This window comes from Ciconia boyciana, chromosome 1 (genome assembly GCF_034638445.1).
Source record: "Ciconia boyciana chromosome 1, ASM3463844v1, whole genome shotgun sequence".
Taxonomy (NCBI): domain Eukaryota; kingdom Metazoa; phylum Chordata; class Aves; order Ciconiiformes; family Ciconiidae; genus Ciconia; species Ciconia boyciana.
Window position 1 is genome coordinate 198,663,177 of NC_132934.1, and position 114,560 is coordinate 198,777,736.

The following is a 114,560-nucleotide window of genomic DNA, read 5'->3' on the forward strand; positions in this document are numbered from 1 at the left end:
AAAACCCTGGATCTCCTTGCCATTCAGATGCAACGGTTTTTTTAAGAGCAAATGATGAACTTCTGCTCCTGTGTAATTTTTTGCAAGGCATTTTTCTGTGATGAGACAAGGCACACTAGAAAGCAGCTGACGGTAATGTTTGTCTTTAAGGCAATTCCTATAGCAATTTTCTTGGGTCTCTGCTAGAAAGCATCAAACTGGACTAACAGCAGAGTCCATCAAGGTAGATGTAACTAATGAATTATGTCATTCTCACCTCAGGTTTGGGATAGACAGACCGCGACTGTTGTCATTGTAAAATTCACAGCCTCTTGTAAGTCAGCGTAAGGGCCCTGCCACCCAGGAGGCCCTGCCGCTGCCGGTACCATGTCCCCCCCGGTGCTGTCCCCCCAGAGCCACCGGCTCTCCCAGCACCCCGCAGCCAGGAAGGTTCATCAATAAAGCCAGGTTTTCTGCATGGCAGGACAGATCACGGACGGCACAGCAGTAAGCTGGCAGGGTGGGCTATTTTTTTAGTGGGCTGTTTTTTTAATTACTCAAACTTTTGAAGTGTGAGAGGAGGCTGAGGCTAAGCAACCTTAGAAAATTTCAGATGGTGCCTAACAGGTAAAGAGAAAAGGATTGTTTGTCGTGGCTCTCATTTCTCCTTCTCAATTAGCACAGCAGCGAGGCTAATTTGGCTACAGAAGTTCATTCAAGTAGACCAGCTAATTGCTGCCCATTGCCCTTCCTTTTCCTCAGAGCATGGTAGATACAATGTCCCAGATACAAACCAGGGCACCACAACGCTTGCAGTATATTCTTACTACCACAGGGTGGTGGTGAAGACCTTAGTGACACCTATGCATTGCTCAGCTGTGCTGAGGATACGCTATGCGATACGCAGACCACACATGTCAGATCTTTGCAGTGTGGGAACCCCCTCAGGCACAGTGTTTTCAGTCACTTGCACCAACAGGGGTGAATTAAGGCCACTTCCTATAACACATTAACTCCTGTTACTATTGGTTTTATCCTTCACTGTTCACAATCAGCATTTAAGGAGTTGATACGCTCAGTTGCTTTACGTCCACTAGTCCTTGGACAGCAGTTTCAGTAGTTTCAAGAAGACACAGTTAAGTATCAAGTTATAGCTTCTTCAGATTTAGTTACCAATAATATATAATTTAGTAGCACAATAGCTTCGACTGATGCTTGAATGGCTAGATGGGGAGCCTGCTCATTACACATGAAAAGCGCTCTTTGTCATTCAATTTATTTACTTTAATTCAACCTTGTTATTTCTTTTCCATAATCACCTAATATTTGTAATGCCACGTTCACAGCATTGTTATTTTTAATTTCTCTAGTCTTTTTGTCCCTAATTCCATTGTAAATTGCTTGACACAAAAACTAACTTTATTACATGTTTTTGCAGCACAATAATGGTATGAGACATGCCTTCCATCCTACAAACCAAGCAGGCTGTCAAAGCGTAACATTTGTGTAATGTGGTTGTATAATGGAACGGGCAAATCAAAGCCTTATTAATCAATTTTAACAGATTTCTTTCACGTAACAGTGGTAAAAGCCAAAGTACAGAGCACTTCAGCTTAATATTGGAATAAATAGGAAGATTCCAGTTTAAACCTCTGTTTTAATTATTGAACAGCTCTCAAAATTAAATCACTGACCTTTGAGAATTTAGTGACCAAGCAAGTGCTTGTCCTCAAGGCACATATTTGAAGCGTGCGTTCCTTTACATGAAGCTTTTATACTCTGGTTAAAGATGCCCAAGAACACTGCAAGTACAAAGTGAATAAGGTAAGACCAAAGATCCTATATATGTGATGATGGTGGTGATGATGATGATGATATCGATGTCATCAGCTTGTGGAGATGAGTGCATGTATGGAGACCAAACTGTCTATTCCTTAGGCAAGAAACAGTCCCTTAGACAACTGAGAATGGGGTTTTCGGTCTGTGGACAAAGGACTGTCAGACTTTGCCATGGGGTGCATCATATCCTAGCAGCGTCATACAGACCACTTCTTCCTTTTGCACTCCTCTGGAGTCCTTTGACTAAGGCAGCAAATGTTGCTATAGCTCAGAAGTAGCAAATGTTTAATCTATTTTCAACTTTCTTTAGTGCCAACCAGCAGCAGCAGACAAAGCGGGATTTTGCTGGTGGGTGATCAAACATCTTTCTGTAGACCACTGGCAAAGGCACCATAAATCACATTTCCAATAACTGTTGCAAAATGGGGAATTTTCTGAAGACAGGATAAAAAGATTAAGGAATGTGTCCCAAAATTAAGGTCTTCCTCTATAAATTAAGCTAAAGAATATTTAGATCAAATATTGCTAACAGGGTGTAATTATTCTTATTGAGAACATACTAGTCTCTACATGGTATTTGTGTGCATTGTTTCATAAGACTGAGAAATGGTGGTGAAGAGATTAAACAGAAGACATCATTTTTTTAGTCAATGCAAGTTAATATTTCAAAAGGAGTACTGATCTTAGTATTAAGTTTTCATTAATGAAAGAACCAATTCAAAAGCCAATTATGTTAAACCCATTTTGACTATCACTTTTACCTGTATAGGAACCTAACCTGTATAGCCCAAGCTTCTGTGCATTAGACATTTATGAATACTAATTCCAAATAAAATGGGCATTAATTTTGTTGCTATTTCATTTTTGTTCCTCAGTCTAGTCTCTTCCCATTAATTACTCTTACACTCACTTAAACCAGTTGTGTCCAGAATTAAGTACTAATGTATTTCGGTGGGCCTATATTAAAAGACATTATATAGGAGGGACACTCTAATGAAAGGATAAATGTAAGCTGGACTTTAAGTAGCATAGTTACATGAAGGAGGAGAACCAGACCAAAGACTTGCTTTTGCCAAAAAACTCTCTTACTTGATCCCTCACATCTTTGCCCTCATCTCACTTTGCTCCAGCTCTGACCCCCTCTGAGGTCATTCAACTTATTAACCCAGTAGACGACTAACTCCAATGAAAAAAAAAAAAGAAGAAGATGATTGCTTTGTGCTGAATTAGAGGGTTGAATTGCCTTAGCTCACCTCCTGTGGCACCAGAGCTAGCTCCTGGGAGATGACAGGTACAACTGTGCAGTCATGAGTAGGTGCAGAGAGAAATGTGGATGGAGAAGTGAGCATTAAGACCTCTGCTTCTTCTTGATTATGAGCTGTTTGACTGGCTCAATTATACTATTTCTCCCTTAAGAAGCTGTTAGATAGCTACTGGGTTATTAATGGCCAACACTGATAAAAAGATGGAGATCAGAGAGAAGAAGGGTTTCCTTATAGACTCCAAATGCATAAGGTGCCATTTGGTAGGAAGTCTTTGAAACAGGAAAGAGGAAGCTGGAAGATGTAGACAGGCTTCTGCATGGCTCTGAAAGGCAGCAATGGCCATGAAATAGCTCCTCTTTGGGCACTGTTCTGGCTAGAGGAGTTTACAAAGAGATGTCTGCACAAGGAGAATGCCTATATATTCTGTAAGCAAAACTACAGCTCAAAGAAACAGGACATTGTATGAGACATTGTATGAATCCTTGTGTATGAATGCAGGATCACTGGTCCTACATGAATCGCCCCCCAAGACTTGAAACTTTGACTGTCGATTTGGGCTTAGGACAGCAACAACATTATTATTAGCACACTTCCTTGTAGACTTGCCAGACATTGGGGTTTCACACTTTTGATTGGAGTAAGAGGTCACTGGAAGTTCTTCGGCATATAGCTGCAGCAACTGTATATTCCTTGCTGTAATTGCTGGGGGGGGGGAGGAAAAAAAAAGAAAAGAAGAGATGATCACTTTTGTCCAAGTTGCCTTTTTATTACGATCTTGAAATTTGGGTTAAGTTCAGTCAAATACATGAAATCCGGGCTTTGTCAATGCACTCATGGTTTAAGTAGAACAGTGTGAAACTCTGTGGGATGCACTGAGCTGTTGTTTTCTTGTTTGCTGGCCAGATCCTGAGGACATCAAGGATAGCTCTAAACCTCCCCTGAGCTTTTGTGACTTTCAGCTGCTCACCAGCTACCTGCATCAAAATTTCCCTTTGCAGAGTCACATTTCCACAAGTCATACTGCATAAGAAAATCTGAAACAGAACCTGATGCTCCAAAACACAAGGAATTAAGGAATATTTTAAATTGTGTAAAGCTGAGTTAATGTTTCAAATGTATAATGATGCTATAGCTGATATTCCCATTAAATTATCATTTGAAATAGCATGCGGTAGTCTCCAGGACTGTACTTAATGCTATATAGAGACCTCTAAAAAAAAAAACCACAAAACAACAGGGTGAAAACCCATTTCGTTTTTTTTCCTCCCTCCCCCACCCTGCATCCCCTTCTAAGGAAGACTCACGGAGATGGACTTTTGCTTTCTTAAATCTTTCAGCCAAAATCATATAACCTATATAAAGAATGAAAAGCTGGATTATACTGCTGGCTATTGTAGTCAGTGCAGCAGAAACACAAAAACAGGACATCTGTACCCAAGGGTATCCTGGCATCCCTGGCAATCCTGGGCACAATGGCATACCTGGTCGTGATGGACGTGACGGTTCAAAAGGCGAGAAGGGAGATACAGGTACTATGTTCAGAATAAATTATTTCATGTATCAAATGCAATGCCATTAGTTCCCAAAGTTGTCTGTAGTCACCCTGCATTAACGGGATTACTCTGCCTAGCCTTCAGAAAACATTTCAGACATTTGTCATTTACTTGTTTGAAGAAGGAAATATAAAGAAAGACCTAATAATAAAAGCAAGATAGCTAATACTATGGAGACGTCAGGTCCATGGGATAAAAACAAAAGAAGAAAGACTTTACCTTCTATTTTGGCAATATCTTCATGTCTGTTTGAAAACTTTAAAGCCTGTAAACCTACTCCTACATCTCTAAGACAGCAACTATATTTCTGTAAAGAGCTTCAAGCCTAGTAAAAAAAACCCCAACAACTCATACCTTGTTTGGTGTAATAAGAAGTGTGCAGTGCTAAGAAGATTTCGCTTTCTTATCTAAATTTTACATTTGTAGGACTTGCTTCTGAGTGTGCCTACTTGCTGTAACTCAAGAGCCACTAGAGGGAAGTTCAGGAATTGAGACTATTGAAAAACAGTGTAGAATTCATGTCTGCTCTAACAGGCTATAATAGAGATTTGTGTGTGATACTGAAGACAGAGGTAATCTTCTCAGCATCCTAAAGCTAATAATTCCCATGGTACTTTAAGTCTCAGGATAACAATGGTGCTTGCATCCATGCTGGAACATCAAGGCCAGGGTTGCACAAGGTGATAAATCTGTGGGCATGTGGACATGTAACACTTCATCTGAAGTGTCACAACCCCAGAATGCAAAGCACAGGACAAGTACAAATGTGCTGCTTCAAATTGGTTCACCAAATTTTGGGGGGGAACTTTTCCCCAACAGGCTTTATGTTAGGTCAGCTATTGTGTGGCATCATGCAGGCGGCACTATGGCTTAATGCATAAACCTGTCACACACTGTTATTGTGGGCCTGGCTAACTCAGCTGCACAAATCAATCCAGATCAAACTTGTACTTACCAGATAAACCCTTCTACTGAGTGCTGATCTTAAGGATTGTGAATCACAGCTCTTTTCAGTGGAGTATATAATCTAGTACATAAACCAAACTGAGGTCAACAGTCTAACAGAAATTAGTGGAGACGTCTGCCTTTAACAGACTGGGTTGCTAAGCTAACGAATCACCTGCTCCACCAGAAAAGTATATGCCTCTACAGACAATGTATGTTGCAGAATCAGTGTTGAAGGTGTAGTTTGATGTGCGGTTCTTTGATGGCTCTGCTGGCATAGGCAGGCTCTTCTACCAGATCCTTTTCCTACCACTTGACTCTTCTCTCTTATACACCACAACTGTTTGTGTGGCTATACAGTAAACTAGATCATCTGAAAAATAACCAGCACTTATCATTTGGGCAATGAAGAGTTATTCACTGCTTATGGCCTGCCCTGGACCACTGAAAGACAAGTCTACCCACTTATGTATTGACCTCAGTTATTGCTAAAGAGTTATTTTGAAGCCTTTTGTTTATAAAATGATTTAGAGTTCTCTGTCAAGCAACCACGTACGTGCTCCTTCTGCTTTTGGTGCCCTAGCCTGGCTAAAACCAAAACTTTTTAAAATCTAGAAACAAACAAACAAAAACCCATTAGCTTCTTTATAGGCACATACAATTAACTGCCTTCTTTTTCTATATGCAGGGGACCAGGAAAGTCTGAAAAATGGAAAATCTAGAGCTTAATTATTTTCATTTATCTTATAAAGGTCCTCCCGTTACTGGAGTGAGTTATCACATGATATCAGTGGTTTCTGATAAAGTCTCCAACTTTTTTGCCTAAATTAAGCTATTATGATGTCTCTACTGACTATTCTTTGTTTGAACAAATTGGAGTGACTGTACCATTCTTTATATCGTATGTTTATACTGTAGGTACATACACCTTTGCAGTTAAATACATGAGACTTAGTTTTGTTCCTTACCAAGTCAATGAAATTTCAGCAGATGCTGGACTGTGCCCATTGTGCAGAAAACTGCTAAAGAACTGTTCTCCAGTCCGTATGGCCGGAGAACTACTCTTGGAATATGGTTACATCCAAACTGCCAATTCTTTTTTTCTTCTGCTGCATTCTGGATGCAAATCCAGGTATTTGATCACAAATCTCCTGGTCACCTGTGATGTTAATACAAAAATTACTTCTATAGTTGCTCTCTTTAGAGCAGTGGAAAGTCTGTGTCATGCTAGATACAGGGATCAAGAGTGTGAATGCCTTCCTCAGATCTACAGGCAATATTATTCCACTGTAATGTCTCATTACCATTGGCCAACCCCTGCAGATGTCTCTTCTTGAAAGGGGAGTTTACCATTGTTTCAGTACTAGGCTTCCTGTCCCTGCAAAGCTTCTTGCTGAATGTGGCTTCCTCACTCCTTTTCCTGCTGGTATCTTTCAGGATTGAGGCAACAACAGGACAAGAGGTTTTCACACTGGTGGTCCTGACCAGGGTATAGCTCCTCTACATATCTCTAAGGCTCTACATATCTCTACGTATCTTTAAGGCTCTACAGAGGGATCTGGACAGGCTGGATTGGTGGGCCGAAGCCAATTGTATGAGGTTTAACAAGGCCAAGTGCAAGGTCCTGCACTTGGGTCACAGTAACCCCATGCAATGCTACAGGCTTGGGGAAGAGTGGCTGGAAAGCTGCCTGGCAGAGAAGGACCTGGGGGTGTTGGTGGACAGCCAGCTGAGTATGAGGTGGCAGTGTGCCCAGGTGGCCAAGAAGGCCAATAGCATCCTGGCTTGTATCAGAAATAGTGTGGCCAGCAGGAGTAGGGAAGTGATCATGCCCCTGTACTCGGCACTGGTGAGGCCGCACCTCGAATCCTGTGTTCAGTTTTGGGCCCCTCACTACAAGAGAGACCTTGAGGTGCTGGAGCGTGTCCAGAGAAGGGCAACGAAGCTGGTGAAGGGTCTGGAGCACAAGTCTTGTGAGGAGCGGCTGAGGGAGCTGGGGTTGTTCAGCCTGGAGAAAAGGAGGCTGTGGGGAGACCTTATTGCTCTCTACAACTACCTGAAAGGAGGTTGTAGAGAGGCGGGGGTCGGTCTCTTCTCCCAGGTAACAAGTGATAGGACGAGAGGAAATGGCCTTGAGTTGCGCCAAGGGAGGTTTAGACTGGATATTAGGAAAAATTCCTTCACCAAAGGGGTTGTGAAGCATTGGAACAGGCTGCCCAGGGAAGTGGTTGAGTCACCATCCCTGGAGGTATTTAAAAGATGTGTAGATGTGGTGCTTAGGGATGTGGTTTAGTGGTGGACTTGGCAGTGCTAGGTTAACGGTTGGACTTGATGATCTTAAAGGTCTTTTCCAACCTAAACGATTCTATGATTCTATGATTCTAATAACCCACCTCTTTATGCCAACGATTCCATCTGTCTCAAAAAAGCACCATCCTCAAGCAGAGTTTCTGTGCTCTCTGTCAGTCTCTCCATAAGATAAAAGTACCAGCAGTGGCACCCACTAAAAGTCAGGAATAAGACTACTCTTCACATTACTGTTTAGCCAGGCTTGAAGAGGAAGGATTAGAGAAGGATTCGTCCCAAGTTTTCTGGTTATTTAATTGTTTAATGAAAATCTGTTTTTCTCTTCTGTACTAGGCAAAGCAGGATTTCCTGGCAGTCCAGGAAAAGATGGTGCAAATGGAGAGAAGGGCGAACGAGGTCAGATAAGTGTTTCAATTTATTATTTGTCTATCAACTGCTGCCTTTGTGTCTGTGAGCACTGGACATGCTATACATTCTAGCTGTAGCGGAAGTACCACAAAGGTTAAAAAACCTTTTTCCAGAAGCAGTAGAAGCTGCACACATATGCTGACAATACAAGAGGAATTTGCCCCCTCCCATTATCCTGCTGCCTCTGATGCCCTACAACTTGTTCACTCAGCCTGTTATCCTACCTTTCCCATCTCTGATCCTTTTGTCAGCTACTGAGGAAAACACCGCATCTGCAGCTACGTCAGGAAAGTGAGGGTCCTGTAGCTATGTATGCAACTTCAGGGAAAGGGACTTTTAAAAGAAATGGTAGAATACACAAGTTATACACCTAAAAATACAGTAGATCCTGTATACTTCACCTGTTTAGCCAACCTATGCATATGCAGCATGTCTTCTGTGTCACATGGATGTACATGTGCAGAGTGACTTGTGCATAAAAGCAGGGAGTCAGCCATTGTGCAATGGGCATCACATCATTCTGCACAAATTCAGTAACTCCGAGATGCTGGACTTGTGCATCCTTAGAGTAATTGTACACAGACATGTATATATCCAAAAGCATGGAAACCTGCCAAAGACAATGTCCAGGTTCAAAATCCTGAAGCTGCCCCTGAGAAATAACACACGGTATATGCATTGCATGGGGGCGATTACAAGGTGTTCTACACCCCTCAGACTTTTCTCCAGTCTATTAGAAATGACCCCAGTCCTGGAAGGAGTGTGAGACATGAGGCCACAAATGTTGTTTGAAATTACCAAAGCTACCTTCTTTTCCTGTGTCCTTGTCCTGATGGACCCGCACTGCTTTTCCCAGAGGCTCAACATACAATCTCACCTGTTCTCCGTTCATTGCTGCTGTTAAATACTCTCAGTTGTAAATTGAGAACAGTAAACTGTAAATACAGCATTATTCCTAACATAGAAGCCAGAGGCTCTTATGCAGAAATTATCAGCTTCTTTTCCAGATTGACAGAGTATATGATCATTATGGTATCTTTTGTCTATCAACTTCTAACATGCCCTTCACATCGTGAGACCTTCACCTTCAAACCCTTGTACAGCAATCAGAGGCTTTTCAGAGGCTTTTCAAAGGCTTTGAGCTTCAGTCCAAGGGTGGATGAAGGATAAATGGAGCATTTGGTACCAAATAACAAGGACAAAAAGCCTTTAGTTGCCCTGCAGTAGCAATCTAGGTAACCCAAGCAAAGTTCCATCATGTAGAAATTACAGAAACACATGGCAAGCAAGTTCTGGGTGTTGTCCAGATAGATCCTTCCTCTGATTAAATTGTGAACCATCTCCCCCATTTTGTATACCAGAGGCTGAAAACAAGTGTCTGGACAGAAGCTGCTTGTGCCTGAGATGATGTGAGCTGTCAGTGCTACCATCAGCCTGTAGACAAATCACACCTTCCTTTCTTTGAGCTTATTCTTGCTGCTCTCAGCCAGGGAACCTGTTTTCTAACACAACAGCAGGTTCTTCAGGTATTATGCTTATCCTACACTTAAATGTATGAGAAATTGTACGTACAGTGAGCACAGTATGTACAGTGGTGACACACACCTACACATCTATGTCTTCGTGCTGAAACTCATGTTGTGCCCCACTAATCCAGTGGAAGATCACAAGAAGGTGTCTTTTTTTTTTTCTTTTTTTTTTCTTTAGGAGCCAATGGGACTGTTGAAGAGAAGGGGAACAAAGGAGATAAAGGAGACAGAGGACAACCTGGGAAACTGGGACCAAAAGGAATTATAGGGTCAATGGGTTACAAAGGTCAGAAGGGAGAGCTGGGACTGCAAGGACAGAAGGGGTTAAAAGGAGACCTTGGGCCTATAGGTCCAAAAGGGACAAAAGGTGAAATTGGCCATCCTGGAAGAGTTGGTTTCCCAGGGCCAATTGGCCTGACTGGTAATCCAGGTCCTAAAGGTAATCCTGGAGATCTGGGGCCACCGGGTAATCCAGGAGTTCAGGGGGAAAGAGGCTTGAAAGGAGACAGAGGAGACAAGGGGAACGTAGGTGCCCCAGCAGTCCTGCCAAGGAGTGCTTTCAGTGTTGGCCTTACAATTGCCACCAAATTTCCCTCCCCGAATCGCCCGATCAAGTTTGACAAGGTGCTGTATAACAGTCTAAATGACTACAACCCAGTTACTGGCAAATTCACCTGCAAATACCCCGGTGTTTACTATTTCACCTACCACATCACTGTCTACTCAAGGAACGTCCGAGTAGCTCTAGTTAAAAACGGCATCAAGATGCTGCACACGGTGGACAGGTACCAGAGTGGAGAAGACCAGGCCTCGGGAGCCACCATCCTCGAGCTACAGGGAGGAGACGAGGTGTGGCTGCAGGCTCACCAAGGAGAGACTTTCAACGGGCTGTTTGCAGACGCTGATGATGATACCACCTTCTCTGGGTTCCTCCTGTTCAGCACCTCTGACCCGCTGGAGCCGCTGCTGTCACCCGCCATGTAACTCCACGTTATCTGTGAATGCTGTATGTCTGTGCCCTTCAGCCCTCCCTAATAAAGTTGTTATCTGCTGGCCAATTTCTACTGGATTCAACAGAAAACAGAAATCATCCAGGGAGGTATGCCAAGGGCTGAAAGGGAGATGTAGGACTGCAGGGCAGGTTGGGACGAGCTAGGCATCTCCCTAAAAGTTGAGTACCTTTTTTTTTTTTTTTTTCCTGAAGTCATCACAGTAGGAAGGTGTAGGATCACACTACTTGTATCTGTCTGTAGGAAACCAGGCCTCATTATGCACACAACTGCTCATTGCACAACTTATTGTGCTGAAGTTTTCATGACCAGCTGCTAAAACAGAGCTCAAGGCTTCAGAGCCATACTCAGAAGAGTTTGAACTAAATGCCTTCTTGTCTCAGCCACCAGGTACCAGGTGTTTATTTATTAAACTGTCCTAATCTACTTTGTTTTTTAAAACTCAAAATAAAAAAAATTCCTAATGTGTATAAACCATTTTTATGGCTGCAGCTGCAGGACAGTTGGTTTCAGGAATGGCTTCTGCACAAGAGAGGGCAACTCTTAAGAATCTGCAGTGCTGGGCTTGACACATTACTGGGTTGGTGACTTACTGTAGTTTTACAGGGGTGTGTACACCAGTTGTGAAGGACAAATATTTTAAAAGAAAGTGGGATGAAATAAAAGATAAAATTTCAAGTTCTGGAATTATGACATGTGGGTCCCTGCCGTCTTGTATAAACATTAAGCAGCAGTTACTTCCAAGCCAGTTTATATCTTTCTAGGTGGCATGTGTAGATGGACTTGGAACTTGGTTAGTTTGCATTCAACCATTTCAAAATAATTTTTAAAATTGGAATTAGTGTTGTTTGATATCTCCACAGGGGCTGCTTGCTCTGTGTCACAGTTTGATACCTCCACAGGGGCTGCTTCTTCTGTGGCACAAGTGAGTTTTGTTGCAGCTGGGCGGATTTCACAGCTTTTAAATGTGTTTCTTTGCTCTCTGTGTAGCCGAAGGTCTGAAATAGAGCAAAATGGAGTGACAGGAGGAAGTGCCATGTGTATTCTGTGATGTGGGCAGATACTCAATGCCAGTGCAAAAATACAGCATAATGCTGCTGTACTTCAGAATTAGCCGGTGCAAAACAAATTCTCCCAAATGAAAGATAATCTTTAATCAACACTGAAGCAGACATACTGGAGAACTGATCGAGAGATATTTCCTGTGCCATAAAACTTTAATTTCTGTGACTTTTCTCAGAAAATTTTTTTTCTTCTTTCCCTTTTCCCTTAAAACTCAAAACTATAACAAAAGATGCTGGTAAGTCTCACTCCCTCCCCTTAAAAAAGAATGAAGCAGAGATGCCAGTTGACACGGGTCAGCATCATGAAATTCAGTGCAAATGCAATGTAGGAGCATGAGGCCTGGCTTCCCATCACCCCGAACGCTGCCGGGGAGGCAAGGAAATGTGGGCACGTCTGTCCCCACAGTTGTTGAACCCTGAGTATGTATCACAGACCCAAAATGAACACAGCAAGGTGTGTTTTTTCAGGAAAGACTGCGGCACTTCCCGTGTCAGCCGAGTTATAGTGAGGGAGATACTAGGACACTAAGACAGGGGAAAGGGTTATGTGTATTTTTCAGTAGGAGATTTTTTTCCCGTAAGCCACAGGCCATAAGTTTGTGTCACAGAAGCATCTAGACCAAAAACCGCTTTAAAATGGGCATAGGTTTAACTGGAAAACATGCAGGAGAAATTTCAGTCGGCAGAGGCCCCTCCTCTCACGGCGGCCGCGGCGCCCGCCAGGCCCCCGCAAGCCTGCGGCAGCGCCCGGCCAGCCCGCCGGGCCCTTCCCTTCCCTTCCCTTCCCCGTAGCGCCGGGCCACGCCGGCCCGGGACTCAGCCGCCCGCCTCGGGCGCCTCCGCCTCGAAACGGCCAGGGAGGGAGCGAGGAAGCCGGGCGGGCGGGCTGAGGGCAGGCGTGGGGCGGGCAGTTCCGCCTCCCTCTGCGCTGCCCCCGTCGGCGCTGCTCCTCCTCCTCCTCCTCCTGCTCCTCCTCCTCCTCCTCCTCCTCCTCCTCCTCCTCCCTTCGGCTCGGACGCGCGGAGGTTGCGGCCGAGCTCGGAGCTGGGAGCGCCTGGGCCTGCTGCCGGGGCCCGCTCCGCGCAGCTCCGCCATGCTGGCCGGCTGCCGGCGGGTGCTGCCGGCGGCGCTGGGCCGGGCTCTGCGGGGCCGGGCGGCGGGGCCAGGCCGCCGGGCCGTCAGCACCAGCTGGTGCCCGGTGGGCGCCGCTTTCGATGCGAAGCAGCAGCAGCAGCTGCGCGGCAGCGCGGCGGGCAGGGAGACGGTGAGCGGCGGGAGGGGAGGGCCCTGCTGCGGGCAGGAGGCGGCCCTGGCTGCCGGCAGCCTTGCGCTTGGCTTGTCCTGTGCGTGATTTTTCATTTTAAAACTTTCACATCGCGTCGGCGGGGACAGCCGGGCTGTTAGCAGAGGGTTAGGCGGTTACATCTTTGTAAGGGTTTATTTTGGTTCTAATGGACAAAACATTGTGTCTTCTGGACACGCCAGAGTTTGAAAATCACGGCCTTGTTTATGGAAACATTTGCTTAGAGCCTCAGTAGAGACCATATGAGTGTGTGTGTATATGTGTATATATATATATATATATATGCATTACCCCTTCCACTCCCAGCTCTTACCTGGCTGTGTCTTTTTTAATCAGTCAGTGCCCTGCCAATGCACTTTGGCAGTGCTTCAAAATCGATTAGACTGCTGACCTCCTCTTGCGTGGATATCATTCTCGACATTCAGTTGCTTGTGGCAAAAAAGCATTTGTTTGCTGCGTTGGTGACACTTGGGCTTTTTGATTTATTTCTTTTTAGGGTGAGTCGGATACATTTGTTAATGAGAGTCCTGGGTATCTAAACAAGTTCCTGGACAGCGTCAGATGTGTACTTTCAATGGCACAGTGCAGGCAGAATACTTACACCTGTAAAATCCAGGTGCTAGCCTGCCGACTCAGCTATTCCTGCCATGGTGCCCAGCCTGGTGAAGCTGTTGAACTCTGGGACTAAGGGATTCAGTGAGGACAAATCTGACCTCTGTGTATAATCCAGCACTTGTTTGGGAAACTTTTCTTCTGGCTCTCCTGCCTCTGCAAGCACACTGGTATAAGTCTTGCTCCAGGAAATAATCCAGTTAAATTTTGTGCATTTGCCTGGTCAAGGGAACAAGTTCTGGATTCGCTTGGCCCGTGGAGAGGATGTAGAGTTCTTTGGGAATAGAGATGCGTATTTCAGGCTTGTAAACAGGCTATGACAGGTAGGGTGTAAATGCTGAGGCCAAGCAAGAGAATAATGCTGCAGCCCTGCAGTCACACCATTAAAGAGCACAGAGACCTGCACCAGGCTTCATTTTTTGTAATTTTAAAATTTTTATGTCAAACTTGGTGTCATATGGAAAAGGAACTCCATGGCTAATTTATCTCTAGCAGAAGATGCCTCCTGTTCACAGAGGACTACATGCGCAGGAGGAGCTCACGTGGGAGGGTGAATAGTGATGTAGGGCAGCAGGAAGACCAGGAGCTCGCTGGGACATTGCAGGACACTGCATCAGCGGGCTGAGGATCTGCGTGAAGGGACAGTCTTGACTCTTATACAGCAAGCATTATTGAAGGGTGGCGTGGTACATGGATGTTTGTGTGCACGTGTTTATATACACATGTGTATATATATAAAAATATCTTTTTCAGTGTTAATTTCAGTCCAGTTCCTGATCCCAAATAATAAATTAAAACATGGGAAGTGCGAGGAAAGGCTTTCTGTCTTAGGGTGGCCAGCTTATAGTAAGAGCATTAGGAAAAAAAAAAGGCAGTGTCAGCAACAGCGACAGAAAGAAAATAGGAAAAAGCAACTCGGAATGTCCCACATACTTACTTTAGGGGGTGCTTTTGCTTCAGAATATATACTTTTACAGACAAGCTGTCAATTTGCAGCTTTTCATTTTAGTTGGATAAATACTTGTAAGCTACATGCAAGTGTGCAACTTGACTATAACACAAGGAGTTTGCAGAAGGTGCATTGTAAAGTGACTGGCCCGCAGATTCTCAAATCCAGATTGTGATTTTTAGATGCTAAAGTTAAATTTGGGAAGGGATGGATGTTGTGTGAAATCATGTACCTTGTACTGTTAGATGCTGTAGTTAGGAGGTAAGGGGATGCTCATGTTGCAGTTGCAAAAGGAGCGTATTGCTTGCAGAGATGCTGTTTTATCTTAAATGAAATTTTTTTACTGTTGTAGGTCTGTATTGTGGAACTTCTCTAGCAGATAGTGTTAGCAATTTTGTTTGATCTGCAGTAGGACCTCTTTAACTCTCTTCCACAAATGCAGAACATAACTGCTGTCTGTGTCTACCCTGCCCAATCAGTGTGTTTACCCTGCTGGACAGGGGCAGGCTTGGTAAGAACTTCAGGAATAAAACTGTTCATACCATAAAATTTTTGAGTTGTTTCTGATCATTCCTTTGAGATCTGGTTCCAGTATTTGGGGCTCATTTAATGAGCCTGAGACAACTGTCCTATTGCCTGCAATCCGTTGATATCTAGGGCTGCTGGCCAACTTGTTCACTGTTTTGACACTCCTGCTTAGTCCTCACATTCCTTGATAAGTCTCTTTTGCTTCAGAGGGATGATCTTCCCTCATTTCAGAATGTAAATGGACTTCCTATGATTTGTCTGGTGCCCATGCTTTGGAATTGAGATAAAAAATGCTTTGTGAAAAGGATGGTATAGGAGGTTATGGGGTGGAACAGGAGAGTTTGTGAGGATTTGATGCTGAACTCTTAAGGTTTGCTGAGAACAGTCCTGGCTAAAAGAACCTCAGTGAGGTTTTGCTCTGGGAAATGAAGATGTTTTCATGTGATACCACTGTCTTTGACTGATTTTGTGACTATTCTCGCTACAAAGACACTCATGTGGGAACATTTTAGTGAAGTATCACAATATGCTAGCTAGGGTCATTTTGGTAAAATTTTGTGATGATAATTCCATCCTGAAATAAAGGGGCAGAAATTGAGGGCGGTAATAATGATGTGTTTTCATTGTGTTCTGCACTGCAGGGTCTGTTTGGTGTTCCAGAGCTGAGCTGCCCAGAAGGATTTCAAGAAGCACAGGACAAAGCACTGCAAGAATCGGAACAGCTAGTCCAGAAGGCATGTTCAACACCACCTGGGCCAGAGACTGTAATGATCTTTGATGAGCTTTCAGATAGCTTGTGCAGAGTAGCAGACTTGGTAAGTTACTTTTTTTATTATTACTTGAAGCAATTTCTTTTAAACTGACTGACTTAATAAGCTTCCACCGTGTTGTTCCATTTTATGATTTTCTTCACTGCAGTAAATAGCAGATCAGCTCTGTGAAATTTAGTGTTAAGACAGAAAATTAAATTGATTGAAAGTTAATTACAAAGGCTTTCACTGCATGATAGGTAACTACAAATCCTGTCAAACTGTCCAGTTAATTTTAAGACAGATTTAAAAAATATTGTAAAGGCCACAACAAGAAAAGTAACAGTGAAATCAGAATTGTATTTCTGCTGTAATATTAATACATAAGCTTTCCAGCCTCACTTACATTATGGAAAACAGGGGATTGCTCTCAAAGTTAAAGCTGGGGTTGCAATACACGTGTTTTTAAGTTATGAAAGTTTATAGGTGAAGGTCCATAAAGAACTTACAGATTAAAAGCAAGAGATAAAACTAAACAGTATCACTTTTTATTAACGCAAGAAAAAATGCAGGTATTTCCTAGATTGCAGTTTCTGTGGTCCACAGAATTACAGTGCTTGGTCTGATATTCTGTATCACAAAATGTTAAGTTTAACAGAGCACTTCGTATTGCTTTCTGGAAACCGTTTGCCCGAAGTGTATCTTTTATCAAAGCATCACTCTTCATTTGAAGGAAGCAGACCCAACCTTCATAATGAAATCAGTTCTTAATAAATAGGTCATTGAGTTTTTTGACTTTGGCTTTCACATCTGAATTTCTCTGTGTATTTTCAGTTCTCAAACCTTGTTTCTTATTCTTTTCTAGATTCAAGACATCTTTTGTGCCAGGCACTTTTTCCTTCTGAAAGTACTTACATGCTCTGTCAAGTCACTAATTCTCCTTTTGTCTCTTATATTTTATATAGACTATGCCTAATTCCTCTTAATCAATCCATATCTAACTAAAACACTAATGTCAGAATTCAATGGTCATAGTTTTGTATCAGTTTGCTGAGTTAAAATTACCTCCTACATACTACTTTCAGGTTTATATGTTCAAAGATGCAGAGCTTGCAGAGCTCTGTCTAGAAGCAATTTGGTGATTGTTATCTGTTGGCAAGAATCTTGAGATCTGCCATTCAGCACCTATTCTGTCAATATTATACAGCATTTTAAACAGGGATTCTAAGAAGTAAAAATCTTAAGTGTATAACATTTGTAAGGTTGCCTTTTCAATCAAACTGTAATCACACTGTTAAACAAAGTCAAGCTTGTTTCATGTACTTTCTGTAAAATCATGCTGAATGTCTTCAATGTATTCCTAATCTTTAAAATTCTTTATCATTTCAATGCCAGAAGCTCCCTGAATTCATGTTGGCAGTCATGGAAGCAGCTAGCTCCCCAGCCCCCTTTTAGCATCCTTCTAGCCTTCTGAACTCCTTTAATTATTTGGAGACTTACTAAAAATCAATAAGTCAAATAAAAAACCTGTTCTGAATCCAAAAGAACTTCTGGATTTTCTCTTTAAACATATTTCTTCCTACTAGGTAATGATGTCAAAGCATAACTTCATGGTCTATACACAAGAGTAAAAAGGGTTTGAAAACAAACCCTCTACGCACATTTGATGGTGTACTTTCTTCTTAACTCTGAATTTTAGTTTTAAAAATCTTTTGTAATAACATTTAAATACATTGGAGTATCTCTATGTTGTAAGGACTCTAAGATACACACCATACTAAAAATGTTTTTAAGAAGTGGATGGATTAAAGATATTTTTTGGGAAGACACATTCACTGTCTGGTTTAATAGTTGTCAGCACAGTTTTCCAATAAGTTTTATTTTTTAGGAAAAAAATGCAAATTCTGCAAACATTGCACAGAACCGTAGAAATAAATGTTAGTGTAAATGGAACTACTTGAGAGCAACTTTGTTTATAATTCAAGATTTTTTTATTTGCCTTTTTGCCTCACTGTTTTCTTCTTCTACTACGTCAGGCTGATTTTGTGAAAATTGCCCATCCTGACTTTGCATTCAGAGAGGCTGCTGAAGAAGCTTGCAGGAACATTGGTACCGTGGTAGAGAAGTAAGTTTTCTTCTTTTTTTTCTTTTTTTGCTATTTCCATATGCATCTTTAAAAATTACTGTATGATCATCTATGAAAACAGCAATCAACAAAAAAATATGTAGGAAGGATTTGCACATGAGAACAAAGTGTCAGTCTTGCTTTTACAGATATTTAAGGATTAGCATCATTGCAGTATCTCATGAAGGGTTATTCTATTTTAGTTTCAGTTTATGTTCTGAACAGTTTTTAAGTTATCAACTGACTCCATGTCGCTGAAACCTGTCAAAGATTCAAAGCTACATTTCTCTAGGACTGGTGACAGTTAACTAGCTGTTGTAAAGCATATGTACAAAATGCTAATTTGTTTTTAAGATTTAAGCTGTTATATTTCACAACACTTTTTCTTGTGGTTTGCCAACCCCTTGAATTCCAGCCAGTGAGTGGGATATGTGAAAGAGGAAAGGACAATCTCCCGTTAAAATGAGTGTTTGAGGATGTGTCTGTCTGGGGCTGTGATATATGCCTGGTCTACCCTGGCATGTTTGTGCTTTATTTAAAACCCCATTTCACAGAACACGTTCTTAAAGACTTGTGTTTCTGCAGTTTGGCTCTTCTTCAGGTCTTTTTTTTTTTTTTTTTTTAAATATCTTAAAACCTAAATCCTGGAAGTTACCTCTGTGGACCTTGACTACAGTGAACTGATTTGCTTCTCTTCTGCTCTTGCTGCTGAGAAGGTGGAAAGGGGGGATCTTTAATTTCCAAATACAGTGTTCTTTCAGTATCTTCCCTTCCTGTGGTATTCAAGAGTAGCCTTCTTAAGTGAAAGCTTTACGAAGCAGTACTGTGAAGGTGACCCAGAGTCTGCTGCTTCCCTCAGGATTCCTAATAACAGTGGAGGCACTGAATGGTGGACCTGGTGACCCACAGTAAGTTGGAGAGGCAATGAAGCCTTTTGTACTCGGAGGAGGACAGCAGTGCATCAGTTTGTTTAGTAAGCCTTGTGACTAACATAGCTGGCTAAAAAGAGAATTCTAAGATTAAATTCAGCAGAAACTGTTGCTGTGGTCTTGCCAGCATGTTTGGGAAACCTTTCACTTGAAACTGGATTTTTCAAGACTTAGATTGAGCACACAATCTATAACAATATGACTTTAATATCTGAATACCTCTTCGGATTTAAAATTTGTAGAAAGAAGAAAGTATTCACAAATTAACCTGAGAGGTTCATAAACTATTGTAAATGCTTAAAACTAGCTATTGTTGAATGTTTATTTTCATGGACAAATGGTATCCCTCAGGAACTAATGATACATATCTGCTTTTAGCCACTTTTTGACAGAGTGCTGGGCTTCTTATTTAGCACCTTCTGTACAGAGCCTTTTCTGAAGTACAGGCATGATGCAATGTCTTCTTCTGTCTCTGAATAGGGTATTGGTAATTATGAAGTTCATTTTACAAATGGGGCTGCAGAGGCTTCCTGCACCTCAGCTGATTTAAGAAGTTAGTGCTCAAGACTGTCAGACTGGGGGCTGCTGCCCACCGCAGCTATGCTGATGTATATGCTTGTGTTTCATTCCCCACTGTGATTCCCACGCAATAATCCAGGTTGACATACATGCTTGTAGTTAACATGCCAGCAAATCTGATGGACATAGTATTGTCTGGCACAGGGACAGTGATGAGCATCTGGAGATGTTCTGGGGATAGTATGCTCTTAGTCTGCTTCAATGGCAGCCAGCAGCACATTTATCTGATGGCAAACTTGAGCACAGATTTTCCTTTAGTGGAGTCCTTTCAAAATAAGGATTAGAAAACAGTTCTCCCACCTTTATGCTCTCGCCATGATTATCTTTGTGCATAAAAAATAAGCTGTGTGTCTTAGACTTGCTTGTATTTGCCACAAAATGCCATCCAGAAATATTTTCCTACTGGATGACAAGACTTGTTTCTATGCCAGTTTGTCCACGCATCCTTTGTATACAAATTTTGTAGTTTTTAAGGGTGGTTGTGAATCAGAAAGCATTTTGAAAATACAGTCCTTGGTTTTTAATGTTGTTTCAGTAAATATTAAGCCTTTGAATGAATACCAAGAGACTGAAATATTAGTGTTCGTTACTAATGTGTGATTCTTTTACTCTGTATCTGTCCAGATTAAATACAGATGTTGAGCTGTGTCAGAGTTTGAGACGTCTGCTAGCTGATGAAATTGTTATGAGTTCCCTAGATCCAGAAACCAGGTACTTAATAATGCTTATAGATTTAGATTTTTTATAGCTCCTTATTGTGCTTAGATTTTGTGTTTTGTTAAATTAATTAATACAACTGGAAAACATACCACATCTCTGTTACTAATTTATTAGTCACTACTAAATTACCTGCACAGGAGTTAGGAAGTTTGTAGTTGTGTAGTCTTGGAAGATGCCTCTGTGACTGTAGAGCACAAGATATATTTAAGCTGAATAACTGAGATCTGCAAAAACAAAAAAATGAGAACTTAAGATTTTCTTCAGTAACGCCAGTTTGATTAAAATGAGGTGCTGTACTGTGATATGTATATCAGTGTTTTTAGCAATAACAGTAGGGAACAGACTATATAACTTGATTTCAGTTTATAGAAACTTATATATTTCAAAATCAGATTATTTATTTAAAGCTTACTTTATGATTGCTGTAAAATGTTTAATTAGCTGCTTATTCAGTTATAGTTTTGAATTATTTCTTCGCTGACATGGTTAGGCAAGCTTCATGTTTGAATAAGTTACTTCCTTCTTCCTTCTTTCCCCACAATCAACGATGTTAGATTTGAAGAGGTCTTTTTCTGATCTGTTAGAATAAATGAAGTGTCAAATTAAAATGGTAATTTTCACAAATTGGTTAAACATCTAGATTAATGTAGTGGAATTATTTTGAAGGATATTTTCAATGCAGATGACTAAAATAACTACAAAGGAAAAATCCTATTTCACTGAGTAAACTGTTAAGGTTCTAAAACATAGGAAGTCTGTGTCCATAATAACAATGCTCATATAACTGTGTTGTTATTCTCTGTAAAAGACATGAAAATAACTACGAAGGGCAAAATCTGTTAAGAAATTATGCTTACTATCAAATGAGGCTGTTTTAACGGGGATTTACTGTGTTTTTAGGCGAGTGGCAGAACTTTTTATGTTTGATTTTGAGATCAGTGGCATTCATTTGGATGAAGAAAAGGTAATTTTTGGCTACAATATATGAACAGAAATTTGCCTGACTACCAAAGACCAGATAATAAAACATGTGGGACATGAATCATGTGATTCTGGGCCAGTTTGTCCTCCAAGATTCCCATTGTCCTCTGTGGAATTTTGTCTTCTCAGAAGTGATTAATTTTGTCCATTTTAAATCACTCCTAAAGTGTGTTTTTTAATGTTGTTTTAGATATTAGTTGGCTGTTCTTCCCAGTTTGGCCCTCATCATTCCTATGTCTGTTCTGAAGAGTTATAAGCAAGACCTGGGATCCTGCTTTCTTTGATTGGTGTCTGCATCAGATATTTAAAATAGCTGCTTAGCTGTCTGAACAACCTATTTACAGAGGGGGAAAAGCAGCACTCTGTGCACTGTGATGACAGGTTAATCAAACAGAATGTTTTAGAAGGGATCAGGTGTGTGTCCAGGCTCTCCTTGGGTGCTCACATAACCAGAAGTTGTAAATCTTGTTCAAAATTGGATGTCTGGGCATGGTCTGATTACTTCTCGTGGAGCTTTTACATGCTTTTGCAGTAGTTAGCGATGGATTTGCCAAAACCATCAGCTTTCACCATGCTTTGCGGTATGGTTGCTCTGTTGGATGTCTGTTCATAGCTCATGTCCATCTATAAAGTTAATACCTTGTTTATATGAGTCATCCCCTCCAAAAAGATCTGTACAAAGGCTCTTTTACCAGATTTATGTGGTAAAGTTACTCTGAAGATCATGGTTGTGAAGGTGTTTTGTGATCTGGAAAATGCTTCTAGAATATATTTTTGCAATTACTTTGTACAAAGAACAACCCTGAAACTTGGACTCTGGGTTTTATTTCTGATTTGACTATTGATTCTATGGTTCTTCATCCCCTTTCAGTTACAATTTCACTTGCCCCCTTATTTTTGCACGTTTTTCTCTTCCTCCCCTGCCCATTCCACTTTTCTTCTATTGCTTGCTGCTCAGTGTTTCTTTTGAATTCTTATTTCAGACTTTAGAAATCCTTCACTGTCCTAAGTTGAAATTTACTTCTGCTATAAAGAAGTTCTGCTTTTTAAAATAAAACTCAAAAGATGTGTTTTAAATAATAAAGGTGGAATGGGAGGACAGAGATTTGCGGGTTTTATCATTCTTTGGACTTTACAAGTATGCTATATCTGTACCTTCAGCCTTTTCTTCTGAGCTGTGAACCCACAGGCAATAGAGAGCATACTCTACTAACATGAGCAAGTTCACTGAAACACATCTTACAGTAAGGTTAAATGTGTGAAATACTGTAATGATGGTGATAAAACCCTAAATCACAAACTCCTCAGGGAAAGGTTGAAATACAATAAATGCTTTATGGTCTCCAGAAAATAGTGCAATACAAACAGTTACAAGAGAACTGTAATTCTGTATCTATTTCAGGATGCTAGTAGGATTTAACCGTCTCACTGATGCTTCTTTTTTTCTCCTCTGTGTTTTACATAGCAATCATATTAGGCATAATTTTATAAATGCTTTCCAAGTAGCTAGCAAAGCTCCACTGTACGTTTTCTTACTGCAGAAACATAGGCATTTTCTTTCAAATTTCAATCCTGTATGAAATTGTAGAGCAATTGTATGATCATCTGATCTTGTTGACTTCAGCACTACATTAGGATTTTGCTGATGCTGTAGGTCTAATCTTAAATGTTGTATTTTCTGCTTCATTTTTGGAAAAGTCCTTTAAGGTTTTAGAAACTTTGAGTTCTGCTTGTACTATGTCTGAAGATATTATGTATTTTGTACTTTATTTTTCTTACAGCGTAAAAAGGCAGTCAACCTCAATGTCAGAATACTGGATTTATGTAACGAATTTCTGACAGGAACTCACCTTCCCAACAAGATTGACAAACATGTTTTGCCAGAGCATATTCGGTATAATTTTACAGCTGAAGGCAATTACTTACAAGTTGCTGGTCTGCATGCTGATTGTCCCGATGATCTGGTGTGTATTCCCCTAGTTTGCTTTGGCATGCTCTATAACAAAAGTGCATATCAGTTATTTTACTTGTTATTGAGGCAAATGCATGTGGTTTATGATGTTATGACTAACAAGGAAGAACTGTTGTAGAACATAATAATCAATGGCAGCCTTGGCTGTAGCAGCTATGAAATAATGGAGGTGAAGATCCTGAATGGATTGAGGAAGAACAGGGGCAGAATACAGACCCTGGATTTCAGGCAAGCAGACTTCAGCTAATTCAGTAAACTGGGAGGTGGGATCTCATGGGATGCAGTTCTGAAGGGTAAAGGAGCTCAAGAAAGCTGGCAGTTCTTTAAAGGTAGCATTGTCCAAGCACACGAGGATACTAAGATACTCGGTATCAGCGCATCCCCATCCTTAGAAAGCCAAGCAGATGTATTGGGAACCAGGCTTGCAAGCAATGAACTCATGGCAAAGCTTCATCTCCAAAAGGCAGCAGACATGAGGTGGAAGCAGGTACAAGATACAAGGGAGGAATTCAGATATTGCTTGTACATGTAGGGATGATGTCAGGAAGGCCAAAGCTCAACTGCAGTTGACACTTGCAAGGGACGTCAAAGGCAACAAGAGCAGCAGCTACTGCTGCATTAGTACTAAAAGGCTGGACAAGGAAAAGGTGGGCTAAGTGCTGAGTCAGGTGGGTGACTTAGTGGCAGCAGACACAGGTAAGGCTGAGATGCTGATTGCTTTCTTTGCCTCACTGTTCACTAATGAGTTCTTCCAGCCCACTGTGCTTAGTACAAGGGTTCAAAGAGAAGAACAACCAGCAGTAGATGAGGAGCCAGTTTGGGATTACTTGAGAGAACTCAACCTGTACAAGTCCTTGGGACCGGACAGGCTGCATCCAAGGGTCCAGAGAGAACTGGAGATAGTCCTCGAAGGGCGTGTTGTCTTTGGTAGGCTGTGAAGATCAGGGAAGAACCCCAATGGCTGGTGGATTCCACTCACCTTCAGAAAGGCCAAAAAACCCCAAACTGGGGAACTACAGGCAACTTAACTTCACTTTGGTCCCTAGCAAGGTTATGGAGCAATCCAAGTTAGGAGTTTGCAGTCTGGATTGGGGGACAACCAGATAGGTAAAAAAACTCATTTCATGATCAGACTCAGAGAGTAGTGATTGAAGTGTTGTACTCTACTGGAAGGCTGGTAATGAAAGAAGTGTTGCAGGGGTCTGTCCTGGGACCTCTCCTGTTATGTCTTTATCAATGAGCTAGAGGAAGTGACAGAGTGCTTGCCTACCAGATTTGCAGGTGATAGCAAATTGGGAGGAACAGTTGATACACTGAAGGGCAGGGCTGACATTCAGAGTGGCCTGGAAGCTGAGGGAATGGTCCAATGGGAACCTTATAGAATTCCGGAAGGACAAATGCGAAGTCCTGCACCTGTGAAGGGAGAATTCCTGGCAATAGTACAAGCTGGGACTGCCTGGCTGGGTCTGATCTATGGAAAAGGCCTGGATGGCTGGTGAGCAGCAAGCTGAGCACGAGCCAGCAGTGACCCTGGCAGCAAAGAAGGCCAACAGCGTCCTGGACTGCATGAACAAGGGCAGAGCCAGAGACTGAGGGAAGAGATTATAGCCCTTTACTCATCACTCTTTAGGAGTGACTTCAATGGAGGCCACCAAGATGACCAGGAACTGGAGTGCTTGTGCTGTGAGGAGAGGCTGAGGGATCTGGGCTTGTCTACCCTGTAGCAGAGGTGGCTTTGGGGGGGACCCTGACAGCAGCCTGCCAGTTCATGTGAGGGTACCATGGAGGAGCATGACAGGAGGACAAGTGGCAGCAGGCAAAAGTTGAAGTGAGAAACGCCAACTGGAGAGGTTTTTCCTGATGACGATACCCAAGCAGTGAAAGAGAGAGGTCATGCTGTCTCCCCCATCTGTGCAGGCTTTCAGGACCTGACTGGAATAAGCTTTGTGCAACTTGGTCTTACCTCATAGCTGACCCTGCTTTGTGCCGGATGTTGGATTAGAGACCTCCTGAGGTCCCATCCAACCTGAATTATCCTGAATAATCTTATTTTAGTTATTGCTAATGATGCTTTTCTAAAAAGAATTCATGTAGAGTTTGTTTATAAATTGAAAATTAATTTAGACTCTTTGAAATGTGACAGTGGTTCCTTAGTCTTTTAGATATGACTCTAGGATCGGGAGTGTATTACAACACTCAAGTGTTCTGTTTTCATTTACAGTTAAATAATTGAGGTGACTTTGAAATCTTGTTTATCACAAAAAAGAGAAAAGCTTACTGTGGTAGAACCCAAGCTATAATGTTTATTTTCTGTAAGAAATTAAAAATGAATTAAATTATGGCACTGATAGGATGTAAATAAAGGAATAATACTCATTTGAGAGTTATGAAAAAATCCAAACAAACCAGAAATACGAGAAAGACTGATTGTCTGTGGGCAGATGGGTGACTAGTAGCTTGGTACTTCAAAAGAAATAAGGCTTTTCTCTTCCTCTTTTTTCTCTCCCCTGACCCTGTCTCTGGTTCTTATGAGATCCTTCCATAAGCCAGCTTAACTGACATGCAGAGAACAATCTGTCTTTCTTTTGGGTTTATTTTCAGAAGTTTTAGTGAGTTAAGACAGCCCACAGCATGGTCTGAGAAGCACAGATCTCAGCAGAAGGAGGGAGGCAGTGAGCAGAGAGGGGACTGTTGGCAGGAGTAGAGAACAGGACCTTTTTTGGTAGTCTTGTTCTGTTGGGTTGTCTCATTGCATTTCCTTATTCCATCTTTAATGGATAAGAGAGCCGCTATTGTCAGGCAGTCGTAATTACTATTGTTAAAAGGCTTTAGGCCTTTTCCCAACAATATCACTGAAATACAGCTGTAATGCCAGATCTTCAATTGCATCACTTGTTTCCCTTAAAAATTGCACTGTAGTAATGTGACCTTTTTATTTTTCTTGTGTTAGGTGCGAGAAGCTGCTTACAAGATTTTTCTTTACCCAGATGCTGAGCAGTTGAGCCGTTTAGAAGAATTGCTTGCTAGCCGAAACAGTCTGGCACAGTTGGTTGGGTATGACACCTTTGCCCACAGGGCTCTTCAAGGAACGATGGCCAAAAATCCAGGTATAAAGGCACATGTGGAAGGACATGCTGAGAAATCAAATGCACTGCGTTAGGTATGAGGTCAAAAGTTGTTAGTTTCTTTTGCTGAGTTTACACATACTTCTTCTAGTGAAGTATCTTATTGCAGTTACAGTTTGCTGTATGCAATACTCTTGCTTGCTATAAATGGCAATACTCACTGAGTAGGAACCAGTGTTTTTGTTCAGAATCAATGCTCACTCCTTAGATTATGAAGTTGCCATTATCCCAGCATGTAACAAAGTAAATGTGGTACTAAATTTTCTTGAAATGATGGCACAGTGGTCAACAGAGTAGTTTGTTGTTCTAAAAAGAACTTTGTTGTTCTAAGGGAGCTTGTTTTGTTTGGAATGTTTTGATGTAAACTTAACATCTTTTAAGGGAAGAAATCACTTTCTTAATTTTTTTTTCCCTATTTTACTTCTAGAGACAGTAAGACAGTTTCTGGAGAAGCTTTCTGACCAGTTGTCTAAAAGGTATGTCTTTTTCACTAGGCTACTTTTCTAACCATACTCTTTATTTCAAGAATAGAGGGACTTGTGCAGTAGTAAGTCAGTCAGTGCTGCTTATTATATGCTCTGATGAAACAAAAAGCAAGACTTTCTCAGGGTTTTGAGGGGAGCTGTTGGCTTAGAATAAATTCTGTGTCTATGATCAGAGAAAACCCAGGACTGAATGCAACAAGTGATGTGCCAAGAAATGCAGGAAACAGCAAACAAGAAGACGAAGTTTAAGTGTTGAAGAACACCTCTCCTGGTTTTCTTCCCGTACACACAACTCCATATATTTTACATCTATAAGCAAATTCCCCTGTTTGTCCTTCTTGCCTCCCTTAGTTCAACACAGCACAAAACAGTTTCATCACTATGTATAAATGGGGTGTATTGTAAGAAAGAAAATGCTTTGGAGGTGTACAACCAGAGTAAGAGGGACTTGATTTGAAGGTAACTGAATGACAGAAGCAGAATGAAAAAGTTCTTTTACCGTAGTGTATGGGCCTGCCATTTTATAGATGGGCATTATAGATGGGCCCATCTGATGATGGTCATTTTTTTAGGATGGAGTATTATTGTGTACTGTATTCCATTGCTCAAAAATCTTTCCTTAACACTTTAATCATAAAAATATTTTTCAGAACTCAAAAAGATTTTGAAATGATGACAAAGATGAAAATGAAGCTCAACCCCCAGAATTCAGTAAGTTAAATTTTCATGTGTCGTTTTCTGGTTTGTTTCTTTTTAAAAATACAGTATAAGCTAACCTTGTTCTACAAGAAAAATTAACTTTATTTTAGTGTACAACACATAGTATAATTAGAAAGAGAAACTGTCTTCTGGCTTCAAGTGCTTTTTGACTGCTTAGCTGCTATTCGTATTAAAACCAAACATTGAGTGTGATATAGCTGTTGGTTTATACAAAATGATACTGAGATAACCAAAGCATAAAGTGGTGAAAGTGAATATTACTTTGTTTTGAATTAATTGACTCATTTGAAAAATAAAGGCTGTACTTTAGGTTAGATGCATGTTCAGTTTGTATACTGTATTGTATGTATGCTAATTCTGTACATAACTAGGTTTATCTTTTTATTTGAATTGAGTGTATTTCTTGAAATCTGGTATGAAGTCCTATTATATATTTGAATAAGAAGTACCATCTTCAAGCAAATGTTAAAAAAAAGGTTTCAAGTTATGATATGTGATGCTATTTCTGATGATGTTTTTAGCACTGAATGTTTCCCATCAGGTTTTGAAGTTATGTGACTTGTCAAAACTGCAAAAATATTCAAAGGAAACAAAACTTTTACTTTGGGTTCACTTGTCCATTATTGTAATGATATGCTGGAATTCTCTTTCAGAAGCTGATGCCGTGGGATCACCCTTACTACAGTGGCGTCCTTCGTGCTGAGAGGTAAGCTCCTTATGTTCATGATTGTAATGTAAATGAGTGTCTTTATTTCATTCCTTGCCATAAGGTTAGAGAAAGACCTCAATGTAAACAGGATTTCCTTCTTTGAAGATGTACTTCAATATGAAAAAATAAAGAGTATCTGGTGGGGCAGTTGTTTGTAACATTTCTTAGTTACTGCTGGAATGCCTGTAGAAGTTTTTGGCTCTTCTGTTGTTTTACGGGGAAGTATTGGCCCTCTTTGAAGATACAAGAGGATGAAACGGTTTCAAAACTGCTAGAAAATCCTTATTCTTGTTTTGCTTTTAGCTCTTAGCTGAGCTGCAGTAATGTTTAAAAATAAATTTTGATCACTGAATACAATCCAACTCCTCTTCATATTTTAACTGTATTCTACTTCTTACTGAACATGCACCTATCATCCCCTTCTACAGACTTGAAATAGCAACTTATTGAGTAGATCTTCACTATTTATGGATAGAATTCATTCTCATCTCTCCTGCAAAGACTGGGAAATAAATCCTCTACACAGACTTAAATAGTGCACAAGACCTTTGCACATAATGAGGTGCCAGCTCTGAAAGACGTGAGCCCTGCATGTTGCCTTTATTAGATCAGCAGCGGTGACCTTTTAGGTTTGTGTTGGAAAAGATAATTTAAAGTGGTGCTTCTCTCACAAGAGGGGGAGGAAAAATATTCCTTCACTGCAGGTTTGTAGGGTTTTGTTTTTTAAACAAATTTAGACTGGATGTATCTGATTAAAGTAGTAGTTTACTCTGGAACAGAAAGCTATGGTAGTATAGACATGGCATGGAAGGGTTGCCAGCAGTTGGCCTGGCTGTTCTGCTGCTTTCTTGTACTTCATTACTGAGGCAGTAGTTTTATGAGCAGCAGCTCTAATATTGGCCTTGTCTTAAGCTACTGCGTGCTCAGATGAAAACTGAGCTATGCATGTGCAGCAACGTTCATGTCCTGGGTGCGCAGAACTTGCCGTGCAGGGGAGAGAGAGGGATGTCCAGCTGCTGGGTCTGCTCCCAGTAGCCGATGCCAGAGCACGCAGCACTCCACAGTGTACGTGTGGATTGCTTGTTTGTGGCACGGCCTGGGAGTGGCTGCTTTTGTTTTAAACTGGATAGGTAGCAGACGCGCTTCTGTGAAAGTGGGAATGAAATAGTGGTTACACTAGGTGAGAATCAAGGTCCATCTAGCTCCAGATCCCATCTTAGCAGTGGTCAGTAGCAGTCTGTGGAAGAGCACGTCATACTCGTTCAAGATACTTGAACAAGTAGCTTACAGATTTCCTTTACCTTGCCTGTATAGTGTCCTCAAAACAGCAAGAATTACATTCGGGTACATAGTGCTTAACATTACTGTCAAATGTTGATGAAATTTATTGTCTATGTATCCTATTTATTTTCTACATTTCCTATAGTGTCTGCTTTCCCTGTTTTCAGAATGAGTGTGTCCCATAAGGGTTAGAGCGGTGTAGGTGTAGAAGGCTCTGCGTTTGTTTCTTTCTCCTCCTGGAGAAGTGTCTTCTGATACTGTCTTATTGTCCTTCTTAGATCATCTCATGAAGCTCACCATATTGTAGTTGAGTTGCTGATGATCACAAATAGATTATTCTGCTCATTTTGGCATTAGGAAGAAAAATATTTTCTTTCCTTGTGGGGCTTTGTAAAAGACCCAATAAAGTTACTTTACTTCAAGAATTGCATGGGAGCTTTATGAAGGGAGAGCTGCAGGTAAAACAGACCAAGACATTGGCACTGCATCTTTGCTATTTTTTATTTATTCAGACACCAAGTCTGGCAGCTGGATCAGTGTGAAGAATCTCCTGAACCTATGTGGGGCCTCCCTGATTACAATGCAGGACTGGGGCCCAACCTTTTTCTCCCTCCAGGTAGGGCAAGAGTATTTTTTTCTGGCAGGTATACAAGCATCTACAAGACAGGGAAGGAAAAGTAGTTTTCCTCTCCATCACGTGCAGCAGTGTTTCGCTAAAAACCGTGGGCTTAGGTCTTTCACCGTCCTGTTTTCTGTATAGTGGTTTGTCTTTGGGAAAAGTTTTTGATCTGGCAGTCACTTAACAACGCTTTATATTCATTCTGCCCATATTGTAGGTATTTAACAGGGTACTGGATACTGGGTAATCAGCCCTGAAAAGTAAAACTCACTTTTCCACTGCATAGTATCAGTGGCTGTGCTCTATGACTGAAAGTAGGCAGGAGTCAGAGAGTATTCATACAACAACCAGAGGACAGGAATATACCTTGTCATGTCTGTGCCCTAAACATGTTCTGTTTGCCGCTTATTATCTATGTAAATGTGAATCCACTATCCTTTATCTTATATTTGTACTTACGTCTGTTTGACCACATCCTTTCTTGAATGCCCCTCAGATGCTATGGTATGTTCAGTTCAACACTTTTCTAACTGGAAGATGAGAACCATATCTGTCACAAAGCTTCATACTGGTGGGAGTTTGACTTTTGGCTATTTGTTGTTACTCTCTTTCTAACTGAGCCAATTATCTTGTAGTATTAATTATGTCTCTAAGGAAAAGTGATGTTATTTTCCTTTGGCTTTTTTTTTTCCCTGAGACAGTAATTTATACTTTCTGATTTTTTTTAATTGTATCATGTTTCATTTTATTTATTTATAAGAGAAATAAATAATTTAATATAATTTTTACCTATTTTGTCCCGTTTTATTTTGTGTTTTTGCATCATGGAATGACAAAATAAGTTTTCAAACAAGATACATTCACCTGTCATGCATCTCTCCCATTCTTAGTATTCTTTGTTTGGTAGATTAATTATTTTGTTCTTTAAGGGTTTCTGGTTTTTGGAAGAAATTTACTTTTAGCTTTTTCTTTCACAGAAATGCCATGGTCATATTTGTAATAGTGCTGCGTGCAGAGCATGGCTTACCTTTTTGTCTGTCATGTTTTGGGACTTAGTTTGTGTGGTGGATTTCTGCATTGTTAGGAATTTATTTTTTGTTTTGCTTAGTAAAATGTTTTTGTTGAAAGGGAAGCAAATGTATGCTTTTGGGTATTTCTTTTGGACTACTGTTGTGACTGTGGCTCCAGTTGATGTACGGAACCATAGTTTCCTAGATAATGTCAGGTACCTAATGCAGATGCAGATTATCTTTACGAAGCCAGGTATAAAGAAAGAGACTACAGGGGTTTAGTTCTTGATTAAGTAACTTAGCAACGTTCTGTTATGTCGCACATGCACCACTAAGGGGTGCAAGAAGTATTAGATGGGACAGTGTCTGTGTCTGTTGAAAAAGGTTTTCTGTTTCCTATTTTGGTCTATATGACCCTATTTGCAAACAGAAATGTTGTGAGCAAACATTAGACAATGTAATCCTGATGTGATCTTTTACTTCTTCTTTAGTTCTCCTGATTTTGACCAGCTACATCAATTTGTCTCAAATGACACTGAAACTCATGACATATTTTTAATGTGTCTGGTTTATATCTGTATGTTCCATATTTTAAATGTCTTTATGTATTTTATATTCTAAATATAGGTTTATTCTATATTAGAACAGGATTAAGGAAACAAATGCTTCATTAGATTCCTTGTCATTAGTTTTAAGAGCTGGATATTTACTTCTGAAGAATGCAGGATATTCACATGCGTTGGAACTATTGAATTTTAATGACATTTGCTGTCATATCAGGTTGCCTTTATTCTTCACCCTTTGCTTCTATAGTTGTTACTGACCGTTTCTGCTGTTTTGTAAGTTGAACAGCAGGAGGAGCTCCAGACTTAATTCACACAGTACTTTTTTCTTTCTGTAAACTTAACCACAATAATTTTGTTTCTGTCAGCTTTCACCAAGTCTTTTCCCTGGAAACTTGATCCTACTTCAAAAGTGTAAGTCTTCTATTGATGGTAACAGGATAGTTTACTAATTTTTTTTTTTTAAATTTTAAATTAATGTTAAGTAGCCTCTCTGGCTTTAAACCCACACTTATGACAGTGTAATGTTTTTGTAGCTATAGTTTAAGTGGCAGAGAAAATAGATGTCAATATAAATGTACATTTAAGAGAAACTGGAGACAAAACTCTGAAATTCATGGTAGTAGTATCTTAAAAGAAGATGGAGTAATTAGGAGAACCTCAAGAATTTTGGCAGGCTAAGGGTAATAAAACAGTGAATGCTGGAACATGCTTCAGCCTCTAGCAAGTAAGAAGATGTCTAATATGTATATTATAAAAATAATACTGTTGAGTTTTAGTGCAGGCAAGTACCACAGTATTAATTAAATCCCATTACTTCTCAATAAGTGCAGCTGCAGTTATAAATAATTCTCAAGGCCCTGATCTTGCAAAGATGTAGTAGCCTTGCTGACTTCTTCCAGGTCACAAAAAAAGAAAAAAAATGCTGGAAGAGACCTTTCGAGGTCAACTATTTGCCTTGAAGGTGGGATTGGCTGTGCTTAAGCCACTTTTGATGGAGGCACAGAACGGTTCTTGAGAAGTGTCAGTGGTGAGCTTAGTGTATTTGGTGTTGGCTCCCGTTTCCCTAACCTTTGGTGCTTACCAGGCTGGGCTGACTTCTCTGGCTATAATTCACAGTTGGGATTTTTGCCAAAATGTCACGGATTTGATTCAACTTGCAACTGGGATGTGCTTGCACAGTATTGCACTCTGTGCTGGTCCGTCTCTTTGGGATTGCAGAAGTAAATAAGAGTGGCTTGGGGGATGAACAAACCAATGCCAAATTAAGCCAGTTTCCTGCTGTGTAGGAAGGAGAAGCCACCCCATCAACTGCAGGCGTTTTGGATCTTGGGGTGACCAGCTGAGCAGAAATTAGAAATAACTCATCTCCTTTCTTGTTGGGACTGTACATAGCCTGCCGGCTTCAGGGGAGCATGGGCAGCACTTTTGTTTTTTCAGCGGTGTAGGTTCAATACCAAGGTACCTAAACACGACTGGATGTTTCTCAAGTTGCTAAAAGCTGCAACTAATGTTGAGGTTTGCAAGTTACTTGTAAACAAACTTGTTTATGGCTGCTTTTTGTTAAATTATTTTTAGTTTTATGAAAGAGTGTTCTCTGTTGGGAACGCCACGTGGAAAAATAGCCCAGACCCTTTGTGGAATGTGTGAGAAAACTGTCACTCTCTTCAAATTGAAAGCTGAAGTGGAAGAATAATGCAAAATCTAAAAAGAACCAGGAAATCTTTCAACCAAAGTGCTCATAGAGAAGGAAAACTTTCTATAACTATCTGTTTATAAGCAAGGGAAGGCATGCCTTCTATTAAATCAACTAATGTAGGTGCAAAAAGTCCATTTAACTTACCAGTCACTAAGCTAGTGGACTAAGCTTTTTGGAGGGAATCCTGAAAGTTCTTGAAAAGGCTTGCTGTGAAGCAGAATTCAAGTTTCAAGAATTATTTCTTTATTCAAAATATTGTGGAAGGACAAATAAATTGTTGTTGATTTGAAAACAGAGTCAAATCTAAAAGCTGCGTACAGTGTCAATACCAAACCAATATTCCAAATTATCCCTTGACCTCCTCCAAAATATTCTATGAAGTACAATTAACAGAAAGAAAAAAGGAATGTGAGATACAGGTGCTAGTTTATGGCTGATGAGAGTACAAAGGCTTTCTATTTTTTTTTTTTTTTTTTTTTTTTTTAAGAAATTGAGAGTCTTCTCTAAATCATGGTTAAGAATCTCCCTTCAGGTAAAGAATTAAATTTCATAGTCTGGCATGCAATGAAAATTGGAAGGGGTTTTCCTTGTCTTGATCTCTTTAAGTTAACCTGAGGGGTTCATCTCACTTTTATCTTCCACTAACAAGATTTTTTCAAGTTTCTTTGAAAGTTTTGACAGAATTTGTTTTATGAGAGATAGTTAACTTAGTGTTCTATATTTTCGTGGACGTCAACAGGATAATAATTTTTCTCAAAAAAAAAAAAAAAAGAAGCCAGGATATATCAGCAACTACATTTAATAGCCACCGATAAGAATTCTTGCCAAGCAGCTAATTTGCAATTGTTAAGAGTCTGAATGCTCATGTTCTGAAGAACAGTGATCCTTACTCAAATATCCCTAATGTCCAAGTTTATAAAAAGCATTCTTAATAGAATAGATGAAAGTCATGCTACACAAAACAGTCTTAGTTTCCTTCCAAATATACAGCTTAAATGAAAGTGATTTTAGAAGTCTGCATTTTATTTAGACTCAGTGAAGTCATACCAGCTTAGAAATAATTATTTATAATCACATACTACATCTTTGTTCTTCACAGGGACACAGCCTTTTTGTTTGAAGCCTGCTGTTCTTGAAGAATAACCAAACCTCATTGTGTCAGTTAACTTCTTTTTAAAATCGGTTTTTAAATTGGTTTGGCTACATTACTTCTTTTAAAAATAGTGCTGGGCAGCATACTGTAAAAGTAAGGTGTCTGCATTTTTTAACATAGTTTATCCTTTAATATAAAGCAGGACTTTACATCAAAGAAACTAGTGTTTTCTTTGATACTTCTACTTTATTTAGGAGGGGACTGAGATTTCTCTTTGTAAAGTTTCTGAGCTCACATTCTGACATAAAGTACATAAGAAAATTTTCATTCTTTTCTGGGCTTTGTTATAAATACAAATGCTTTGGTGTTTGAAATCAGATGTTCAGAGTGAATTAAGTTATTGGAGTACGTTTTAAGACAAAATGAAAGCAGAACAAACTTCTTTTGTTCATTTTCGTGCTTCTCAGTCTTTCACAGTTTTGGACATTTTGGACATATGAGTTATGCAATTCTACAGGACCAACAACATGATTTAAGGTTTGTTAGTACAATAAAAGGGACTACTTTAATTCTTGATTTTTTTTTTAAAGTCAAAGTAGCTAACTGAAAGTTTGGCACACAGAAAAATAGTATTTTCCAGTGTAGATGAGTTCAAGTATATATTTGTTGATGCTTTTTCTGATTTGTTCAGTGAGATTTATGTACTGGTGTCCTTTATTTTTTTACATAAATTTAATATGATATTTCTTACATCTAAACTAAAAGCAATCTTTTTTTTTTAATAACTAGTCATGTGAAAATGCCTTCTTGATTTTAGGAAGTCATCTTTTAGATTAATAATTGTGTTTTCTGGTGTGTATGTCTGTAACGGATAGAAATTTTGGTATTTCCTTTTCCTGCTCTTTCAGAAGTGCATTCAGATCCTTTAAGTTTCACATAAGGACTTAAGAAAATTTATGTGCTCAAGTTCAAGGGTAGTTGGGAAAACTTTTTGTAGCACTGCAAGTATCAAAAATCAATCCACACCTGCTTTTTTGACCTCCGATACCCTAGCAGAACGGTTCTATGGTAAGAAGTCTTTTTGACTGGAGTATGTAGTTCTCTGCAAAGTTCTGTTGAGACCACCATTCTTCCATCTCCTTTGCCTGCATTTTCAAAGGCATCTTCCTATAGGAAAGGCTGTGCTGTTCATCCTCTTGGGATTTGGGTATACAACATGCAGTCCAGTCAGGGGAGCCTATGTTCCAGAGAGGAGCAAGAGCTCGTAGCTGAGCTCAAGACTTCTGCTAGTTAGCTCTAGCTGGTACCTTGCTAAGCCTGAGGGTGGCATTATATTTGTGTCTGCCTTTCTCTGGTGACATAGGCATCCTAGATGGCTATTTGAAGCCCTCTGAATCACCTTGCTGGGGCCCAGAACTAGCATTTTAAGTGAAAGGGTATCCAGACAGGCTGTTTGATTCTTGCCCTGGCTTCCTTAGCTGACCTGAACCCTTTTTATTCCTTAGGTAGTGCTGTAACCATGTTTCCATGTATTTGCCAACTTTGGAGAGAGCAGTACAATGTTTTGCTAGTAATGTTAGTATGCCATGTGCATCATCCTCCCCACTGAATTCTGCCTGTCTGCTCAGCTGGTGCAGCAAGCAAGCTGCAAATTACAGCATACAAGAAAACCTATCTTCAGGCACTTCTCTGCAGTTGTTGTTGCCAAATGGAGCTCCAGTTGGTTTCCAATGCAGATTTTAGCTCTCTGTCTCCAGAACATTAACATTTCTTGCTACTAGCAGTAAGCCTTAGTAGAAATTTTACTGGTAGCAGAATGCCTGTTAGCGTAGTTCAGTATGGGTTGTAATAACTTCCTTTCTGATTTCCTTTCCCAAAAATACTTGAATGCATTTCCTGTTGGAGATAAAAATTGTAACTTGGCTGAATAAATGTAGGGGCAGCTTGCCAAAGAGTGACCAGAAAGGGTGTGCTAATATTAAAGCAGCTGCTTCTTGCAGTTTTATTTGAATTTTTTACTATTTGTTTTAAACAGAAGGAGCAAAGCTAGACAACTGTCCAAGCCCATAGTTGATAACAGCTTGAAAGTCATGCATAAAGTGATACTTAGAATGGCTGCTACTTTAACATGCAGTATAATAAAAATAATTACATGCACAGCAGGGTCATCAACAGTTATTAACATGTAGATTATGAAGATTTGCTTTGCTCTAACCAGTGAGCAGTTCAGGGGCAGGCTAAGCTGTAGTACTTTGGAAACTCTGCTCCTTTTTATATAGAGTCAGTCACTGTCAGTTAATTCATTAACTAAAATTTTGTCCTTTCATTCTATCAATAGAGAAGTAATGTGCACTAAAATGCCTTGTTTTAGTAGGATTTTGTTGGGAGGCTTTTGTGGGCATTTTCAAACACACTTGGTTTCACATTTGAAAAAAATGATCAAAGAAACACCATACACCTGGGATAGAAGATGGTGAACTTTGAGTTTCTCCTTTAGCTTGAGGAGAAATTCATTTTACAGTCTTGGATCAGCCCTCAAAAAGGCTCTCCATCCTAGACAGACAAGTTCTATCTTTGTTACAGGGCAGTCTGAAGTGCTAAATAAGTGTATTGATAGAAGTCTTCATCTTGGAGTTTTATGTGGTCTTTTAGATAATTTGGCCCAGGTCAGAGAATATTTTGAAGATACAACCCGAGACCCTTGAACAGCATTAGAAATTTCATTCAAAGGGCTGAGGGAAGAGAAGTTTGGCTTGCTGTCACAATCACAGTCCCCATTGCTGCCAAGAATTTGTGCTACGGTGTTTTAGATTAGCGTGAATTTGAATACTGAAATACCGTGCCTGGGAAATGTTGTGTTCTTGCAGTTTCACTAAGGTGATGAAGCTGTGAATAACTGAGGTTGGGTAATCATTTGCTAGCAAACAGATGCTTTTTTCCTGTCATCTGGAAACAATGAAGTTGCTAATGGCTGCTACTGTTTGAGTGACTGGAATCAAGCAAGAATCTTCAATAAGGGAGCATGTAGTTTGTCTGTAAACTCTTCCAAATGATTTTCCACCCACACCCTCCAGCCAGACTTCAGTTTTACAGATCTAGTAGAGATTGTAGGATTTCCTGTTCTGCTCATTGAGTATTCTTTTTTTGGGAAAGATTCAAGTCTTTTAAATTAATTTCTTCCCTTTTCCCCATTGTCCTCTAATCTTATCTGGTGTTACACCTTTCATTCTGCAGTGAGTAGCATTAAATCTTGAAGGTGGGGGACTCAGAAAAGAGTCAGTCATATGCTTGCTCTTGCCACTGAATGGCAAGATCACCTATTAATAATAATTCCAGGAACTGAGGTTTTGGTTATAGGACATCAGCTTCAGATAGCTGAGGTTTTGGCTAATTTCTATTCCTAAATAAGCCCAAAGAGAAAGTTTTCCTGGAATCAGTGCAAGTTTGGGGTTAGGCTTTCTTCAATGATAGTTGGTCTTACTTGATTTGTGAAAAGAGGGTTCATGTATGAGGTAGGACCAAATTCAAAACTTGTGAATTAAATCTGTGTTTTGGTGTCTGGAATGATTACTGCTTAGTGGGTATAGACTGGTATTAGAGAAAGATTTTTGAAGATATACTCTCCACTTCCTGGAGCAGTAGCTTTTTTTTCAGTGCCCGATACTCATTTTGAAGTGTGTTATAGATTATTATAATCTGATTGTGAAAATTGCTTTATAGTATCATATTTTAACCACTTAGTAACTCCCATGACATTGCAGTGGGTAGCAAACAAACAAACTATAGACGCCACATAACTTAAGGTATAATAATCACCACTGACTGCTGTCAGGATTGTCCAAAAGTAATTTAAATATCAGTCTTGTGTCATAAGACACTAGTGCTATTTGAGGAATTTTCAGTATCTTCAGCTTTGATCTTTGTTTGTACACTGGTGTAGTAGGCAAGGCAGAAATAGAGAAATAAGTGAGATCAGAACGAGGAACTTTTTTGGCATTCTGTATTAAAAAAATGTTGGTTTTCAAAACTTTTTTGCAATTTTCTGTTGGCAAGAGGAATATTGACACACATCTTTCATTAAATGTGGGAGGGGTTTGATCCTGACAATGTTCTACCAGAAGTGACTGACATTAACTTTGTGTAGTTATTATTAAAGTGGTTGTTTAATCAGGACCTCATTGTATTCAAAATGTCAAGATTGTGACATCTTCAAACATTACCCAGGGTAGGGGACTAGTTCCCCTGAGGAGTCTGCCTTAAGCCAGTATAGTCTGTTACTGCTAGTTTCATGTGTGGGTGGATAAGTATCGTGCTTTTCCAAAAGACAAAAGTATTACAGACTGGTTTTTTTTTTTCCATCACTTCGCATAGTGACAGTGTATTACAAAATACCTATCAGAAAGCCGTCTCCCCATTCTCTTCATCATGGGGTAAGTTCATGGGGATAATGCACATGTTCAAGGAGTGCTGAGAATGAGGAAGAATAGGCACTTATCTTCTCCCCGTAATATATTAATGTGAGCTCTTCTATCCATGAAGAAATATCTCTGCTTTCTCCTGCTAGTATGTATCTGCATTTTTGACAGAAATGAAACGTCGTTTCAGAGTTCTCCCCCTCTGCCCCCCAGCAAACACATTAATCCAGTATTTCAACTGAGTGTGGTAATGCATGAAACACTGAAAGCTGTTTCAGTTAGCATGACACACTGAAAGCTGTTGCTGGCCCTCACCTTCCCTTGGCAGCCCTTTCACAGCCCCACCAACACTGGAGCTCGGCGCTTGCCTAGCCACCTAACAGTCCCCTCACTCTCTCTCACTCTCGCTGGAGCCCAGCTCCAAAATTGAAAACATCCAGCAACTGCTCCCACACGGGAAGGTGCCAGGACTGAAATCTGTTGCTGGCCCTCACCTTCCCCTGGCAGCCCTTTCACAGCCCCACCAACACTGAGCAGTTGTCCTCCTCTGATAAAGCTGGAATCTATCTCATACGGCAGCTATGTGGTCTTAGTCCTAGGCTCCATATGACGTCTTCACAGAATCACAGAATACTTGAGGTTGGAAGGGACTTCTGGAGGTCACCTGGTCCAGCCTCCCTGCTCAAGCAGGGCCGCCTAGAGCCAGTTGCCCAAGCCCGTGTTCAGGCGGCATCTGAGTATCTCCAAGGGTGGAGACTCCACAACCTCTCTGGACAACCTGTGCCAGTGCTCAGTCACCGTCACGGGGAAAAAGTGTTTCCTGATGTTCAGAGGGAACCTCCTGTGTTTCGGTTTGTGCCTGTTGCCTCTGGTCCTGTCACTGGGCACCACTGGGAAGACTCTGGCTCCATCCTCTTTCCACGCTCCCTCTGGCTATTTATATACATTAATAAGATCCCCCTGAGCCTCCTCTTCTCTAGGCTGAACAGTCCCAGCTCTCTCAGCCCTTCCTGATAGATGCTCCAGTCCCTTCATCATCTTCATGGCCCTTTGTTGGATTCTCTCCAGTATGTCCATGTCTCTCTTGTATTGAGACACTGGACACAGCACTCCAAGTGTGGCCTCCCCAGTGCTGAGTAGAGGGGAAGGATCACCTCCCTTGACCTGCTGGCAATACTTTGCCTAATGCAGCCCGGGATGCCATTCGCCTTCTTTGCGGCAAGGGCCCACTGTTGGCTCATGTTCAACTTGGTGTCCACCAGGACCCCCAGCTCCTTTTCTGCAGAGCTGCTTTCTTGCTGGTTGGCCCCCAATATATGTTGGTGCCTGGGGTTGTTCCTCCCCAGATGCAGGACTTTGCACTTCTTGTTGAACTTCATGAGGTTCCTTTCAGCCCATTTCTCCAGCCTGTCCAGGTCCCTCTGGATGGCAGCACAACTCCTTGGTGTATCAGGCACTCCTCCCAGTTTGGTGTCATCAGCAAACATGCTGAGGGTAAACTGCCCCATCATCCAGGTCATTAATGAAGATGTTAAACAGGACTGGACCCAGTATTGACCCTTGGAGTACACTGCTAGTCACTGGCCTCCAACTAGACTTTGTGGCACTGATCACCTCCCTCTGGGCCTGGCCATTCAGACTTTTCAGTTCACCTCCCTGTCTGCTCATCCAGCCTGTACATCGGCAGCATCTCTGTGAGGATCTTATGGGAGACAGTGTCAAAGGCCTTACTGAAGTCCAGGTAGATGATGTGCACTGCTCTCCCCTTGCCTACCAGGCCAGTTGTTTCATCATAGAAGTTTATCAGGTTGGTCAAGCATGACTTGCCCTTGATGAATTCATGCTGACTACTCCTGATGACTTTCTTGTCTTTCATGTGTTTGGAAATGGTTTCCAGGATTAGCTGGTACATCAGAAAAAAATTCTGCTCTTCAGAAAATTTTGAGCAGTCTGGTCTCTCTTGATATCACACTTCTTTTGATTTTTCTTGCTTCCTGTGTAAATGTGGCTTAATTTCCTGGTGTTTTCAAGGGTGCTGTTGGTGACTTTCTTACCATTTTCGTATTTTCTTTTCCTTCAGCTGAACTCACTGGTAGGAGTTATGTGTTTTAACTTCCTGCAGCTGTGAAAATCTGATGGTTTGCTATGACTGTGAGCTGTTCGTGGAGTTAAATTTTGATTTACGGAAGTGTGTGTTTGTAGTATTGTATCATATGGGTTCTTTCTCGGAATATCTTGTACAATCAACTCTCTTCTCCCAGTTGACAGGGAGGAAATGGCAGGGAAACCCTGGCTGATATCGGATGTCTGGTGGGAGGAGGATGTGAAGTTACTAGATGGGCTTTGCACATGGTCATCATAGCTTTGGTAGGTCTGATTGAAATGAGCTCTGCAAAAAGCCCTGCAAAGAGCCCTTATGCAAACTCCATATGAAACCACTTGAGCATGTCTGTATTACTCCCCTGGTTCTGAGATAGTGTTGTAGGTGGGCTTTGTGCTGCACCTGGATTAATAAACCTTTCTGGAACCTAAACCAAGGTACAGTGTTTTGAGTGGCTCTGCAGAAACCAGTGTGGGACAAGCAGAATTGAAGCAGAGCCAGAACTAATAAATGCTGCTCATCGGAATTGGCTCTGAGGAGATCTAGCTCTAGGTTACTACTCAGCTTAAGGCTGAATTAGGACTAAAAGTGATGTATAACTTTGTCTTTTTTTTCCTGTAATTTTTTAGCTATACAAAAATAGTATCATTACCTCCTATTTCATCCTTAATTTATTTTGAAATAAATGTTGTGATTTTGAAAATAAAGATAATCATGTTTCCCAGCTTGGAGGGGTGTATGTGGAGAAATCCTGCTTTGCATTATAGTAAACTTCTATTGAGACAGTACTGTTATAGTGAACTTTTCATTCATGGCCAGTCCTTAGTTAAAGAAGCAATTGTTTGAATTACAAATGGGAAACTCAGCTTAGTATTCATAGTAGTATGTAGGATGATGGTATAAGATTTTAGAGTGATGTGACAAAACACAGCCCTAAACTATTACGGAGGTTGTTATGACTCGCTGCTAAAAGGTGTTATTTTTCCTTTTAATAAAGGGATCATTTTAACAGGGCTTGTAGTCTTTATGCAGGGAAAGCTTCAGAGCAGAATCAGAAGAGGACTGAAGCACTTAGCGGTGGGTTTAAGTTTTCAATCTGAGCAAAGGGTGATATGATAAAGGTCTGGAGACATCTGAGATTTACCTACTACAGCTTTCCAAAAAGAGCCACTGTTGAAGGAGCTGCAGTTCTTAGGAATTACTGACTTTAAAATCTCAAGGTATTCAACACATACACTGTAATTCTGTACTTCTGGGGGGCTCCGGGTATAAAGCAGTGTCCTTTGTACTCCAAATTTCTGTGGCTTATTACATGGAAATTAACTCATCTCTTCTGCTTTTAGAGACTTGCTTCCAGACTTTTTATCTAACTTGGTCTAAAGTGATTTATATCATGCTTATTTTTGTTCTTTTGGTGTAAAGACTCTTTTCGAGTAAGAAGGAAAATGTGTGTATCGCAGCATGCAGAGTGTGAATTTAAGTGTTGCTATGCATCTTGAAGAAGTTGTGTCAGTATGGTAGAGGCAAAATCTGCTTTATTTTCTATGTTCTAGTATAATTAAAAATAGAATAGAATACCTCTGCTTTAGCTTCTTGCCTTTGTAGTGTGAAAATAAGCAAAATCCTGTAACTGAGCATACCTGTATTTTTGACAGGTGTTGCTATGGTAGTTGCAAAATGCTGCTAGAGCATGTGATAAAGGTAATATAAAGGATACTAGAAAAATAAAACAAAATACAGTGACCTATTCAAGAATGAGTGCCGTGGCTTAGAGGAGTAACCCCACCCTGCTGTGCATCACAGTGCAGTGAAGCTGGGTCATGAATTGTAGCTGCAGTTGTAAGCAGCTCATTGGCAAATGCAGTATCCCCAGTGGACTTCGGTTTTAGGTCTTGTCTTTTGTGTGTGGGAGTGGGAAGGAAGGTAAGCGGATAGGTAAGTGGGAAGGTAGGTAAGTGGATAGGGACTAGCTGACTCTTTCACAGCTGGTATCTAACTAAGCCTTTTGATCATAGGCCTTAAAATAGCATGGTTCTCATCTTTGGTGTTCAGCTATTGTAGTCTAGCTGATGCGTGTTTAAATTTCAGTGACTAGTTACCATTTCATTAAGAAGCAAAAGTACAAGAGCAAGAAAGAAGATAGAAGGGAGGGACTATGATTCTCTGGAGTTAAACAGTCTTTACTCCAAGATCCCAGAAAATGGTATAAATAACTTAACACTTGGACTTTGTATGGGAAATGAGGGAGCAAGTGCATTTTTGCCATTTGGGGTGCACACATAACTACAAGCAGATGCCAGTTCTGATTTTGCTGTTGTCTCCAAAGAGTTGTGTGGCCCTGAGCAGTTTGTGGAAGGTGTAAGTTTGCAAAGCATTCGTTTGCTTGATACACTTGTAGTTTGTTTACTTTCTAGGGTCAGAGTCTCAGGAAGTTTGAGCCCAAGGATAGGTTGCATACATCTCTGAACTACTTTTAAACTGCTTTGTTTTAATTCTCAGTTTATGTGTGTGCATGCAGATGCATGGTGTCTCCTTCCCCACATGTGTCTTCTGTGCTACAGTGTCTTGAACATAGTTGTTTGATGTTAGGCTCAGGAAGCTTGGCCGTGTTTGAACTCCATGTCACATACTAAAATCTTCACATGGCTCAAAGCTGTAAGGTACTTTCTACATTTTACCCAGAGCTTGAGGTGTGATTCACGTGTGGGAGCTGATTGTGTCTCCTTGGTGTTTCTATTGCTCCAGTGCAAGACAAGACTGCAGAGTCAGCAGTGCTTACTGGTTGGTTTCCTGCCCTAGCTGAGGGTTTGGCTTACACCACAGCCCAAGCCAGCTCCATTTCCTGATCAGTCACACGGTGCAGTCTTGGCATGGGAATGGCACTTGAGTGCCGGTGGCCTCTTGTGGATCAAAAGCCACAGCCTGGCCACCCATGGTGTTGCCATGGTCTGTTTGAGCTACGTGTTCACCACATCTCTGAAAATCATGGTCAACATCTGCTGAATTTGGTATCCAAATATGAGTATAAGAAAAATCAGGTTACTGGGAAGAACTGTGCTGTAACTACTCTGTTTCTTAGTTTCACTATTTGAAAAATAAAGCCAGACATGCTCAATAAGGGCCTTGGGGCTTATCTGGTGTATTTTGTCACATCCTATGACTTGGAGGTGAAGACTGTAGTTTAGGTAGCTCAACTAGCTGACTGGTTTGGTTTTCTTGTATTTCCTTAGGTACAACATTGATCCTGGCTTGTACTGTCCATTTTTCTCTCTTGGGGCATGCATGGAAGGTTTGAACTCTTTGTTCAGTCGGCTCCTGGGAATCTCCCTTTATGCTGAACAGACACAGAGAGGAGAGGTTTGGTCTGAAGATGTTCGAAAGTTGGTAAGTATTCTTGTTCCTAGCATCTGAAATGACAAAGGGGAGTTAGACAAGATGGTGTGTTCCTCTGAGCCATGAATCAGATTTTTTTTTAAAATTACTTGGGTACCTATCCAAAGCACACGCTAGTTGTCTAATTTTAGTTGAAGTTAGACCTCAAGGGCTTTATACTCTAAGTGCCTTTTGTATGCTTGGTATTTCATGGTCTTTATAATACGTCTGCGTGAAGGGTGCCTGAATCAGAAGCAGTTTCTCTGTTTGGAGATTATTGTTGTACCTTTCAAGATGTCCTTCTGAATGACCCCTGCTAGTTTTTTTTTTAGTTTCGATTTGTAGATGAGTGTAGATGACTAGAATGCTGTAGGTGCATATTCTAGCAGTCACGTGTCTTTGCCTCATTTTTTTATTCTTTATGTCATCTTTACTTTGAGATTGGTTTTTACGTCTTTATTTTTCTGCCCTCTTTTTAGGGGAGGGTGGATATAAAAGATTGGGCAATAATTTAGTCAGCAGGTTCCCAGGTTCCTCTGTTGTCTTCCCTCCATGTATTCACTGCCAGATCTTCTTCACTGCTCTTCCACCTCCAGCCTCCAGCAAGACCTGCTGTTCTTTATATCCTGTGGGTCAATTTATAATTACTCCTTACTCTTTCTATTTTTATTTCCATGGTAAATCAGCTTCTGTTACTGTTGACTTCTCAGAAGTCATTTAGGGGCTACAGACAGTGTTACTTTTCATACTAATCTGTGACTAATTAGTTTTGAGTGACATGCAGAAATGGCTGTAGTTTGAGGGACAAGTTGTGAATCTTGTGTATATTTTTTTCCAACTAAAATTACCAACATATTTTACATTAATTATTCCCATGTTTTTTGTTATTTATTAATTATAAATCTTTGGATTAGAATACTGTGTCTTCAATTTACACATCAGTGCTTTCACTGTGGAAATCATACTTTTTTTTCTTCAGGCTGTTGTTCATGAAACTGAAGGTTTGCTAGGATACATCTATTGTGACTTCTTTCAGCGACCTGATAAACCACATCAGGTAACATTTATGATCTGGTTCCAGCATAGGTTTTATTTGAGTAATGACTGTAGCGTTAGGGCCTTTTGCGTTCAATGCAAGTTTAGTAAAAGTTAGCTTGATTTAAAATAAACTAAATTTAAACAGGGAAAGTCTGTAACTTCAAATGTGCTTTTAAGTAAAATATTTTTGTGAGTAACCTTTCACTTAAAAAATGTCACCTGATAGGCTGAACTCAGACTCTTCATTCTACAGGATGACAGGCACTATGAAATGTCATAGAACTCTGTTTAAAGAAACGGTAGATTTTTAAACACCTGTTTTCTGGCCTACTATTTACAAGTAAAAACAATCTGAAATTTTAATGCTCTCTAAAGGTGAAAGCCCATAATGACAACTAATTTTTATTCAAAATTCTACTTAAAACTGTAGATGGTTCCAACTGTTACAGCTCACTCACTCATGCTGCCTAGTGCCAGTATATTAACTATACAATGCAGTACAATAGACACTTCACTCTGTAGAAGCATCTGCAAATTACTACCTTTAGTGAGGTAGTAAGTGGACAAACTTTAAATCTACATTAGTTTAATATATTACTCTGTTATGCTAATATTTCACAATATACTAGGAGTGCTGTGCAGTATATTTTATAAAGAAGTTACTGCTGAAGAATGAGGACAGAACTTAATCTATAAATTATGGATTTGGCACATCAGTAAATTTCTTTGAGCTAGTGATATTTTTAGAAAAATTGAGAGGTTTTGATAATTCTAAAACAAACAAACAAAAATTTTATTTTCTAAAAGCAACACGGTCTTTTCTTTATGGAATAAAGTAGTTTCCTTATGAATATGAAGCAAATAATAAAGATGGAGAAACAGCGTGCTGATATTGAACAACACTGTTAATGATCATTGAATTCAACTTGTATGACTGAGTATATGTTTAGGTTTGATTTTAATTTAAGATTAATTTAATAATTTCATAATTGTTTTAGTATCATTGATATAATGACATTAGCTGTCCATATGTTTGCTTTTATCTTGAAAAGGATTGTCACTTTACAGTTCGTGGAGGCAGGCTAAGGGAAAATGGAGAGTACCAGCTGCCTGTAGTTGTTCTTATGCTTAGCCTGCCCCATTCAACAAGGACTGCACCAACGCTACTAAGCCCTGGCATGATGGAGAATCTCTTCCATGAAATGGGACATGCTATGCATTCTATGCTGGGAAGAACTCGGTACCAACATGTCACTGGTAAGAAAGTTAGAATAGTGATTTTTTTGTTTTAGTTAAATGTTTAATTTCTAGAAGAAGGGAGTAGATTTAGAAAAAAAAAAAGAAAGAAAAAAAAAAACCACAAGAAAAAAAAGAGGATGCACCAGAAATTGTTGAGTCATGTTGATACTTCTACATCTTTGACGACTTGAAAATACAATATCAGATCCCCAGATATTATCTAAAACCCAACCAAACAACACTTGAATATTCCTGTTCTCCTAAGAAGAATTAGACATTTGTATCTCTTCTTTCTGTACTGCTAATCTTTGTTCTAGTGGTGGTATCCACTCTTGCAAGTTTGCCTTACGTGGAGTTTATAATAATGGCATAGTTGGAGGATTGAAATTGAGCTAAACTTGTATCTAGTGTAAAAGCACAGTGAATCCTGGGTTGGAAAAGATTTAGGAAATTGAATTAAGGAAAATCAGTAAATTAGTTCTTGCAAAGAGCGTACACTGACAATATGGAAAATCTGTAAAGCCAGGCCTTTTCTAGTTGATTCTGATCAAAGCAAAGTTGATAAATTAAAAATTTATTGTATTTGCAAGCATGATTAACTGGTAGGCCTTTTTATCATACATAAATGAACATGAAAGAATATGAAATCACAGCTTAGTGGATGCACAGAAAAGGAATATTGCCTTTTTTCATTTAGTCCCTCTTCTCAAGCAGTGGCAATGAGTGTATTGGCTGACAGCTTGCAGGCTGCTGTGGCCTTCTGCATTTGTGGCAAATGGGTCAAAGTCATGTTCTGGCTAAAGCTGCTCGGCATGCTACTTTTCTGATCTGTGGACAGCTTGGTGTATCCTCTTCTATAGCAGTGTGTTGGAAATCCCATCTGCAGTAGACATTTACTTATTAAAAAAAAAAACACAACCAAACAGATGAAATTGTAGCTCCCTTGTCTGAAGGGTTTTTTTTTAAATGTTGTACCATTTTTGTATTATGCTAATGATACAAAGGGGGGGTCCATGGTAGAGTTATGTTATCAACAGATACTTTGCACCCAGTGACAAAATATTCTTTCTTAAGTCTTCCACTTAAAATTAAAATAGACTGAGCTGTTTGTAAGTGTGTCACTATTGGACATTGTTAAAACAAATGAACACTGCGTATGCTCTTTCAGTGTAAGGTCTGTGTGCTCCTTGGGATGGTTAACTGCTCTCCCCCATCCCTTCCACTCATATGGCCTCGCTCTTCTTGACCTCCAGGAGTACTTATATGCCCAAAGTAACTGCTTTGGTGGGGTTCTCCTGTTGTGGTGGTGAATCATATTCGTCTACATGTCGGAAAGTCTTGAAGGGGCAGGAAATAGCTAATTTTGAGGCACAAACATTCCATGAGCCCCCATGGTTTCAGCGTTGCCTTAGCTCCAGGCAGGCCTGCATCCCAGGGGATTTCACTCCAGATCTAGCGTTGCAAAAGCAGCGTCAGAGGTCAGTCATGTTGTTTCTGCAGAGAACCCTTTTTTTTAGGGTTTGGAATGTGTGGCAATCAAATGGCTTGTCCCAGGGATGTCTGTTAGGGGCCATCTGCTCTCATGAGACACTAGGGTGGCCAAGTGCGGAAACAGGATGACTATAGGCTATTGTGAGAACAAAAAATTTGACATTCTAGTTGAGATGCACTGAGTATTTGACATCTTTCCTACTCTCCCCTGACCCCCTTTTCTGATTAACATTCCCAAATATTCAGGAACCCATTCTGCTGCTAATGGACCCAAAACTTGGATAATACTGTATGTTTTTGACCTAAGATGTGCTTCTTTTTAAGTTAATCTGTCATTTTACTATATGCATTTATTGGTTGTTTAATGCATATGTGTGTATAAGATTTTTTAAAACCTAGCTTGTATTCCATTTTAGTTTATCATGCAGTAGAGAATACCTACATTTGTTTTACAGGAGGACTAACTTATCCCAGATATCTGCCCAACCTTTTACCTTTCTGACTTTCAGATAATGTAATTTTTCAGGAGTCTCTTTAATGGTTATTAAAAGAATTCTGTCACTTTATTAAGGAGCACTGAGAAAGCATAAATGGCTAGGGGAACATCAGTGTAGTTCTGCAGGCATTTGTCTTGAGACCTGCCTTGTTTTAAGCTTTTTAAAAATGATTTTCAAACAACAACAAAAAAAGACTCTAGTAATGAAATGTGATGGCACAAAAGCAGCATTTGGGGTATTGTATAAGAACTGAATGACTGGATATTGCAGTGTTAGAAGTAAAATAAAATTCAGAACTACATAGTGCAGATCATGCATTTAAAGAGTACAAAGAGAATTTATGCTATCAAATGGATATTTCAACAGTGGTAGAGGAACAGAGGAACAGTTTTATGTGTTAATGTCTCACTACAAATTGCTGATGTGTCCGTGAACAGGGCAAATGTGATTTGAAATTACATCAGAGATGTATGTAACAGCAATAAGTATTAGAATGGTTAAGAAAGATACTGGTGAAACCTCATGCAATGCTTGGGCATGGTTTTACGTCTCTGGTCTGAAGGTGAATTCAAACTGAAACAGGTGCAGAGAAGAGCTAAAATGGATAGCATTTTACACTTTATCTTGCCTTTGGATAGTGATGGCTGAGAGAGAATATACGTTCTCTCAATTTAAGAAGTAAAAAACAGTTTGGGAAATGCTGTTTATACTAAAAAGCAGTATTGGTCTGAAAACATTGAGTATAAACAGATTATGAATTCTGATTAAAAATTAGAGAAAGATTTGTAAAGATCAAAGGAGTGTTTTTAAAAAATAGTCTTCAAGAAAGAATAATAGAAGCAAAAACTGTACTTACATTTAAGACTAGTTTTGAATGTTGACATTGTCTAGCAGACAGGGATAGAGGTGATGACCCAGTGGGTCCATTATTAAAGCAACAAGTTTGTACATCTCTAACTTTAATATAAAAATTAGATGCAGCTTTGATTTGGTGATGTGTTATACTTCTTAATAACTTCCATTGTGTAAGGTGCTGATAAAGATTAGAGTAAATAACATTTTTGGGAAAGTGCTTTTTGAAAATACTAACTGCTAAGATATTACCTCATTGCACTTACTTAGAACATGTCATCAATCTGCAAGAGTGTTCCTTGGATGAATGACTTGGTATTATAAAGCAAGGTTAATATAAAGCATAAGTAAGCTCACCAAACAGATGGAAGCTAAAAATTGTAACTGTGAATGGGATTAAGGCAGAGTTTTATTTACATTGCAGTTTGATTTAGGTTTGGGACACTTAAATAGATTTGGTGTTTCATGTAGGGCCAGTTTGGCTGCAGTCTGGTTTAGTTTAAAAAGGGTGTGATCCAGAGCTTTATAAGGTGCCTCACCCAGCTGTTCAAATATTTTGTTTTACTTTGTGATTTATAGGAAAATGTGTAGGATTATAATGAAGCTTTTCTGGCAATATGTACAATAATGCTATGGAAATAAAATATTGACTTAATAAATGAAAGAACATTAAAGTTCACCAAAAGTCCAAACTGAAAGGTGCATAACCTTTTGGGAAGAGTTAACTATTTGTGTTAATGAAAATAGCAAATGCTAATGTGTACAATTATTCTACCTCTAGGAACCAGATGTCCTACTGATTTTGCTGAAGTTCCCTCAATTCTGATGGAGTACTTTGCAAATGACTATCGAGTGGTTAACCAGTTTGCAAGGCATTATAAAACGGGACAGGTAGGGAAAATTAATATGTAAAATATTGAAAATAGGAATAAGTGTATTCAGGAAAAGAATCACATTTTCATGTGTTATTTGTTAGTAATGTTTAAAGTAGAAATAAACAATAGATAGACATTATTTTAGTATTATAATCTTAATTATTCAGAAAAAATGTTAATATTCTCATTACAGAAAAGATAAATGTAATCTGTAAAAGAATACCAGATCGTTAGATCCAAGGTTCCAGTTACATATTTATAACCTTCAACCTTTTTTTCCTACAAAGATTTTGTAGTTTCTACACTACACAAAATTAGTGTAGTAGGTGAACAACTTCTGTGTGAATCAAGTTATGTGGAATGTTTTAATTTAATTACAGACAAGTTTTGACAAAAGTAGTCATTCATCATCGAACTCTCTAAAGTCTGTCTTAAAATAAAGCTCAGGTACCAAGTCATGGAAATAAATGAAAATGATCTGCAGTGTTTAAAAACTCCCATTTTTAGCACAGTGTAGGGTAGTGATTGAAATATTTAGTGATGAGAAGTGTACTGCTTTATTTAGAATTAGATTAAGATTAGGATTAGTTAGATTCTGGCAGTCGTGAATCTCTGCATTCAAACTCTGATCCTTTTTTGCATAAGGCTATTCTATGCCAGTCTAATGCAAGGATCTGCTTTCTATGGGAAATTTAGAAAACAGTGCTCTTTGGAACAAGGTGGCTTTCAGTGGTTGCTTTAATGCATGGCAGCATAACATGGTTTATCTTTGTACAGCCATTTCAAAAATACAAACCAGTAAACAATAACCAAAGATCTCTTTCCAGTGCTTTTGACTGAGGCAGGTTTCAGTGTACTCATATGTAATGGCTGAAGAATAGACTACTCATAAATGTAAAAACAAGAAAGCCTCTTAGATTGTGTAGTGTTGTTACACTTTATTGAAGCTTTTTATCCAAGACTAAGCATTCAGTATATTTCAGTATTATGAAAGTGGAATTATGTTTGCCTCCACTGTAACAGTCAGAAAAATAGGTTGCATGACTTCTATTTTCATAGATGCTGTCTGAGAAATTTGCTCTGTAAATCTCTTTGGGGTTTTTTTGGTTTTTGTTTTGTTTTGTTTTACAGAGCAATCAATTCTGCAGAGCACTAAGAAAGTTTCCTTGAAACCTGGGAGTTGAAAGTGCTCGGTTCACAAGTGTTCATCATTTGTACGTTTGAATCCACATACCGAGATGCTGCTTTCTAGTGTTCTCTATAAAGTTCAGGTAGTGTTTAAACATTGTGGAGTTAATCTGATTGCATATGAGTTCAGAGAATGAGCTTGACTAAAACATCTGAAGGAGATTTGTGGAACATTATTTATGGCTTTGTATTTTCAAAATGGCTTAACAAATCTAAACCATGTTTAGTTGCAGGGCAAAAGCTAAGAACCAGGCGCTGTGTCCCATTTGGCATTTCCAAAAACTACTTCTGTTTATTGGTGGTGAAATCTTGCCATCTCTTTCAGAGAGCAATTGAGAGAGGTTTAATGTAGAAATTCAGTCTTGAAGGAGGCAAGAATGGATTATGCTGGAAGATGCGAAAAAGAGCCTGAAACTGCTGTGTGGCTCTTGAGGGTTTTAGACTGATTCCTTTTAATTGCTTTTTTTAAGATTTAGAATGTATTTTTAAGCCATTATCCAACATATATAAATCTGCTTTTGCTTATGTTGGTTCATCTAAGCTAGTTTTAAGAATCTGATATCAGACTTCTGTATCTGTCATTTAAATACAAAAAGATTGAAGTAATCTTTTCTGTTCTTGAAATTCACTGATTGTTACAGGAATTACTTTTATCTGTTGTATAGATGTTACAAAGTACTTTGAATAGAAAATCCCAGCTCTCTTACATTTACAACTTCACAAAAATCCTTTTGGGGCTTACATTTTCTGTCTCTGTTCCTTGAGTAATTTTTTGGTGTGCATATGGAAATTTGAATCAACATTTTCTTCTCCAGTTTTTTACTTATTTGAAAGAAAAATGAGTCCACTTTACCCCCTTTTCAAGGGGAAGTAAGGAAGGTAGATGAAACAGTTAAAATGTGAAATTCGTAAAGCCATTTAATCCAAATGTTGTTCCATATGAGAACTTCCATTAAGTTTCTTTTTATGAATAAAAAGACTGAGCTTTTCTGTGCAAGAAGGATCTTTCCTGCAACAACTACACCAACATAGCTCTGCTAGATGTTGACAGAAGGAGGGTCTTGTACTGACCTAGCTTGTTGAGAGCACAGTGCAGATAATTTGAAAAAGCATTTTTGCATTGCTGCATCCATGCTATAGTTTTTGCATATAATTATTAGGTATTGTCATTTTTAACGCTCCTCCTGAACATAATTAAGTCAGAAAAACTTGGTAGCATAGTCTCAGCTTCTGATGGCCTTTGCCATAAAAGCCAGTTGTAGAAGGATTGGTCCTGAACTGTGGTTCTCACTGAGGATCAGTGCTTATGCTTATGGGAAGAGGAAGGGAAAGAGGTGTTGTTTTGATTATTAAAACATATGAACTCTTGAAAACCGTTTTTACTGGCATTGCAGAAAAAAGATTTGATGGGCAGGCTTTCAAAGATGAGAATGCATTATGCATATAGATGTGGATCATGAGGATCTGGTCCAAAGTATCTTGAAGTTTATAGAGAGCCTGTCTCTGCTTTCACTGCATTTTGGATGGTTCTGCTGTTGAGTACTAAGGAGTGAAAAAGCTTGCAAGATCTTCTGGCGAAAGGAGCAGGTCTTCTGAATGTAGTTCAAAAAGCTGTCCAGCCCAAAAATATTTGTTCCAAGAAAGTAGCAAGCCTAGTTTTGCTTTCATCTTAAAGATAACTCAAAACAGAAAATCTTTGAGGAAAATAAAAAGGAATAGAGCACTGTGTTAATTAGTTGCTCAAGCTGAATGGCTCAGGTAAGCTCATGAATTCAAGCTGTACCAAAATGAGGTCATAACAGTGCTTAAGCAGACAATCTGGTGCATGTGTACCATTCTGTATTACTGTGTTTGTTTGTTTAATTTTGTTTTTTAAGTTCACAGATATGTGGTAGGTCTGTCGAGTTAAATCATTTTAAGCTTGTGTGTCTTTGGAGGCTCTCGAACAAAGGCCAGTATTTCAGCTGTTCAAATTTGAACTGACTTCATTTTTCACAGAGATGGAATTACAAAGGCAGTATTGTATTAGCATGATTACAAGAATAAGTCCACAGATAATAAACAGTCGTAATGCGTCGTGGTTACTACACAGCAGTAGGGAGTTAAGTGTGCTTTGGGATACAGGGAATTCTGTTCTTTTAGCCACCATGACAAACATGCTGAAAAATTCATGCCAAGATCTTAAAGTTACTTAATATAGAAGGATGGAAAAGTGGAACTCGAAGTAAAGAATGTAGTGTTTAAATTTTAAAAATGGAATGGTTATTCAATTAAAATCGTTTTAACCAATGCTCTGTGAAGTCTTTCTTTTAGAATGAGGATGACAGTTTGATTCTGGTTTTATCGGGGAGTTCATCTTTCAGGATAAGTAAAATAATCCTGCTGATGCATTTTTTTTCTTCACTCAGCTGCTTATCAAGAGGTTGTATGAGATTGTAATGGAGCAAGGAGAAATAGTTTCTATTGCCTGAAACAGTACATCTTCCTCAGTACATTCAAGACCTCAGCATATCTGTATGCCTGACATTCACAGAAACAAACTTTGGAGAGGAGTGGTGATCTTTGAAAAACCCTCTGGAGTCTGATTTTAGTTGCCTGAAATCTTAAATTTTAAAATCCCAAAGGTGCTTTGGGAAAAATAAGTGATCTCCTTTTTATCATTCTTTCAATTTAATCTAATTTTGGCAATGTTTTTCTGGTGCCAAATTGGCTTGGCTTGTGAATTATGATCACAACACAATCTTTGAGCCGGATCAGTAGCACTGATAGAATTAAACAAAAGAACTTTTATGTCTTTCTCCTGTGCCTTTTTGTCAATAAGTATTGTCATAAGAGTGATTTGTAATTTCCAGTTGATTTTAATCTGCTCAAATAGTAGAGCTTGATCTTCAGAGCAGAGTAGTTCTACATTGTTTGTTTGATATTCATATGGCTGCAAAAAAGATAAAAAGATTTTCTTGGAGGCTTTTGGTATTACCTACATTTTACTAGGTGTCTAGAAGGTGGTGCTAACCCATCTCCTGTGCAAAGAGATTTTTAGTACATTATTAATGTTAATTCTGTGTCTCCCCTCAGGAGTTCGATTTAGAATGGGATAGATGCTTGTAGCAGAACATAAGGAAGAAACGGGTGAATGCAGAGGCTGCTTTTTCATCTTCTCCAGGTTGAGGTCAACTATTTGCAGTACAGTCAAAAGAACTCGAGACTCTCTTGGGTGGAGAGTCTGTAAGAAGTGCTTAGCTCTGAACTGAGAATTAGACCTGCTTCCCTTGTTTCTTGAGCAGGGCTGGATGTGACAAACTCCCAGGGAGCATACAAAGTCTGTTCGCATCGCCAAACCTTGCTGCTCTGTGCCCCAGTGAACTGCAAACTTGGATTTCCCAATTCAGTTGAGGATCTGTGGGACTGTGGTTTACCAAAATGCCAATTAGAAACGTCTTAGTGCCTTTTGTTCTACTTATTTTGTGTACCAGCTGAAAGCCTGTGCACTTAACTTCCTCTTACCATCATTTAATACAGCCGAAATATAAAATTGAAAATCCATTATGTTGAAAGAGCTGGTTTGACCTTACTGGTAGGAGTGCTCTTGGCTTTAACACTCTTAAATTATAACTGTGTAAAATATACATATTTGCTGTTGCCAAGCTTTTAGATGTTCAGGTTTTTTAACACTGACAAATTAGAATTTAAGAATTCCCATCCAGTTTCCTCATACTTTACTGTACAAAATACAGGAGCCCCTAGAAGAAATCAGTTTTGTTTAATTCCATTCTGCACTACTTCACTAGGAAATGAAAGGCTCCAAAAAGCTGCCAAAACTTGCTGATAGGTTTGGTGCTTAGTAACAAAAGCTGTTCAAAATTCCATAGGTTTCCTTACACAAGGGTTTATTGCATGATGACTGAAACTGTGTTATTGCAAACCCACATGTGCTCTAGTTCCAGGATGAAAAGTCATTGAAGTGCATGCCTCACTGTGTGTAAGAGGATGAGACAAGAGATGTTCATAGAGCCAGGAGAAAAATTGTCCAACCAAAATACTTTTTACCATTTGTAATTTTTTTCTACTTTGCTTCTTGCCTTAATAACTTTTCTACATAATTAAGTAGCATTTTGAACAATACTAAATCCAGTATGGAACCTCAAGGTAGTCAGCTACTAACACCTTTATTACTATGGATAACTGCCCTTTACTCTTACTCTAGTAGTCCAAAATCATCATGTAATTTGAAACAGAATTTTTGTATTGGGGAAGGGTAAATACTGGCCTAACAAGGATATACTGTAAGACAGACTTCATGTTCATTGGTTCATTTTTCTGTGTTGAAATTTAACAGCTGTGCACATTTATGCCAGACAAAATAGTGGGTGTTGTTCTATCCCATTCTTGACCCAGCTAACATCTGTCTTGGTGAAGAGGTTACAAGCCTTGGCAAGCTACTGCATAAAACAGCTGTGCAACTTGAGAGTTTTTCTTACCTGCTTTAACTTCCAGATTCCACAGAGTTAATTGATAACATTTTCCTCACTTATGTGTAACTTCTCTGGAGTTGGGTTTTTATTCTGTGAACATTAACATTGTTTGTCTTGAAGTCGTATCATTTGCACAGAATCTAAACATATGGTTCTGCCATCAGGATCTGTAGACTTTCATGTATTATTTCTTAAACACTTCAACACACTGTAAGAGTGTAGGTATGCTTTTAGAGTTCAGTGTAATACCAAACATCTGTATTACATTGTACAACTTGTAGTAACTTTCTTAATATTTTAGCAAGGACCCAGTTATTTTAACCATATTTAATATGTTCGGTTAATAAAACTGCTAGCAAAAAAAAGAATATGTTTACTAGGAAAAACATCTTTTGAAAAGCTTCAGGAAGCGGCAGCAGAAGTGTAAGGTCAAGCATTCATATACAGATACTCTTAAAAATCTGGCATTAGGAAGTCTTTGGATGTACTTGTAGACGTCTGGATAGAAAGTCCAAAAGAGTTTGCTTAATGACTTGAAAAATGTCTCTGACTTTCAGCCTGTGGTGGCATGGATAATTTTATTGCCATAGATGTGGAATAAATTCAACTTTGTTAAAATTTCAAAGAGTAGATATTTACTGTTTGGTCTGACCAAATATTTTTATGTGGGTTAGGGTAGAAGGCCTGATGCTGTCCCAGTTGAAGTTATGAAAACCCTGCCAGCTCAATGGGAGTTATGTGGGCCTCCATGTAAATCTAAGTGAACTGTGCTCGAAGACCAACAGGAGAATCTATTATCATATCTGCTTTTGAAGATTAGTCAGGATGACCTGGGAGGACTTTAACTGCCCCATCTGTTCTTTATCTCTAAAGATAGTCATAATATTTTTAACAGGCATATAAGGGAACATAGGGTCAATTTATAGACAATTGGCACTGAGACACAGTGATTTCTTGATTGCTATGTAGACTACTGTCAATATCTTAATTGCCCATTTAATGCTTTGTTTAGCAAATGAGATTTCCTTCCTCAATGGAAAGCACTTCAAATATGTTTTTATTACCACGAGGAGTTTTTTTTTTAATCTTCAGCCTTTTCTAGTAGTATAGAATACTATTTACAAATATACAACAATTCTAAATACATTCTGACTTTTTTTTTATTCAAGCCACTACCAAAAAACATGGTGTCGAGACTATGTGAGTCCAAAAAGGTGTGTGCTGCAGCTGATATGCAACTCCAGGTATGTTCTTTGCATTCTAGTCTCTGCTCTCTATCCAGAACTTACAGAACATATTTTAATTCTTATGATTTTACCAAATTTCTATTTTAATGTAGACACATTATCTAACTATATGCAAAGTAGTGAAAATTAATCCATTTTGATATTAATTTTCATGTTTGTTTTTGTGAATGTATTCTGTGCTGTCTGCTTAAAGCTAAATGTCTAAATCTGCAGGAAAATATCGTGAAAACCACAGCTTTTGAAAATAGTTGGATTATTAGACTTCCCAAATGTGGTATAAGATTGAGTTCTTAAATTAACGGAATCATTTAAAGAGAACTTGCAGTAGAGGAAGTATTGCGTACCTTTGGATCACTCAAGTGTAGCAGGACTGAGAGATACAGGCCACATTAGTAAAATCAAGCCAGCTCGTTTATTTACTAGAATGTGATTTGAGTTCCTTGTCTTCTGCAGCTCCAGTATGAAAGTGGCAACTTGTTACTGCCATCAAAATTGGTGGCTGAGCTATAAGGCTGTAAGACCTCTCTCTCAGTGTTAGGAGCAGTAATTAAATTCGTAAACCTTAATTTTCTGTGGGTAGATGCGATTGATCAGTCATTCCCATAAACAAACTTTCAGTGTTGCTCTTCTTGAAGTAAAGAAAATTGGGGTTCTGTCTAAAATGGGTATTTAGGCTTTTTCAGTCCTGCAACAGCAGCTCTCAGAGGTGAACAGTAGCATTAGCATCCAGCCAGGATTTTTACAGTGAGAGTTTGGCTGCATTTAGTATGCTACAAGCTTCTGCTGTGTGATTTCTGTGATTTTGTTTTCTTCTTTGTTTTGTCTTAAGCCAGAAGCATATAATTTTTCTTTTTACAGTTGACCTAATGTTTAGGTGAGATAACTCTGCTAGTACCTTAATAAAGGGTAGTCATTATTTTTGAGACGTGGAAAGAAACAAATTTAAAGATCAGATCCGTGTAATTCTTCACTTTGAAAAGTGCCCAAATGATTGCCACCCTGTCTACAAACATGAGTTGCGCTGGTTAACTGAAGTTGATTTAAAAGAAAAACTTAGTTACATATTTGCAGTTTGCTCTGTGCAATCATTTATAGTGATTTAAAACTAATCAGAATACTAGAGTGTGGACCTGTAAATGTATGTGTGTCAGTCACACTAATCAAAACCAGACTTAACACTGTGTATGCATGTATTTTTCATTGATTGAACTTAATGTATTTTTGAATTATGCCTTCAGTGCAGTGCTGGCTGTCAGTGGCCAATGCTGGTTGTGCAGGTGTGAACAAGGAGGGTGCAACTTGTGGCTATACTTCTGGGACCTGAAAATAACTGCACCCTCTCTGCAGGTCTGATTGTGAAGTGCACATGCCTGGCTCTGAAAGCTTCTCATCTAGAGATAGCTCAGAATCCAGAAAGAACATGGGCAAGAATATAATTAATTCATATAGGAGTTTTTTTGGGAAAAAAACAATTCTGGATTGAAATAAATTTTATACTGGGAATGCTTAGTGTGGACCTCTATTCGTGAAGTCCACCAACACAGAATGATTTGCCAACGTACAGACTGGTAACCGCCAAAGTGATGATAAAGTGCTTTCATGTGCACCCATTCTTTTCTGGTGTGTGCATAACAGCTATATATAGATCTGACAGATTTCCTTTCAACTTTTAATATATATTTGCTATAAACTTGTCAAGGTTTGAGACCAAATTGACAGTGTGTGGGCTAAATGGGCTTGGATACCAAGAACACTTTAAGTCACAGATCTATTAACAAGTGACACGGCCTCTCTGTCCTGTGGCGGGGCAGATAGTGTGCTCCAGAAGTAAGTCAAGGAGGGGTCATTACATCGGCCCCATGCGGTGGGCTGTGCAATCCCCCTGCTGCTGTTGACCCTCAGCTGTTCCTGGGGTCTCTGTAGGGTCTGTCCCAGAGTGGCTCCAGACCCCATAGCTTCAGAACTGGGGAGAGAACACCCACTTCTGGTGGGTTCAGATTCTTGCAGGCGCCTAATGGTTGACTGGTGCTGGCAATGATGCAGTGATTAAGCAGGCTGCTTGCCCTCAAATTACTCTTGTGTAACTAATGTTCAACCAGTCTCAACCCGTGCCAAATGACCACAAATGCCACACTGAATAACATTATTCATTTCCTACTTTCAGCACTATATTTTTGGAGATTCCAAATGTAATACCCACAGAAGTATGCACTCATTTCAAAGAGACAGACTGGCAGAGCTATTTTGTTTGTTAATTCAGAAAAAATGTCCCAGAGAAGTTGACTGCATGGCAAATATAAAGTTCATACATTCCTTTGTAGAAGTGTGTTTTGCTACTTATGCAGATTTAGAAGTATAATAATTAATTGAAGAAAAACATATATTTCAATCTGCAGATGCCAAAGTATATATGTACTACTAATGTATATACCTGAAAAAACTGTGAATGTTGACTCTATTACCTTTCCTTCAGACTTTGCAAAGAGTGTATTCTGTATTGATGACTAGATGCTATGTAAGCTGTATGTGACCTTTAAAAGAAAGAAGAATTCTTACAAATTTTCCAGCAGTGGGGAAAATGCCTAAAAATTATTTTGTGGTCTGTTCAGAAAGTAAGTCTATTGGCATGTGAAAATAAGAAATGATGCTGGTTTTTCATCATAACTATAACACCTCTGCATTTTCTTCCAGCTCATGTAATCAGTTACTCAAGAGGAAAGACAGGAGAATCCATGCACATTCTCATAAGGCTTTTACCATGCAGATTGAGTCCCAGAGTCTCTCAGTCAGTAGTAACTTCACTGGAAAATGCATAACTGTTTGCATATTAATGCTATTAAGCATACAAGGAGCTAGAAAGAACTGGAGTCAAGTGAAACTAATAAATACCAATGTCAGTGCAAAATAGAGAGACAGTATGAAGATCGATAACTATTTGATGGCCTTTTTATATTTTTGGGTCTTTTGGGAAATGTGTTTTACTGAAATTAGAAATCATCTTCTAGTTACTGCTTAATATTAAGTGTTAGCATGCTCCTCAGCAGTATCACCTCAAATCCTGTGGTCCTGAGATGTGTCTCCCTTTCCCATTTCAAAGGCCTGTGTAAAGACACAGAGCTGTGGTTTGTAGATGGGAATGCTTATGGCTATAAAGTTCATCCAAGTTTATTTTCAGGGATGGATTTTTTTTTTTTTTAGCTATGCTGTCCAGGTGGCCTGGCTCATAGCTTTCTTCCCATGCTTTACATGTGCCAGGATCAGGGGAAAGCTTATAGCTGGCTTCAGTGACTCATTTCCCTATCACCACATTGTTCTTTAGGCAGTCCATTTCACTGGCCTTCAGCTGACATTTCCCCACTGCCTAGCTGTGAGTTGAACTTCTGCTCCAGCTCCCTGACCACAAGCTACTTGACTCCAAATTTTACTTTAGAGAAGGTCCGCTGCAGTGCAGTCTGCTCCATCTTGCAAGGAACACTGAAGAGCAACTGCAAACAGGTCCTAACAAAGCTGGGAAATAGAAAAAAGAGAATCAAGGCTGGGCTGAAGCAGGATGCTAAAGTCTATTTTCAGATGCTGAAGTTCTTCATGTTTGGTTTGGGGTTTTTGGAGAGGAGAGGGAAGTTGGTGTGGAATGACTCCTGCAGAGTCACAAAGGTCTAGGGTGACAGGAGAAAGTGAGTTTTCTAGGACTGTTATATCAGGTAATTTTCAGATCTGTTCATGGTACTTACTGTTGGTCATATCCTCAGTCACCCTTGCTACCATAAATGCTGTAGCTTTTGTTAAACTTTGTTAAAAAATGAACAAGGATTCTAGAGACCAGCTCTGAGGATGAAAAGTACAAGCAAAGGCATTGCGAAGCCTCTTTCTCTTTGAACAGAAGAGTAAAAAATATTGTAGTTTTTATGATCTAGTGTAGGTTTTTCTTTAGATCTTTAGTTTTTCATGTTATCAATATAATGATGGAAAATTTAAAATACCCCTGCGAAGTTTGGTTTTAAAAAATAAAGTATGCATTTATTGCTTGCCATTTGGTGCAGTGTCTTCATAGAGTTATCCTCTGAACAGATATTTGCTGCCTACTCTGAATTTGTAGATGGGCGCTGTTAAGTGCTTGCATCTCTTGTTCAGTGTTGCTATCTGGGACACAAAACTTGCAATGTCATTAATGGCTGATTGTGCAAGTTTAGGTCTTACTGTCCTCTTTTCTCCTCATTAGCTATGTAGGAAGCAAACAGGAAATTCAGGAGTAGCTCCTGCAAGTCATGGCTTCTTCACCCCTCTCCTTATAACGCTCAGTTTTTCTTGAAAAAAATAAGTTTTCACATTTATCATTTGTCAACAAACACTGTCAAAGGATTTATTAAGATCCTCTATGTTAGAAGACAGCTTATTCAAACAGAAGGATTATGGTCCTTTAGAAACAGTCACAATTTTGGTGAAAGTATATGTTGTATCCAGCCCAAATAAAATAAATGTTGAATTCTGATAAATTATTAAAGAGTTCAGAATGGTTTTGTACCCAAATTTCATAATAAAGAATCTTTTCACAGGTTGAGGGAGTCATGTTATTCACATCACATAAAACATCCATTCTCCATGGATGGAGAATGCCTCCAAACAGCCTTTTCTCCATAAAATTTCTGCATTTCATGGTTATAATTCCTAAACTAGTGTGTTTATCTCATTGGGAATGGTATTGCAGTCCCTGGGAGTGTGACTGGGCCTGAATCTCTAGCCAAATAATTTGCTTCATCCCTTGCACAAAAGCTTTTTGAGGCTGCCTACCATCAGTTTTCCTATGAAATGTGCTTACCACAGGATGGCCTGACCTGAACTCTTTGGCTTAAATATCTGGATCCACCAAACTTCTCAAAAATATCTTGTCTTGCAAGCAGCAGGTGTCCTCTTCTTCTTTCGTGCACTTCCACAGAATAGGAAATCTTCATATTAAAAAAAATAAATGCTGCAATTTCTTTTCAGTGATGGCACACACCGAGCCTTGGCACTGCCTTCTATCCATGCCTATTGCATGTTTGCTGTTAAAATGTCAGATACTCCGCTTTGCTATCTTTGCTTGAAAAGTATTTTAATTGGTGCTGCTTTCCTGATCTCCAGACACCTCAGTAATTTAGTCATGCACCAGTGTTCTGCTGTAGTTCACATGCTTCTGCACAAAAATTGCCCGTGAACCAGCTCTTACCTCTGGCAAAGTACCCTCCTGGTGCAGTGTGATCTTAGGCTAAGCTTACACTGCAGCAATTTATTGCTCTGCTGACAAGAACTGAAATAAATGAAGCATCTGCCTGAGTACTACACTGTTCGAGTGCTCTAGCAGAAACTCAGGGGCATCAGCAGCTCCATGTGCAGCTTCTTATGTTCACTGCCTGGGCCATAACTTGCCCCTGCAGGTCTGATGTGTTCTCATGGCTGCATGCATGCGTCTTGGAATAGCTTATTTTGCTGTGTCTGCTCAAATAACTTTTAAGTCTTTTTGTTAAATCTATTTAAAAATATTCTTTTTGAAAAGGGGAATTGCTGGAGGGCTATAGGGACAGGTCTTAATTTTATTTAAAAATGCAGGCCATTTAGTACTGCCAGTGTTCTCAGTGACCTAAACACGGATTTATGATAGGTCATGATGGTGGTGGTGGGTGTACTCCAAAAACCTGTTTCTCTCCTTGTACGTTATACTAAAAATAGAAGATTTACAAAACCATATATATTTAAACTCTTCTCTCTCCCTATTCTCTCTCCTGTTCTTTTCTATTTGTCTTTTTTGGTTGTCAAATGCCAATGCCATGTGCCAAAGACAAACGTGTATTTTATCTCTTCAGGTATTTTATGCTGCCTTGGACCAAATCTACCATGGGAAACATCCTCTGAAAAAGTCAACCACAGAAATTTTAAAGGAAACACAGGAGAAAGTTTATGGATTGCCATATGTACCTAATACAGTGAGTAGAAACATACTGACTGTATAAGCTACAGCTTTTCTTTGATAGCGTATTAATACCCCTACCTCTCCCTGCCCCTTGCCCCGCACACTCACGTGCTTATTGTTGTATTGTTATGTTGAAAGAGTATTCTTTCTTTCAGCCACTTTATCCAGAGAATAGGATGTTGGAAGTTTTCAGCTAAAAATCAAAATTTAATTAATTTACCTGTTTTTGTACAGGTATAGTCTCGTCATGCTGAACTTGATTACTTTTTCTTTTATTTTCTTATTAAGGAAGGCACTGGAAACAAAACATTGGAAAGAGGGTTTATTCTAGCTTTGCAAAGGACTGTTTGTAAAAGGCAACAAAACACTGTGCTTGCTGCATGTTGGTGTTTGTATACTGACAGCGTCAGCATGTGAGAGCAAGTCAGTATGAAGTAGGGCTTGGAAGTGAGTTTTTCTCACTGTATTGCTGTTGCCTTTGGCACGTCACATTTATCCTTTCATGTGGTATCTGAAAGTGTTAAAGCCTTGAGTTCTACTGAGCTACGTAATTTTGATCTTCATCATGACTAATCGTACGTTTGTTCTGTACTTTGTGTGACATCCAAAGGTGCAGTTTGCATAGATGATAGTCACGGGATTTCCTGGGCTGTCTGGAGCTGAATTCCCAGCCAGAGCATGGCCCGAATCACTGTTTGGCACTTTGGTCAGAATACCCAGATCCTTTCTCTGCTTTCTTCTTCTCAGGAAATGTACTTTTCTCCTTAGCAAAAATGTGATTTTTGTTCTCTGAGAAGGGTATTAGGAGATCCATGCTTCAGCCCTTTCCTCATCGAAACTGTACTGCCTCTGCTGGCCTGGCAAAGCTAGAGGAGTGGAAGCAAGATGCCTTCAGAGTACAATGTCTGACTTCTTAGCATTTTTATAAGTGTTGTTTTACACCGTTCCTCCGCAGGCATTAGTTATCCAGTGAACGGAACAGTTCCCTTCTTTGAAAGTTAGCCTGCGTTTTTTGTTCCATTTAAAGTATTTTTTATTTAGCTATTACCTTCAAAAGAGTATAACATCTTGTAATTAGCATAGCCTCAATATTAAGAGGGACAGCAAGTTTTGGCCTGAAACTTTATCCCAGCAAAATGTACTGTGATCTTTTGAATTGTCAGAAAGTCTATGCTCTGTACATTTATTGAATGTAGGATTAGTGTGTCTAGTCAAGAACTGTAATACAATTTAAATTTCAGTAAAACTTAGTGACAAATTACATTAGAAGAACATTAGCATTCTGTAGAGTAATTAATGTCAGTAATTTGGCTTGCTGTCCTTTGCTGCTCTTTCTTCTGAACTTAAGATATGTTTTCAGTTTAATTTGTAGTCCAGATAAAAAAAAATAAATGTCTTGAAAGTAAAAGGTTGGATTTTTTTTTTAAGTGAAGAGAGTATATTCCTTCCTTTCATTTAGTTTCAGACGTAGACATTGAAATATAGTAAGAGAGACCAGCTTTTATTTTCATCTGTCATTTGGCTAGGTACAGGTATGGCTGGCAGAGGAAACAAACTATTTTGATTATTTGAATTTTATCTGCTCTCTATAGGTTTAGATTCAATTATGAATTACTAAGTCAGGCTTGTATATCTTAAGTTAGTGGTGTTGGTAAAAAGTAATTCTTCCTTAGTGAAGATCTTAACTGTATTAATGTGATTTTTCTGTAGTAGCATTGTCTGTCAGGGCTGCACAAGCATCCATTATTATGTCCTCCTGATAAACCTTAATTCCCTCTTACTGCTCTTGACAGACAAGTGAACTTAGTAAATATCCTCTGAATGTACTTGGGCTTCAATCTCATTGTGCAAACTCATTTTCTGAAGTAGAGCCACAGCATATATCTTCAGCAGATGAATTTCTGTCTTTCTGAGGCACAGCTCAGGTAATAGGACAATTTGTATGCATCTTTTTATTATAGTACTTTCAAAATGAGGCACATAAACTACACCTAGTAAGTAAATGCTTCTGTACCTATGTGGTGATACCTATTTTAAGGTAAACCAAAGCATCATCCTCAGCAAATACTGTCTTGTGCGCGAACAGTAGGAGGGATAGTGGGAAGAAAATCCTGTCGAAGTCTGTATTTGCCATCCAAGTAGGTTTTACAGGCATTGGGGCAGTTGGCACTGCATGCAGTAGTATTTACATCGGCTGCGTTGACACGGATGGTTGCAGAAGCTGTGCCACATGCAAGGCAGAGAGGAAGAATGAAGCAGACTGTAGACAGACGGAAGCACAGAGAAACAGCACTCCACGAGATTTTGTTTTCCTGAAGAATGCAAATCTCTATTTCTGGCTGGCCATTGCTTATCTGTTCAGAAGTACACAGGGTTTGCTGCTGGCTCCTGGAGGATGAAATTCCATTGTGATTTCTTTGCTGTATTACTGAATCCAGAAGCTGACGACTGCCAGGCAGGGGGCAAGGAAATGTATCTGCCTGTTTTTGTAGTGTCTGGCAGTTTTGTTGCCAGAGGAGATTTGTGTTACTGAGTTTGGAAAATGAATAGAAATTTTGCGCAGACTGGATTCTTGAGTCCTTGTGATGCCTTTAAAAAGCAATCAGTCTTCCTTTTGACTCTTCTAAGAAAGCAAGATAAATAATAATGACCACACATTTTCCTGCCATTTCTTCCTGAATGTACTTGGCATCAAAATCTGTGCACTGTGGGGAATTCAGTACTCTGCTTTTGCTCCAAACTTTTCTTCAAATCATAGCTTATTTCTCATCTCTTTTGAAGCCGGTTTCCATTTAGTGTGGCCTGCCTTGCAATTGATAACACTGTCTGCTTTTAGAGTATCTCCCCTGATCTATTCTACCTTTGTCTCCAGGATGCCCAGAGAGACCTTTTAAAAAGTATTAGGTGACCCTTTGATCAACCTGAGACATGATCAAAGTTTCTCTCCATGATCTGTTGCTTAGTCCCCTGCCTGTCCCCCAAGTTCAGACTTGAAAACTACTTTCCTTTGAGAGAGTCATCAAAACTTAATGATATGCCATTGTTAGTCCTGCGCCAAGCATAATAATTCCTATCTCCTGCTGTGGGTTTCGGTTCAATATCGTAACAAAAAATGAGACACAGTAAACAGGCTCTGCAGTGATAGTGGAGATTGCAGCCTCCTGCAGTTACAGGAAAGAGCTCCCAATAATGAAGTGATTTTACAATAAACACCAGCTGCCCAAATCATCATACCTGAATTTTCTTTGTGAAATATTTAATTAGTTTGAATTATTGATTCTTATTTTCAAAAAAAATCATTATGGAGTTACATGTTAATTGTCTGTCCGTCGTAGTAACCTTTTTTCATTCTAATCTGGAAGTTTGGTGGGAGATGCTGGTTTGACTTGTGACTGTGAGGAAAAATGGTTTTGAAGAGTGAGGCACAGTGAATCTGGGTTCTTTTTTAGATCGCTGTCAAATAGTCCCTTTTGCATTTTTTAAAATTACGTGGCCTTCCAGTAAGCTTTTCTTCTGGAAACAAAGGAATTTCTTGTGTGGTACTTGAATCAAAGTGCAATGTTGGAATTAACCCACACACATCATTATAATTACATTTGATAGGAGGGAACATGTTGGTATGTAGGGAGCCTTTTGATATTTTTTGGAACACTAAATAATTTGCTGTATACCTTTTTGTTCTAGCATGTTAGGTACATATTAGTTCAGAAGGACCATCTCTACTGGTGGCCTAAAATTTACATCAGGTCACAGGTTTAATTATGCTTATATACTTTTGTCCAGAGTGCAGGTTTCTTTGGCAGTATGAGAACTTCTTAATGGCCCATGGTTGCTAGAGATCGGAGAGACCAAAACACCTGTGAGACCAAATATGCTAGCCAGCCAAGTTTGCCAACAAAAAACAAGGCAGATATTGTTATAGATACCCTAGAGGGAAGAAGTGTATGAAAAATGGTGTATCACCAATGTGGTTGTTAGTCTGTCTTCTTCCTGCAGCTGGGGGGGACTCTGCCCAGACAGGGATCCTGACCTTGGAAGTCTCCACCTAGGTCCTTGTCTTAACTTGCTGGGATTGTGTCTGTCATGCTCCTGACAAAAGGAAATCAATGGATGAGATGCAACCTAACATTTGGAGTGCTTGCTCAGGGAGGCTGTCAGGCACTACAGGAAGACGCGGCTTGCCACGGGTGCTGAGAACACAAGGATTTCATTAACAGGGCACATATAAAGGGGAGGTTGGTCAGCTGAAGAGGAGTTGATGTCGCTAGACAGAGAGAACTAGCTTCTCTGCAGAGAGAAAATAGTTTCTGCATCACATATTGTCACCATGTGCTCAAGCCCCCTTTTTATTTTGTTGAAGAACACCTGAGAGCAAAAGAGCAGCTGTATGCCTCTTTTTCCTTCTTAGGAGCCTTTTCATAGGAGTTTGGAGGTGACCTGACCTCGTGCTTAGTTGTGTTAGGTAAACCAGAGGCCAAAAATGGAGACAGTGTGGTTTCTGAAGTTCTGTATCACAGTCTTGTACTGATCATGATTGCTGTCAGTAGCGGTGCTGCAGTGAAGAGGAGAGTATCGCTTTTAACAGGCCTATTCCTCAGCCTGCTGAGGGCTGGCTGGCAGCGTGAGTGAAGTGTCTTGTTACTGAATCTGCCATCTGTGTCGTCATGGCATCTGTTGTCTCAGGATTTCTTGTTAGGCTTTGGAATGACTACTAATGTGTAGCTATAACTCCAGTCCTGTATAACATTTCATGTGAATATCAGTAACGCCATATAAAGAGAATAAATAGTCAGATGGGGCAAGCAATGAGGCAGCTGTCTTAAAATAAATAAGTGATAACCCTTAACCTATGAAGGTAAAAGTGGTTTTGAATTCTGAAAACTTCACTCAAGTGGTGAACATAAATCTTGAAATTATTGGTAAGGAAGGCTAAATAGTGGCTGCCTATTAAATTTTAAACTGTGATTTCACTTTATATTTATTTTACCTAAAATCTTCCCAAATTTGTCTTAGATTTATGAAGTTAAACTAATGTAACCTTAGAACCTAAGCAAAACTGAAAGCTAGGTTAAAGGAAATGAAAAAGAACAGCTAAAAGGTAGAATTGGTGTGGTTGCCAAAGAGCAATATGACCAATACTGCGTTGAGGATGAGGGAATAAAATTTATGGTGCTAATCAAGAAGATGCTGAAAAGAACTGAGTGGGAGAAGAAGCCTGTACATTTGACTATCTGAGAAAAGGAGGTTATTAGAAAAGTAGAAGCCATATAAAAGTGTGAAAAACAGAAGACAAGATAAGCTCTAATGAGCCAAAAGTAAAATTGTGGAAGTTTCAAGCAGCTTAAAAACCAAAAATTTCAATAATGAGTAAAAACAATGCATCAGAAAGAGGAAGGCTGCCAGATATTTGCTGGAACTGGAGAATATCTAAGTATGATGATTCAAAAGACGTGTAGTTATCAGCGAGACTGAACCAAAGACACAAACTATCCTGATGCAAGAAAGATTTGGTAATAAGGGACCAAGCCCTTTAAAGACCTTATTAAGATCATAAAAAAATAGAAATCATGATACAACTAGAGGTAATTACTAAAAGAATACAAGAATTCAGAGCAAAAAAGGCTAGAAATGCTGAGTTGCAAAATGCAAGTAGTGAAGGTAATAAAGCTCCATAACTACTGAAGAAATAAGAGGAGAGTAGGGGAGAGAACAGCAACAAATGTCAGAGAAAGCAGAAATATTCCATGCCTCTGCCTCAGTGTTTTTTAAAAAAATAAATGAATTTTGATTAGGTAAGTAATGCATATAATTTTTGAGACTGATAGAAACACAACTGATATTAAGGAATGAAAGAGAGAGAATAATTAGATTAGATGTAGTCAGGTTGTCAGAATATTTAAGTTTGTCACAGCAGTTACTGACCTGGAGGAATTATCACTCACAAACTCATGAAAAAGTGGTAGTGCTATTATGATAACTACTCTTACGAAGGGACGAGAACTTGGGAACCGTAGACTAATCATTCAGACTTTGTCACTCAAGAAGTAGTAGAACCAATTATTAAGCAGCTCATACATACCTTGAGAACAATCAAGTGAACAAAATAACCGTGGTTTTGTTAAGAATCATCTGAGATGGAAAAATCCACTTTTCTTCTTAAGAAATTGGTTGACCTTGGGAATAGGAAGGATGTGGTTGATAGCATAACTCTAGACTTAGCAAGCTTTCTGACACTTGCAAATCGTAATTCTACAAGCAAACTGGAGTTATGGCTGAGGGAACATGCAGAAATCATGCTGACAGAGCAGGTGAAAGCTTAGTTTCAGACTGGGACGTTTTAAGTGGAAGTCACCAGGGGTCTGTCCCGGAATTACTGTAGTTCTGTGTTTTTGTTAATGGTTTAGATGATAATTTATTTATAATATTTATAGAAGTTCCTTCAGTTGACAAAGATTGCGGAAATAATGAAAAGTAGAATTTAAATGATCCAGAGAATTTGGATCCAAAGTAGTTGGATCGCTGTGTTGTAAGTCAAGCAAGCGGGGCAGAAGACCAGCTTGGCTGAGCAGGTAACTCCTTGTGATGCTCAGGACAAAAAAGAAACTGTGTGATCTCTGGAAGTAAGGTCAGGCTTCGCAGGAAGAGTACGGAGCTGTGGTTCATTTATGCAGGGAGAACACACGAAAGGCTGAAGCTCAATTAGAGTTGAAACTGGCCAGTGTTGTTTCAGATAACAAGAAGGGCTTTTTTAAATACGTTAATAGTAAGAGGAGGTCTAAAGAAAACATTGGACCAATACTTGTTGAAAATGGTCATCTGACTAACAGAGATGAAGAAAAAGCAGAGGCATTCAATGCGGTTTTTGCCTCAGACTTTAATAATACTGATAGACCTTGGGCTGCCTGGTCCCCTGAGTCAGAGGACCATGACTGTGGGAACAGCGACTTTCCATTTGTGGACACTGAAATTGTAAGGGACCAGCTCTATCAGCTGAATGTTCACAAGTCCATGGGGCCTGATGGGGTTCATCCCAGAGTTCTGAAGGAGCTAGCGGATGTTATGGCGGGACCCCTCTCTTACCACCTACCAAACAAAGGTCTTGGGAGCCTGGGGAGGTCCCTGGTGACTGGGAGCTACCCAGTGTTATTTCAATTTACAAAAAGGGCATGAGGGAAGACCCAGGGAACTACAGACCTGTTTGCCTAACGTCAGTTCCTGGAAAAATTATGGAGCAGATTATACTGGGTACTATTGAATGGCATTTAAAGAATAATGCAGTCATCAGGCACAGTCAGCATGGGTTCACAAAAGGAAAGTCCTGTTTAACTAATTTGCTATCCTTCTATCGTAAGGTCACCTGCCTAGTGGATGATGGGAAGGTGGTGGATGTAGTTTTTCTGGATTTTAGTAAGGTTCTTGATGCTGTCCCTCATAGCATCCTTCTGGACAAATTGTCCAACTGTGGGATGAGCGGGTTCACAGTGCCCTGGGTGAAGAACTGGCTAAAAGGCAGAGCTCAAAGGGTTGTAGTGAATGGGGCTACGTCTGGCTGGCGACCGGTCACCAGCGGTGTTCCTCAGGGTTCAGTTCTAGGGCCAGTCCTGTTCAATATATTTATCAACAATCTGGATGCAGGAGTTGAATGCACTGTTAGCAAGTTTGCTGATGATACCAAACTGGGAGGTGCTGTTGACTCTCTTGAGGGACAGGAGGCCTTGCAGAGGGATCTAGATAGATTGGAGCATTGGGCAATGATTAATGGGATTAAATTTAACAAGTCAAAATGCCAGATTCTGCAGCTAGGATGGAGTAATGCCAGGCACAAGAATAAAGTGGGAGAGGAGTGGGTGGGGAGCAGCCCTGCAGAAAGGGATCCGGCGGTGCTGGTCGGCAGCAAGGCTCAATAGGAGCCAGCAGTGTGCCCCGGCAGCCAAGAGGGCAAATCGCATCCTGGGGTGCATCAAACACAGCACAACCAGCCAGCCAAAAGAGGTGATTATCCCGCTGTATTCAGCACTGGTGCGGCCTCACTGAGCGCTGTGTGCAGTCCTGGGCCCCACAATTTAAGAAGGATACGAAGGTCTTTGAATGTGTCCAGAGGAGGACAACAAAGCTGGTGAAAGGGCTGGAAGGCATGCCCTATGAGGAGCAGCTAAGGACTTTGGGCTTGTCTAGCTTGGAGAAAAGGAGGCCGAGGGGCGACCTCATTGCTCTCCACAGCTTCCTGAGGAGGGGAAGTGGAGAGGGAGGTGCTGATCTCTTCTCCCTGGTATCCACTGACAGGACACATGGGAATGGTTCAAAGCTGCGCCAGGGGAGGTTTAGGCTGGACATTAGGAAGGATTTCTTTACCGAGAGGGTGGTCAAACACTGGAACAGGCTTCCTAGAGAGGTGGTCAATGCCTCAAGCCTGTCAGTGTTTAAGAGGCATTTGGGCAATGCCCTTAATAACATGCTTTAACTTTTGGTCAGCCCTGAACTGGTCAAGCAGTTGGACCAGATGATCGTTGCAGGTCCCTTCCAACTGAAATAGGCTATTCTATTCTAGTTTGCATTAGGAAAGCTATTAAATACATAAGTATTTAAAGAACAATAAATGCCAAAAGAGCGTGCTTTTATTCATGGGATGCCGCTAAAGAAAATCATGTCTGTTTTTTAAATATATTTTAGTATTTGGTGTTGGGGACTTAGCAGTGGGTAGCATTGTGTCCTGTAGTAGGTGTCTGCCTGTTAAAAAGATGTCGAAAAACTGGAAGAAATACAGAGAAGTGGTTTTGGAAAGATAATAGGTTTGGAAACATGACCTATAAAGAAAGTTGAGGAAATGGAGTTTATTTGGGTAGCAAAGAGAAAATTATTTGGGCACACATGAGTATGTTCTGGTATTGAAAACCTTTATGAGAAAAAATATAATTGGAATTGAGACTGTGATCATTTGTTTCTTATGAGTGAGCAGATAGGAGGGAAAAATGGTTTAATTTACAGCAAAAGTGATTATGTTAGTACCTAATCTTTTAAACTCTTGTCAGTCTTTTCCCTCGTTTGATGAAGAGGGAAGCAGACACCCAGTAGGTCTAGGATCTCCCTTATAGGGAGTTTTAAAGAAACCACTGTTGTAGATCACGAGAGACATAAATTTCATAGTAAAGGCAGAGAGCCTTCAGAGAAGATTGCTTTTCCACGTTTTCTCTCTCTTCAGTTACTTGAAGAGGCACTTTTTGGAGTGTTTTGAAGAGAGATGAAGTCATATGTCATTACTCAACCTCTTGAAGTTTGTGTAACCCCTTCAAAGTAATTTTTTACCTTGCCATGTTGGAAACCAAAGTTATTTACACAAAGTGCAAATCCCTGGATTAGTTTTCATAGGAGCCTTCTTAAAAGTATACTATAAAATCAAGTTGAAGAGTCTGGGTCTGAGGAAAAGATTAATAAGAGTGCACAGTGAACTCTGGGGAAGTGATAGTTCTATAAATAATTAATAGCTAAAAGCCATTTCAAAAAGATTGGTGCCCTGCTGAGGTCAGTAGTAAAGTAGATGCTGGGACTTTCAAAAGCTCTTAAAGTCACCCTTCAAGGTTTGTTTAGGTTTCTGTCTTTCTGGAGTTGAGTTCATTTTATGATAAAGAAAATGCTGATAGCAAATACTGTGAAGATTTGTTTTCCGGTGGTAATATGACACTATTCACTGGGCAACTATCTACAGCAGCAGAGTGTTTACAGATATCATAAGATATGAAGCACTTTTAAGGAAATTCTTTTAGCAAGTGTTAGCCCCATGAAACTCAAACATACTTTAGCGATAGTATTTACCATGTAGTAGAGCATTTTAAGGAACAGTGCAGGAAGTAGTTGCATACATCTCCTGGTAACATTTTGAAATGGCTATATGTGCTTTAGATATATCTTTTATATCTATATATATACACACACATTGCTTTGTTTAGTTTTATATAATTCTGTTCTCACAGCTCACATGTCCTTTGTTTTCCCCCAGGATTGCAGTACTGGAGTTATATTTGATAGTGATAGATATAACTGAATATATCATTGCCCTAAACACAGGCTAGAGGGCCTGACGTGAAATGCTCTTCAAATGTAGCAGGAGATTGTCTTTTCTATGAAAAGCTTGCAATCAGAACAAAAAAGAACAAGAGAGAGGAACTATGATCACCCTCGCTTAACAGGAGGTGGCAGTTAGACTGAGAGGGGAAAAAACCTGGTTTCTTCAAGTTCATACTGCAGTTTGTGGCAGATTCAGGATTAGAATCATGATCCCCTAAATCCCTGTCTGGAATGGCTCTGGCAAAAGATAGTAAATGAGCATTACTATAAAATAGTAGCTATTTCATCTTCCAGTGTAGGTACAGATAATTTACATGATTAAGTTGTACTGGCAAATATAGTTTGCAGTTACAAAGTTGCTTAAGATATTTCTCATTTTTTGTAAGAGCTTACCTTAAGCAGCATTCATGATGTTTGTTTTAAAAGAATAGGTCAATACTTAAAATTAGATGTAATTGGTAAAGTAGAATAAAAACCTTGGGCTTCAGTGTGAGTCTGTACCCAAAGGAAACCATGATGATCTGATTCTAGTTATCTTGGGCTTATGAATCTTTAAAGCTTAGGCCGTAATAGAAATTATTAATTGGTAATAGAATGGGGGGGGGGTGTTGCATGTGTATGTATATGTGTGTTGAGTTACGTGTTACAACATGGAGGACTTGTTTGGAAATTATCTGATTACATATTTCTTATATTTTACTTTAAAGACTAGTTATAATGTTTGCAAGGAACACTTTCTCTCAACTTGTCCAAATAAGGTCAGTCAAAGGACACAATATAGAATCCATTTTCATCTCTGTATCTTTTAATCCAAGTTTTAAGGATTGTGGAGCAATACAGATCATACATACAGCTTTTTGAAGTTGGTATTCTTTATCTCCCATGTCCCCCTTCCCCCAGTCCCTTTGTGGGGAGGAAAGAAAAGGGTGAAGAGTAAATAGTTTTAAATGATTTTGCTATAAGCAGCTCAAATGCATTAATAGTTTATAAATAAAAATGAAATACTTTGTTTTAAGTAATTCAAAGACCATATGGTACATATCTAGAATCACCTAAGTGGTTAATTGCATGTTAAATTCCTTTCCTCTTCCCTAGTGTAAACAACTGCAAAAATATTTACTTTCCTTGCCTTGCTAGATTTATTTATCATTTTATAATACAAACACAGAAGTGTTATAAATTGAAATCTTAATCTCTTGCTTGACTCGCTTTCTAAAATGTCAGCGATGTCTCTGGGTTGGTTTACTTTGTGTGCTCTCCCACTCCTAACACAGAAATGCACAATGCTGAAAAACTGAAGAATATTGACGTTAAGCAAGTTAGGGGCGCAGCACAAGATGTGGTTTCTTGAAATTAGCTTTCTGTTATTCTAAACAAGATTAGAAACTGCAGCAAAGGAAGTGGCTTTAAAGCTCTTTATTGGATTTTTTTATTATTGTGAAACTCCAGAATGATGATGATGTAATTCTATAAAACTTAGAGGGGCTCAGGCCAAAAATACAGAAAGTAAGTTGACCGAGCAAGCTGCTGCATACCTATGGAGAGAGTTGTTTCTGCCAGTCAGTGAGTGCTCCAGCTTTTCCCCAGAGGTAGCTACTGGCACAAACAGTTTGCAGACTCTGCACTCCAAAACTCATTAAACTTTTTCTTCAAGTGAGAATGAATTGAGGACATCTTCAAAGGACGCTGTAAACTTATGTAACAAACTAATACAATAAGGAAGACAATTCTGTGATTTGTTTCAGAACAAAAGAGTGAATTCTTTAAGCTGCAAAGCGTATGTGAAAATCCTTTCCTCGCTTCATAAAGTAAGTGAGTAGTTTAAACAGAAAAGTGAGAGAATAAATTCTGCTATGTGACAATTTGGCCTCTCTAAAATAAACGCAGCCAGCGGCAGAGCTTGAGCTTCGGAGCCTGGCAGCCACAGCCTGGGCTTCTGCTAGCAGTGCTGGGCTGCTCGCTCCCATTACTGTGCGGGGGCAAGAAAAAAAGAGGAGCCTTACCAGGAAGCTTCTCAGCTGGTCTAACTGCAGGCTCAGCTCTTTTGGGAAAGGGAGCCTAGAAGAGGTTTAGAGAAGGGCATTTAATTCAAGTAGATTAGCACACTAATTCTGGGAATCACTGTAATGAATGAATGAGACTGAAATTTCCTGTACGTGGTGACTGGATGTTGTAGCAGTTCTGTGCTGTGAAATCTCTTGAATATCTTCCTTGAATTTTGAGAAAAGTGATCTTGAACTTCCATCTGGGACAGAATATGGGCTTGAAGAGCATGAAAATGCAGAGTGGAGTCAAAGGAAAAAAGTGAGACCAGATCTCCTGGTTGTCAGATAGTACAGTTTTTTTCTTTTGCTAAAAGCACTTTTTCCCTCAGATATTTTAAAATGATGCCTGTGCAGCTAGTACATCAGAATGGGAAACTTGCTAACCTAAATATGGAGCATCCCTCTGATCTGCACCCCCCAGTAAATTTACCATTTTTCTCTGCCGAAAAGTGGCCTCATAGTTCTTGACCTGTAACTTGCAGCTCTTTATGTCCCACCTCCAGCTCCTGCTGTATGAGTGGCTGACGCAGCACCAAGAAAACATTGCCTGTGCTAACTTTCAGTGTGCTTGTTTGCATGCCAGAGCGGTGTTGTCCTGGAGTTCCACTAGCCCTGATAAACCTTGGTCTCAGCAAAGGGAAATAGCCTGTACTGATTTCTATGCTAATTGCCGTTCTCTTCTGGCTCCCAAGTTACCAGAGCCTGAAACTTCTCCTGACTCTCAGGAGCTTTCCACCTGTGCTGATAGCTAAATTCAAGAGCATTAGGAGCAATAATACCAAGTTAGTGCCAGATGCAGGGGTTCTCCACCCAGTAGCCCCTGAAGGAGATAAGTTGGCTGCTCCTCTATTGGGTTTCCTGCCAGAATAAGAATGTAATTAAGAAGGGGGAGGGCACCAAATATCATCTCCATCAAATATTGTTCCTCATGGAAACTATTCAACAACTTGCTCATTGATGTAATTACTGAAGCACACATTTTGTAATTAGAAGACTTAAATGATGAAAATACTTCTCTTAATTTAGTGTTGGGTCTTTTCAGGTTCTCACTTGTGTTTTTTGTCTTAAGATGCAAAGCAAAATGGACTTAAATATACTTTGAAGTAACTGAAGTCACAGCAGAAACTGTTGGAAGAGCATTTTGAAAAGTCTAAGCACTAGTCAAGAATTTCTGTAGGTTTTTTTTTTCTTTCCAAAAGATGTAGTAGGATTTTGTAGCTCTGATTCCATGTAATTAGTGGAGCTCCATGGAACAATGATTACCCACACTCAAACAAAAGCTAGGCTAGCATATATTAAGCTACCTGTAGGTTTTTCTTTCGGTTTTGTCGTTTTAGAATCACATCTGAATTTTTATATCAGATTATTTTTGTGATAATCTTAACAGTTCTAAATTTAGAATTCAAATAATTGAATCCTAAATTAGTTTATGTAGTCTTCAAAACAGTTTAGTTTAACTGATCCTACCATATTGTTAAAATGAATGAAGTGGCTTAACTTTTAAATAGAAGATAGAAGTTGTAGTAAATTACTCAGATTTCTCCTAGAGCAGTAGTCCTATCCTCTCCAAAGATAACAGGATAAATACTTCTGTCCTCTGACTACAAAGGAAGCCTATGTGACTAGTTTGGGCAAGACACCTAGTTTAAGGTAGCTAAAGTAAAATGAACTGAATCTTACCCTAAGAATGTATCCTACCAGGACTTCTTAAAAGATTCCTGATAAGGTGTAAGAATACAAAAGTATCAGTGAGGTTTTTTTTTTTGTTACAGGATGGGATGGAAAGCCATTGCACATGGTATTTTGGAAATATTTCAGACCTGGTTATAAGAGAAGATTGATAATGTTGGTGGAAAAAAGGCCCCTTTAATAACTGCAGTGGATCAGTCGCACACCTTTATTTCAGTCTGTTGTGCTGGATAAAAAGCAGGCATGAACATGACCTGTGGATGGCATATTATCATAACCCATGGGCTATGCTGTAAAATGCACTGTTTTATAAACTCCTGGAATGGGTTCATGGAACTTTTTGAAGTAGGTGATTACTCAGAGTCTTCATTAACTTTCTAGCTGCTTACCAAAAATATAACATTTAATAAGGAGAGTGCCCTAGTTCTACATGTCTAGCCTTTACCCTTTCCAAAAGGGAAATGGATGTGTCTTTTTTTCTTTTCTTTTTTTTTTTTAATATGGAGAAATCATTCAGCATTGGAAATAACACAAGAAATCAAGTCATTTTGCATCTATAGCTAATGTTATTAAAATGGGGTTTTATGTAAAAAGGTGAACCATTTAGTTTTAAATGCATTTACAGTGATGTGTTTACTTTTTTTGATCATAGAACTTTTTAAAGGAGTATTAGCCTATATATTCTTGGGCTTTTTGAACATTTTATTGCCTAGATCATAATCTCATCTGTATAAAGTAGGATATTTTTTTTAATGCAGGCAGGTATCTCCTTGTGAATTAGGGTAGGAGATGTGTCTTACTGTATAAGTATTTGTTTACAGTTAACAAAGTCCAGTTTTGGAAAGCTAATTGCTAGAACAGCATAGAATCAGAAAATGTACTTGAGTAATGTAATGGGTACTGGGTAATGGTGAAATATTGAAGATTGGGAGTTCCTGATCAGAAACTTTAGGTGAGGACTGAGAAAAAAGTAGTGACAGGGAATCATGACATGCTAGAGTTACTGATATTCTACAGTGGGGAAAATTTGTACTGGTTAAAAAAAAAATTAAAATCGAATATAGGCTTTCAAACTTCCCTAGGGAAAAGCAGTGTTTATAATCAGATTTCCTTGACTGCTGTTTGCAATTTGAAAACAATCTTAGTTGCACTATGCCTTTGAGGATGGTAGTCATCTTATATAACTCGAGATATCTAAAAGTATGTTCCTTATGTATTCCAGTGAAGGAAGAGAGAGTCATCTATACCTTATCTGTCTTAGGCATCTATCTTAAGATGGATTGACTCATCCTCTATTTTTGTTTCCTTTTTTGGAGACTGTCCTGTTACCAATTAATTTTTGAATTCTCAACTTCATCATACTTGAGAGCCTCCCCAAACGCAGGGAGAGAGACAAGCAGTGTCTTTCCTTGGTCTTTCTATATCCTTTCCTTTTCTCTTTTGAAAGGAAGCAATGGGAAGTTTCTTACTTAACTGTATTAGCAAAGACAAGGTCAAACAAAATGTCTTAAATTTGAACAGAGGGTACTGAGGCCTGTTTTAGGTGCAGACTCTGAAACAAGCTTTTAGTCTTGGACAGGTTGCTGAGAAGATGTTCTTTTCTTGTCGCTTACTTGTGACAGAGAGTTTCAACAAACCTGATAAATGGAATAGTTGATCATCCTGTAAGTGCAAACAAGCTGTTTTAGGTGGAGACCATTAAATGCAAGAGCATTTGATGTGAACAATGTAATCTGAGCTGTTGAGGACGACGTACTGTTGTAGTTACAGCTTATATGATGCATTAAAATAATTCCTTTCTGATGTGAGAGGTGGAAATATTCTTCCCTATGTCAAGCTCATAGAAATTATTTTTGTTTGTAGCAGAAAAAGCAGCTTGGATTTTTCACTGAAATGATCTATTTGGAAATTATTTAAATTTCTGAGTATGTGAAACCAATTCATCAGTAAAGCTTTCCACATTCCTGAGAGAGTTGTACTTTCAAGTTGAAACTTTTAATCCTAACTTTGAAAACTTACTGTACAATAAAATAAACACTGACGTGTTTTCCTGCTCAGTATTCTAAAAATGTAGGCGCTCTGATCTGTTTCAAAATGTGCTTTTAGTTTAGTGATTATAGTTATAATTAGGGGACTAGTTAGAAAAACTGTAGCTACAAAGTATAAACATGGCAACCACAATACTTTTCAGAGCAAACTGGAGAATCTGTATCTAAGCCGAATGTTTTTACATACTTGCATAACAATGAGATACGGTACAGTTGGTGTTTACTTTAAAGAAAAGAAAAAAAAAAAGTTAATCATTCTTAAGAATTTGCATCATGCATCAAGACCCACAGGAAAATTTAAGACTGGAGACATTTTTTCATCTCCTCTAACTTTGCTGCTCCTACTTTAAACTAGTTGTGTAGGCTACCAGTAGAGGCTAAATTGCTCACCCATGGCAAATTCCATCCGTTTTGGACACCTGTCTTAGGGTGGAGATAACCATCTTGTTAAAAGTAGCTTTTGAATGGCTGAATTACAGCTAACTTTGAGAAGTTTATTTGTAGGTGTTGCTCAGAAAAGGGAGCTAACAACTTTGTTTCTCATCAGCTTTTCACGGTGATCTAGATTATAGGCCACTGTTTGCTACCTTTTTTAAGGTAAAAAGACTAATTAAAAGCCAGACTTTCTTTTTCCACCTTCTCAGTTGGTCATTTTTTTAAACATACATATACATCTTTGATTTGGCTAATGGAGAATAAGATGATGATCAGCACTTTCTTGAATAAAGAAACATAGTTTATTTCAGCTGTCAGGAATCAGGAGATTGTTACTTACAGTGTGATAAAGAATCACGGTCAAAGATAAATAGTTCTGAAAAATTGCTAATGCCCCTTCACTTTTCTGTTTGGCTGCCTCAGAATTTCAGCCATTGGCTCTAGGATAAGAACAAGCATCTGACAGCCCATGGATTTAAATTTAAAACATCTGTTAGGCTACTTTATTGTTTATCTTCTAGTTCGTCTTTAAAACTCTGTTTTCTATAGTACCTACAAAAATCTTGACAACAGTCCAATCACAAGAATGTTAAGAGCTTTGACTTTGGATAGGAGGACAAATAAGATATGGGACTTGTCTCCTCTTTGGTTTCCTCAGAGAGTGGAAAGGGCAGAGTAAGTTTCTCACTCTTGCATCTATACATTCATCCATCTTCAGTTCAAAAAAATATGCCCAAATCTGTTGGGAAACAATGTATTTTCAGCTTGGATCTGCTTGCCTTTCCACATTGCACCAGAGAGGTGATGAAATCTTCATCCTTGGAGATACTGAGACTTTAGACACAGCCTTGAGAAGCCTCATCAAAGTTGGCTCTGCTTTGAGCAAGGGTTGGACCAGATGACCTTCAGAGGTCTCTCCCAATTTAAATTACTCTGTTACAGTCGGGGAAATTAAAAAAAAAAGTATTTTTATTTCTGTGAAAGTAAGGCTGTTACTTCTGATTTTCTCTGCTAAGAAAACAGAAGTAAACAGTCAACACCAAACAGCATTAAAAGAGGAGTCCACCACCACTGGAATGAGTCATAAAGCCAAGTAACAATACATAAATGAATAACAATATAATTACGGATGATAATCTGCTGTATATATGCATTTAAAAATGTGCAAATAAATCTGTGAACAATGACATTGCATGTGGATGTAATTTGTCTACCTCTGAGTTTTCTGGCATATGGGAAGCTGTATTTTTTACAGTACTAAATGCAAGTCCCTATTATCATTTTGTTTGTGGCAAAAGTTTATAGATTGAACTTTTCCAAGTGTGACACTGCACTTATCCACATGGAAAACAATAAAACGTGGTGTTACTTGTAATAAGGTAATTGTGGTTTTCTTTCAAGGCCAGTAGAACAACACAGCTATTATCAAATATGAATACATTTTTTTACTGCTTGGTTTTCTCTCCTTCTGACCCTATTTATATATAATTTCAATTGTGATGATCAGTATATTGTATATACACTATTTAGGTTGAAAAATGCTTCTTTTAATAAAGGATACATTCATTCTGGGATTTCTGGTGGTCATTGGTTTTTTTTTCTTTTTTCTTTTTTTTTTAAACTGTTTGTCATTAGTAGTATCAGATTTCTTCCATCATACTTCAGAAAATGCTGAACAATTTAAAGGATTTAAAAAATGATTTCTGTTCTGGTTTTTCTTTGTTTTCGCCTTACAGGCCTGGCAGCTGCGATTCAGTCATCTTGTGGGCTATGGTGCCAAATATTACTCCTACCTCATGTCTAGAGCTGTTGCCTCCATGGTGTGGAAACAGTGTTTTGCTCAGGACCCATTTGATAGGTAAAAACATAAAATATTAAATAGAATGAAGTGCCATGCTACTTGCTTCTGGAAAACATGAAACAAATGGGACCATGTAGGTTGATGGGCTTTTTAAATGACCATTACTTTTTAGCCTTTTTCTTGATTTTAAGAGGATTACAAAACAGGAAATAACTACAGGTATAAAGTGTACTTTGGGACATGTTCATTGGTGCAAAAAAATTCTTGTCGATGTTTTAAAATACAGGTGTGCCAGTTGGGAGGCACTGAAATCCATATTTAGATGTAATTAGAGAGCTTGATTTTCATAGATGCCTAATTCCTTGTAATTTTCTATTGAAATCAAAGCAACTGCGCCTATTAAACAAGCTTCATGTCACCAACTTCAAAGCTAAGTATAGCTATCCTAGTCATTTTGCTTTGTGAAATTAAAAAGTAAATTGTGAGATCACAAATTGTAAGTGTTCTTAGACCTTAGGTGAATGTTCAGAGCATTGTAACAGAGCAAATTTTCCCCTTGGAGCAATGAAGGCTGAAATGTTGCTCACAAATTAACTTCTATAAACACCAACACATATTCATATGTATAAAATTTGTCTAGTTCAGTTACTTATAATATAGTTTTAAATGTAACTTGAATTTGAGGAGTCAACATGGAATCAAGGCAGTCATTGTTTCAGGGTGGAAGATTTCATTTGATCTCTGTCTCTGAGTTCTGTAAAGATCCTAGAAGCAAATCTGACTGAAAGCTGAACAGATTGTGTTTGCAGATGTCTCTAACATCTGTGTTTCTCCAGGGCAATGGGTGAGCGTTACCGTAGAGAGATGCTGGCACACGGTGGTGGAAAAGAGCCCATGCTTATGGTTCAAGGTAGAAAAAAATCAGAACTGTTTTATTCCCTTGCTCAAGGAAGAAATAATTTAACTGCATTTCCCAGTTTGGTCTCTTTAGTTTAATTATGATTTTCATTGGATTTATGAAAGAAAACTTGTTCATTTATTTAGTTAAGTGAACTGGTCGTCAACTTTGTGTTATGGTCAGTAGAACTCCTTGTGACACACAATAAAAAACCCACAGATAGTTGGGGTGAAGTGTTGGAAGGGGTTGTATTAGAAGGCTGTCTAAAGAATTCAGAGTAAGAGTATCACGTACTTGAAGGAAGATAGATGACACCATTTTTGGATACAAAAAATGAGTAACTTACATGGAATTCATAATAGATCTGGTTATTTTTTATACAAGAATTTGAACTTGTTTTGGCCACGTCATTTTATCATCATCAAAATAGCTTTGGTTATATCAGTACTTTGTGTATATGTTCTCATGAAATGGAAGTCTGAAGACTGTAATAAAGAAACATGGTTCATTATTCCTCTCAATACCATTTTTGCCTTTTGAATCTGGAAAATAAGTTTTAAAAATAATTCATAGCGATAGCAAAATACTATACTTAATATATTTAAAAAAAAATGTCAGGAGAATGAAACAAGTTTGAGAAACTGCTGACTTTATCTCAAATCTATCAATGACATCAGGATAAAGACTTTCCTCTAATGTTGTGGTATTCAAACCACATATTTTTGCATTAGTGTCGCTGTTCCTGATATGAGCGCTTGGTAAGTACTTCATCTAATGGGGCATCTTTCAATTCGCTCTGAAATTCTTAATATTAAGGATGAATATTAATTAATTGGCCTCTCTTCACTCCAGTTTGGTAGACTGGAAGTTGTGGGGGTTTTTCTCTACAGATAAGGAAGACAGTGGTAATGTGTCTGTATTTCATCATGAGATTGGCACAGTTTCATAACTATAACATTTCAGTTCTTTGACCCATCTGTTTATATTTGAGGCCATACCCTCTGCTCTTCTTAGACTCATCATATATTAAGCAACTATATATTTTCTAGATTAGTCTGTTTATATTTCTCATCTACAGGGTTACTTTTCATTCAGCATGACTTTGCAAACTTGCCTTTCTTTACTGTTTTTGAAGACTCTGTATTTGTAACCTTAAAAAACTGTAGCCCAAAACTGTGGATTAAGTAGCTGCAAGACAGGAACGTACATCTTTACAAGCAAATCCAATTATTACATTTTAAGTCATATGGTAGAGAAATAAATAATGTTTTTAAACACCAGTTAAGCTTATTATCTCTCCTATTTCTGGGAAGTATTTTTAATCGTACTGAGCATAGAATCTTCCTGGAATGTCCTAGAGGCTATGCTGAAGTTGCTGGCAGTGTGCTCCCTTGAGTCAAATATTTGAATGAAGTTTGCAAAATTTATCTGTGGATGGACTTATATGATATCTATGGAAGCACAACTAGCTTTCCCCCTTGTGGAAACGGAACAGTGGAACACAATACAATCAGTTTGGGGTTGAGAGTATGCATCAGTTATTTTGGATGAAACTTGCTACTGAAATTAATCTGAAAAAGTGGCATCATAGTCCAGGAAATTGCAAGTTTATTTTAAGTTTAAAGGAAATCCAAATATGATGAAATCTGGCAAGGTACAGTGAAAGCACACAAGCAAATTTAACTCTTGTAAAGCAGTAATTAGATGTTTTAGGCATTTCAGTATTCATAGTCCTCATGCTTACAGTCTTCAATTAATTTAGTGCAGCTAGTTCATTGGTGAGTTGTCAGGACCAATGGTGAATGATGAACAGGCAATAGCTGTGCAGCCTGGGGTTTGAAGAAGAGAGCAAGCTATCTTTGAAGAATAGTTGTGCATACTGCAGGGCAGTGAACTTGACGTTAATGGTAGAATAATGGGATCTTCTATGATGTGACCAAAAAATCTATGTATAAAAGATACACAGTTTGATTTTTAATTTTTTTCTTTGCATCAGTAAATCCATAAGCCACTAAACATAACTGTGTGTCACTTTAAGGTCAGTAACTGTAGTGCACCTGCTGGTGTGTTTGTTCACGTGTAATAGGAGAACCAGACAGCAGTAACTCCTCTGTGTCAGCATTAGCACGAGTGATACTGGTGATAAGAGCACAAAGTATGATTTACAAAAAATGTCAGAAGTTTTAAAGATGTTTTCACAGAATTACCGAATCATAGAACAGTTGAGGTTGGAACGGACCTCTGGAGGTCATCTCGTCCAACCCCCTTGCTCAAGCAAGGCCACCTAGAGCTTGATGCTGGGTCCTGGGTGCCCAGAACCATGTCCAGAAAGCTTTTGAACATCTCCAAGGAGCAAGACTCCACAGCCTCCCTGGGCAACCTGTGCCCAGTGCTCAGTTACCTTCACAGGGAAAAAGTGTTTCCTGATGTTCAGAGGGAACCTCCTGTGTTTCAGTCCATGCCCATTGCCTCTGGTCCTGTCACTGGGCACAACTGACAAGAGCCTGGCTCCATCCTCTTTGCACCCTCCCTTCAGGTATTGATACTCATTAATAAAATCCCCTTGAGCCTTCTCTTCTCCAGGCTGAACAGTCCCAGCTCTCACAGCCTTTCCTCATAGGAGAGATGTTCCAGTCCCTCAGTCATCTTTGGGCCCTTTGCTGGATTCTCTCCAGTATGTCCATGTCTCTCTTTGTACTGAGAGGAGCCCAGCACTGGACACAGCACTCCAAGTGTGGCTTCCCCAGTGCTGAATAGAGGGGAAGGATCACCTCCCTCGACCTGCTGGCAATACTTTGCCTAATGCAGCCCAGGATGCCATTCACCTCATTTGTGGCAAGGGCCCACTGCTGGCCCATGTTCAACTTGGTGTCCACCAGGACACCTAGGTCCTTTTCTTCCAAACTGCTTTCTTGCTGGGTGGCCTGCAGCATATACTGGTGCCTGGGGTTGTTCCTCCCCAGGTGCAGGACTTTGTACTTGTCTTTGTTGAGCTCTGCCCCATCATCCAGATCATTAATGAAGATGTTAAACAGGACTGGACCCAGTATTGACCCCTAGTCAATACCCCCGCTAGTTACTGGCCTCCAACTAGACTTTGTGGCACTGATCACCTCCCTCTGGGCCCAGCCATTCAGCCAGTTTTTAATCCACCTCCCTGTCTGCTCATCGAGCCTGTACATCAGCAGTGTCTCTGTGAGGATCTTATGGGAGACAGTGTCAAAAACCTTGCTGAAGTCCAGGTAGACAATATGCATGGCTCTCCCCTCATCTACCAGGCCAGTGGTTTGTTTCATCATATAAGGTTATCAAGTTGGTTAAGCATGACTTGCCTTTGGTGAATCTGTGCTGACTATTCCTGATGATTTTTCTGTTGTTCATGAGCCTGGAAATGGTTTCCAGGATTAGCTGCTCCACCACCTTCCTAGGGATTGAGGTGAGACTAACCAGCCTGTAGGTCCCTGGGTTCTCATTGCCCTTCTTGAAGATAGGAGTGACATTTGCTTTTCTCCAGCCTTTTGGCACTTCTCCCAGTGGCCATGATTGATCAAAGATTACTGAGAGTCACCTTGCAATGCCATCTGCCAGCTGCCTCAGCACTCAGCATCCCATCAGGGCCTGTGGGCTTATGTCGGTCCAGATTGCTTACGTATTCCCTGATCTGATCCTCTTTCACCATGGGTGCATTTTCCTTGCTTCAGATTATCACACTGGCCACTTTTATGTTCTGAATTTCACTTTTATACTCTTAATTTCTTTAATGTTACTTTAAACAGAAATTTTAGAAGATATTCAAGATAGTAAAAATAACCGGAATTCATCAGCAGATTCCTTGCCTGTGGATATTGTGATGTTCCTCTGTAGACAGTGCAAAACTTAAACAACCATGCTTGAATGACTCCTTGAAAAATGAAATCGAGGTGACTCAGGTCTTTTGACAAGTTAATAATTTGATTGCTTGTTTGGGATTATTTGAGGTTAAATCATAGAACACACATGATGGAAAAGCTTATTATATGTTTATACTTAATTGCTCTGTATTTACTACAAAAATTGAGAATTTAAGGAGAAATGTAAGAACACTTACTTGCTCTTTAATTTGTTTAGGTTCAATCAGCTTCTGACTCCTTTTGCTGCATTTTTTCCTTTTCATTATGGATGTTCCAGAATACTTGATTTCCATCATTTTTTGGTTTTCATCAGCTGCAAAACTGCGCTCCCATAGCAGATGACCAAACAGATTCCTGATTAAAGACAGATTCCACCAAACTTAAAACCTTGTTGATTTTACTCTTCTTCAGGGAAACAGTCCAGATTTTGTGCTCACTAGTGCCATATTTCAAAAACCTTAAGTTCCGTAGGCTGTTATTTCAGGCATTTTTTTTATATAAAGAAATCCGCTTGTACAAGTCTGACTTCTGGATGCACGTATGTAGCCTCACCCTTGAAGTGCTTCCGTATCTCATTGTGAAGTTAGCCATATTCATTGACTGTTTGATAATAGATAACTTCAGAAGCATATTTCATTTATACAGATTCTTTGTTATGATTTTCTTCTCAGGAGCTATCTATTGTCTTTCTTTTGTGTTTAGATATGACCCTAGCTTTTCATCTTTCTCCCACATGATTCCATAGATGTACTGATTAGGGAAGATAAAGGATCTGACCTGCCATCCAGTGGAGTAACTGATTCCTGTTTGAACTAGTCTTTAATTAGAAAACACAATATACTTTTTTGTTTGTTTGTTTGGATTTGATTCCCTTGGCATTTGCTTCCATTTAAAAAAAAAACCACAAAGGCTTTATGAAACCTTTTTTGACATTTTCTGAAGTGACCCCTTTTACCCCTTTGATAATCTCCAAAATACAGAAATAGTCACAAATATGGATGGCAGGAGCAATTAAAAAATGAGTGAACAATGCATTGTCCAAGGGGCTTGCTTTTTTTTTTTTTCCCCATAGAGAGGAAATACAGTTTGAGAAGAACTTGATTCCTCTGTCATTTTGGGCTGTCCACATGGCTCTTTCAGACCCTCTCCTTCCCAGGACTACATGGCATTAGAGATTCCAGATTCCTCTGAAGATATGTAACCCAGGTGTCCCTTCCAGGTCCAGTTGTGTGCTGGTTGCAGGTCTGAACAAGATTCAAATGTGCACCATCCCTCCCTCTCTCCCTTGGCACTCCCTGACTGGAAAGAAACCCAGGTGCATAGGCAGAAAGGGAATTGCAGTGTGAAAAGTACTCGGTTGGATGATCTGGGAACTGAGAGCATGGAACATATCCTGGAGTGTGCTTCTCCTGCAGTTTTGATGCAGTCACATTGCCCTTTGGGTCCCTGAAGAAGTCCTCGTGCAAAATACATGTGAAGTTGTGTTCTTGATTTGTTAATGCTGTATTATATTGCAGACAGACATACTCAGCTGTGTGCATACATGGTAACCAAACCAACAGAATCTGTAAATAAACATGCATTTGCTCCAATGCAGTTTGAAAATTTGCTTTTCCATGCCTCAAATTGTACTTCATGGAATAATTATGATTTGAAGAGGCTGTAAAAATCTTCAGATAATGATTGTATGTCTCTCTGAAAGTGTAAGAAATATGCATAAATCCAAAAAGGTGATGTGAATGGCAACATATGTTAACTCAAACTACACCGACCCAAAATAATTAGTGTTCCAAAGGGGCAGAAGCCAAATTTTGCCACAGGCTTTATTCTTCTCCCAATTTTCAGTGATTGTAGGTTATAGCTAGCCATCTCTCAAAAGGGTGTGGTTAACCACAGTGCTGTAATGTGAAAGAAAACTTCAAAGCAGAGAAGATAAGCTATGCAGTTGCCTTAGGCTTGGGAGAGACTGTGCTGAAATAGGAGCTGGGCTGAATGTACAAAATACACTCCTAGATTTTAAAAATGCAACCATCAGACCTTGTGGACATCTTACTAAATCATTTAGACTGAAGTGCTGAGTACTTACAATATATCAAAGCTGATCTTGCTTTGATATATTTTAATGGAGTTTAAAGGGAGACATGACCATTCTTAACACATCTGTGTAGAGTAAGAGGTTAAAACACGGAAATACCATCAGTGTCTGTTTCTTTTGGAGTTGTCTACTCTAAAATCTGTAGTTATTTATTTTATAAGGGCATGATAATTTTACTACAGTAGGAGTTCTTCAGCAATGACCTCAGTTAACTCTTCATCCTTCCCTTGCAAAAGCAAATTCTGCTAGTGTCTGCTTTTGATGTCAGTGATGGGAAAATAATACAGGAGACCACTAATGCAAGAAATCTGAAATCTGCTTGTATTATCAAAAGTTGGAACTACTGGGTAGGAGGTGATTTGACATCACTATTGCCAGAACGATTTTGAATTCTCCTACATACTTAAAACAAACCATGTGGAGTCTAAATGAATGCAGTTTATAACAAGTTTTGAGTGAGATTTGGTAAGACTGTATTCAGCTGCATTAAAATACATCGAAGTGTACTGTAGTTAATTATGGTTCTTTTATTAATTTTGTAATATCCAGGGTTGGAATGTTTTTGTTATGATTTGCCATTTTTATTTAAGAGGGAAATTAAGTCTACTTGAAGATAATCCCAGCATCAGTCTCTTCTCTTCCCCCTAATCATTATACTGTTAGCTTTTCTTCTTTTGCAACGTATTGCTAATCATAGTTTTAAGAATTGTCCAGAGCAGAATAAATTTTAGTGTGTCAAAGGAATTGGCTAAACATCATCTGGGCTGGCTGTTTTTTATAAAGTCAGTATTGGAAGGGGGGGGGGGTTGTATTTTGGGGCTTGGGGAGTGGTGGTTATATCTATTATGGCCATCTTTATATACTGTCTATGCAGCATTACAGTCATCCCTCCATATTGATATCTGATAGAAAAGGGCATCTTGGCTATAGAAAAATGGTTCTTCTATAGAGCCACATCTTAAAAATTGGAAGGAAGGAATAATTTCACCAACTTGTGATTTTTATACCTGAGCTAGTCATCCAGGTTTCCTTTCTGAGATACAGGGAAAAGTAGGTTCTTCATAGGCACAATTCATCTCATCATAAAGGAGACCTCTGAAAAAGGTCAGATGAGTGGCACCCATGAAAGTCTTCCTACTGTTCAGTCTCTAGAAGTAGAGACAGTTAGTTCAGATGTAAATGTCTGAGGCAAAATGAGGCCAAAAAAAGGCAAAATGAATTGCACTGTTGGGAGTGGACCGCTCTTAACTGAGTTTAAGATGTCGTCATGCATGACAGCACGTGTTCCAGTGGGCTGCCGTCTGTGTCACCTTCTTAAGGCATTCTCTCCACTTCTGAGAAAACTGCAAGAAAATAATAAGAGTTTAAACTGGAATTTCCCCAAGGCTGTTAGGGAGCAAATACGCATGTCCCCCAGCCAGCCCACTCAGGAACCTGAGAGAGGGAGTCTGCAAGAGGCCACGGCTCTCTGGGGAGGTGAGATAGTAGCTGGTATCTGGACCCATCTGTTTCTCAGCCCAGAGTATAGCAAGCCATTTTTCATTGTGAACTAGAAGTAATTCCACAGCAATTTTACTAACATGAGAGTAGATGACAAGTTTACCAAGTGTTTGGAAATATTAATTCTGTTCTCTTTCATTTCGCAAAATAGCTTGTTGCAAACTTCATTTAACAGCATTTCAGGCAACCTATGTATAGTGTGTGATTTGTTTTCCTTTTAGTGCTCAGTATTAATCTACTGGGTCATGGCAGTTTGTGTTGACACTTGCAACGTGTTTAAATCAGATTGAAATGGGATTCTGTGAGGTCTTAGCAAGAAAATTCGTTTTGGTTGCTCACACAAAATTGCCTCGAGCTGGTCTGTTTCCTGGTGGTTTTTGAATCATTGTGTTATAGTAAAAGATTCCGGTCTTTTAGCAGCATGCAATTATAATTTCCACTGAAAGCAAATATTGTTGAGGATGTGAAAGAATATAAAATTATGTTCAGTAGGTACGCCGATCAGAAAGGGTAGAACAAGGTTATATTTACATTGGCAGTTGTCAGAAAGAACAGATCACTTCAAAGAAGTACCAAGATTAAATTTTACATTATTTGGCAGCTATACTGGGTTTTTTTCTGGTACAAGTAATGCAGTAAATTTCCATATATAATGTTGAAATTGTTAATAACAGTGAAAAGACCAACATTAATGTAACGTTTGGTACAAAGAAACATCTGAAAATAATTTACAGGATATATTCTAATGCTTTCTAAAAAGCAGGATTCTGGGGAGAAAGGTGTGAGATTTTTAGTTGGTCTGCTTATAGAATTACCTGACAAAGTACTTGAGCATGATTCTTCATGATGCTGATTTCCCTGTCATTCTGTCATATACTACAGCTAACATATGCACTAATTAAAATTCTTAATAAAAGGTAAGTCCTGGTAGTGTAAAAAAACAAAACTAAAACTGCAGTGCACTGAAAATGCATTTGTTTGGGTATGTTTCATGCCTTGTGATACATTTTAGAGGTATTTGTACTTGAACTACTAAATTAAATGCTTTTAAAGTGTATACCACTTTGAGAAAATATGTTGTTTTTTCTGGCTCTGTCATTCCTGAGACTCGGCAGATAAAGATTTAGATACCCACTCAATCGCGAATTTATTCCAGTCATTTGGAAATGACTGAGTCTATGGTAGCATTGCTTTAAAATGAATATAATTCCCTGCTTAAGCAAGATTGTAACGATAAAAATAAGTTCACAGTCTTGAAACTTGTCAATTCTGTGATAACGTGTAACAGGTAGCTTGAAGAAATTAAATAATCCCTATACACTATAACTGGATTTATTTCTTGACAAAGAAACATGATAGCTGTTTCTGTCATGTGATATTAAAAGTTAGTTAGCAAAAAGCATTATCATTGACAAAGCTTTCAAGGTCATAGTATTCTTGCTAAGAGTCTGTTGTCTTGGTTTTATAGGTATGCTTCAGAAATCACCTTCAGTTGAAGATTTTGTGGATGCCCTTGTTTCGGACTTAGACCAGGACTTCGAAACGTTTATCATGGACTCATAAAAATGTTCAACAGAACTGAATTCTGTTATGGAAGATTGCATACATCTTAATAATTGTGGATAAAATATTGTTGTGACTGGTTTTGCTTCTTGGTGAACACTTGTAAAAGTTTGAATATTCATGTTGGTGGAACAGTAATAAATATATTTCATTGGATCACCTGGTTTCATTTATGAAGATGATGGCTTTCCGTTGCATAGGAGCTTAAGCATGGAATTTGAGAGAACAAATCCTCTGGCATGTACAGTTAGAAAATTTGGTCTTGTAGGAACAGCTGGTTAAATGGGAATTGAACTCATCCTCAGGGTGGGTGGAGCGGTATGAATGGTCTTTTGGTATGCACATTGGATTCAGGATCAGGACATACCTGTGAAGTGTCATGACCCAGAACTATTTGCATGGGTCTTTCTCACATGCTCGTGGGTATTCTTTAAACTTGTTTAATCCTATTCCTTGCAGGAGTTCTGCATTGGAGAAAAGCAAATTATGTTTGCAACTGAGAGGGGAAATTGGAAAGAAAGATGAAGTGGAAAACTAGGAACTGTATTTGAGATAGGGAACAAAAAGACAGATGTGAGAAGAAAAACTGTAGTCATACAAGTAAGTGATGGAAAATGTTAAGGTGTGGAGGAAAGATATCTTGCAATACAAAAAGAGACAAAGGAGTAAAATAAGTACCCACAAATGTTTCCTAGTGGAGGATAACATGGAAAGTAGTCATGCTCTTGTAGCTGCAATGATCCCATGGGTATATGTGTGGCCACGTTTGTAAGTAGAAGTAGTATCTTTTGTTATACAAAGCCACTGAGCAGGTCTTCTTCAGGTTTGGAACAGAAATAGCAAACTTTAAATACAAAAGATGGACCGTTCATTGTATCAGGTGCATAAAATGGTTGGGAGGAGGAGTGGAATTTACAAGGTGCCATAAAACTGGTACTGCTATTGAATTAGTAGATTTTATCCAACAGTGTTAGAATTTTAGTTCCTAGGCTTATATTTTGGAGGTCTTTCACTGAGCTTGAGTATTCACGGGACAGGAATAGAGCAGTTGTTTTCTGAGGAGTATTCTCACTTAACTGGGCCCTTTTTCCTTTTATCTGTTACCTGGGTGTGTTTGGTTTATTGTGTAGTGGTGGTTTAGTTTTGCCCACGTTACTTTAAGGACTTTACTGGTTGAAGGATATCATGTTTCGGTGAATATGTTGCAGGCATTTTGATGATTCCATCACAGAGAACAATTATTGTGGAAATATGTTGACAAACTTTGCTGCTTAGGGAGCAGCAAAGATTCACAGCCTGAATCTGTTCCCTGCATGTTTGTTCCCGTAGTTTCCTTTTAATGATGAGTGGACGAGTGTTGAGGAGCTGTTTAAAGTAAAGGAGGGCAGGTCTGAGGGGACAAAAATCATTCAAAACAAAGACATTTTTCCAGGATAGGCTGGAGCAGTTTAAGGTTGCACGCTATATAGTGGGTGATAAGCAAAGGAAACATTATCAGTGAGGTTTTATTTTTCTCTTGAAGTAAATTATGAAATGGTATTTGAGTACCTATTTAAAAAAAAAAGAAGTGATGAATTTTTCTCTAGAGTAATGGCCTTGTCTTTTAGAGGTCCTCTGTAGCTTATTGCAAAAGGTACGGTAAGTGTCCTGCTCAGTGCAAGTGCAGTGAAAGAAGCAAGAGAGGAAGAGAACCAAGGCTGAGAGATGAGGGCAAATAGCTGGGAGAGAAGCACGTGAAGAATAAAGATAAAAAAACTCAACCAGAAAAAGTGGATGTTTGGGAAGGGATAAATAAGAGTAAGAGCTGATTGGATGATTTGGCCCTGTTTTTAGCAGAATTTGTGCTATCGGGTATTGTTTGGTATTTTACCCTATTTTTTCACTTTGTCTGTTTTTGCATGGTGGGATTTTGTCTTGCATGAATAGCACTGCCATTCTATTAGAACTGGGTTTAGACCTTTTTAGATATGAAATGTTTTGATTAAACCAGAGCAGGCATATTTTCAGACATGTACCACAACCAGGCTTCTGTGTTGTACATCTGAATGGCTACATTCTGTATCTGCAGTTGGTCCCTATGAGGAAGGAAGGCATGGTTTCGCTTAACAAATTAGGTGGATATTTTGCTGTAAGTTAAGTGATTAAAAAACCCACAAAAATGGAACAAATTTAAATTTAGGTGTGAGTAAAAACACATTGTGAAGATGGGAAGTTCTCAAAAGGATACAATAGCTCATGAACAATAAATTTAACAACCGCTCCTAGAGTATTTAATGGCAGTATGCTTTAAAGGGAATTCAAGGGTGTTGCTAGGGGAGTCTTGTGGTGTTTGTTGCCTGGTTTTTGTACTGGAGCAAGCTACCAATAATGTTTATCTGGAGTCGGCACATGTTGAGAGATTCATTGTGACAAAAAGAACTTAGCTAAAGGAAATCCTAGTGCTGACGTGGCCCTGGGAGTACCATGGTAAAGAAAATAAAGCATCATAATTGGCGGAATAAGCACTGCATTTAAAATTAAGAGATTGCCTCTTGATTTTAATTTGAAAGGAATTCAAGTGATGTTGGTTCTAGAATGTAGATACTTTATCAAAATATATGTAGTAGTCACTGGTTTATGCCCATGGCTGCTATGACTTCCTTAATTCACTGTCTCATTTGATCCTTCTGTAAACAACAGTCTTTTCCAGTTTTTATCAGAGTGGCGTCAAACAACAATGTCCTAATACTAAAATCAGATATAGACAAAGAAAGGAAGACAATCTTGTCTTTTGCCAGAGCGCAGTGGACTTCAGCTTATTGTCACAGATTCATAGCTCTTGGGACATTTGAAAAAGATGGGAGCTGGTAGAAAGATAAATATAACTCAGAACGACAGCTTCAGTTTTTTTGTGAAGAAACTCTGTTGACTCCACTAATTTTTGTTTTATGAAATAACCTTTGAGGATTGAACAGTAGACATGATTAAGTCTCTTGAGAACGTATTATATCACCACTACGATGCTTACTACAGAAAGGGAAATATTATTCTAAGTGATTTTTTTCTCTTTTTTGGTAGTTTCTAAAAATGCTTCCAGCTGTTCAAACGTCTGATGCTTTTTCCTTTCTTTTTTTCTTTTTGAGAGACTTTTATTTTCCAGCAAATATGTGTACTTTCAGTAATGTGAGACCTCCCTTGTGACCAGCAGTGTAACTCTTCTTAAATGTAAAAACCACTGTAATCCTTTTCCAGCATTCCGTATTTTCCCACTGGGGCTGCTGAACCAGCTATCCAAAAGCTGGTTTTACAATACTGTAACTCAGCGTTATGCTTTTAATCTGAAATAGTACTATGTTTTGGATTTAGCTGCTGTAGAAAGTAAGTAGTGAACATCTTCAGAAGAAATTACACCCTTACGCAATCCTGAAATAATAACACATAATTAAGACATATCAGAAAAACACACGTGGATTACGTTTGATAGTCTGAGGTGTCAGCTCTGCTTTTTTTCATGTTTGATGTGATTATTTTTCTGATTCACTTAAGACGGACTGAAATACTGCTTAATAATTGCTTTCTGGTGACATAAATGCAGCTGGTGCTGCATGGAGTTCTCTCATAAGCCTTACCAACACAGATAAGAGGAGCAGAGGGCAGCAGTTAAGTGAAGAAGGCAGGGAAGAGAAGGGAAATAGGGCGAGGAAGAATTTTGAATATAGATTAGAAACCAGGCATGAAAAAGGGTTGATACAGAAGCAAAATGACCTCTGAGTTAAAAACTTGGGGAGAGTAAAAGAGGGTTTTCTTTCCAAAGCAACAAGTCTAAAATGGAAATGACAGCACTGTCAGTTACAGAAAAGGCAGAGGTGTTCAAAAGTATTTCTGCTTTGTCTTCAGTGGAATGCCAGATGGAAGAATTCGTATCGTATGTTGACAAAATACTTTCCTTTCTACAGATGTCAAATAGCAGCTTGTACAGTGGGTCAGACTTAAATCAGTGTGCAAAAATTAAAAATGAATATATATCAAAGTAATGGAGCTTAGGATCATAGATGATACTAAGATGGAAATTAAGATAATAGATGATTGTAACGCAGCAATATTGATGGCTCAGAAAATATGCATTTCAGTCTATCAGAAGATCAAAATATCTTGATTGTGATACAGGAGCAGAAATTTGAAAGGTTGAACACTGGTCTGAAAACAAGTGTTTAACAAGAGCTGGTAGCTGAAAGTTGAAATTAGACAAATTTGCCCCTAATTTTTAGTTTATCTTTTTGACAGCAGGGACAGCTGAGCACTGGGACACACATGGAGGGTGGTGCTGGGGTTGACTGATCAGCACCAGAAATGTGCATCAAAACTGAACTATTTTCTCAAAAATATGCCCTAGTTCAGATTAATTCAGAGAAGCCCTGTAGCCTTAGTTACGCTAGGGGACAGCCGTCTTCTCTGGTCTTATGAGCTATGAATGAAGAGAGTGTCTTTGGAAGGAGGTTTTGCCACGAGGGTAGCAAGTCCACGCTCGCTGGGTAGCTGTCCTGCTGAGGGCTTCACGGCTACGGAGGAATTCATGAGTGGAGAGCTGGAAAAAGGGTGTGAGCCAAAGTGCCTCCTCTGCTTGCTGTTAAGCGGCAGGCACTGTGCATCTGCTATTTCAGATCGCTTCTGGGCAAAGTATTGGAGATTTTCTGTTCCCAGACCCAGGGATTTATTTATGCGGTGTTGGGAATGAGTTCAAGTGAGTGCTTTACCCTGGCAGATTTGCAGTATACCAAAAGGGGAATATTACATTAAAATTAGAAGACTTAACTTGAGAATTGAAAATGCACGATTGCAGAAAGCAAGCACGCAGATTTCCCTGGGAGAAGGACCGTGGGAGAACAGCTAGTGTGCTCGGGGAGGAGAGAGAAGGAGATAAAAGATAAGGCAGCATAAATCAGCACCAGCAGGACTGCCTGTCGGCCCTTCTGATCTTCCCCAGGCTGAGATTTGTTTACCTTTTAAGTCCGCTGCGGCTGCTCTTCAACAGATGGCTCTTTACACAGAGCGCCGCGGCACGCCGGAGCTGCGCAGTTGTAGGAAATCGTTATGGCTTGTTGTTCGGAGGAAGTATCCAAAAAATCTGTTAAAGACAAAATACTTAAACCAGAAGCAAAGTGCTGATAAAGATCTGACAGGATGACTAGTTGGTGCTCTGCTGGCGTGTAGATTTAAAAACGCAGAGGAAAGGGAGTGGGAGCCTCTTGCCAAGCAGTTGCCTATGAGCCTGCAGCCTCTAAGGCAACTTGTAGACGGCTAAAGCTTGCCATTCCGGCTGCCTTTGCGCTTGATGAGAAGAAACAGGCACCTTCAAAATGGGACGTATCCTACCTGTCTTAGGATGGGGTGAACCAGCTCTTGCAGATGCCTTTTTGTTGCCCCAGTAACTACAGAGGGAGCACAGATGGCTAGAATGTGTCAGGAATCCTGTTTTAAATTCAGAACACCTCAAAGCACCAAACTTACTCTTTTGTTTTTTTTTTTGACGTTACCATTTTTCAGTCGTCAAATGCTACCATCGTTTGCTTTTCCTGCCTGTCATATATGAGTGGGCTTATACATTGATGATGGTATCATGTAGTACAATATTAAAATAGTTGCAGAAGAGGCTTTTAATTAATCTTCAGGACATCTTGGGTTTTATGAAGTGGCTTTGGGCAATTGGCCCTCTGACTCCTTACAGCCCCCTCACTTTGCTCCTTAGACACCTCCAAAGGGCTCCCGGCTCCCTCTACTCTTACAGCTGCAGTGGGGCATGACCCAAAGGGGTAGGAGGAGGCGAGGGGTGATCTGGACTGTGACTCTGACCTGGTGGTTGTGATCATGTCAGAGGAAAAGCAAAATGGCAGCATGGTAGGTTCTTCCCCCCCTGCCCACAGCTGCTACTGGCATGTGCCCATATAGCCTGAAGTGCATCTCATGCTTGAACAGCATTTCTCACCCGCCTTCCCTGAGCTATGGGAGATGAGTGTTGGGAGAGCTGGGCCTTGGGGAGATGCCCCGAACGTGGCCCGCTGAGAAGGTGAAGCATTGCCAAGCTGGGGCAAGCTGGGATGGATGAGCCCCTTTAGGTTGCACACCACAGGACAGCAGCTCCCAATACACTGCAGGCAGCTGGGCCTCATGAATAATAGTAATTTATCAAGTAGGTGTTTGAATATTGGGTTGTCCCTTAAGCATGGTCAGAAGCCTGTGTTTGGCTGATGTTTGCAGCAGCCCTTAATGTAAGGGGTGGGCAAGCTCATTGAGCTCCTCTAGCATACTCACAGCAGGTTAGCAGGGTAGTTGTTAAAAATACAGTCTGTTTATTAACGGTACCCTTTGCAAGTAGTCATAAGGTCTCAGTCATAGCCTACTTTCGGTGTTCAAAACACATATGAAAGAAAAAATGCGTATAAAGTCAGAAGGGGTTGCTGAGGTCACGTAGTGCACGCTCCTACCAACCCTGCTTTTCTTCCTCATGAAGGTGGAATCAACTCACTTTGCAGCCCTCTGTACGGAGCCAAATCCTCATCCAGGATAAATTTCCATAGCTCAAATGAAGTTATTACAGGTTATATATAACCTATACTATGTTATTTATACCTGTCGAGCATTTTCCCCCAAGGTCATTTGTCAGGCATCCCAGCTCCTGGGAGCTGAGCCGCAGCATCCGCTCTCAGCAGCCATGAGCTGCGTGGAGGCAGCTTATTGACGGCCTGGGAGGACATGAGTATCTTCAGCTTTGAACAGCTGATAATGCTGGAGTGCAGAAGTGATCGCATTTCTTCACGTGGATTTTAGAATGAAAGGGCAGCAAAATTGCCTTGAATGTCTTGACTTATGATACCTCTCTTGACATACGGATGTGCTCAGTTGTCTACACTTGAGTTCCCAGAAGAATACAGTTTTAACAAAATCATTTTATAAGAGAGCCCTGGGGGAATACAAGTGATATAGCAACTTTTATAACACACTAAAACTTCTATAAAACTCGTTATATGTGTTACCAAAATGATTCATACTAGCCATAGTGCATCCCATTCATTACAAATGAGAGTTGAAATTACAGTTCACTGTCTCTTAACATTTGCACAAATAGCACGCATTGTCCCGATGAGGTTGAAAAAGGAATTCCCTAAGAACTGGAGATGTGATTGCATGCTGCAAGAAAGAGGCAGTGCTATTAGGATCTGTAACCCAACTCAGCTGTCAGAGACCAGATAAGTTCTGATCAGACCTGATTCCTCACCATGCTGGCAAATTTTCTCATTTTCCTGTAAGTTCCATTTGTTGTCTTGCCCTGACGCCTGCCCAACAAATGTGTCCTTCATGCATTGAGAAGTGCCATGTGTCTGTAGGTATTGCTCTTGCTGAAACTATTTAACACTGAAGGCCTTTTGCAAAACAGTGCTGAATTGCTGGCGGTGTTTTCCCTAAATAGGGGTTTAGATAACTTGTTCTGCTTAATCAAATTAGTTATCTTTGATTCAATCTGGTGTTTTAAGCCAAATTCCCAAGACAAGGCGGTTTTAATAGTTTGTTCAGTTTGTAATCTGTTTTCCAAGAAAATCTGCTTTTATTTTTTTCTTTCTTTGATTTCTGAGGGTCTCAACTGTGTGTGAAAAGTTGATGTAGGCCGGCTGAGTACAGGGAAATAGCTAATTTGACATTCAATTTCTTACTTTGTAAGCTATTCCGTTTTCCATGCCTTTCACTTGGTCTGTCAGAAGTGTCTGTTTAGCTGATCTGAAGCCCGTGCCTCACTGGCTTTACTCTGATTTTTTTTCTTCTTCCCTGCTTCATGTTTGTTTGTCATCCCATCTTGCATCTCCAGCTTTATCTGTTTCATTTGGCAAAAAAGACACTTCACAAACTAAAATGGTCAGTTAAAGCTAAACTCTTTTTATAACTCATTCTCTGTGTGTTGGGGACCCTTTGTGCCAACTGAAAACACTTCAAATCCCAGTCACCGCACCCTATGCAACAGGTCACTTTGGTGTAACCTGTTTAGAAGTGCAGGACTTGTTTAACTAAACCAGACCCTTGAGCTTTTCTCTTACTTTTTCATTATTCACCTTGGTTTTTAGGCTGGAGAAGTGAGGCTGTGCGCCTTGTATCGACGTCGGGACTGGGGAAGGTGACTGAGCTCACCTTATCCTCGGCCAGAGGCCCCTTTGGTGCTCCAGCTCTGGGTAGAAGATCCATCAGTGCTCTCAGTCAACCAAGGGACCACACACATGTATGTTTTATTAGCTCTGGTCCTCTGAAAAAGTGTTCAGGGGCTAAAGTTAGCGTGGTGCTTTTGTGATTTCTTGAGAGGTTTTGTTAAAAGTGAGAGCCGCCCGGATAGCTTGCTTATTTATCAAGACCTGAAACAACGGTCGCGGTATGTGCATGGAAATGGGAGACATATGAAGTTGGATCTGGTGGTTTGGCTGACGTCCCAGAATTCTATTTTGTCTCCCCCTAAATGTTGGGGCAAATGATGGGGTGGGTGAAAAGTTTTGGTTTTCTGCATATTGGAGAAAAGTCCTCGTTATGCCAAATCATCTGAGCCAGCTTTGGGCCCTCCTCTTTTATGCTGCTTCTCACCACCCTCCCCTGACCTGAAACCTGTATTTTATTGATCTTTTAGGTTAGATTTGAATGTGTTTTCTTTGTTTTCTTTCAGAATCCATTCAGAGGATCTGAGTTCTCTCTGCTCAGGAATACCCTGGATAAATTAACCCCATTTATGCTGACTTACCCTACAGAGGAATCCCACCAGGATTCAGGGTGCGGCTCTCCAGCCCCACCACCCCATCGGCAAGGCTAACGCTCTGAGAGACAAACTCTGTCTCTGTGGGCAGCTTATTCTCCCACCTTTTATTTGCTTTTTTCTACCTACACCGTAAATCCTGCACCCTCCTATGCATTGCTATTTGTACATATACTAAGAGAAAGGTAGGCAAGTGTCCGGCAGGGCCAACATGCATCTGTCTGTAATCTGTCTCTTCGTTAGTACTGCCCTAATGCTGTAAATGCTATTAAAAAAATTAAACAAACAATGTACAGAATATGAAAGAAATTTTAACTGGTATTCTGACTTCCAGAAATGCTGGGGACATTCAGTTCAGGAGTACTCCAGAAAACCAGGAGGCTGATGTCTTAGGTATGGTAATGGGGCTTCAGAGAGCCCCAGCTTTGCACTTGAAATTGTTTGGATTTTCCTAGTGAGGATCTAGTACTGATATTTGACTGTGAGGATACTGTGGATGCTGTTATGTGATAACTATTTGATGTGTATTAAGTTCAGTGCTTGATGGAGCAAGATACAGTTCCATTTTTATTAAAGCATGTAGGACTATGTGTGTTAAAATTTCACTTCAGTGGATGTGTGATTGCATTATCTTTGTATGTGTGTAGAAGCATTTGCAGCCAAAAACTCTGAGGATGGGTAAAATTCACTGCAATTATTGCCACCTGGGTAATGCAACAGGTACTGTAATATCAGTATTCGTACTTCTGTAAAATATGAGGTTTTCTTAAAATTACATTTTTAATAACTATTTTTGTAAAAATGATAGATCAGTTGATTCTTTTTTTTTCCTTTTTTTTTTTCCTGAAATGTATCCTAACTCTTTGTTGGCACTTAACTTTTTTTGCAAATTTCCTACTGCAGCCAAAGCCCACCCGAAGCTACAGAAAGGGAAGCTCCGCAGCATTACGGTGACCAAGCTGCGCTCTATCTACCTGTGCAGGGTGAGACGATAGGCTACACCTGCGGATGGCCTGTTTATATGAGTGGACATTTCCGAGTCGCAGCAGAAAGGCGTGATGGACCAGGTGAAGATGTGCTGCAAGCCAGACTTGCCCCGCGGGCTGCGTGGACGTCGGCGCAGCTGCCCCGAGCAGTGCCCTGCGGCCTCTTTGGAGCTGCTGCATCTCACCTGCTGCGTCACTCTCATGGTTGAACCCCAGCCGGCATCGAGGCTGCCGCAGCATTTCTCTAGTGCTCATTCCCAGCGCTGGCAGCTCTCTCAAGCAGCTGCCGGAGAATGGGGATAACTGAGCCACGGGATTTTAACTCGCTCGAGGTTTCTTGTTCATGGAGAGTCATTTATTTGAGCACGCACCTCAAGAGGAGTCCCTTCTTACCTTACGCTCAGGGGTGCTTGAGTGACTTGGGAGCCTAAAGAGCTGCTAATGCCTGCATCGCTTCTGCAGGTGGGACTTTGAAAACGCTACCCGAGGTGATGAGCTCGAGTATGTCTTTAGAAGTCAAAATATATAACCATTTGCTCCTTGGGACAGAACTGTTGTAGATACAGCTGCCATCACACCTCATTATTTTAGCTTCTCCCGTAGCACCTCCCTGGGACTTGTTGGCAGTCCCAAGGGATTCCTGAACTCAGAACTTGTCTTGATATTTGCTTGCCCTTCCCATGCTTTGCCTGGCTGTTGTGTACATGTGAATCTCCTACGTATAGAAAAGAATGCAAAGGATAAGGAGTCACAGACACGCTTTGCGGGTGCACCCTGGGTGAGCAGCTTGGCTGGCTGCAGTACGCTGCAAGCATGCTGTGGTTCACGTTAGACCATTCCAGAACAGACTGGGAGTAAGACACGTCCCATCTGTTAGACAATGCACATAGCAGATGAGTACAAATGTGTCTAGTAGGAGTATTTCTATAGTGGCAACATACTCAGGCGATGAAATGGGGTGGCTGATCCAAGTTTCCCCTTCCTGAATCCCCAAGAAGGCAGTGTCTGCTGCAGACCTACATGGCTTGTCCAAGGGCTGGCTGCCAGCACGCTGCCAACAGGCTGCTGGTGCCTGCCAGTGGGACTGAGAAGATGTGGTTTCAGCTGCGAAGGCAGATGACAAATTACTGTCCATAAATTAATCTCTGAGCAACTGAAATGTCAATAAACCAGCTTGCAGTGGAAGGAGGCACTGGATCGGCAGTGACCACTGTTTGGAAAAGAGTAGGTGTTAATATGCCCAGAGGTCATTTGGGGCAATTAGTAGTCCTGTCACATCCCTTGGCAGGGTACGTGGCAGCTAAACTGGTATTTTCTTACCGTTCAGGAGCGCTGGGGTGTTTGGCAGCAGCTGTGGCCTCCATGTCTTGCTGTACTTCCAGGGTCGTCACCAGTGGGACTGCTGAAATGCCATCCCTTCTGCAGGGGCTGGACAATGTTCATAAGAAGCTGGACATTGGCAACACGGAGGGGACGAAGACATCAATAACGGGTGGCTTTTCTAGGAGAGGGCTGTACCCGGCCAAGAGGTTGTCTTGGCTCCTGCACGGTGGAGGCTGGACCTGCTCTCACTGCTCAGCGGCACAGCCGCAGCGTTATGCCCCACGTGTGTACATGTCTTCCATGGCTTTTCCTGTTGGCCTGAGCCTGGCCTGCCTCTGCTTCATCTCCCAAAACCCACGCACAGGTCCCACAGGAGGGATGCTCAGCGCGGGGCCCCTGACCCGCTGCATCCTGACCCGCGGCATCAGGAGGTCTTCCAAAACAGCCCTTCCCCGATCCCGTCTTCAGGGTGTGCACAGGTGCTTTTGGTGGTCACGTTGCTTGTCAATCCAACGTGACAGAAGCCCAGGGGACAAAATGGTGAAAGTCAGGTGTGGAAAACCAGCTGCTGGGGAGCCGGAGGGAAAGCAGCTGGAGCAGCACCGTGTTGAAAGCCCTGTGCATGGCGGGGTGAGGGAAGAGGAGAACTAAAACACACAGGTGTTTTACGACCGAATGGGCTAAATTAGGGTGAGGGGTTGGCTTTGCAGATGCCAGGTTCAAAAAGTTTTAAGCTGGTGTGGCAAGGAGGAGGCTGTGGGTTGGAGTAAGGACAGAAAAGGGAGAAGGGTGCATGAAATGCTCGTGTCATGACATGGTGTTGAAATGAAAGCTGGGAAGGTGGGGCGAGTGCTGGAAACAAAACTAAGTACTGATGGCAGGAGGTTTGCAGGAGTTCCCAGAAACAGTTAAGGAGTTTTGGAAATCACCCTCGCAGGAGGAAATGAGACTTACAGTCCTGCGCCACCGCTCCCGCTTGCTGGCACGTCTCTGTCTTTCTACGTTTTAATGTTGCATGTGAAATCTTCTATACAGGACAGTGTCCAACAAAATGTATATGTTTAAACATAGCTTCTTTTCTTCCGGATGAAGCACAGTTTAGGTGGCTCAAGGGCCAAAGAACAACTCTCCAGGGTCAGGTAAGATCCATCTGGGAAAGTCCCCATCCCACCTTTTTCTTCGAATGCGTCGTATCACAGCTTCATTACCTTCAAGGTAAATCTGCAAAATGCTTCTGTGAAGCTCCATACAAAGTCCATGTGTATCTTTAATTTATATGGCCACGGCTAGCTGTTGGAAACCTGGGTTAATTCACTAAGAGGAGTGTGTCTTTGGAGGGTTTTCCTAGGCTCTGCATATGCTCTTGAGCAGGTCAAAGATGTAGGGAAGGCATCCAAACATTTCTAGTAGGAGAGATAATAAATGAAATTGGTTTATAAATTTATTATAATGTCAAATAAAAATATATCTGGTTAGTGCAAAAAAGCATAGTGAAAATGGTGCAAGATTGTAAAGTGAGCATCCTTCTTCACAGTAACTACAACATACCAAAAGATAAATGTTGTTGGCTTGCTCAGCTGGAAGTTTACAGTATTTAAATTATAATTACAGGTCTGAACTGTTCGCTACAGGCCGGTGTAGTGGGATCAGCCAGCAAAGGAGTAGGTAATTAAAGGTCCATTACAGCAAGCTGGTCCCGGTGGAGCCACAGTGGTCATGACAAACATGGTTGCTGCAGGCAGGCACTCAGGTGCACTCTCTCAGCTGCCATTCTGAATTCAGGGATCGTGAAGTGTGTTCCTCCAATTCGGTTTGAACTAAAATGTGTGTGGCACAGCTGTGTTCGTTCAAAAAGAAAAGTGTCTTAAGCTCTAAGGAGGGAATTAAACCTTGCTGAGGCCAGCCAAGAAAAGGTTGAGATCTTTTATGTTGACTGGAAACATGTAAATCACCTCCATACCTGAGTCAGACAGCTAAAATCTGCTTTCAGAAGCGTTTTTACAGATACAGCTCACTGTAACTGTCCCCATACACTCCTAGCTGGCATGATACCCATTTGACTCTTTTCTAGGATCTGTTTACCTTCTTTAGCTGATCTTTGGGCAGTTTTGTACGTTCTGCATTGCATCTTGTCCTCTCCTCCGCTTTGGCCTTGCTGACGTGTCTGTTTCACCGTCCCACGGCTTCCACTCCTCGGTGCTGCGCCGAGTTGGCCACCAGCTCCCAGGCTGCACCAGCCGAGCTTTCCCTGCTCTCTGCTCTCTTGGGAATCCCCATCCCTCATTCAGATCTGCCTGAGACTTCACTTAATTAAGCAGAAGAGTAGCATTGGTGTAACACACTGGTGTCAAAGGACCAAGCCCCCTCCCCAGTATCTGCTTTTCTGCATTATTGCGGTCCTTGGGGGGGGGGCTATGCTAGTAGCCTCCCAAATGCAGAGCAGCATCTCTGGCCACAAGCTGCCTCAGGTGCCCAAAGCCGCTGGGCTGAGCCATGGTGCAACTCCCAGTGGGCTAATTCAGCCTGCGAACAAATGCCATAGAGCTGTGCGAGGAAAAGGGGATCGGTTTTGTGGCAGTGGAAAGCCGCAGCTTAGCCCTGCCGGGGGCTTCCCAGCCCCCCCTGCGCGCTGATGGACCCCTCGGCGCTGGCGGGGCTGTGGCGCACGTGGCGGGTGGCTGCTGCCTGCTCTGCTGCCTGCTCTGCTGCCCGCCCCACGCTGCCCACATCCGTCTGCAGCCCCCGTCAACTGTGGCGTGAATCAGCGAGGGGTTGCGTTTTTCCCTAGAGGATGAAATTAAAAATACTATCTTCCGTCTCCACCAGTGGATGTACCCAGTGGGCTTTACGCACTGCATACCGCACGAGGTCTGTGACGTACCCAGCAAGGTCATCAGCAGTGACATTGCTGGCAAGAGGTGAACACAGAGCAGAGGAGTGTGATTTCTAACTGGCCACGCTGTGGCGAAGGTTGCTTCTCGCAGAGCACTGGTTTTGCTGCTGAAGCCAAGTGGGCAACGAAACAAAGTGCGGGCAGCCTTTGGCCTTGGGTTTCATGTACAGCGATGCCCACACAAGGCTGCCTGTGCAGGTAGGAGGTAAGGCTGTATTTTGCACTCAGACCTGCACGCAGGAAAAAAATGAAGCGAGGACTGAGGCATGTGGATCTGCGTATCGCACCCAGGATGCGTGCTGCAGTCAGTGAGGCTGCAGAATATTCATTGCTGTGCAGGGAAGGTTAAAATGCAGGTAGTACAGTTTCGTTTCACAGTTCAGCATATTTTGATTGGCAAATGTGCTCTTCCTCAGCCTTTGATGGTGCCTTGGTTACAAAAGTGCCCGCTATCCTGCCAATTAGTGCTCCCTGTGCTCACAAATATTAAAAAGGAAAAGGAAGATGACAGATCTCTAGTGCAGTCCCAGGACTGGTTTTAGCAAAAGCCAGAACTAGGTTCTGACCTGCTCTTGTCCCAGCCCTCACAGGACAGGCGTGCTGTCCAGCACGGACTGCTTGCCGCAGCAAGGTATTGTAAACCTTTTTGCTCTGTAGCTGGGCTGAAAGCAAACAGATGGCAAATTACCCTCCAGGTGTTGCACCAAATTCAGGGGTGAGGCTAAGCTCATATAATTTATATCTTCTTCTGGTCTGCTTAAAGTTAAAATCATTCTGGTTACATGAATTTTTACACCCATGCTTGCTGTATCTGCAGCTTTACCCATCCTTTACTCATGTGGTGGGTTGATCCTGGTGGACACCAGGTGCCCACCAAAGCCACTCTACCATTCCCCTCCTCAGCTGGACAGGGGAGAGAAAATACAGCGAAAGGCTCATGGGTCGAGATAAGGACAGGGAGATCACTCAGCAATTACTGTCACAGGCAAAACAGACTCGACTTGGGGAAATTAGTTTAATTTATTACCAATCAAACCAGAGTAAGGTAATGAGAAATAAAAACCAAATCTTAAAACACCTTCCCCCCATCCCTCCCTTCTTCCCGGGCTCAACTTCACTCCCAAATTCTCTACCTCCTCCCCCCAAGCGGCACAGGGGGACAGGAAATGGGGGTTGTGGTCAGTTCACCACACGTTGTCTCTGCTGCTCCTTCCTCCTCAGGGGGAGGACTCCTCACACTCTTCCCCTGCTCCGCCACAGGGTCCCTCCCACGGCAGACAGTCCTCCATGAACTCCTCCAATGTGGGTCCTTCCCACGGGCTGCAGTTCTTCACAAACTGCTCCAGCGCGGGTCCCTTCCAAGAGGTGCAGTCCTTCAGGAACAGACTGCTCCAGCGTGGGTCCCCCATGGGGTCACAAGTCCTGCCAGCAAACCTGCTCCAGCGTGGGCTCCTCTCTCCATGGGGCCACAGGTCCTGCCAGGAGCCTGCTCCAGCGCGGGCTTCCCATGGGGTCACAGCCTCCTTTGGGCACATCCACCTGCTCTGGCATGGGGTCCTCCCCGGGCTGCAGGTGGAGATCTGCTCCACCGTTAACTCCATGGGCTGCAGGGCACAGCCTGCCTCACCATGGTCTTCACCACCGGCTGCAGGGGAATCTCTGCTCAGACGCCTGGAGCACCTCCTCCCCTCCTTCTTCACTGCCCTTGGTGTCTGCAGGGCTGTTTCTCTCACATATTCTCACTCCTCTCTTCTGACTGCTGCTGGTGCTGCACAGCTTTTTTTCCCCTTCTTAACTACGTTATCACAGAGGCGCTACCACCATCACTGATGGGCTTGGCCATGGCCAGCGGCGGGTCCATCTTGGAACTGGCTGGCATTGGCTCTATCGGACATGGGGGAAGCTTCTAGCACCTTCTCACAGAAGCCACCCTAGTAGCCCCCCCGCTACTAAAACCTGGCCACACAAACCCAATATAACTCATCACCTCTGAATTTGGCCCTCTCAATCTAAAGGAGAAAAAGGGATTTACAAGGCCAGTCCCAGCTTCATACATCGTCTTCTCATCTCAGGTCTCTTTCTGGTGCACTCTTCAGCTTTTCCAGCGGGCAGTGTACCAACAGGGACTTCTTTAGCCTGGCTTGAACTCAGGGCTCTGCACAGAGCCGTCTCGGCCAGCGTCAGTGCCCACTTCACGGATGTTACAAATAGATGATGGGTCCTCAACTGGGATGCCCCAACAAAAAGCTGTTAGAAAGAAATCCCCATCCAGAATGATATTGGAAGAGCTTGCAGCACAGTGGTGGCAGCATTTTCAGCCATTTCTGAATCTGGGTTTTCACATGCTGCAAATTGATGAATTAATTGCAGCCAGGAATATATCCCTCAGCTGCTGGAAGTCCATGAGCAGTGCTAAGAGAAAGGCTCACTCATTGAAACTAGTTTGCAGTTTCCCACTCCATCACCTAATAAAGAGCCAGAGCCAAACAGACCAAGTGCAAATGCTTCTTTATGGCCAAATCTCATAATAGAGCAGTACATTGTGACGTAGTCTATGTTTCCTGTATAAAATCCATTCACTCACTGGAAGACTTTGAGCAAACACCAACAAAATACTTAGCAAAAAAAAAAATGGGGGCGGGCAAATGTCAATATAATAAAAAATTGCTTCTGCTGCAGGAATGGATGGAGGATCCACTGTGTGCGATGGCCGTGGCATTGCTTTTGCATTCAGCTGGATGCGGGTGAGGAGCACCGCGCTGCAGAGGGGCTGGCTCTGCCAGAGCCTACCCTGATGAGCAGCTTCAAAGCCCCTTATAGGGCCCTATAGTTTTCTTCTGTAAGCAAATGTAAAGATCGTAACAGCATAATATAAAAAAGAAAAATAATTTACGGCTGATCTGTTAACCAGCAATAGCTGGCGAGCTTCAAAAGCTGAGGCTTTGAGATGGGAGCGGGGCTGTTGGCAAGCCTGTGGGGAGCGGTGGGTGTACCACCTCCTGGCATCCCCTCCTTCTGCCCCAGGGGCCATTGCCTGTTTCAGACCAAATTATATGGGATTCTTCATTCCACCCCTTCCATCTTGCTGTTTGTAAGTTTTCAAGTGTTTTAAAACATTAGTGTTAAAATAATTTTGACTCTAGTTTTCTGTTGAACCAAATATAAGCAAATAACTTATGTGTGGTTGGGGCTAATTTATAATTAGCACTTCTAAGCAGGAGACTAAGTCTAATTGTGTCGTCCTTTCTGCAATAACTCCTTTGCCATGTTGATGCTGTTTTCCACCAACCCACTAAGCACACAGCAGGGAATGCCCTCGTCTGTCTCAACTTACAGGTCGGCCCAACCTGCTTTGACTCACCCGTTCAGGAAATTAAGTCAAACACCAGGTCAGGAATGTGTAAAGTAGATCTGATATGCATGATTATTTATTTTGCTATAATATTTTGTGGTAACATTATCTCAAGGGAGAGAAAAAGACTGTTCCAGACAAAAAAAGAAGGCAGGTTCTTCTTTTCAGTCAGTTCAAACCATCATAATTCCCAGCTGTCCTGCTTGTAATCTTTTCAATAGATAAATTTTTTGCAGCACTTTAGGGTAAGTCCCGTTATCAGCAATTTTTACATACTGTCATGGATAGCTCTGTCTCACTTGCTACTGTGACCAGTTCCTTGTCTCAAGTTTTCACGGAGGATTCTTGCAGAAAAATCCTGATCAGGGCATGTGCTTAAAAATCACTGTTTTAAGCACTCAACCACTGTCTTCCATTTTAGAAGCAGCTGTCCACAGATAGGAATCCAACCAAATAAATTCCTGGGTAGGCTGGCTTTGAATTTGAGCTCGCTGCCTTTCTCCAAGTAAGCTTTCAGTGTTGCACAGGCCAGCATTTGCACACTATGGCTGGGTACCTTTGTTTCCCTCTCTTTTATTTCCTTTGCTTGTATATAAGAACAGAGTAAAGCCGTAGAGATGCTTGTGTATGTTGTGTTACATCTTCCAGGTTCATGAATTTAAACCCACAGTTCTGCTTTCACGTGGCAATGGGGGAGCAGACCAGCGAGTGGAGGCAGGAGAATGGGAAACACAGGCCTGGAGGAAAGAAGGCAAAGAAATACCCAAAAATTGCAGCAGCGATAAATACAGCAGAAGGGTAGGGAAGAGCCATAAAACCGGAGGAGAGGAGGTAAGAGACAGAGACATTCCTTTCCTGACTGGAAAGAGCCTTCAGGGCCAGTCGTGTGTTACTATTTCTGACACTGGGCAGGGGACGGGGAGGGCAAACCCTTGTGCGTCAAGAATGAGGGGTAAGTGCTGCATGACTACTTCACAAAATCAAATCTTTTATGGAGGCTAAGAAGATAAAATGCCTGGTATGCTGGAGTGGCAGGGCAATTGGAAAGATCAGAAGAGTTTTCTTTCCTACTTACCCTCCTGTGCAGCCCAAGGTTATTTAGCTAAGCTTTTAATACACAAATGGGAATTTTGCTGAATGACTCTCCAGTGTAATTCTTCATGCAGTTTTTTTCTCCTGTCTCTGTCTTCTTTTTTTTTGTTTTGTTTTGTTTGAACTACCCATAAGCTGTGATTCAATAACAGATTTTTAAAGAGTGGGTTGCTGGCGTGGGTTGGGGTGGCTCTGGTCAAAGAGGTGTTTTGATTTTTTCTGGCCTGCTTCCTGGGCCAGGGGACAGAGCAGCAGAGAGAAACACTGGTAACAGCATGAACAGCATCTGATTCCTGGGCCGTCTTCTGGGTGGCATTAGGGTAATTGCATTTCTTTTCCATGAGAAAATGAAATTGGAGTCTTATTATGGGCAGCTTGTGAGTAATGCAACTTAAGCAAAATTTGAATGGAGTCTTTTTTTTTGTCAAAAAAATGAGGTAATTGGGAAAAGAACAGAGATTGTCAGGCATTTAAACCCTCCAGCTCTTGCAGCATGAAGTTTAACAAGGTCAAACTGAAAGGCAACTGCTGCTCCCTAACATCAGGTAAGAATTCCAGGAGCATCCTCAGAGCCGCAGCAGTAGTAGACCTTTAACTAGATGCAAAGTGTGCAAGCAAACATGAGAAAGCAGATCCAAGAAGGCCTTGAGCCCAAAACCTTTAGTTATTTTTGCCCCCCCCCCCCCCCCCAACTAACAGATGATATTAATTTCCTTTTACTTACAGCTTTCAGCTACCGCGGTTACAACACTGATACATCTGCAGAAGGTGCAATATTGCATCTTTGGGGATTTTTTAGGCTTCCAAGCACATTCACAGCTCATCTCTGCACAGCTGGGAGACTCGCAGAGCGCTATCAGCTGTAACAGGCTGTGGTGTGTGCTGGGCGTATCAGTGCTGCACCCCGCTCTCCTCTGGCTTCTGCAGGCGTTGCTGCTCCCCCCACCGCCCCCAGTCCACCTACTGCAGAAAGGCAAGAAAAAGACTGTTTCTCTAGGAAAAGAAAGCATCTGGCTGTGAATGCCACAAGACCTCCTCAGTGACATTCTGTGCAGTAGGAAACATCATCTGGCAGACAGATATTTTCAGGAATCCCTATTACAGCACTTGCCAACACCTTGAGTAAACTCCAACGCTATCTATTTGTTGTTGAAAGCCATGGGAGATGTAATTTATGGCATTCTTGAGCTCTTTCCTGCAGATCCCGTAGCCTGCTTGAACTAATGAGAGAGAGGGTTGAACCAACAGGGCTTGCTTCTTTTAACCCACCAATAAAATAGGTATTTTATCATCTAAAGGATTTAGAGTTTCTTCTGCCTGAATCCATCTGTCCTGCTAGTTAAAAACCACTGTATGAAAATAACTTTGAGGTAGTTCTTGCCCATAAAAATGGATTAGTCCTTCCTGAGTAACCAACAAATCCTCCAAAGTTTAAAATACATTTAAAGATACGACTTAAATTAATATTGAGGGTTTCAATTTATTGAGGGTTGAACATGGAGGGTAGCTGCACAAACCCTCCTGGAGAAAATACTCTTATGTGAGATTTCACAGCATTTTGTCATGGTGTGAAAATTTTTTCAAGCAAGGAGTTTTTTCTATTTGTTGTCTCAAAATATCAAAAAAAAGGTGATGAATTTTGACAAGATGTATGGCAAGTGTTATTTGGTGGAATATTATGGGTCTGTTCTGGTATCTCAGTCAGAAAGATATTCTGACTCTTGCACAGGTGCAGTGTCCCCTTAACTTTTATTGTTGAACATCCTTAGGAATAAGGTTTAATAAAGCTGAAGCTATGATAACAGAACACAACTATTGTGTCTAACAACATAAAATGGCATCAGGTTGGTCAACAACTTTCTTTTTTCTCTTGGAACAGAGTGAACCAAATGGCCAAACTGATACTTGCTGTTGAACTTCCTCAGGTTAAACTCAGCTACTGTATGTTGCAGGAGTCAACATAAATATACAAGAAAGCACATTGCAATGTATGAACAAAATTGGTGCAGTAAATGCTGTTATTCTGCTGATTCCAGATCTTTCTTGTTTTCCTTTGGCCAGGTGCAGAGTTTATGTGAGTGTAGGTGAACATTAAGTTAGAGCAGTAAGGTGGCTGTAGACTAAATCTTTACTTTGGCTTTTAAAATATGATTACTTTGCAATGTAATGGCCGGCTTTGCTCTTTTTTGGTGCACTAATAGATAGATGTCCTTTTCTCATTATTCTTATTTTCATAACAAATAACCTCTACCGTTCCTGTTTTGTTCAATACTGTTCTCTTGAACCTCCATTCTATGGAAGCGCGCACGCGCAGGCAGAGAGCATCCCCATTACAAAATGTCCTGTTGAGATCCCCACCAGCTGAAAAGCATTAGAGCTGCCACTGTGCTCTCAGCTCCTCTGGCAGGGCCAGCCAGGGCCTTCAGATGCTACTGACCCCAGCGGAGAGATTGCATTCCCTCAGTGAATATTCCAGTACGTTGCTATTGAAGAGCAAGAAATTGCAGCTCTAAAAATCCTGGAAGGGAGCCATAGAGTACTGGCTGTAGGTCCTAAATGTTTTCTTTTGCTGTTTATAGTAATTTTTGTTTTCTAAGGCTCCCATATTGACCTATGACATGCCTAGGGCACTTGGATTTCTGGACTGAAAGGCATTTAAAAAAAAATTGAAATAGAGCCTTTACAATTTTTTTAAAAAGTTCTCAATACATTTTGTAAGCTCTGTCACATGTAGAATAAATGCTTGTATAGTGTAAAGGTCTCATCTGAATTGGTCCATAGTGTTCTGTAATTTCCTCATGTTTAAGGACTTAGAAATAAAATTATTAACGGGCCTGGACAATGCCCTGCCTCAGATCACATGCAAGATGATCGGGTCTTTTAAATTTCATTATTATTTTCTTCTACTGTAGAATATATCTTCATGTACACATACACATTCTGCATTTATATATGTTTATCATTATGTTCCAATGAACTGTCTGATACAGATCTTGGGCAAACCAAGGTGATTTCTTCAATGCCAATGGTTTAATTTTTTCCAAGCTTTAAATCCGTGCTCTCCCTTAAACTGTTGATTGGACTAGATTTTGGTATATCATCTCCTACAGTTAGAATTTTTGCATGCTGAATAGCATGTGAATTGTCCATCCACAAACTGAGGCTAGGACCTGGGCAGAAGAAATGGAAAACTCCACAAAGACTGAGGCTCAGAGAAAGCACTTTCTACAAGCGGCCTTCTTTTTTGTGTGCTTTTCCACCAATGCTTTAGAAAAATGTCATGTATAAGCTTTTGAACGAGCCAAATCTCCATTTGTCAGGACAATGAAAAAAAAATTAAATCCAACTGTGATAAGGAAGGATTTAGAAAATCAAATGATGGGAAAAAAAATCTCAGTCTTTCTTAATCAACTGACCCTGCTGTTGAAGCTGTGGCACTTGCTAGAAGCCTGAGTGTGCCCTCAATCAGCCACCCTCTCTGTCAGTATGCTATTAGAAAACATTTCCTCTAATCCCATCATTCACTGCTGTTGTGGAAACCAGCAGGCTCACGAGCAAATCCATCCACTATTATTTTTGTCCTATTGAAAGTGCTACCTTATTGGACATAATCAAAATGGCTCATGTGCGATGTGAAGAGCAAGTGGGTTTTACCAACACTCATGCCAAAACTAAATATGGATTAAATGGCACCCTGCCAGCACAAAGTGTGCATTGTGTGGCTTTGCTCTGCAGTACCCAACATCAGCTTGCTCCATGCCTGATAAAACACTACACGCTCCCTTCAATACCCTTTTTTGAAAAGGGCAAAACAAAGCAGCAGTGTCTGCACTGGAACGTGCTGCAGGTAGCGATCTAAACCTCCATCACCAAAGTCAGTGAGAGGATTAATGTAATGCATGAAGGTTGTTGCCTGGAGGGACTTCACAGCAATGCAAACTGACGGCCCTCAAAGAGCCACAACACGGGGAAAAGGCATACGATCTCAACTTCATGGTAGGATGAGGAGCATTGGATTAAGAGCTCGGTCTGCCTTGTAGAAAAGGCAGGAAACACTCTTGTACTGAAAAGCAATGCAAGCAGGGAAAAGATTTTGGGGTGGCTTTTTTTTCCTGTAGACCTCTTTTAGAAAGATAGTTGGATAGAAAATTGCAGCCTGCTAATGACATTTATATTATATCTACTATGATCAACGTCTATGCAAGTTTTATGATCACACACGTAATTTGTTTTAAATTGTATTTTGTTTCCAGATAAAATAGAATAAATACCTGTTTTTCAATGCCTGTTTTTTTTCTTGATTTTTTTTTTTTTTTGGCAGGGGCACACTATTGCCATCCTAGCAGTGCTGAGACTTGCTACCTATATTGACACAAAGTGAACCACCAAACATGCCATGTGCGGCTTTGCAGACTTGCAGGCGTTCAAGCGAACTAGGGGGGTGACTGGGTGGGTGGGGGTTGTGGACTGCTGCCATTTTTGACAGCCTCAGCAGAAGACAAGTAGAAGACTACTCAGGAGTGCAGCACATGGGCACAGTCATATAAGGAGACCTTGCTATTCTGGGAAGGCGTTGCCCGGGTAAGCTCTGAATTATGTACTACAAAGACTGGAGAAATAACAACAATACACAGAGAAGAGCTAATGCGAAATTTGCTAGAATAAACTAGCGACAGGGACAGAGCAGCTTTCAATTTCTCTCAAACTTTCCCATAAAAACCAGTAGTGCTACAAATTCTCCACCAC

General features: G+C 40.2%; 2 protein-coding genes across 4 annotated transcripts; both read left to right on the top strand.

Moving 5' to 3' along the window:
- The first annotated feature begins 4,446 nt into the window (after nucleotides 1-4,446).
- Nucleotides 4,447-10,809, top strand: LOC140649854 (uncharacterized). The gene is made up of 3 exons (XM_072857700.1): nucleotides 4,447-4,612; nucleotides 8,222-8,284; nucleotides 10,004-10,809. Exons 1-3 carry the CDS (start codon nucleotides 4,447-4,449, stop codon nucleotides 10,807-10,809), a joined length of 1,035 nt encoding a protein of 344 aa, XP_072713801.1.
- Nucleotides 10,810-12,913: 2,104 nt separating this feature from the next.
- On the top strand, nucleotides 12,914-91,563 carry MIPEP (mitochondrial intermediate peptidase). Of its 3 annotated transcripts, XM_072850479.1 has the most exons (19): nucleotides 12,914-13,163; nucleotides 15,933-16,106; nucleotides 18,077-18,165; nucleotides 20,298-20,384; nucleotides 21,294-21,357; nucleotides 23,156-23,338; nucleotides 26,297-26,453; nucleotides 26,899-26,947; nucleotides 27,607-27,667; nucleotides 28,330-28,382; nucleotides 44,397-44,550; nucleotides 45,518-45,595; nucleotides 46,629-46,833; nucleotides 50,437-50,546; nucleotides 57,360-57,434; nucleotides 63,275-63,394; nucleotides 81,397-81,518; nucleotides 82,298-82,371; nucleotides 91,313-91,563. In XM_072850479.1, exons 1-19 carry the CDS (start codon nucleotides 12,993-12,995, stop codon nucleotides 91,405-91,407), a joined length of 2,121 nt encoding a protein of 706 aa, XP_072706580.1. In that variant the 5' UTR covers nucleotides 12,914-12,992; the 3' UTR covers nucleotides 91,408-91,563. The 3 variants fall into 3 exon arrangements, with proteins under 3 accessions (XP_072706580.1, XP_072706581.1, XP_072706582.1); XM_072850480.1 differs by lacking the exon at nucleotides 82,298-82,371; XM_072850481.1 differs by lacking the exons at nucleotides 81,397-81,518; nucleotides 82,298-82,371.
- Nucleotides 91,564-114,560: the final 22,997 nt, after the last annotated feature.

Coding starts and splice junctions, on each gene's coding strand:
- LOC140649854 (XM_072857700.1), top strand. CDS start 4,447: ATGAAAAGCTGGATTATACTGCTGGCTATTGTAGTCAGTGCAGCAGAA. Junction 4,613..8,221: donor AGGCGAGAAGGGAGATACAG/GTACTATGTTCA, acceptor CTTCTGTACTAG/GCAAAGCAGGATTTCCTGGC. Junction 8,285..10,003: donor TGGAGAGAAGGGCGAACGAG/GTCAGATAAGTG, acceptor TTTTTTCTTTAG/GAGCCAATGGGACTGTTGAA.
- MIPEP (XM_072850479.1), top strand. CDS start 12,993: ATGCTGGCCGGCTGCCGGCGGGTGCTGCCGGCGGCGCTGGGCCGGGCT. Junction 21,358..23,155: donor TTCATTTGGATGAAGAAAAG/GTAATTTTTGGC, acceptor TTTTTCTTACAG/CGTAAAAAGGCAGTCAACCT. Junction 23,339..26,296: donor CTGATTGTCCCGATGATCTG/GTGTGTATTCCC, acceptor TTCTTGTGTTAG/GTGCGAGAAGCTGCTTACAA.